Source organism: Scatophagus argus, chromosome 20 (genome assembly GCF_020382885.2).
Source record: "Scatophagus argus isolate fScaArg1 chromosome 20, fScaArg1.pri, whole genome shotgun sequence".
In the NCBI taxonomy this organism is placed as follows: Eukaryota; Metazoa; Chordata; class Actinopteri; family Scatophagidae; genus Scatophagus; species Scatophagus argus.
In genome coordinates this window covers 2,322,112-2,442,500 of record NC_058512.1, presented here as the reverse complement: position 1 = coordinate 2,442,500, position 120,389 = coordinate 2,322,112, and the positions used below count along the sequence as shown (strand labels likewise).

At 45.0% G+C, this 120,389-nt stretch overlaps 11 protein-coding genes and 2 long non-coding RNA genes across 20 annotated transcripts; 6 read left to right on the top strand and 7 right to left on the bottom strand.

Annotated features, from left to right (window-relative positions):
- Positions 1–6,104: 6,104 nt before the first annotated feature.
- On the top strand, positions 6,105–16,071 carry tbca (tubulin cofactor a). Its single transcript, XM_046375495.1, has 4 exons — positions 6,105–6,317; positions 11,058–11,163; positions 13,702–13,788; positions 15,243–16,071. The coding sequence occupies exons 1-4, from the start codon at positions 6,265–6,267 to the stop codon at positions 15,321–15,323; spliced, it is 327 nt and encodes a 108-aa protein (XP_046231451.1). The 5' UTR covers positions 6,105–6,264; the 3' UTR covers positions 15,324–16,071.
- Positions 16,072–18,003: 1,932 nt separating this feature from the next.
- On the top strand, positions 18,004–25,144 carry otpa (orthopedia homeobox a). Its single transcript, XM_046375494.1, has 3 exons — positions 18,004–20,863; positions 21,347–21,756; positions 23,771–25,144. Exons 1-3 carry the CDS (start codon positions 20,827–20,829, stop codon positions 24,290–24,292), a joined length of 969 nt encoding a protein of 322 aa, XP_046231450.1. The 5' UTR covers positions 18,004–20,826; the 3' UTR covers positions 24,293–25,144.
- Positions 25,145–32,719: 7,575 nt separating this feature from the next.
- On the top strand, positions 32,720–38,516 carry wdr41 (WD repeat domain 41). The gene is made up of 13 exons (XM_046375266.1): positions 32,720–33,152; positions 33,440–33,555; positions 34,388–34,436; positions 34,521–34,649; positions 34,738–34,800; positions 35,330–35,441; positions 35,536–35,598; positions 35,672–35,776; positions 35,856–36,040; positions 36,130–36,251; positions 36,794–36,879; positions 38,025–38,161; positions 38,245–38,516. The coding sequence occupies exons 1-13, from the start codon at positions 33,105–33,107 to the stop codon at positions 38,383–38,385; spliced, it is 1,356 nt and encodes a 451-aa protein (XP_046231222.1). The 5' UTR covers positions 32,720–33,104; the 3' UTR covers positions 38,386–38,516.
- Positions 38,517–38,784: 268 nt separating this feature from the next.
- Positions 38,785–69,715, bottom strand: pde8b (phosphodiesterase 8B). Of its 2 annotated transcripts, none has more exons than XM_046375264.1 (22): positions 68,921–69,715; positions 60,678–60,734; positions 55,706–55,896; positions 54,086–54,145; positions 53,497–53,554; positions 53,098–53,186; positions 52,929–53,007; positions 52,467–52,607; positions 52,301–52,389; positions 52,156–52,210; positions 49,766–49,811; positions 49,122–49,199; positions 48,576–48,652; positions 47,687–47,851; positions 47,033–47,078; positions 45,663–45,792; positions 44,839–45,037; positions 44,523–44,740; positions 44,294–44,432; positions 43,689–43,856; positions 43,412–43,541; positions 38,785–41,767 (listed from the first exon to the last, which is right to left on the bottom strand). In XM_046375264.1, exons 1-22 carry the CDS (start codon positions 69,200–69,202, stop codon positions 41,658–41,660), a joined length of 2,607 nt encoding a protein of 868 aa, XP_046231220.1. In that variant the 5' UTR covers positions 69,203–69,715; the 3' UTR covers positions 38,785–41,657. The 2 variants fall into 2 exon arrangements, with proteins under 2 accessions (XP_046231220.1, XP_046231221.1); XM_046375265.1 differs by lacking the exon at positions 68,921–69,715 and adding an exon at positions 60,843–61,442.
- Positions 69,716–80,642: 10,927 nt separating this feature from the next.
- Positions 80,643–84,840, top strand: LOC124052019 (corticotropin releasing hormone binding protein). The gene is made up of 7 exons (XM_046375871.1): positions 80,643–80,942; positions 81,056–81,149; positions 81,574–81,731; positions 82,320–82,530; positions 83,033–83,178; positions 83,916–84,033; positions 84,118–84,840. The coding sequence occupies exons 1-7, from the start codon at positions 80,853–80,855 to the stop codon at positions 84,270–84,272; spliced, it is 972 nt and encodes a 323-aa protein (XP_046231827.1). The 5' UTR covers positions 80,643–80,852; the 3' UTR covers positions 84,273–84,840.
- LOC124052020 lies at positions 83,138–85,553 on the bottom strand. 3 transcript variants are annotated; one of them, XR_006841911.1, is made up of 4 exons: positions 84,697–85,553; positions 84,360–84,411; positions 83,897–84,236; positions 83,138–83,272 (listed from the first exon to the last, which is right to left on the bottom strand). It is a non-coding gene; the product is annotated as an uncharacterized LOC124052020 (long non-coding RNA). The 3 variants fall into 3 exon arrangements; XR_006841912.1 differs by having other exon boundaries at positions 83,252–83,269; XR_006841910.1 differs by lacking the exon at positions 83,138–83,272 and having other exon boundaries at positions 83,554–84,236; positions 84,697–85,551.
- A 3,652-nt stretch (positions 85,554–89,205) lies between these two features.
- On the bottom strand, positions 89,206–92,257 carry s100z (S100 calcium binding protein Z). Of its 3 annotated transcripts, none has more exons than XM_046375932.1 (3): positions 92,250–92,257; positions 92,017–92,183; positions 89,206–90,274 (listed from the first exon to the last, which is right to left on the bottom strand). In XM_046375932.1, the coding sequence occupies exons 2-3, from the start codon at positions 92,155–92,157 to the stop codon at positions 90,119–90,121; spliced, it is 297 nt and encodes a 98-aa protein (XP_046231888.1). In that variant the 5' UTR covers positions 92,158–92,183; positions 92,250–92,257; the 3' UTR covers positions 89,206–90,118. The 3 variants fall into 3 exon arrangements, with proteins under 3 accessions (XP_046231888.1, XP_046231889.1, XP_046231890.1); XM_046375933.1 differs by lacking the exon at positions 92,250–92,257 and having other exon boundaries at positions 89,206–89,670; positions 90,088–90,274; positions 92,017–92,199; XM_046375934.1 differs by lacking the exons at positions 92,017–92,183; positions 92,250–92,257 and adding an exon at positions 91,461–91,987.
- Positions 92,258–93,328: 1,071 nt separating this feature from the next.
- Positions 93,329–95,112, bottom strand: LOC124051860. Its single transcript, XR_006841883.1, has 3 exons — positions 94,711–95,112; positions 94,463–94,581; positions 93,329–93,865 (listed from the first exon to the last, which is right to left on the bottom strand). It is a non-coding gene; the product is annotated as an uncharacterized LOC124051860 (long non-coding RNA).
- Positions 95,113–97,888: 2,776 nt separating this feature from the next.
- ch25hl2 (cholesterol 25-hydroxylase like 2) lies at positions 97,889–98,901 on the top strand. Its single transcript, XM_046375086.1, is given in 2 exon segments — positions 97,889–98,863; positions 98,866–98,901. Coding segments are annotated over 2 exon segments (888 nt in total). The 5' UTR covers positions 97,889–98,011.
- A 3,069-nt stretch (positions 98,902–101,970) lies between these two features.
- Positions 101,971–104,505, bottom strand: f2rl1.2 (coagulation factor II (thrombin) receptor-like 1, tandem duplicate 2). Its single transcript, XM_046375085.1, has 2 exons — positions 104,322–104,505; positions 101,971–103,688 (listed from the first exon to the last, which is right to left on the bottom strand). Exons 1-2 carry the CDS (start codon positions 104,386–104,388, stop codon positions 102,598–102,600), a joined length of 1,158 nt encoding a protein of 385 aa, XP_046231041.1. The 5' UTR covers positions 104,389–104,505; the 3' UTR covers positions 101,971–102,597.
- A 434-nt stretch (positions 104,506–104,939) lies between these two features.
- On the bottom strand, positions 104,940–107,788 carry f2rl1.1 (coagulation factor II (thrombin) receptor-like 1, tandem duplicate 1). Its single transcript, XM_046375082.1, has 2 exons — positions 107,390–107,788; positions 104,940–106,592 (listed from the first exon to the last, which is right to left on the bottom strand). The coding sequence occupies exons 1-2, from the start codon at positions 107,547–107,549 to the stop codon at positions 105,526–105,528; spliced, it is 1,227 nt and encodes a 408-aa protein (XP_046231038.1). The 5' UTR covers positions 107,550–107,788; the 3' UTR covers positions 104,940–105,525.
- Positions 107,789–108,375: 587 nt separating this feature from the next.
- On the bottom strand, positions 108,376–111,347 carry LOC124051580 (proteinase-activated receptor 1-like). Its single transcript, XM_046375081.1, has 2 exons — positions 111,088–111,347; positions 108,376–110,342 (listed from the first exon to the last, which is right to left on the bottom strand). The coding sequence occupies exons 1-2, from the start codon at positions 111,161–111,163 to the stop codon at positions 109,102–109,104; spliced, it is 1,317 nt and encodes a 438-aa protein (XP_046231037.1). The 5' UTR covers positions 111,164–111,347; the 3' UTR covers positions 108,376–109,101.
- A 4,160-nt stretch (positions 111,348–115,507) lies between these two features.
- LOC124051669 (proteinase-activated receptor 3) lies at positions 115,508–119,174 on the top strand. 3 transcript variants are annotated; one of them, XM_046375260.1, is made up of 3 exons: positions 115,508–115,635; positions 116,663–116,802; positions 117,391–119,174. In XM_046375260.1, exons 1-3 carry the CDS (start codon positions 115,631–115,633, stop codon positions 118,461–118,463), a joined length of 1,218 nt encoding a protein of 405 aa, XP_046231216.1. In that variant the 5' UTR covers positions 115,508–115,630; the 3' UTR covers positions 118,464–119,174. The 3 variants fall into 3 exon arrangements, with proteins under 3 accessions (XP_046231216.1, XP_046231217.1, XP_046231215.1); XM_046375261.1 differs by lacking the exon at positions 115,508–115,635 and adding an exon at positions 116,187–116,349; XM_046375259.1 differs by lacking the exon at positions 115,508–115,635 and having other exon boundaries at positions 116,187–116,802.
- The last annotated feature ends 1,215 nt before the right edge of the window (positions 119,175–120,389 follow it).

Below are 120,389 nucleotides of genomic sequence, written 5' to 3'. Positions count from 1 at the left end.
CAGTTAGCTTATCTTAGCTTAGCTTAGCATAAAGGCTAGAGGGGCAAACAGTTGGTCTGTCTGATGGTAGTGAAAACATCCAAAGTTCACCACGTTAGCTCTGAAAAACCAACGATGGAACCAGGCTAACAGTTTCCCCCTGTTTCCAGTCTTTATGCTAAGCTAAGCTAACAGTTTTTGTAAACCATCTATAACAAGGGGAGGATGTCACTTCAGCTCAGTCTCCAGGATGAGATGTTATACATAAACTACAGATGTGTTTCATATGCATCAACTCAGATTACACATAGCCTGTAGGAGGTGACTTCTCACTGGGTAACTTCAGCAACTGTTGTTGTGTGTTTCAGTCAAATCTGGATATTTTAAGCCTAAACATGTTCTTGTCCAAATGTCTAAATGCTAACCAAGCGGTTTTCATACCTAAACCCAACAATTTCTTCACCACAGCTTTGCCTCAACTTAAAAAACGAAAACAGAAGCGTAAAGATGCATAAATGTATTCGGAGAACGAGCTTCCATGTGACCATGCCGTTCTGCTCCACTTTAGACCTTTAGCTCAAATCATTAAATTCCACACAGATTAGAGAGCTCTACGTCTGGATGGTTCCTGTGTTCTGGTTTCTGTTTCCTCTCCAGGAGCCCCACGTCACCCTTTTCAAGCAACACGCATGCGGCGGCGTTGGCCCCTCAGAGGATGGCTTTGGGAGTGAATAGAGATGAAGGAGGGGATATTAAGTCACTCTATATAACATCCAGGACACAATACCACAGTGATTGATGGGGGACAAAGTGGGAACAGCAGGACAGGGGGAGGGTGGGGGTGGGCTGGAGCGGAGTGTGGGGGGGCTGGGGGAGTAAATATTGGAGAGGAATAGGAGAGGAGAGGAGGTGAACACAGGGAAAACACATTTCTGGAGGGACCAGGCGGAGTTTGGAGTCTATTTGTATGAGTAATCAGCCGCCTATCTCACACACACACACACACACACACACACACTCTCCTCTCTCTCTCTCTCTCTCTCTCTCTCTCTCTCTCTCTCTCTCTCTATCTCTGTCAGCCATGTTTACTCACTGATTTTCTCAACAAGACAGCCATTGACACTGGATGGATGGGGCTAATCCGGCACAGAGAGGAACAGCTCTGCCGGGGTTACAGGTCCGAGATGGAGCGCCCTCGACACACTCCCCTCACCTAATCTTCCGGCAAATATTTATCACTATCAATTTGGCCTGACTCCCTGACATTAAAATACCACGTATAGATAACCTCTCGCTGGAGAATCGATCGCGGGCCCGTGCCGGCCCCGTCCGGCTCCGTCTCCCTGTGTAGCCGACCAGAGCATCACACGGAGAAGGTCACTTTAGTGGCACGTCACACCTGATACCAAACAGGTCATCCGTGCCGCCGCCGCCACTGCTGTCGCTGCTGCCCACGGAGGCCTTGTGCATTTTAAACAGGCTTTTGTTAGAAGGTGGTGGAGCCCAGTCAGAGGAGTCCAGGAGCCAACGGGGGCCCTGAAGAGAAGGAGCCACCAAAGGGAGGCAGACGTCAGAATGAGCTGAAATGAAAAGTTTCTTTCACTTTGGTGATCTTTCTGTGCCTTCATTTCTGGATCTTTTAAACTGTTCTTAACCTGACATGCTTGCTCTTCTCTTCTTTCAGCACAAACTGCAAGTCTGACTCTTAATTAAAGTATAAAACCACCGGGAAGACAACATACAGGCAAAATGACACAGACGCCTGTGGACATGTGCAACTCCTCACTGACAACCAGTCACAATGTGATTAAAGAGCAGCTCAGTATTTATATGGACAAATACAGCAAAAATCTAAGAAATAAAACCATAACGCAGTCTGTTTACATGTAAAGTGATTTAAAGTCTGTGTCAGCCTGTAAATCGCTTAAATATTAACAATTTGGCTCTACAAAAAATGTTTAATTTTGCATGGCTTACAGACACAAGCGAGACATTTATTATGGATTACTGGTTTGAACATTTTGGTCTGACAGCATGGAACCTGACAGCCAATCAAAATTCAGCGGGACAACATGATGTCTCCTTCAGGAGCTCTAAGATTTGTTCCAGCTTTTCCCGGAAGCCAGCTGTTGTTGTTGTTGTTGTTGTTATGGTTTGATCAGAAATACAGTGTTGGTACCTTTGTTTGGTACCTTGTTTTCATTTCACGTATCTAACAGGGAGCCTTTGGGCGGTTTTGCCTTTGACAACAACAGGAAACATGGAGAGAGAGAAAGAGGAAGAGCACGAGGTACCATTTTTCATCAGTTTCATCAGTTTTCATTTGTTTTATTGTCAGCTCTTCATGTTCTTATTAATCAAAAAAATATTTTTCTCCTTTACTGATGGATGAGTCTGGTTCGATGTGTTCTTGTCCCCGCAACAAAAACGTGTGACACAAAAAAGTGAAAATGTAAAACACTTTAGCCACCCCGTTCAGATTTTATCAGACCAGTTCCCAAGAAAAGAAACTGTGCGACAAGCAGTTTGCGGTGAGGTTTGCTGATCGTCCAGAGCGCCACACACTGAATCCCATTTGCCTCTGTGGTACTGGGGAAAGACTCCACATTTGAGTGAACTGCCCCTTTAAGGTGTGAGATTAAAGACGTTTGAAAGCCACTGATGTTGGTTCAGGAGATAAAGCCAGTCAAACAGCCCGAGATGTTATTTCCCATCCTTATTGTAATTCAGAGGAAATCACATAAAGCTTCTGATGAGAGAGAGGAAACACAGAAGGCAGGAGTGTGTGTGTGAGTGTGTGTGAGTGTGAGCGTGCACCAGCTGATTTCCTCCTCCTCCTCCTCCTCCTCCTCCTCCTCACTCTTCTTCCCTCTCGCCTCTCGCTAATTGACCGACGGCGTTCATACACACACTCCTCACTAATTTCTCATTTGCTATTCCAGCAGTGGCCGAGGCTCGTCTCGAGGAATACATCTCGCCTTCCCTCCATTCTGCAGAGTCCATCAACGACCCCCCCAACACACACACACACACACACACACACACACACACACTCCACAGTTAGCTGTTTTGTTTGGTAATCAGGTCGTGAAGCGGCCTTCTTCTCACCTGCGCACGCGTAAATACTTTTCTATTTCTGATGGAAAAAATTGCCCGAGTGGATTTTTTTTTTTTTTTTTAGGGAAGCGCACGCATGCTCACATGTGATGAAGAGCACGAGCACGCACGCACGCAGGCGCACACAGACAGGCGGGCGTAACGCATTAGAAAACTCCAAAGTCATCCAGTTTGCTCTAATCATTACAATTAGTCGTGAATTATCACCGGACTCTGACAGACGTTCCTTGTAACTCTCTTTTATTTCCACCCCGCGCTAATCAGCGGCTCTCATTACAAACGCTGATTAAACTGCAAATTACCCAGCAGCGGCCCCGTCCGCGACTACCAGCGCCTCGCTCAATATCAATTAAGTCTAGCAGCCCGTCTGTAGTCTCGCGGCGCTTCCAAATGCTTGATAGTGCCACTTATTAGTTTGGAAAACTCGGAAAATACCAATAATCAACGGGCATGAAGCTGCAGGGGAAAGGAGCCCGGGGTTTTCCCACCTCTCAGATGCAATCACATGGGCTCAGTCCGATAAAGGATTTCTGTGCTGCTGCTGCTGCTGCTGCGGTGCATGCAGGCCTGGAGCGGACAACCGCCCAGCGCAGGGCGAGAGGAACCTGCAGCATATTTTATTCATGTACTGTGGGAGAGAAGCACCGGTCGGGAGGGATATTTTAGGATAATGTCGTGCATTAATGCAGATCTCACATTCATCAGATCGTTCCGGTTCGCAGACAGAATGAACCGGTTTCTACCCTCTGATGTTAACCCGTTTAGTCTTGCTTTAATATAAATTTGTTTAACTTATTTAAATTATTTTTGCTTTGGAAGCGAGTCCTGGTCCTGCAGCGTTTCTGTAGCATCCACGAGAAGGATTCAGATCCTTTGCTCGAGTATAAGAAGCAGTACATCAAAGTCAAAATACTCCATTAAGAGCAGACGAGTACTGCATTGAAAATGTTAAAGTATAAAGGATAAAATACCAGAATTCATCACGCAGAGAAATTATTTTATATTATCATACAGAGTCTATTAGGGGATTTTAATGATGCGTTTAAGCGAGGCGGGATTTTTAATGTTTTACTCATCTTAATCTCTTCGCATGCTGTTGTTTACTGCGTAACAGCATTTTATGAGATAATTCGAGTGCAAATGTAGTGGAGAAAACAAAAATATTTATGAGTCAAATGTAGAAAGAAACAGATCATCATTCAGGCAAAGTACATTCAGGCATTGGCCTCCTGCAGGATGTCTGCTTAGTTTGATTTTCATAAGGTTTTCATGTCGGTTCACCAGCAGCACACTTCCTCTTTGCCAGTTATTCTTTTATGAATGAAAATCACACTGGACAATAATGAATGCATTCAGGAATTATGTTTTGTGTTGCAGCAAAAATGTGACATTTGTTGAGAATGTCCAGCGTGTATATTTTCTTTTTACTTAATTTGAGGACAGATATGCATCAGCTAAATAAGCCACAAACACACTAATACTGCGTTTAAGTTGAACTGTATCACAAAAAACGCCACCCAAAACAAAATGTTCATACGGTCAGTTTTGTTTATCCCTCATTTTGGATTCACTCAGATTTTGCTTTTCAGTCTGACAGTAACAACATGCAACATTTTTCATTTTGACAGATGAAAAAAAAAAACAAAACCATGAACACAGTGAACTAACATCAGTAATACTGCAAATTAGATGACAGACTGCGGCGGCGAGGACATGTTTAATATAGTTTCTTTTTTTAGAGAGGACTTGGATCAGACACAGTTTTGTCTTTTCATGAAGCAGAAGCTGTTTTCAATTCCTTCACCAGTTCTTTCAGTCATTATCAGCTGTGATGAGCAATTAAAGACATTTAAGTTGTGTTAACAAAGTGTGTATAATTAGCATTCTGCTGTTATGGAGAAGCTGTTTCAGAGTCGTAATGTGTACAGTTGCAGCAGAGTAAAACAAACTTTTAATGCTGCTGGCAGACTGAGCACTGGACTGTAATGAATATGTATGGATATATATTTTTGACACAAGCAGCCTCAAGGAGTACTATGAAATTGATTCTTTTGTCGCAGATCACACAAATCAATATCAGATGCACAAAGATTCAGATGACATTGAATGTGCTGTCTTTGTGAGGCAGCTTCATAAGCCATGTCAATTGTTCAGCTTAAGTGATAAACTGTGCAAATATAGAAACCGCCTCTCAAAGCCGACACCACAGCGTCAGATATTTGTCTCTGTGTGGAGTTAAATGCTTATTGATGCTAAATGGTAAAAGCCAAGTTAATGCAAAAACGTTTAAGCACACTGGCCTGCACCCACGGTACATGTGTGTACATGTGTGTACATGTGTGTACATGTGTGTACATGTGTGTACATGTGTGACAGCTTCACTGCGTGTACAGTGAAGCTATCAGATAGCTTGTGGTCACAGGCCTTTAAGTGTAAACACTACCTAAATAAATAAGACAACAAAATAAACAGCACAAGTCTTAAAAGGAAGGAAAAAAATACACAACACAACATAGATGTTATTTCAATATTTTATTCAGCACTACTACTACGTTATTATTTGTGATGTACGAGTTTTATCTCCTCTGAATCCAACAAATTGTTTCACCAGTTTATATTAACAGAAGTCACTTCACTGCAAAGCACATTGCTGATCACGTATAGCAAATGTAGCTCAGATACACCGAAATATTTGACATCCGTTAATGAAAGGTTGAAAATGTTTTTAGCAGGATAATTATATCAAATTACAAATTAATTTCCAGTTTAATTCATTTTATATTGGTAACTGTAAATGGTGATTCTTGCCTCTTCCTCCTCTCCTGTTTTTTTCTGGCTATCTATTAATATTTGAACGAATTTTAATGTTTTAAGATTTACTTTTATGAAATTAGCCAATGAAGAGGCTGCGTGATTCACGGTTTATTTTAATTATCTCTCTAATTGCAGGACACATGTGATTAAATGTAGCCTACAGGACCAGAGCTCACTCCTGTGAGAAAGTGTTTCCTCCTGCACCTGTCACTGTGATCCAAGCACTCGATAATCATCCTCTCCCACACATCGATTTTTCTGCGAGCAGCTTGTCAGCCCTGACGTCCAGCTGCACACCGTTCACACAGTTAGCCACAGCACGCTACATCCGAGCAATACTCACAAGCTGCAGCCATGACGGATCCAAGACTACGGCAAATAAAGATCAAAACTGGAATCGTTAAGAGGTAAGGTTGATGCTTTTTAAACTTCAGTTAAGGGTAAATATGATTTAGCATGCCAGTCAAGGTACGTTAAGCTATAGGTAGCGAGCTAATTAGCTTGGCAGGGCCGCAAGCCGGGCTCGGCGCGAAACCGTAGCGCTCGTTTAGGAATGATTCTGGGCGAGGTTTTAAGTGTTGTCCGGTGTTTTGGCGCGGCCTATAGTCAGTGTACAGATGGCTACACTGTTTTGTTCTGTTTTCGGTGGTTACTCTTCGTTTTTGTATGACCCAGATTACGATTGTGATGTGAGAAAACAAGCTCACCGTGCTCCATAATATTGCGCTGCATTGTAATAATACGTTTAGTGCAACTCGTGACGTTAGCGAGCGGTCGGCTAATGCTAGCTGTCAGCTAGTTAGCTAGCTAGCTGTTACGTTCTGAAGCATAAGTTGCTTTTTTAGCTCGCCTGTGAGGTGACGGTTTCTGCATGCTTTCTTAAGCTGCCGTATATGTTCCTGGAAGAGGTAACTCACAACCATTGTGCTAGATATTGTATTTAATATGGTTTCATATTCCAACAAGTTTTTGTAACTATGAAATAAACCACAACAAGCCACGAAGACGCTCATACTGAAAACTGCATGAATTGTATCAGCTATTGTTCATGTTAGATGAACCGACATTGCAGCGCTGTCTGTTGCACAGCTGTTCATTGTTTTTATATTCATATATCAATACTAATCTCCATCTTGCCCGAACTGATGGCGGACATCATCATTTTTTTGGCGATGTAGCAGATAAGCTGCACAGTCATGACACTGCAGTGGGGAGGTCTCCGTTATGCTCTGCTCCTGTTGTATGGCCCAGACAGCCTGTCATCACATGGATATTAGACCTACAGGCTTACTGTCACTTAGCACAACAAACTGTCCCGTGGTTTGTAAAACATGGTCCTGTTTTTCACACCAAAACACGTCATAACTTCGCTGAAAAATATTCTACACATCTTAACGCCATGTTAAGTCCCATCCCGTGTTTACAAATATTACGACTTCTTATACGATTTTCTCTGTACGACTAGAGGATCAAATCAACATCAGGTTTATCAGGGTCATACAGGAAACCAATCTAAAAGGAAATAACAACAACATTAAAGACATCTCTTGTGTTGGGGTGCATCTGCTTAGGAGGAAACGTGCCTGCACTATCTTCAGATTTGTTATGTTGTATTAAGATTACTTTATTCTCCTGTTTGTCCTCTGCTGGATACAGACAAGATATGCAATCGTGTAGTTTGGAAATAAGTTAAGCTTCACACAGGAAATTACTAAAAAATAAACTAACAACTAACCAATCAGTTAGTTAGTTGGCTGTAGGTGTGATACAAGAGCTGACATCTGGAAAACATCTGGTTGACCTGCAAGAATCGATTGAAGAAATATTTCTCATTCTGATGCTTTTACAAAGCTCATAGTTTATGTAAAAAAAAAAAAAAAAAACTGTAACAGATTCAGTTTTTGGATTAATCTTCTAGAAAATATTTGATAAGAACTCCAACTATGTTACCCATACCCTTGTGTAAACATGTCATTTTTTTTATTTTTTGCTTTTATGTCCCAATCTATTCAGTTTTTGTAACTGGTGATGGACGTAGCTGATGAATTTTGCTATTTCTTTCTCTCATAAGGTTGGAAAATTGACTCTTGGAGTACCAAATGATAATGAATAAAAACTCCAAACCAGTACATTAATAAATTAGTGTTGTCTTGTGCATTAAATCAGATTTGACCCAAGACACAACATGAGCTTTTTAATGTAGCGCCTCTCACACTGATCAGCCAGTTTAAGACACCCTATTAATAGAGTTGGCATCCAGCCTTAAATTTGTACGGTGGCCAGATTTACCATGCTGGAAGAGAAAGTGCTGGAGATATTATGAGGCGTGGTGGGATAATGGGCTCAGGATAGCAGTCTGTGTGATGGACCGAGAGTCTCGTCGATCAGGCAGACCTCTAATTCCCTCCTGTCAGTGGCGATAGTGTAATGTGCTATCGATTGTGTTTTGATGAGGGTCAGATTACTAACAGGCTCCCTGAGGTGGTAATGATGGTTGCTGGATTTCCCACAGAGGATAATGTCACAAAGTACACATAGTACATTAGATGTACTTCATCAGCCGGTACCGTCTTTAACTGTTAACTGATGCTTTTGGGGTTGAGTGTGCTGTATGAACGCGAGACAGAGGAAAAAGTACTACTGTGACATGGGCCCTTAGTCAATCTGTTAAATTTAAATGTACAAACTGTCATTGCTTTCTGGCTCTTCATAATCTCCCATTCAGTCTCTTTCTCCTCTGTCTCTCCTTTTCCCTCTCCTCTTGCCTTGCTCGCCCCCTCCTCTGTTTTTATATATTGGAGCAGAGGAAACCTGCCTGCTCTTTTAGCCAGGCCTATTTCCAGTGGCTTTTGCACATTCCAGTCAGTGCCTTTTCTGCCCTAGCGAGGCGGATGCCCTTAATAAAATGACAACAGTAATTTGCCTTTGTCATTCCGGTCCCAGCACAGACTACATCGTGGCTCAAAAATACAGTGCTAGAGGAGGCGGCCGAATGTGTGTGTCGGCTGGCTCTAATTCCCTTTTTTTCTATTTTCCAGGGAGCTGCCTTTTCCATTAAGCCTGAGGTGGCAGGTCTATTTAAAACCAGCCACGACCCCACCCCGCATTCACACGGCGCTCCGAGTCTGGGAGAAATAAGAAATTAACATCAGGACTGGAAGGGGAGGAATGGACATTTTGTTATTAGACTGTCCTTCAGTTTTATTCAAATTATTCCACCCTTCCTTCCTCCATCTTTCCCCTCTCTTTGCCACCGTCTTTGACTCTAAACAGGTGACATCGCTCACTCTGCATCAAGCACGAGAGGCAAAGACAGGAGCTGCTATTGCATATGGTGCCTGTTTAAAAGCTTCTTGATGGAGCCGTATTAGAATGAGTGGTAATTGATGTAAAATATGACAGAGTGGCTTCCGTGGCTGAGCAGAGGAGTGCAACACGGAGGGAAGGGTCTCCAGTAATGTGACTGATTAATGAAGGATCCCTCACTTAGGCACACAAAGCTGATTTTATGAAAAATTAAATTTGTGTTGTCATTCTGACAAGCAGGCACAGCAGGAAGAAGACTATTAGTTGGGAATCATTATCAATAGCGATATTTTCAAACTCCATTATGCCAATCAGGGTCAGAATCTGTTTAATAGATTTAGTTCCATTTGGCCTGTAATTGATAAATAATCAAAATTTATCAATGTACTCAAGCCCATTTTCACTAACAATCAAGGAAAAGAGGTCCATTTACCACCTGACTTGGTCCAAATTAGGGACTAAATTGATGATCAATTAATCTCTAAAAAGGACTAGTAGTGCGAGTGTGTGTGTGTGAGGTGGATAAAGGAGTCAGATAAGCTTGGTGATGAGGTTTGAGCTGGAGGGTGTGATACAGTTAACAAGGACAGCACAAGGTTTAGTGTCTGTTTGTCTGCTTTACCCAACATGGAAAAAAAGTTGATATACAGTAAAAGTTCAAGCTTGAAGTGGATATTACTGCAGATATTAAAAGTATTTCAGTAAATATAAATCAGTGTGCTTTACAGCAGGAGCATCAGTTTTAAAAGCTGTGATCAGCTCATCGATCTAAACAAACCGTCATTGGTATTGAAATGTATATCGAAATGTCACTGCAGTCTCACCTTTAGTTTTGGGAGAAAACAATTTAACAGAGAATAAATGTTGTGAAAATGCACTGTTTTTTAAAATGGCACAGAAAATCTGGTATTATATAGATTAGGTCAGAGATCAGATAAGTGCTGAACTTGGATGAATGGATCTTTTAATTCAAATTTAAATTCACTGAAGAGACATGTCAAACAGTAGACTCTGCTTTGATTTCTGGTCCGAATTTCTATGTAAAATTCTTCAGTTTTTCTCTTTTTGACAGATTAGTTGTGCTAATGTTGCATATAAATCTGGTTTGTGTATTGCATATTACATTTATTGTGACGTCTCTTGTTGACAGATATGAAAGATCACTTACACAAACAATGCAGATAAACTAACAGTATGTCTCATTTCAATATGAGGCCAATATCATCATCATTGTTTTGCATGTTAGCTACGATGAAAGTAAATGTTTTGTCAGTTTAGTCGTGACCTCTGGCTGTGGTCTGTCGCAGTTTGCTGGAAAGGCTTATTACGCAGAGTGTCTGTGTGAAGCAGCTGCCAAACAGCTGCATTTTGATGAGTCAAAGTGAAGGTTTGTTCCAGAAATAAAACGTTTTTTCATGACAGATAAGCATTGTATTAGATACATTTTAAGCAAGTACATCCTGTCCTCAGTTTAGATCAAAATATACTAAAGCTGTGTTTCACATCAAAGTATAATTTAAGGCTGACGTCCACTTGGATGTGGGTGTTCTGTGCAGCAGCAGTGAGGAGGGATGATGTGTTCGCTGGTTGTTATGGAGGTGTGTATCTTTCCATCCTGTGGGAGATGATCTCACTGCGTGCCCTCAGTCAGAGGAACGTTGGACAGAATGAGGATAGATGGCCTCGTCTGTAAAAGGTGACCATCACGGCTCGCCTTTTCATGGTTCGGCTTATATTATCTGTCTGGGAGGCTGTGCATTTGTGTTTGATGGAACAACACTGTGTCACTGCCTTAAACCACGAACCGTCTTCTCCTCTCTTCTTGTTCCCGTCGTCTGCAGGCTGGCCAAGGAGGAGAACATGTACAAAACCGAGGCGAAGCAGCAGGAGGAGAAGGTTGAGCGGCTGAAGGCAGAGGCAGGAGATGAGTATGTCATCAAGAAACAGGTACTGCCTTCCGCTTCTTTGACCCTGTAAAACAATTATGTGTCTTAATTTGAAAATCTGCGCATTATCCATTTGCCACCAAGAGTTTTCCCGTAGATCTCAGCCACTAAGTGAAGTGGTTCTGCTCTCCCGTAGTTGGGAAGTGAATCCTATCTTGATGATATGAGTGGCCCCTCATTCATGTAATGAGGTCAGTCCGCAGTGATAATGAAGAATTAGGTTTTGAGGGGAGAATCATTAGTGATTTTGTAATTTGCTTGATGCAGATGTAATTATATCATGTTACTTTAGAGGAGTTTGATAATTACTGACACATGCTGGTAATTTAGTGCCCCTAACCCCCTCTCCATTCTCTGTCACTGTGCCTACAGTCCTGCCTCATTTGCCTGTGCATTAGAGAGAACAGCAAAGGCTTTGAAAGTGATGAGAGTGATGCACAAGTTGCCAGCTTCTTCCTCATGTCTTGGTGGCATCTGAAATGTTGACTTTATCTGTCTGTGGGGAGAGAAACAGACGGGGACAGTTAGCACAGACAGGCTTGCGGGTGTACAGTTCATTACATGGGGATTTGGACCAGAAAAGGTGAAACTAAGAAGAATATTAAAAGACATATTACTCAGCATCTGTTTTTGGAGCATGACAGTCTCATTTCATGCAGTGTTTTTAGCCATGCTAGCAGCAGTCCTTTAGGATGACAGTGTCTGTGCTGCTTGATCTGTCCATCACTTTAGTCCAGACTGAAATATGCTGTGAAACTTTATACAGACACTCATAGGCACTTGAGGAAATCTGCTGACTTTTACGGCCCTTTGATTTTTTTTTTCCCTCCAGTGCCGCCGTGAGTGTCACTTTTATGGTTTTATTTATCGAATGCTTTTACCCAAAGCCACAACAACCATTAGATGGTTTGTCGTGAATATTTGCACTCAAATGTTCCTCTCAGGATGAATTGAAATAATTTTCTCCCACATTTTGATTTATGACCAAGTACCTGCAAAACGTACGACACCCCCGTCAGTGTCAGCTCTGTGTTTACTGCTAATTGGCAAATGATAGCATGCTAACATGCTATACTGATACTGATACCAAAAATCAGCATGTTAGCGTTTAGCTCAAAACGCCACGGTGCTTAAATACAGCCTCACAGAGCTGCTAGCATGGCTGTAGACTCCCTCGTCTTCCTGAAGTCTAAGTCTAAAGATCAAGTTTTCTATAGAGTGTATATAGATGATGGTGTTTATTAAATGGTCCATAGTATTGGGTCTGTTTAAAATTCTTGAGGAGGTACATGTCACTCTTACACAAGTCTTTCAGGCAAACCTCCAAAACAAGAGGATTAGTCGTCAAAGTAAAACTCCCAGCATCCTTGACGTTTAAGGTCCCAAATGTTAGCTCAGAAAGGTCCAATGTGGCCAGTATGTAGGCATAGTCCGCCAGTATTGGGTCCCAGTTCATTTTGGATTTCACCTCTACATGTTCCAGGCAGGGAGGAACCGCAGAGCAGGCACCACTTCTGATTATGTTTACTGGTACCATTAAAATTCAGTGTGTGTTTTTGTTTTGTTTGCTCATTCACAGAGTGGCGGCTCAGGCTGAGCAGCAGGCTTGGCTGGTGTTAAATGGGGAGATTTGGAGGCCAGATGGATTATGGTTGGAGATGAGAGGTCTGAGGCAGGATGGATTAGAGGTTTTTATTTTAATGGAATCAATACGCTGTAAGTGTCATCCTTATCCCGCACTGATGGGATCATTCCACAGCACTGGGAGGGCACCGTGACTTTTCTCTATTTCAACACTCCTTTGCTTAGGCTGGCTCACCTTGTCACATGTAGATGGCAAGCAGCTCCACTAGCGGTCCGCCGTCTTTCGGTGTGTCAGGTAGCCTGCCAGCCTGCCCGTGTATGAGTTCATCTGAGCGCCTGTTGGTGTGCATAGCCGTGAAATGTACATGTGTGTAACTGCGTCCATGTTTTGACAGAGGGCTTGGTGAGGAAGCATCTGTCATGAGTGAGTGTGTCTGACAGCGTTAGCCAACTCTTCTCTGCTCTTTAGGGTGCCAGCTGGGGGAATTCCACATTAGCTGCGGCTGTGTAAGTTCCCCAGGCTTTAACACAGCTTCGCTCCAGGCGTAGTAATACCTCTTTACGCCTGATCACAGTGCCCTCGGCTCAGGGTTTCTTCATTTATCCAGGTGTGCAGTCAGATCGAGGTGGTCCCCTGCTGCCCAACTCCCTGCCCGATCGATAACTCAATAACATTTTTCATAGCGCTGGCTTGTTGGAAGATGTTAACCACAGCTGAGTGTACGTGGGACACCGTGCACGTTACCGTGAGGAGCAAGGCTACGGCGGCAAATGAATATGCCCGAATCTGGCTGTCTGAATTAATGTCCTGTACTTGACAAATACATGTTTGATGATGGTTTTTTTTTTTTTGTGAGGCGGGTAATGAAAAGAAAGAAAACAATAACAGCAGCAGTGGTGGGGTCCAATTAATAAAGACGGCGATGGCACTGATGTGGTCTCTGTGTGCTTTCAGATGGAGGTGTTGCAGGAATCCAAAATGATGATCCCAGACTGTCACCACCGTCTGGTCAAAGCGCACGCTGATCTGCTTCAGTTATTAGTAAGTAAACCCTCAGGGTCACTGTTAGGTGAAAGTGTGAAAAACCCTTTTCATCTCACATCATGGCAAAACTGAATTGATGAGACTCATTTATCTTGTTACTTTAACTGTGACCGATTTGACTGGTTTGTTGAAAAACCGCATGGTGCAGTTGTATTTGTGGAATATAACAGACACACATTATTAAATTGTAAACTAAAATTCAAAACTTCAGCTCGTGTTTGAACAAGATGTGGTTCTCAGTGCCATGGAGGAGCCCGTCTCTCAGTCCGCTGTGATCCTGTTGTGTACCTGACAGTAACTGGACAAAGCTGAGCTAAGCTGGTCACAGCCACCAGCCTTGATGCTGAAAAGGGGAGAAGTTAAAGATAAAATGTATTGCCAAGTAAAAATATGTTTACTAATAATTTTGGTCAGTAGGGGGCAGAAATATTGAAGCAAGCTGTCAGATGCACAATCCTGACTTGGTATCATCTTTTTAAAGCTGCTGTGGCTAAAATTCGCATACAGTAAGTGTGTAAAACACTCAGTGACAAGAGACTAAATCGCTCCATGGGTCATATGAAGCTCTTTAATCCAGTGTAAATAAAATCTGTAATGACTGGCTCAGTGTCAGTGTTTAACCGGACTACCGACTGTGTTGATCCTCTGACTTTTTCCTCTTGCGCCCCCCTGAGGTTCACATTTGTGTTTTCTAACCAAATATGTTGACAGCTATTGGATGGGTTTCCGTTTAATTTGGTTCAGACATTCATCCTCCCCTTGCTGAATCCAATGAAACAAACGATCGTCCTGGCCACATAATGCCAGTAACCTACTCTGCCTCAGCCACGTACCACCGCAGGAATGGGAAAAGTTTGAATAAGCTCAAGTATCACATGACACACCAGTTAACCATATTTGGGTGTGTCTGTACAACCGCTCGTGTGCGCTAATCCCTCCAGGACTGAAGCTGATATGGTGAGAAGCTAACATAAGCATGCATGTCTCAGGGTCATCTCAATTAATGCAGAGCAACAGTCGGGCAGCTGGTGCTGCGAGTCCCTCACATGAGAGCCGAGCGGCAGGCACAGGAAGCTAACCTGGAATTAGCAACATGTCGCCTTCTCCGTCACTCATCCTCCCGTCTTCCTCCCCTCAGACGGACATGCGCATATGCACATACTCATCGCTGTGGATTAGCAGCGCTGTAACCGCGGTGACCAGCACAGCAACGCACACACACACTTGACTGAAGGACGTGGACACCATACAGTCACATCACCCAGCTCGCTCCAACCCTTAACTGCTAAATTTGGATCCCAGTGATGTGATACTGACAAGCTTTGTGATGACGACCAAGTGACATCCAGACGACTTTGTTCAAATATTTTTTAACACAGAAATTTTAAAAAAGGATGGCAGTATTTTTCTAGAGTGGCCATAACACAAAACTGTGTGTGTGTGTGTTTCAGGAAACAGAAGAGGATCTGAGCGAATCAGAGGAGTACAAAGAAGCTAGAAACATGTTGGACTCAGTGAAGCTTGAAGGATGATTTCTGATCTGTTTTCTGTTCTCACTGTGAGGTTCACTTTCTCCCAACATCCATTCCTTTGGTCAGGCCCTGTTTGTAGCCTGCAGCCAATCACAGTGTCTCTTCTTCATGTAATTATTTCAACTGTAAACGTGCCACCACACTTTGTTCGTACCTGTCCTGTGTGTGTGAAATCCCATAAGAAGACGATCAAACATTCAGTTTATTACAGAGTGCAAGGCTTTTTCCTACTGACACACAGTCTGGGCTTCAGAGGCAGGATTAAAAACACACATTTGTCTGGTGTCTTTTCTGCAGTTACCACCATCACTGTAAACGCTGTGGCTCCACCGCTCGGGTGATTTGAAGCCTTTTTTGCACTGGTCACTATAGTAGACAGTGAAAACCCTGCAGTTCACCATGGAAACTCCAGTGTTTTATGAAGTGAGTTTTAGATTTTTGCATTTCTTGTAGGTGTGTCTGAGTTCCTATTTAAGCCTGTAGGACATTACATCCCACAATACTAACCAGAGCTGCAGTTATTGATTATTTTCGATTGTTTGCAAAATGCCAAAAAAAAAACCCCAAAAAAACAACTTTTCCTGAGCTGGCACTGTGTGTTTAAAACAAAAATGTTCAACTGCAAGTGGTATAAAACAGCTGAAATGCAGCAAGTGATCACATTTGGCTTTTTTCTTTCTTTTGAAGAAACTCTTGTAATTTTCTTTCAGTCGACCAATCATTAATAAACCGATGATTCCAACAGCAATGCTAACTGATGGACTTAATTGCACACGTGGCTGTTAAGAGCAGCGAGAAACACCTGCAACAAAGACGAGGGGGCTTGTCAGTCAGATGACAAATGCTGCTTATGGCCGTGAATGACAAAACAGGCCTGTCTGGTGTCCCCGCAGCAGCTCCATCTATTATCCAAATGGCCTAAAATAACGACACCTGGTACGAAGGCTGAGAGAGCCCTTCCTAAATAGTCATACTAATAAATGAACTCAATTGCCAGACAAATTAAGGTTACATTTGACTTGATCCTTATTTTACAGATTTCGATAATTATCGGGATCACCCCAAAGTCTCATTAGCGCCCTAATGAGGCGCTGCTGCTCCGTGGCATCTACCCCGCTCCATCTCGTTAAGGAAATCGCTCTTCAATGCTGATTATTTTATTTGGAGGTATAATTATATTTCTTTCGGATAAATCACGGCCTAATCGAGTCCGTGCAGAGGGCAGCGGCGCTAATTGAGGCATGAGATGCGTCGGCGGGGCGCTACATCTGGCTGTATGTGACCAGAGGACCCGTGCGGGCTGCTGGCTGCTCTGAACATGCAGTACTCACATCCCACATTCAAGTACAAGTATCATACTGCAGAATACTCCTGCATTTAGTTGTTTTACTGCAGTTGGAAGGATTACCGGATAAATTTGTTTAAAGTGTCCAGATTGAAGCACTATATAGTGGGGTGACATTTTTATTACTGTGTCCAAACGTGAATGCAGCGTTTTAATGTGGCTGTGCAGGCGGATGATTTATCTCTGTAATCTGTTGAACTGCGTCTTCTTTTAGAAACTCATCACGGTTTTGCTTTTGAACTCTTATTCTGAAAAGGCCTCGAGTAACTAAAGCTGTCACATAAACGTCATGGAGTAGAAACTGCAATATTGTCTCCCATCACTCTTGAATTTAGTGGACCTGAAGTGTAAAATAGCATTAAGTGCAAGTACCTCAGAATTCTACTTCAGTGCAGTACTTGAGTACATATTGACTTCTTTGTTGTTTCTCTGGAGCATCACTCACTCTGTACTCCCTCCTCAGACAAAACTCGACCTCTTTGCTGATGTGCTGTGAATTATCTGGCCAAACACACTGTAGGCCTCCTTAGATTAGCACTAATTGAGCGAACTGGCCTGCATAGCCTCGGAGCAAGTTATACCTGCCGTTTCCAATCTAATAATGTGGGAGAATAATGAGAGGATGTGAGACTGTTCTGTTCAGCTGCGCAAACTCAGAGTACATTTACTTCAAGAGAGTCCACTACCTCAGAATTGTACTTTTCAGACTCTAATACGGTTGAGAGGAAAATGTTGTAAGGAATAAAAATCCAGTGTTGGATGTTGGATGTATTTAACACAGATGAAGGCCGTTTCCCCTTCACAGTCAGGCCTAAGCTGTTTTTACTTAAGCCAACGTTAGAATAGCAGCACACTTACGTATTTCAACTTGAACGATCTGATTTCTTCTTTCGTTGCTACCTTTATTTATAATTCTTTTCCAGTTTACTGGTATTAAAATAGCTTGTAATCGTGTGAGCTAGGCCTATTGTCGGCGGGAGCGCTGACGTTGTCGCCGCTCCGTCGCTGTAGCGACGCGTTTTCCGCCCATGCGGAAGAGCAGATCTCCGCCCCTTTCTGCCGCTAAAGTTTGTCCGTGGCAAACTTTGTGCCGCTGGCTGCAGGCGCACGGCAGCCCGCTGTGGTTGCAGCTGAGTCGCTCTCCTCTTCTTCAACACAGCAACTTATTACTCCTAATCCCCGGCAGACTGTCACCAAATCAGCTGCATGAAACAAGAATCTCATTTGTTAAACTGGGGCTTGTGCAGATGGAAGATCGATTGTTTTTCTCCTCAGAAATCTCTAATTGAGTGAATACAGACTGCGTATCAGAGAGAGGGAGGAGGAGGAGGAGGAGGAGGAGAGAAGGGGAAAAAATCACCAGGGCCCTTAGTGGAGAGCCTGTGGTGCAACCAGGAGGTCACAGGTTCGAGCCCCGCCGGCCACCGTCCACCAGCCGCGATCTCACACACACACACACGCGCGCGGATCTGAGGTAAATAAATCCTCCCGGTACACTTACAGTAGGCCTGTTATGTTATCTGGTTTTATTAAAAGTCACTCCTCATCTCCACAACGCGTGAAAATGTCTACTTTCCACTCAGATGCACCGCATTAACTTGCAGTTTGTTTGTTTGTCTATTTTTATTTATATGTGGAGAAGATTGATGTGAGCGTGTTAGTGGAGTCTGCAGCTCACTGCAGCTTTGGTCCTTTAATTACAGCCTTATCATCTCAGCAAAACCACACGAACACACACACACACACACACACACACACACACACACGCAATCTATTGGCACTGCTGAGTGAAAAGATGCCTTTGAATTAGTGCAACGAAATATATTGAATCTAATCGGAATAACAACATCCAGGGAGAATAAATTACCACCAAACAAACAAATTAGCTCATAGAAATAATGAATAAACCAATAATAGTAGCAATAGGTTGTGGTTTAAAAGTCTGCAGTGCACAGAATTAAATGTTTAATATCCACGTTTTCTAAATAAAGCGTGAAATCTTGCAAGATTCAATCTGTACAAACAAAACCAGCTAAACGAATTGTGTTACAGGCAGCCAATGTTGTTTAACAACAACAACAAAAAAAAAACACTTTCCACCATAAAAAAACAGTTGCCCCCTTTTCAGGCTTGCAAATAATAAACAAATTGTTTAAAATATATATGAAATAAATTACTTTTTGTTGGTGGTGTTTCAGGCCCTTTTCCACAGCACAAACGGCATCAAATCATCGCCTTCTCTGTCGTTTGGCTTAAATATGAGCTGCTGCTACGAGAGGAGTCATTCACTTCTGTTTGTACAGCTATAAAAGCAGCCAGCTATTGAAAAGTCGTAAAATGAAGCGCGCAATCCATCATCCGCAATGTGATGATTTTGAATTATCCTCACAGGCTTCCGGCGCGCCGACAAACGCCGCGAAGAAGAAGAAGCTGCCGCAAGGAAACCACTGGATTTTACGCGCAATTTATTAACGAGAATAGCAGAGACGGTGCACAAGCATAATTATTCACTGCTGTTTCTATAACTCATTAATATATTACAAAATAATTAAAAGAAACAGCGCTTAGTTCCAGTCTTAAACCTCTTTTTAAAAAATCTACCTCAAGTCCAGCCTCTAAAGACAAATGAAAGCCTTGACACAGAAGGGATGAGAATCATCTCCCGTCTTCTTCTTTTCCTCCGGTGAAGAAAGACGCAGACATGAGCGCAGAGACCAAGTGTCCTCCACATGCCCGATGCGTCCGGAGAAGACACACTCCCTCCACCCGTCCATCCCTCCATCCCTCCATCCCTCCATCCCTGCCTCCCGGTCTGTCGGTCGGTCGGTCGTGCCAGCAGATTGCAGACAAATAAAGGCTGAGCGGAGGCAAAAGAAGGCAAAACGAGCCCGGGGCTTCACGCTCGGACGCCTCCTTTGTGCCACCTTTTTTTCAGCACATAATAAATAAACCTGCTCCCTCAAAACGGCCCGACATCTGTCCGAGGCTAGTCTGATTTTTTTTCCTTTTAGTCCTTAAATATTTATCAGTCTGGAGACAAAAAAGCTGTTGTGCTATTTGAGTCTAAAGGTGGATTATTCTGTGACAAGTGGAGCACGTTTTGTTTTGTTTCCCCCCTTTTTTAAAATAAATTTCTTGTCTGTTGTCTCAGTAAATAAGCTGGATTTAGACAGAAAAATCCAAAGCTCCTCCAGTGGGTTTTTTTTGTTCTTTTTGCGCGGGTCTGACTGCTCAGGTGGATTAACTGCGTCCCTTCATCAGAGCTCATGTTTAAACTCCCTCCACTTTCCGGCGAATTAATCTGCTCACACACATCATTTAAACCGAGTCCCTCCCTTCTTGACAGTCGGGCCTAAACACGAGTAAATTACCACTAATTCATACTGATCTTACTCTGATATTTGCAATAAAGGCGTATGGATTTGCCACTAATTACATGAAAGCCTAATGGGCTTGAAAATGAGTCTAGTTAGAATAATATAAAGTTTGTTGTTGGGCTGACTGGGAAATCAGGGACATTAGAGGAGGTTCAGTCGGTCTCCGGTGTCCCAAAGAGGTCGACGGTACCATGAAAGCGCAGTCACAGTAAATGCACTTTGGTCTTGCAGAACCCAGCTCACACTGGAGGTGTGTTAATGCAGCCATGTGCTTCCTCCTCACATTAATAACTCCTGCCCTCGCTCAGGTGGCTCTCTGTGCAAACGGCTGCAGAACAGTATGCACAATTAAACAAATATTGTGGTGATCCAAGATTTTCTTTGAACGGGTCGAAGCTTTCGCGCAGATATTAAATCAGGTTATTTTATTGGATGTAATTTGGAGGAGAAATCAAAGCCAATTACGGGAATGAGGAGGAATGAACTTGTGGATGTGAGAGGATGGAGGAGGTGGAGGAGGAGGTGCAGTGGAGGGGTGCTGAAGCTGACATACCTCAGGCTTCAACTCTGATTGGTCCTCGTTTGGAGAAGCTCATGGGTTCATTCCGTTGTTAAGCGCCTCCCCATTTCTCTAAACTACATTATAATGCAACGAACCTCCCTTTTAACCACAAACCGAATTTGCTTTCATTTAGGCTATATATATTTCTTAAATAGGTTAAAGTCATAGAGGGTTTTTTCCTTTTTTTTGGAATAGCACTTCGCCCTGGAGCGGTGCGCAATGCTATCTCATGCCGACCTCCTGGATGCTCGCCTCGGTGAGTTATCATCACCAAACTCCGGTCTTCAACTCTACTGTAAGCTGGAGACACTTCTCATCTTAAATCAAGCTCAGAAAATTGTCAATTTGCTTCTTAGATTATCTTAATGTGACTGAAGTGAGCTAAACTCGCTTAATTCATTGGAAAAGTAATTATTATTATTATATTACTGCTTAATTTGATTTAACAATTTTCTAAGATATCGCTGTGATCCGATTGAATTAAGAGTATTTAAGGAGCAGATTGTAATGTGCATGCTGTCCCCCGGAGCTGCAGTTTAATTCGTGTTTTAATGCATGCGCAGCTTTTTTCTCTCAGCAGCTAAAATAATGTTTCAGCTCCTCACAATTCCTCCCTTTTGCCTGTAAAGTATTCTGCATGTGTGAAGTCTCGCAGTATTTGCCTAACATGTCCCTTTTCTCCTCCTGTAGCCAGAGGCTTTTTCTGTCCAAATCTCACCAGCTGTGCTTCTCTGTGCAGGGATGAAGGATGCCGCGGCGGAGCTCCTGGGCCACAGGGAGGCTCTGAAGTGCAGGCTCGGCGGAGGAGGACCTGACCCGGGACACTCCGGGGAGCTCGGCCCGGGCCCGGACGGAGTGGAAGGGGCCACGATGCTCCCGGGCGATGATATCAGCAGCGGCGGAGGATCCAACCCGGTGCAGGTCAGCAGCAAAGAGCAGGAGAAGCAGCAGCAGCATCAGCAGCAGCAGAACAACAACCCGAACCAGTCCGGAGGGCAGCAGGCCCAGAAACAGAAGCGGCACCGGACCCGCTTCACTCCGGCGCAGCTCAACGAGCTGGAGAGGAGCTTCGCCAAAACGCACTACCCGGACATCTTCATGCGGGAGGAGCTGGCGCTGAGGATCGGCCTGACGGAGTCCAGAGTGCAGGTAGGACGGCCGGAGCGGACTGGATCAGCAGCGGAGGAAATGAGAGGAGACGAGAGGAGTCGAGTCTGGCGTCTGGGCACGTTTTAGGATCTAAAACGCCGCGAAACAAAACAGAAAACACCCGAGTATGAATTTAAAAAATCCTTTAAAAAATAAATGTGCATCAACTCTAAAATAAACAAAAGAAAATCGTACTAATGCGGCCCTGATTCTGCCACAAAAACAAACTAAGAGTTGCATTCAGGGACATTAAATCCTTCCTGTAACAGCAACCTTTTGTTTTACTCTTTATTTTTTATTATGACTCAACAATCAAATAAGTCGTCCTTAGCTACTAATTATTTCTGCAGTTGTATCTTTAATCACATATCACGGATATAAAAACACGGATGAATTAAATGTAAATTTAAACTGTAAATTTGATTTTACTTTTACGTCTAGAGGGAAATGTGATCTTTAATTTTAGGCATTAAATAGTAAATAAACAGAAAAAAGAGCTTCTTGTTTATAGTCTTTATTTAGCTTCCGGCAACAGTGAAATAACGATGTATGTGCAAAAATATTAAATACACATTTTTATTATATCCCACAATTAAAATTCTATTTATTTTGTTAGAAAACAAAAGTATGACAGCTGAAGGAGCATCTATTTGTTTCCACAAGAGAGCCAATTACCAACAAATTAAAGGTTATTAAAGGTTATAACACGTTCAGTCACGTCCTCTCACGTCGCGGGATTTGAGGCTCTCAAGGAGAATAAAAACAACTCGTTTTATTTGGTTTGATTAAACCACGTCGTTCCTGCGGCGACTAGATTGTGCCTGATCCAAAAGCTGGCCCACATGATGTCCATCTCATCTGATGAATCCGCGGGGAACCTGATGATGATGATGATGATGATGATTGCAGCTTTATTGCAGCCGATTAATCGCCTCAGATAAAACCGACTGTGCACTGAAACCGGCTTCGTTAACAGACGTGAATCAACTTTCACAGCTCGACTGAAGTCTCCTTCACATCAGGAGATCAAATGCGCTTTGGTCGCTCACATGTGAAATAATCATCATTATTATTACTGCACGAGTCGATCCAGTTTCTGTATCTCCATAAAATAAAAATGAGTGAAATGAAGCTCGTCTGCAGTGCGGCTGGAACGAGAGGCAGGTCCAGGTTCAGGTTTAGCGATGGGCCTGTCTCAGCTCCCCACGTCTTCATGCCGGACGCGCTGAGTGCGCACTCCGTCTTTTTAAACGGAATGAGAGATTGCGTTTTCTTTCCTTTGAAGTGTAATGCATTTCAGGCCGGATTTCACGGCTGGCTACGCGGCAGGAAAGAGACTGAGATTGTCCCGTTCTTATTACTGCGCCCCACTTTCTCAAGCAAATCCTCACATTAATCATAGACGCGCCCGTTTACAGGCGAACCTGCAGCAGCTCAAGGACTCCCGAACACCGAAATAACATGATCTTTATTATCTGAGTTCAGTGGCTCCTCCCAAAGCAGCACGAATCCCAAAGTGTGGTTTTTAAATAATTTGAAAAAAAAGTAATCTGTCATAAACAAAAACAAAACCTCTCCATCTGCTGAAAGTCACACAAAAATATTGATGCGGGCTGTAATATTTTTGATTGATTCACTGAGGCAAAAACTCCTACAATTCACCTTAAAACGTGAACATTTTGAGACCATTCGACGTACAAAAATCAAAACGGAGCTTTTGTTATGGAGACTCTGAAACGCTTCTTTGACGCTGTTCAGTCGAGACTCAGAGAAGAACAAAATACTAAAATTACGCACGTGATATTCATTTAGTTTTTATTAATCTGGGACGTTTACGCACAGTTTAAAGGTGAGAAGCTGACAGGATCCTGCAGCAAACATAAATCGGTGTTTTCCTGCAGCTGATTTATTGTCTGTTGCTGATCTCAGACTGATGTCATAACCTCTGATGAGACCGCCTGTCAGTGCAGCCATCACGTCTGCCCCTGCTAACTCACCGCGTCTCCGTCTGCAGGTCTGGTTCCAGAACCGACGCGCCAAGTGGAAGAAGCGCAAGAAGACCACCAACGTGTTCCGGGCTCCGGGAACCCTCCTGCCGACGCACCACGGCCTGCCCCAGTTCCCGTCCGCCGCGGCGGCAGCGGCGGCCATGGGCGACAGCCTCTGCTCCTTCCACGCCAACGACACCCGCTGGGCCACGGCAGGGATGCCCGGGGTGTCTCAGCTGCAGCTACCGCCGGCTCTGGGCCGCCAGCAGGCCATGGCGCAGTCCCTGTCCCAGTGCAGCCTCGGCGCAGGGCCGCCGCCCAACTCCATGGGTTTATCCAACATGTCGTCAAACGGCTCCGGGCTCCAGTCACACCTCTACCAGCCCACTTTCCCCGGGATGGTACCCGCGTCCCTGTCGGGCCCGACCAACGTGACCGGCTCGCCTCAGCTGTGTAGCTCCCCGGACAGTGACGTCTGGAGAGGGACAAGCATCGCCTCGCTGCGCCGCAAAGCGCTCGAGCACACAGTTTCCATGAGTTTCACCTAGTGACGAGGCCGGGGGGAAGAGCTTTTCTTTCACTCACGCAGAGATCCTCTGTATTTAGTTCTTACTCATCCAATCCATCCAAACGGTGCACCGGGAAAAGTACAAACAGGATATTTGTTCGAATGGCAGAGCTGCACACCTGGCGGCTTTTCCTCACGCGCGGGAGGGAAGGCTGAAGCTGTTTGTCAGGCCTGTTGGCCGAGCATACGACTGATCTCTTTTAAGCTCTAATTTATGATTTCGCATGTAGCCTATGACGACTATTTATTTGTCTATTTAAATTAACTTATCGGTTTGTTCTGTATTTATTGATTTGGCACATGCAGCCCTCATCGCCGCAGGGCTCTGCAGTGACTTTTTGCTTGGTGACTGACGGTTTTCGAAGACAAATTCTGTGGATACTTTGAGACACGAAGCACATTCCCTTTTTTTCCACCAAGGGCCAAAGGGATGCACGGAGTCACACACCTGGAGGTTTACAAGAGCACGAAAGATTCACCTGAAGAGACACGGAAGCTGATTTGACTACAATCAGGACAACATGGAAGAGGACTTGACTGCATGTGCTGTCCAGGGCAAAAGAATAAATAAATAAAGATAATAAAAAATAAGGGACATACTATAAATTAAGACATGGAAACTGACTTAACTATAATCTGTTAAATAGGATGTTTTGTGTAGCGGAAGCACTCTTGTTCCCATTTGGTCAGTTTGTGATAACTTCTGTTTCCAAAATTCTGTCTGTGCTTATTATCAAATATGACTTTCTTATTAAATGTTTGAACCATTTTGTTTCATGGACATGTTTATATCAATTAAATGTAAATGATCAAATAAAACTCATTTTCGATTATGTCACATCACGAATCAACCCTCCTTTGTTCAAGCGGTTCGCAGCTGGCCTGTAGAAACCACGTTTTTTAACTTAAACCACAATGAAAAACTTAATCCAGCTTAGTTTCTCTCAGAGAAATTCCAACCAGACCTGGAGATGCGTGGCTTCCAGCTGTAACTTAGCCGAAATCATGTCCCGACCGGTTTCAAACCTCCAGGTTAAACTGAATCAAATTTTATGACATCATGACATGACATCAGCAGATGAGTGACCTCATCTGCACGTCACAGGGACGGTTTCTGCAGCGAAGATGGAGTAAGCCTGCCAACAGTTGACCTAAGCAGCATTAAACAGGTGAAATCTGTTCTTCTAGCAGCAGAAATGCAAACCTCTGGCACCACGTTGTGATATTCACTCTTCTCTCTGTATTTTGTGTAACTCGTGTCTGTTCTTCAGGACATTTCAGAGGGAAATCCTGCACCTTTTATCTTTTAGCAGGTTTAAATTTTACACACACGGGAGCAGTGAAATATGGCTAAAAGATGCGGCGTCACGGTGCTCGTGCTGACACAACCAGCACATCCTCTGGTTTTTATGAGGAAATGTGCTCAGGCCTGTGAAAGCTCTGCTGGCTTTGTTAATCCTGGTGTACGAGACTTTAATCCCAGCAGCTCACTGGTTTAACACTTAGTCAAGCTGGGATCCTAAATGTTGATGTTTGACTTGATCTCTTGTCTATTTCCTTCATTGGGTTCAGTCAAGTTTGCATTTCATAACCAGTCAGAGAGACTTTCCATCTCGTCTTCGCTTCAACCATAAGAACTCCGTGATTTTTATGCTCACTTGCCAACAGCGTCAATGGCCTCATGTTTAGAGCTGACCAAGGCTTGTAGGAGGCACTTCCTGTCACAGATGCTACGTCCTGGCTTATTTTGACAGTAAATTAAGCATAACCATTTATGATTGTATTTATGTGCTTGTTTCCCTCCTAAACACATATATGTGGAGGCATTCATACTTTTTATTTAGCTGAGTTAATCTTTACATTTTTCCAAAGGCTCAGGAAGCTTTTCTGTACTTTTCGATATCATTTAATTCCGAGAAAATACCAGGTTCTCTCAAGTTCTGGTCATGTTTAAAGTTCACATTGATTCATTTTTATCAACGGGTATATAGAAAAAAAGTAGATCTAATTAATCAGCTGTCAATCACAGACCAAAATTAAACAGCATGTTGGAAATCATTAAATGTACAAAGCCTGGCTAATTAGTTTTACACCCGCCCACCTTGGGCTCCTCTTGTTCCTCCAGGGAGAACACGATCATCCTCTGGAAATGGTGGAATGTCACCTTTCAGTCATCCACTGAGTTGTGAGAGCCTGTGGAATGAGACTGAAGCTGAGAGGGGATGCTAAAGGCGTGCTTGGATTTTTCAGCCTTCAGCTGCGGCACATTTTGGGGTGCTGTGATGTCACTTGAGTCAGCATTTGTTGGGCCTCAACACTACGAGTTTGAAAATGAGAAAAATATCCATGGATGCGGAATCAGGAAGACATGCGTCCTGCAGCTGCACTCGATGCTACGTTAGCCGCTACCGGCACAACACACGTGGATCTCTGACTGAACTTTTGGCGTCTCAGTTGCATTGTGGGTAATGTAGGCACAAGGTTCTGACAAGGAGGGAAGACTGAGTGAAATAATAAAAACACACCTCTGGTCCTGCTGCATCGATTTTGACACTTCGCCCATCAGGCGTGTGACGGCGCTAAACTGGAGGAGAGACCGAACCTCCATTAGCTTTAAGACAAACGCATTTTTACTTAATTAAATAAAATAATTTGCTTCAGCTACTGCAGACTACTGGTGTCTGCGGCCCACATGGAACACGTTATCCATGTTTTGGTTTTAACCTTTCATTTGAGTGGTCACATTGCTGAGCATGTGCAACAGTGGAAACTATAGATATTTTTTAAAGGACTTCCTGTGACTCCTGACTGATGTCTTTGCGCTGCACATGCTCTCTGTTTAGTTCAGCTTTCTGTTATCTTTCTCTTTTAACCCATGACTAATGTTTTAGTAAGTGGTTCATATTAAACACCATCTCATTAAAGGGGAACAGACTTGAATTGATTTGAGTTCACTTGTTTTGCAGTTAGTGTGTCAGATTTGTTCTTTAAGCGACTCCCAACCTTTTCGTCCCCTTAGCGCTGGTTTCATGTGAATTTTGAGCAGTTAATGTTCACTTTATTTGAGGAAAGATTATTTTATAGACAGAAAATATAAGGGTGAAAAGGTGTTGATCCCCACATTGGAAACCACTGCTCTGAGTATGTGTAAACCTTCTGCGACTGGCAAAAAATAAAAATGATTCCTATTTTTAGTACAAAATTTAAACCGTTTAAAATAATATGATCTTCATGTGCTATACAGTACATGCATGTGCTACGTGCAGGGATTTCATGATGTCTGGTTGTGTTTCTAATCACAAAGAAGACGTGATCGAGGGCTTGGAAGCACAGGGATAAAGATTTTTGTAGTCTGGTGACAGATGTGAAATAATATTACATAAATGTAATAATTTGTTTCACTATCACCCAGGTTAATTAGTTTGTGGAAATGGGTAACCTATTTCTCATTGGGTAATTTGTCACACACTGACGTGGTAGCCAATCAGTGACCCTGCTGTTGGTGGGATCATTTCTCCCAGAATGCTGTGCAGCGAGTGTGTCGCGGAAAATGTGAGAGCGAGCCAATGTTTACCTCCTATTTATCCCACACAAATAAATGAAATCAGTCAATAAACCATCCAAGGGTGAATATGGCTCTCTCTATCCTGGATTATGAATGAGAGCTCATTAATTTTCCTGTGTGAGAGTTTCTGTATGTGCGTGTGGGAGAGAGGCGTTTAGTGTGTGTGTGTTTGTATGTATGTAGCGTGTGGTTTTTGTGTGTATGTCCACATGTTTGGATTTGTGTATAACACCGAACAAAAGTATGTGCATTTCTAATAGTATACTGCATCAGAAATCAAAACACTTTCTTGCAAAGGTTCGGGTTGTTGTGACTATGTTAGCAAAGTACCAGTAGTACAATCTATAGCTAACTGGTGGTTAGCTTAGCTTAGCCTAAAGGCCTGAAACAAAGGGAAACAGCCAGCCTGGTTCTGTTCAAAAGTCAAAATCCACCTCTCAGCACTACAAAAGATCACAAACTAATATGTTAGATCTTTTTTATTTAATCTGTTCAAAAACTGTAGCGTGAAGACAAGAGTCCAGGAAGTCGCTGCATCCAGCCAAGACACATTTGGCGCATCAACACGCCGAAAGCCACAAAGTTGTTGTTTTTACAGTTACAGTTTTTGTACAAAATAAAAATAAACAACACATGTTAACTGTGAGCATCAGAGGTGGTGATGGAACCTGGCTAGCTGTTTACTTCCATCTCCAGTATCACATGTGTGTGATACAGTATCTCCAGTTTTTACGCTAAGCTAGGCTAACCAGTTGTTGGCTCAAGCTCTAAAGACATGTGAGCATCAGTCTCCTCATTTAACACTTGGCAAGAAAATGTGACAGCAAATATCCCAAAAATGTTGAACTCCTACATTAAAGATGTGGGCTGAGATTTTTTTTGTCTGCATAAATACAGTTGAAAGTTTAGCTACTGCTAACATGAGGCTTCAGCAGTCAAAATGAGCCACACCAAGCAGCCATCAAGTTAGCATTCTGGTCAGCAAGGAAACAATGTTGTGAAAGAAGGAGTTTCAAACTGTTAAAAACACATATTGAAGCATAGAAAGCATTTTTGCATAGAACAATCAATCAATCACCTGTTGAGAGACAAAAATGTGAACCTCCACTTTGAACCAGTTGTTTTTAATTTGGAGAAATAAGCTTATTTGCTTTCTCATCGATAGCTATAAGCTCGATATCACTTCCTAATCATGAAGCCATTGCTAGCAGCTCTTTAGCTTGGCATAAAGTGATTGGTATGGAGAACAGATTCAAATGACACAACCTAAAATAGTTTGAATGCACATTAGCGTGTGAACCAACAGTTCTAACAACAGTTATCAGCTGTAACATCTACATGAGCTAAACCCTGGAGCTGATATCACTGTGGATAAAGGCAGAAGTCACCAGTACTCCAAACACTTGGGCATCTCTGAGATCAGTTTGGGCCCCACATCCCATCATTATTGACTGAAGAAAATGTAATCCTTTGGCGTTTTTGGAGGTATAGCTACATTGGTTGCTTCACATCCACGCCATGAGACCGAATTCATGAGAAGTGTAATTTTATTTGACAGGCAGAGTCTAGCAGTGTCTTGGTGACTGTTATGCCAGATGGTGGTGAGAAAATTCCATTTGAAGGTTTTATTAATTTTCGTTAAAATGAAGGGGTTCTCCGATGCTGTCTTTGCTCTCTCGCTGACGAGGCTGACTGACATCTCGCTGCTCCCTCCATTTGTCATTGTTTGAAAAGGTCTTAATTGTATTACATGCAAATGAAGAGATTTGATTTTTGCCCATTATCTATTCATAAGAGAAAATGAACAGAACATTAGTGGGTCACCAAATGAGTGAGGGAGGAAGAGGGGGGAGGAGGAGGGAGGCAGACAGCAACGATCAGTGAGACAGAGTGGAAGATGATGTCAAGTAGCAAAGAAATGACATCTTTACATCACTGTGTATCTCTTCCAACTTTTTGGATTTGCACAAAAACAATCCCTTCATCCCCATGTCTGAAGTGTGCGAGTGTCCACGTGTGTGTATGTAATAGGTCAAGGCTTGTAATTAACCTATGAGGACTGAAACACAGCAATTACAGTCATACTCATGTGACAAATCAAAGTGACAAGCCTGAATACGCTCAGACATCTTCCCTGGTCAGCTTTAGACCATGATCCTTTGGATTAAGTGTCCTATAGAGTCTAATCAGACCCACATCCGCTTTGTTTTAATTATGTCTTATGGCACAAACAAGTTTAAAGGCTCAGTTAAGACTACAGACTATAGAGAATAATATGCATACAAAGACGCACATGACAGTGAGTTCTTCTAGGAAAACCGGTAAGAGACGTTGCTGTTGAAATTTTAAATGAGCTACATGGATGAGCCCTAAGGGTACATATATTTCCTGACTCAATGAATGGACTTCTGAATGAGTGACAAGTCAAGAAACATTGAACACACTGTTAACATAAAACAAAACTGATGAGGGAAGCTATATTTTTGAAACAGGAAGTTGTTGGACTATATGGTCATTGGTATCCTGTGTGTGTTGAGTGCGGATCTCACATGAGGAAGAGGCCACCGGAGGCAAAGCAGAACACAGCGAAAGTCTGATGAAGGGGGACAGTGAAGTGTGTTGGTCAAGGATGAGACTCTTCTACAAGACCCCTCCGAGCAGCGAGGGAGGGAGCCCCGTTATTGAACATCGCTGCTGGCCCCGTTGTTAAATTACAGCTTAATTCCTTCTCCATCATCATAACCATTTGTTTTCTTCACAGGGTGGAGATAGGAGGACGAGATCAGGCTGTGTTCCCTCTGAGTCCGGTCTCTATAGCTGCGAGTGTTTTGGTGGCCACCGCATCATGATTTCACCTCTTAGCTGATTCCTGCCATTGGTCATAGCTGACACCTCGTCTACACCCGACCGAGGCCACTGCACTCAGGAACCACCGAATGAATCTCTGCCTCGCCTCCCTTCCTGCTCTCGCCTGCCGTTTGTGAACTCTGACTTTTCGTCTGGTGCCATCAACAAAGTCTAACTCAGATGTACGTGGTGATCAGATGATGTATCCTACTGACCTTGGTGAGCGTCTGACTGAGCCACCACGTGGTTACTGTGCTTTTTAAGGGTGGTGGTTTGTTGGTTGGCTTTTTCTGACTGATACATCTCAACAACTATCTGAGGAATTATCATGAAATTGTACAGACATTCATGGCACCCTGAGGCTGAATCATAATGACTTTGGTGATCCTCTGCCACCACGAGGTTCACATTTTTGATTCTCGAAGAAATTTCACATCAGCTATTGGATGGATTGTCATGAGATTTGGCACAGATATTTGTCCAATGTTAAAATTAAAATTAGTAAATGGTAGCATGCAAAGGCAAACATTATATACAGCATGTTAGCAGACTGACATTCAGCTTAAAGTACTGCTGTGCCGGCCTCACAAAGCCGCCAGCATGACTGTAGTCTTTTTGCTTTTGTACTTGAGTCACATTCCTTCACATCCTTTGAATTAATTGTACACTGAATCAAAAACAACTTCTCCAGAGTCTACATACTTGACCTGTTCATTCAGACGTCTGACAGTTAAACAAACAGAGCTTCACCCATCCCCAAATCTAAAACCCATTCACTCCACCTCAAACAATCCCTCTCCCCAACCCTCCTCCCTTCTCGAGCTGCCCTTGAGCTTTTCTATTACCGCATGGAAAGCACCTCGCAGCCCCTGACAAGCGCGGCGGATCGACACTAAATCAGAAATCAGTGCCAGCCGCAGATCTGAGCCACCATGAAGGTCACAGGCCCTACACTGCGTGTCGTCTCAATCGGGGGAGCAGGAGTAGACACAGCGAGGGTGATGTGTGTGTGTGTGTGTGTGTGTGTTAACAGGGGAGACACAGAGAGGAGGAGGAGGAGAATGCAGAGTGGAGGAGGAAGATGTGGAGGGAGAGCAGGTCAACATGAAAGCAGGAGTCACAAGAAGGAGGAGAGAAATAAGAGGAAGTGAGAAGAAAATTTTGGGAAGAGAGAACTGAAATCACGCAAACAAATGATATGATTTTGTCTTTCAAGAATTACACTTATAATTTAGATAAATGCAAGGGGAAACATTTGCTAAAACTACTTGGTTTTCCCCAGTTAATGGAGGCTTGAACGTCCCTCTGATCTCATGGGATTGGTACACACTGCCATCTAGCTGTAGAAAAGTGAACGACACCCGCTCAGAGGCAGGACACAAATGTCGAGCAGCTGAATCCGTGTTGTAACGTAAAACTTCCTTCCCTCTCAGAAATGTTTTCTACTACATGTTACCTGTGATGTGTGATGGGGGAACCCGTCGTGCACAAGGACAGAGCATGGATTTTTCAGCGGATTGTAATCATACAGGCTACTTTTCTTTACCGTTTAGTTGGATTCCCAAAGTTTAGGTTAGTGTGCAGTGCATTGATTTCAGTAGGTTTGCCTCGACACGCAAAGAGCAACCATTTTAAACCATTAAAACCAAATATGATTTAGGTATACTGGGATTAAACCTTTCTTTTCAAAATTATTATTCATTCACAGCTCTGTGTTTAATAAAAATGACAGTTGTGTCTTATTAGGCTACTTTTTCTGAGTCAAAACTGTTTGCACATTCATAGATTCTCATATTCATAGGCAGAAGAATGAAATTTCAAGATTTCTTTGATAAAATATGATTGAAAGCATTGTATTTGAAAGGAAATCTTTAAGAAAAATGTCCTGAAACTGTACGTTAAGTTCTTAGAAACCGACACCGAGCAGTCACTTAGATAAAATATTTGCTTCAGGAGTTGTTAAACTCACTTTGCCATATTCATCGGCCTGAACGAATCAGGTCCAACCAAAGCTTCCGTAGTTTGGGTCACATGAGCGGTTTGTTGTGGTCGTGACTGAAATTTGTCTCTTAAAACGTAAAGCTAGCTTACATAGTGCTGTTTTACATCTTGGCCGTTCATTCGACACCATTCGGCCCACAAAACGAAGCTTTAGACTCAGAAATCTTCTCACAAAGACAGCAAACAGGACAACATCACACCAAGCGGAAGCGTTTCGGGTTTCTGTGTCTGCATGAATGACGCGCCTGTAACGTTAGCTTGTTTTTTATGCTAACATACACGTTAAACTGTGTTTTTTGGGGGGGTCGTATTCGGATAAATATGTAAGCTGGCTTTCTTCCGTTGTTCCAGCTCAGGTTAATCGCTGACAAACGAAGTCATGCTTCGGTGGTTTCTCGGTGGCCGAGAAGCTCAGGGCTCAGTGGAGGTAAGACGTATCGGTAGCTTCCTCAGTGAAGCTAATATCTTTTTAAACGTAAGCTAGTTAGCGGTGCTGTTAGTGTGTGCATTAATTCTGTATTATTCCATGACTCGTATCGGTTTGATTTATGTCAGTTATGAATGTATACGTATGAAGTGGCAGAAAATGAACAAACAAAGTCCCTTTAAATGTACTTGAGTACAACACTTGAGTAAATGTACTGTAATGTGAGTTACTCTCCGCCCCTGCTGTCCCTGCTCTTTGTCTCACTGCTTTGTCTTTTGTGTCTGCAGAAATGCCCCGCGTTGTGCATTGGAGAGGAACAGCCCAAAAACTGGTTCACTGAGCTGCAGGTGCTGAAAGGACATTTTGACATTGTTCGATTTCTGGTGCAGATTGATGACTTCAGGTAAGCAGACCCCCCCCCCTCCTCTTTCTAACCTCTCTCCTCTCTACCCTTGGCTGGCCTCTATCCCTCTGTGATTGACAGGAGATCCTCACCTACAGAAAACTTACAGAGCATGACAAGAGCCCAATCATCACCGCTGTGTGACTGTGTGTGCACGGCACAGTATGACCAAAGCCTTTTAATGCTGTCCATACACACATGCACGCACACACACGATGGTTTTGCACCTGCTCTGTGGAAGCTTGCTGCACACTGGCATGGTAGAGCGGGCCTGCATAAGTGGTCAGATTGGGATTTATAACAGATCTTAGTGTGTTTGTGTGTGTGTGTGTGTCAGGAGGTGGCGGTTGCTTCACGCCTGGTCTCCTCCAGTAATAACCCCCCTCCCCTCGGTCTCGTCCTCGCTACACACGGGTCCACAGTCGGGGGCAAAGGCCAGAAAATTCTCTCCAGATTGCTTTTGAAGTCTGAAAATGTATCCTCGACAGTTCCTCTCTTCTCATTTTATCTCTCTTTTTTATCCACTCATCCTGTCTGTTGATTTTGGGGACAGGTATCATGGATGGTTTAGGGTCAGAGGCCAAGTGAAGGTGGAAAGCTCCTGGACAGATGTGTGTGTGTGTTCTTTTTTTTTAAAAGATTTCTCAGGTGGAGATGGAGCTGTGGGAAGTAATTCCTCACACTGAAAGAGATTAACTTGGTGTGTTTGGCTACGCTTAGTGAGCTCACGAAAGATGAGAGCTGCCAAGTGCACATCTCCACTGAGGAATTTTTGTCACGTCTGAGTCCAAACACAAGACACCACTCATACCTGTCGCCTTGTGTTTTCCAGATGTGCCTCGGCGGGGGACGATGGCCTCGTTCTGGTGTGGAACGTTGAGGTGATGCATCGCGAGTTTACTGTTTCTCTTCGTCGTGAAATTGCACACAATGCGTTGGTGCTAATTGCTAATTTTTTCCATTAGACTGGAGAGAGGCTGCAGGAGCTGAGGGGCCATTCGCAGCAGATAACCGCCATGACCACCTTCACCTGTGATAATGGAGTCACGTCACACACCTCACTCATCACAGCCTCCTCAGACCGAAGTCTCAGTGTATCCTCGTACAAAAGCGCCAGCCTGACATTTAAACACTAAAATCGCTCAATTCAAACCTGTTTTCCCCTAACCTTCTTGTTGTCAGCTGTGGGACCCTGACACGGGCAACAGGGTTCAGACCATTTCAGATCTCCAGTCGTCTGTAAAGGTGATTGTTGAACTCTCTTTCAGACATACATAAAAGACAAGTTTGCACATATGTGAATAAGCCACTTTTTATGTAAAAGTTACATAAAACTATCACAGGGTTGTCATGGTAACATGTCAGTAAAACTTTGAACACGACAAGCCTGACTTGAACGCTGTCAGATTAACGTAAAGGCCACAACAGCTCGAGGCAACACGTGGAAAGAAAGAAAGAGAAATTAAAAGCAGATCTTCTTCTGCCGGTTAAAAGCACCATAAAACACAAATCTCTTTAATATCACATCACACATGAGTGAGACAGTAGGAGACCTTTTACAATCAAAATTGTCTCTAGGTGCTTTACAGAAACCCAGTAACCTACCAATTAAAATGTTTGGCTCTGAGGTTGTTCTGCCTGTTGGTAATTGCCTCATCTCGACCGTACATGAAGGTTAACTGCAGCGTCTGTGGTCAAGTTATATTTGCTTTCTTTTCTTTCTCGCTCAAATCCAAATGAAAGACGCGCTTCATGTGCTGTGTGTCTCTGTCAGTGTTTGCTGGTGCTGGAGCGGCTGAGTGTGTGGGTCTCCGGCGGGGAGGAACTTTGTGTGTGGAACGGCGACTTCCAGCTGCAGAGTCACAGGCAGAACCACAGCGACAGCGGTGAGCAGAAACGAAAAGGAGGAACATCTGTACGCCTGTCGCTGCTGTTCGCACACAAACCGGCTGATGTTGTGTTTTTTGGCGTTTTTGGCAGGAATCACCGCTTTGATCGAGCTGCCCAAGAACTGCCTCGCCGCTGCCATGGATAAGGAGATCAGTAAGACGACAGGAATGATATCAGTGTATGGTATGAGCACACAGATGAAAACTTTGATTTTTCTTCGCTGCAGTGATCTACAAGCTGACGGGTTCTACCGATTCCTCTCTGTCATTGGCTGAGATCCGCTGTCTGTCCGACCACCAGGACCAGATTCGAGCTCTCGTCAACGTCAACGGTGAGTCTGCTGGGAAAACTCATCGTTAAAATCTCACGGCGGAAAGCTTTGCTTCATGTACACCTCATTTCTTCCTCAGACGGGCTCTTCGCCAGCGGTTCCCATGCGGGCGAGTTGATCTTGTGGGATGCGGTTGATTGGAACATCTTGGCCTATGAACACATCCTGTGGGAGGAGTCACAAGCCTGCGCTCAGGCTGAAATCCGATTGGCTGCTCCCAAACCCAGCGAGATGTCCATTCAGCATCTGAGCACCAATGGGAGGGTGAGGAGGACAGGACGAGTGGACTGCTGTTGGTTAGTGTGTTTTGCGTGGTCATGGTTGAAGACGCGTGAGGTCTGTGTGTTTTGCAGTACATCCTGGCGGCTGTGGGCAGCGGCCTGTATGTGTACAGCGTGCTGACCAAGACGGTGGTCGCCTACAGGAAGGTCGCCCACGACTCCAACGTCCTGCACACCATGTTGTTATCTGACAGGTATGACAGTTTCACACAAGTTCCTGTCTCTAAGCTCTCCAAGGCGTGACAGAAGGTTTTCTCTTTGGATGAATATTTCATTTGCTTCTGATTACGTCTGTGAACGATCTGCTCTGAGAGCACGCAAAAACTTTGGCTAAACTCGAAATGATGAAGGATAATGGCTGACAAGGCGTCCACTGTTAGGAATTATGGACCCTTTTTATGAGCATTTTCTCCCTCATACCATGATCACTTATGGAACAAAAAGAGTTAATACCATTAATTTATGTTTTTGTGCATTTTGCAGTCAAGTTTGATTTTTTTAAATTTTTTTTTAACACCTGAAGTTTTTTCTTATACCAACCAACAATCGCTCCCATGCCACAAAGTTCCTGTGCAATGAAAGTTCGTTCACTACTCCAGTAAACAGGACGGACTTCTGATATGATGTTTCTCACATGCTGATGTGATCTGGAGCAGGACCTTATGATAGATAGATAGATAGATACTTTATTGATCCTGAGGGAAATTCTGTTGGTGTGACGTTGTCTCTGTTGCAGCGAGCTGATGTCCTGCTCTGAAGATGGCAGCGTGAGGATGTGGGAGATCCAGGACCTACCTTTAGCTGCTGAACCGGCCTCTCCAGGTGAGACATACACAGCCACACATGTTCGTAGTTCACGTGCTCCGCACAAACATGCACAGAGGTCATCCTGCTCACATTTCCTCCTGTTGCCATCTTAAGAAAGCTGGATAACTTTGATAGTGGAAGATCACACACGTCAGAAGGTTCAAAGTCTGAGGAAAATTGCCTGCTCTCAGTTTGTGTGTGTGTGGTTGGGTGTCTTGGTGCGTGGGTGGTGTGGAGGTGCAGTAATGCAGTCCAGATGTGGTGTACATGAAAGGAAAGTGTGCCGCGGCAGCACTCAGAGAGGCTGCGTTTCCTGCTGAGTGTGTGTGTGTGGGTGTGTGTGTGTGTGTGTGGTCGAGCTGCAGTGATTCTTGGTAGATGTTGGCTGTGGAGTCCACTGAGGCTACACCACCCGCTAAAAGCGGATTATTTGTCTGTTGATGGTTTCGCATCTCCAGGAAACCAGAAATCCGTCGCTTGCATCTCCTGTGGTCGCCGCTAGATTTCAGCTTGGTGCATTTCCTGTAACTGTTGTGAGTTTATGGATCGTTCTAACGTTGCACTTTTAGTCTCATCGTTTAACTTTTAAGACCTGCAGCTTTTCTGTTGGGGTTCACGCTCGCAGCTCTCGTAGTGTTGTGGGGCAGGACCTGCCCAGCAGCTGGTGAACATGGTGTAGCCTTTAGCAGCTGAGCAGCCAGATGTTTCCCTCTGAAGGTGGTGGAGACCAAAAACAGATGAAAATAGAGCGAATAGGGACCAAACATTCACAAGATGGCACAAATTTGTCTGCAAATTAGTGATATTGTTGGTCCGCATCCTCATGTTGTATTTTAACCTTCCTATGAATGTGGCGTTTGTCACTCGATGCAGTTGTGCTAACTTTCGTATGAACATGGAAAAACTGTTGTGTCTGACCCGCAGAGTCGTCATTTGATCTGTTGTTAGTTTAAAAATGGGATTAGAGGAGCCTCAGAGAGGCTCAGTGAAGCCTAAAAGCAGTTTCACTCTGGTCGACTTTCTCCTCTCATGATGTTTGAGTTCTGCTTGGCATCCATCTCCAGCTGAATGTACAGAAAAATATTTTGTTGTTGTTGTTGTAACGAGTACTGTATTTAATGCATTATTGTAAATATGAGTCTTTCTTCTGTGTCCACCAGGGTTCTTTGGGATGTGGACTTTCGGCCGGTCAAACAAACAGACCGCCGGTCCTCCGTCAAAGAAGGTCACAGACGTCCCAAACCTCAGGACGCTGGAGTTGACGGGTGATCTGATTGGACACTCGGGAGCCGTCCAGGTTTGATTTTACGAGCGTACGAACTACTTGAAATTTTTGTCACAACAGTGTTTTGAAATAATCGCTTTTCGGTGTTCGGCCAGATGTTTCTGAGCTTTGGGGAGGACGGCTTGGTCACGTGCTCGGCAGACCACCTGCTGATCCTGTGGAAGAACGGCGAGAGGCAGTCCCGTCTGCGCAGCCTGGCACTTTTCCAGAAACTGGAGGAGAACGGAGGGCTGTGACCTCTGAGACCCCCCACTCGCTGCCTCTTACCGGAGGGATGTGATGTTGCTCATTACTGTAGTGACTGTTGCTTGTATTTAATGATGGTTCTTTGCCTTTTCACTGAAAGCAGTATTTAAATTTAAAGACCTCATCTCGGATACAAATACTTTGTACGTCTCCATGCGTTAGTTTGCACTGTTGCATTCATTTGAAGGAATATTTCTTATCTGTCCACTAGAGATCAGATTAGCTCCACTCTGTGCCAACACGGGGAAGCAGCTGGCCCGGGTCTCTGCTGGCCCGGGTCTCTGCTGGCCCGGCTCTGGCTCTGTCTGGAGGTGACAGAGTCTGTCTGCCAGCACCTCTGAAGCTCACTTGTGTGTACTCTGCTCCTGTGAATTTGTTGCTGCCATCGAGTAAAGATGTCATACTTAAAGAATGCTTTAATTGTCTCACAATACATTTCAGTGTTTGACAGAGAACGTTAAAATAAGACATCATAATTCAGAGAGCAAACTAAATTAAACTTTTCAAACATAAATATTCTAAGTGACTGATGGAAAGCTTTTCACTACGACGCATGAGGCGGTAAAACACACATTACAGTTCTGGCGGCCGATAATGACTTGTTTTTCTCTGAAAAATAGTTTCCTCTGTATACAATTTCACTTTCTAATCATTGTTCTGCTTAGAAATGATACAAAACAACACAGGATTGGCACGTTTGTCCGCGGCCACGGCCTTCAGTGTCGAAGAGATGAAAGCGAGAGGAAGGAGGAATCGCTGCGAGTGATGAAGGCTCATCGTTACATAACAAGCAGTTATACAATCTGGTCCTGCCTCAGTAGGCTCGAGGCGTGTCATCTAATTGAAATCATCACATTCCGGTCATTGCTGCTCACAGAAAGAAGGAAAGGCATGTGGATCTGTAAATTGTCTCTGTGAATAGAAATCTATGATTATCGTCAAGCAAAAAAAATAAAATAAAATCACATTCAGAGGTGGAGCCGCGTTTCAAGTTGCTGTGGAGGAGGAAAAAAAATTGCTTTAAAGATGTTGATTGGGAGCCACCACTTCAACCACACAGCAACAGCCAAAACAAAAGTTACATAAGCACATTATGTAAAATGCAAAGCAAACATGATAAATTTGGTGAGTATTTACAAGAACGGCAGGTACATTAGGTAGTTTACAGTGTATTGCAACAATAGCAGAGCCAGACACTGAGACGTGACGAGATTAAGGCGTTAATTAAGACCTTGGTCATCAGTAAAACGACTACATGATCACATAATCAATACATGGACGTGACTGATAACAAACCCAAAGTGGACTTCACATCTGATCCAACTTCACCTGATTCAGTCTCTGTCTTTGTACAAAACGGAGAGGATAAAACGTACAGAACTGCTAACGCTGACTCAGCAAGTGAACTGAAACCTGCAGCACAGACCACACAGCAAGTCTTTAAAAGTCCAAAACACGTATGGCTTCTCTGGTGTTGTTTTAGAGGAGGATTTCAACCAAACACGACTTGTTTCTCTTGTAAAGATGACCAAAGAATAAGGCACCTGTAAAGAGCTCTCTGTGCCTTTGGTTCACACTAATGTGCGTTTCCTGGATTAACACACACACACACACACACACACACACACACACACACACAGCACGTCCTCCTGCTTCACTCTTGAACGTCACTCAGACAGGACGATTACATGATGGTGAAATTATTCACCAAAGCAGCTCAGGTAGTTTATGGATGGCTCTGCAGCCTGGAACTAATAATCACCATTTTTAATCCATTTTTCTCTATAAAATATAAGCGTGCTGATAGAAATGGCTGTCTAACACTGGTATCGGTTAAAATCAAAGAAAAGCGCTCTGAAAGATGCATTCAATTCTCAAATATTAAAGCTGATAGTTTTTCTCACTTTGACAAATCATCGCGCTTCTCCCAATCACAGCAGGGTAATAACCAATTTCCTGTGGATCTGATCAGACAAATGAACCGTTACTGATCTACCGTTCAAGTGGCACTACTGCAGTGCTCCCATGTAGCCACCAGAGGGCAGACACACCATACAAATCTCAACTGAAGGCCTTTTCCAAAATACTCTGAAAATCATGTGCAGCTTGATTTCTTACAAAAGGAAGCCAACTGACTGTAAGGTGAGCTGCAGGGTGAAAACTGGTTTAACAAAAACCACGTGAGGTCCAGCACGGCTCCTCGCTACTGCATGGACAGCTTCTGCTTCCTGTTCAGACACCAGCAAGTCAGATCTGTTTCCTGTTATTTGGGTATTAAACGTCTACAGTTGGTGTCACAAAGCTATGAGTGTAACATCTGATGTGTTCATATTGTTCCACAGCAATTCTGCTCCTCCACCTCGTTCTGACGCTCAGGTTTGACTGCTTTCACGGCGCACAAAGGACGACGATGACGTAGAGGAAGTTACCACAGCGGTAGATTTTTCACCGCCAGCTACATGATCTTTAAAACCCACCGATCATCACAGACGCAGGCCTTCATGGTCGTCGTATACGTGGCTAAACTTTTTGTGCGCTGGCTCGTTCTCCTCTTGATTGGATTGTGGAACTTGGAGCTCCGCCTTCTGAAATCTCTCTGTTCAGGGGGCCCAGCAGGGACGTGGACTGCTAAGTACTTGGTCCCAGAGTGTCTCTGATACTGCAGACTGCATCACAGCTTCATGAGAATGTTTAATCCCAGCCGAGCACCTCCAGAAGTCGGTGATGTCAGTGCTTCTAGCTTTGGCCACCATCTTGTTCGTCTCTTTTACAGCAACAGACGGATGCAGAATGAAAAGATTTGCTGAAAGAAAAAGCAAAAATAGCAAGCGGGAGTTCAAAATGTCTCAGTGAGCTAAAGTGCAGGTTTCTAGTGAGTTGCACTGTATGGTACAGATTGTCAGGTGGGCCGTGAGGTCCACACAGGTGCTGTTAGGAGAAGTTAACAGGGTCATAAGGTGGCAACGGAGAGTCGACGGGGCCCTCAAATGACAACCTGTTCTCCACCGGCAGAACACCACCTCCACGAGAACCGCGCAAGAAAAGAGGCTGTGATTTGAGACTGAAACCAGCGTCTCGGCATCCGTCAGGCAGCGAGGTCTGCTCTCCCGTCGCCCAGCATCGGGCCGAGTCCGAGCTCGCCTGGGAGGCCGCAGAGCTCCGTCCAATCACAGCCGAAGAGACTAACTGTTCCACCGCAGGGCTGCATCCGCCCTCCTGCCCTGCTCGGACTGATGGATGAGAGGAGGCGACAAGGAACGGGTCAAGAAGGAGGAGAAGGACGCAGGCTCTTACACTTCATCTCGTCCAGGGACTTCCAGTACTTGTAATTCTCCGACAGGTGCTCCATGAGACCAGGCAGGCTGGCGAAGGCTGAGAGGAGACACACAAAAGATCAGCTGGGTGAGGATGAAACAAACGGACATCAGAACCAGTTTGATAGGTTTGTCTCAAAGCGGAGGCTCACAGAGCCACATGCAGATTTAAACAGCTGTGAAGAGATGCAATCGTAATATGATTCCAGTGTAAAAAGTGTATAAAGTTAATCGTTTCAGCAGTCTGAGGTGGTCAAATCTACTCGTGAAAGGAAGCCAAACAGTTTCAACTGCTCAAGTCCTGAACAAACGAGCACCTGAGGATTGTTTTAAGACAGAAACTTTGAACAAATCGTTCTCGTAAACATGCAAAGCAAAATTCAGGAATCCAGGAATAAACACAGACGTGTTTGGTGAGACACACCTGCCATCAGACACTTCTTGGAAACGGAAATGTGTGTGTGTGTGTGTGTGTGTGTGTGTGTGTGTGTGGTTCATGCAGTGGCTAAATGTCATGTGTGTCCACTCCCACAAAAAAGCTGCTGGAGTCTCTCTCACACACACACACACACACACACACAGCTTCTGGTCAGAGTGTGTGTTCTCAGCGCCCGTCTTGTTTACATCCCCGTTTCCGGTTTGCTGATGACCCCGCGCTGCATCTGTGGAACTAACGGCGACCCCGTCAGCGACCCCGGCAAACCCAGAGCGGCCGTGTGTGTGTGTGTGTTTTTGCGTTCACGTGTAAGAGAAGCCCTGCTCGACCCCCACCCGAACCCGGCGATCGTAAACCCCCATCCTCTCTAACATTTTCCCAACTTCCCTTCCCTCGACGCCCTCGCAATTTCTCTCCGTCCCACTGGCATTTGGAATCTTTCCGTGACATCAGAGCGATGTTGACAGTAAACAAGTTCCCTCCTGGGGAAGCTAAACCAAAAGGGAAATTCAGTGGGAATGAGGAGCTATAAGCACCATACTGTCCCTTCCCACTTGTCTCCGCTGCTGCTCCTCCTCCTCCTCATCTTTCCTGTAATTTCATATCCTGCAATCTTCCAAGAAACCACCGAGTGAAGATCTGAATGTACGAGCTTCTGTTCCACCCTGACAGACTGACTCAATTGCCGTTTTTGTTTTCCTTTCATTCCATTTCAAACTGCCGAACAAATCAGAAATACTGCCATTTCTGTATCAATTATTGCTTGGACACGGAAAGCCTCAAAGTAGATAAGCCAGTCAATCAGTCAGTCAGTCTGCCCAGTTTAGTCCAGACTGAAATATCTTAGCTGTTGGATTGAGGTGATCCCATTTCGGTCCAAACGCCCACGATCCACAGAAGGTGATCCTACAGATTTTAGTGATCCGCTGACATTTATTCTAGCGCCACCCTAGAATAAATAATCCACAGACAGGAACTATTTGCTCTCTAAACGACACTGCATCGCAGCACAGAAGGAACAGCAACACGTTTCCTTTGGTGTCGTGATGCGGTCTGTGGATTATCTTGAGGAACTGGATCACGATCTCGTTGAGTTTTTCATACAGTTTTGCTTCTCTGAGTACCACAAGCCAAATGATATCTAGCTCCATTATATTCAAAACCTGGGGTGAAATGTCCCTTTAAGTACTTTGAAAACAGTTTTGTAAAGCGCAGAAACAAAGAAGAGAAAGTGATGCCGAGTACACAGCAGTAGGCGACTCTCACCATCCCAGGCGTCAAACATGTCAGTGATGAAGTAGTCTATGAAGGAGATCTGAGATTTGGGAACGCTGCAGGTGTTCCTGTCGAACACTGGCATCACCACCGGCAGCCCTTGTCTTTTCTCTTCATCCGTCTGCAGGGTGAACACACACACACACACAGATCACAATGAAGTGACGGCAGCACTGGGAAACACACACTGAAGCTAAGCATGCAGCTTCTCAGCTTTTAAAAACCGTCGTCACATTAAGCCGAGCTCTGCTGGCGTTTGTGGCCACACCTGTGCGAAGTACTCCTCGGAGATCCGTCCGGCCCACTCGATGCAGAGCTCGAGCGGTCTGCAGGGGTTCGCCACATCTGCGCACTTGATCAACATCCTCTTTATCAGCAGACGGTTCTCCGGAGAGTTCCTGATGCTGGCCTGACCGTCGCAGTCGCTGTTGATGCTCTGCAGGGAACAACACACGCAGGACGTGAGCATCTGCACATACAGGAAGTACACGCGAGTACGTCTGAATACACGTTTCTATAATTTCTTAGAGTAAAACAAAGACTGACTTCAACTGATTATTGAACGTGCAAGATGTCAGTTTCGTCTACAGACAAGCTTACAGTTCAACAAAGATGGAGAACACAGCTTCACATACGAAAGTAACAATAACGGTTTTGTCGCCATTTTACTTGTAAGTTTCAGAGTTCATTCTAGCAAACACTGAACAAACGCTGGTGTCCTCCCACTCGTTTTGACCTGAGCGTGAACATACTGTGTTTGTGCACGTTTTCCACCCCACTGACGAGGATCAGGTCAATAAAAATAAAGCGTCGCCATCTTACTGAAAGTTGCTGAATCCTCACATGTAACAAACGAAGCAGCGACACACTTACGCCAGCGCTGGTCTCTTCGATGGCAGCCATTGGCTTGTTGATGCTGTTCACAAACTTGCTGACGTGCTCAAAGTGTCTGGTCATCTCCGTGGCCAGCACCATGTCGATAATGGCCTGGCGCAGCGTTCGGAACTGATTCCTGTCAGAAGAAAAGGGGGTGAGGGTGAACACAAAGCATGCTCAGGTTCTACATCCACCACCACCACCAGCTGCTGCTGCGACCACAGACCTGTCTGTGTTCTTGAAGATGTTGCTCTTGCTGTCCCGGATGGTGAGCTGGAAGGCGAGGGCGGCGTGGTGGCTCTCCAGCACGGCTGTGTCGTTGTAGAGGATCGCCAGTTCGCTGCCAGCGTTGCACAAGAAGGAGTTGGTCCTGCCCGGGTGGTCCACGTCGTGCACTGTGGCTGCTATCAGCGCCGCCACCTCATCCAGCTGGTCCAGACTGCTCTGAATCAAACAGCAGTTACACAGAGAGACGTCAGTATTGGACCGCTCAGCACGCACTCATGTGTTCAGCCGTTCCAAATGTTTGCTTTTCTTCTAACCTTCACTCTCTCTTTGCGCAGGAAGTAGGCAGTGGCGTGCAGCACGTCTGCGGCGTGCGTGGAGTTGTGGTAGGAGTTGGAGGAGTGGTAGCTGCCCTCCATGAGCTGCAGCCAGGAACGCAGCGTAGCCTCCGAGCAGTTCAGGAACTCGCACACTCCGAAGCTCGCGAAGATCTTCAGTCCGAGGTAAGTCAGCGGTCTGCAGGGGATCACGCAAAACACCGACTGAATGGACATCAAGAGGGCTTGAAATGAATGTCTGAAGAAACTTAAGCCAATACTTTGCACACGTGTAATCTGATTATGAGCATAACGTCTAAACCCAAAACCAACTGAATCGTTGATTGAGATCTTAACGTAGTTTAGAGAAAAATTTGACTTGCTGTGGGTGGAATTCACTTTCTTGCCAGAGAGCTACATGAGAAAATCAAAATATGAAGGAGAGAGTTAGCTTAGTTTAGCATAAAGACTCAAAGCAGGGGGAAAAGTTAGCCTGGCTCTGCACAAGGCATATGGTTTGTTTAATGTTGGTGATGTTAAGGCGGCTTTATGTGCAAGACTATTTCTCAAAGGGGTACAGTGACCTTTTTTGGTCTTTATGCTAAGCTAAGCTAGCCTGCCCTCAAATTGAATGTGCAGATATGAGTGTAGTATCCATCTGCTCATTGAACTCAGCTCGAGGAAGCAATACATTGAGTGACTGCGGGGGGAGGAAGCTAAATGAAATTATTATCATGCAACAAGCAAAGTGTGACCTTTCCTGAACCTAACAAACTGGCATCCTTTCTCCTCATGGTGGCCTCATCAATCCACGGTGTTCGTACCTCTTGTGTGTTGCTGCCTCCAGCTCCAGGATGTTGAACTCCCAGCACTCCTCATCATTCAGCATCTCAGCGATGGATGGAGGGACGTCACTCAGAGTGACTGGGATAGCCAGCTGGCTCTGACTCATATCTAGCAGATAAACAGAAGCACGCAGCGTTCAAGGTGGTTTGACCATAAAAGGGGTAAACTGAGAGGGAGCTCTGTGTGGGATTTCACGGTTAAATGAAGAATGGCTGTACCAGTCTTGGCTCTCTAATATCCACACACACGTGCAAAGAAACTGGCTAAGTGCCTCACTGTGAACATCTGGTCCTTTGAGTCGTCCGTGGTGGAAAGATGATGTGTGATAAGATTGTTTAAAGAATCGTATGAGAGCAGACGCGCCTGCAGCTCTGAGATTACGACACTTTTGTCTTCCTGGAATTTAGACGCTCGATTGAGATCTTCCCTCAGTTAAGTGACTGTAATCATTATAATGGCGTTTGCATAATAACCTCAAATGGAAGAATTAACACTCTGGAAAGCTACTTGGGACATCGTAATGCTTTTATCAGGACGATAACTACCTTAAGCTTAATATTTATTCATGAGATCCGGTCAAGGCAGCGCACGATGACGGCCTGTACTCCTACCTGCTCTCAACTCATTAACATTAACTCAGCGCCATTTGGTTCGTTTAACTCATCCTTTAGAGTGCGAACCTGAGATGAAATGTCACCGTCACATTTCCCTAACTGCATCTGATGGCACCTAAAGATTTAATTGAATGTTTTTTTCTGTCACATGAACAGCATCACACTGGGTCAAACAGTCTGGTAGGACTGAATCCCTGAGTCAGCTGTGAGCAGTCACACACTGTGTCCCTCCCTGATTTCTGCACCAGAAACCCTGGAGCGATAAATTAGTGAAGATGCACTTTAAATTTGACAAAATATAATTAGCTTGAAAGGACACGTGTTCAGAAACGTGCCGTCTTATTGTCAACTGCAGGAATAATTTGACTTTTTGAATAATTTGAAGCTGATTAGCTTAGCTTAGCATAAAGCGGGGGAGGGAGGAGCCAGCACGGATCTGTCCAAAGTCACTGTGCCTGTCGAGACATCACAGACCTTCCCGGAAATCACTGTCCCGTTCAACTCACAAGACGCAAGTTGTCCATTAGTGAGTGTTGGAGGTTTAAACGAGTCTACGTACTAAAATCCTGAACTTTTCTTTAATGCATCTACTGCTTTTGTTTCGAAAAGAAGCGTCGTTTTCATCCTACCAGCAGAACCAAAGTACTTGATTATATTGTGTTACTGCGACTGCGTTACATGGATACATGATCCTGTCATAATGTGGTAATTCAGTCACTGTTATTCAGGCTTACTTTTGCAGAAGACATATTCATTTCCGGAGAGTCTCCGCAGTCCATCCTGGAGAGAAAAGAAAAACAAGAAATGGTTTATTAATCCATTTAAAACACAGAAGAGAGAAACACTGAGTGGCCATTAGTTAATCTAAAGCTAACAATAAAACATCCGTCATCAAAATCTTTATCTCCACAGCTCCATTCAGTGTGAGTGTGTGTGTGTGTGTGTGTGTGTGTGTGTGTGTGTGTGTGGCCTGTCTCTGGCTCGCTGCCTGAAGACAGGTTTTGGTCTTTTTGTGAGATTTGCTTACAAAAACAACAATACTGATCAAAAAGGTGTACGTCCTGCACATGCATACAAACGTCTGGGACGTTTCTGCAGCTGACTGATGGATCAGAAAGCTTCCAGTCAGCTCTGTGTGCAGAGACTCACCTCATCGCTGGTCCTACTCAACAAACCAGAAAATAAGAAAATAAACAGAGACTCTGCTGGCACCGCTGATCCGACTTCAGAGGCCAACGGGAATTCATGTTCGATTACACACACATGAGGTAAGAACATTTCTGCAGTGTGACTGAAAACAGACTGTTTCTAACTTCTCCTCATAAAGAGCTTCAAGCATGAATGCTAAAGAATGAACTCTAAAGCACATAATCTGTGCTGCCTCTTACGCTCATGAGCCCCCCGACCAGGTCGTTAGTGTGGGGGTCATCTTCTTTGGAGGCGAGCTGGGGGGAGTAGAGCTCGGTGGTTCTCAGGATCTCCAGCACGCGATCCAGGGCCTCGGCTACCGTCACCGGACTGCTCTCCTGGGCTGCGTTGATGATGTTTATTACCTGAGGAAGAAGGAAAAGAAAAGTCTGTTGCAGAGACACTGTGTGCAAACACACGCCATAACACAACGCTCCTTTATCCGTGCGTGTGTCACGGACATTCGCATGTGATGCCGGAGAAATCTCGTCTGGGGCAAAGCGGCTAAAAAAAGCCGCCTCTCGAACACACGAGCATCACAGGATGTGCAGCAGGACGCACAGCGAGACAATGTGACATAATGTACACTACTGTGCTGTATGTGAGTGCAGTGCGATGGATTCAGCAGGCTCGTGGAGGATCCAGAGGTCACATCCCGACCACCAGAAAACAGTTCTGCACATTTTCATCAAGATGTCAACAGCAACATCAACTGGGAAGAGCTGGTGTGGAGCGACGGATCTGAAGACTCTTTCGCAGTTTATATCTGACAGCAGCCTTTTGAAATGTAGCTTCCTACCACACACATAAACAATGAGATGTTCTTTTTTTAATTTGGCTAATAAAATAGCACCTTGAGCTGGTAAGCAACTCACTTGTCCAATCTAGCAAGAAAAGAAGGCTGTTTGTTTTCCATCAAGCAAAAAAAACCTTTGAGCTGTTGCATCAAAAGGTGAAGTTTGATCGAGTTGCTCGGGTCGACAAAGAAAACACAGATGGGAAGATGTTGAGACGGGCCTCCATAAAAGTGCACTTTGACAGTAAACAAAGCACCCTTCAGAGGAGGCTCATAATCACAGCGTGTGCTACCTTGGTGATGGGAGCCTCGATAGTCATGGAGTGAATCCTGGCGACGGAGGAATATCTTCGATTCTGTAAGCTGGGAGCTGAAATTCAGAAAACAAAGTAAGCATTTTAAGTATAAAAAATGCAAATAAACAAATCACAGGGCCTGCCCTCCTCAGAAGCCTTACGGAAATGAAAGGGCATACAGAAAGTGATCAAAGAGGGGAGGACGTGAATAAAACGTACGTGTGGAACAAATGTTAATAGATGACTAATGAGAGATGAAGAGCGGTTTGACTGCAGCTGAGGTACTGCAGTAACAGCTGTGTGGAAGTGAGTCGAGGAGGAAGACACTTAATGTCATCATCAGCCCACGACAGCTCTCTTTAGGATCTCTTCAGTTCAAGTGCTCGCCATGACACAGTGTGACTCACTCGCCTCATGTCCCCGTCACTCGCTTCGCGCTCGCACTGATCTCGCCCTCCTCCCTCATTGTTGTCTGCCTCTCCCACTCACCAAACTGCAGCCCCATTCATTTAAGACGGAGGCTCGCATTTTCAATGGTCTTACCGTCACTGCCACGAGAGCTGAGCGACCGGGCGTCCATCGAGTCTTTCCTCCTGTCCCGGTGACGTAGAGAGTGGCACTCTGCAGACGGGCACAGGGAAGCAATGGACGTTACTGATGGAGAGACACATTCACACTGATGTAACGGAGTCTCAGTGTCCCGATTCACTTCGAACTTGTCGTGTTTTGCCTCTGACGCACCTCTAAATCTTCTACGTTTCTAACCACTTTGAGAATTATGATAGCTAACGAAAATGTTTTTGGTTCATGCTGTACAAATAAGATAAAGAAACTTGTTATTTGCACTGTCTTTTGGACAACTGGAAACTGAGCCAGAAGCAGATTAAAGAGAAAATCCTCAGGTCTCCTTTAGCAAGGAAAAGAATAAACCTTCATATTTCCTGATCTTTACAATCCGTTTAAACATCATACACACAATATTGTGAGGTCTAATAACTTTTTACACTATTTTGTCTCTTTCAGGACTCCGTAGATCAGCTCTGGAATTCAATGCCAGTGAACAGGAGTCACAAACTGTAGCTTATCTAAATCAGGCTGTTCAAAAATTATTTTTAATAATTTTTTTTTTTTTTTTTTACATAAAACAATAAATCTGTCGAATAAAAAACGATGGTGTGACAAGTTACCTGACTGCTCCCCACTGCACCTCTCCTCCTTGTTGCACTTGTGCACCTGACAGACAGGAAGAAGAAGCAGATTAAAGTCGAGGTTTTGGACCAAAGATTCGCTGCCGCTTCTCCTGCACTCTGAATCTGCCTGTCGTACTGCTCCTTGAACGCAACACGCCGCCGGGATCACTTCTGTTGACGAGCGGGCGATTTTTTATACTCTGAAGATCGACGACCTTTTGTCTTTTCTAAAATGCAGCGCAGAAGTGAGTGATAATTTAACACTAAACTGTGTCATCTGTAAAGGCGCTGAAAAGACTCTCTGAAACAACCACCTGCTTATGAATACACAGAAGAAGTCAGAAGGTTTAAATAACAGATCCTTTGTCCACTTGGGTTTCTTGAGGGAAATTCTGCAGTCATCTAAAAACAAGCAACAGAACACAAAGTGACCTGCGGGAGGCTTTTCATAAATGCTAATACATCCAGACTGAGTGTGTCTTTCTAAAATGTCAAAAATGTATGTCCCAAAAATGTGCCATAACTGTGAACCTTACGCCACTTTCTCCCGTGTTTACAGTGAAAACGTTTTCATGCATGTGACAATTTGTACAGAACATCCTGTTGGTCACACAGGAGGTTATTGCAGATATGAAGAGCCTCTAATCCCGTTATAGAAGATTTTCCTCACCCAGTGACTCACTGCACCTTCATGTCTTGCTGACGGGGCATCATGCACACTTATGTAATGGTGACTGTGTGTGTATCCAAACATGCTGCAAATATATATATTTTTTAGGTAAAAAAAATAAATAAATAAAATAAAATAAAATAATAATCTTGATACGAAGAGCAACATTTCGCTCTTCTTACAGCCCACCCTTCCTAAGTTTGTAAGTCGGCCGCTCTCAGGTCTGCAGTGCGCCCCACGCTGAGTAAATAGGATTAAGACAGTATAAACACTTCTAATGACATACAAGGTTGCCAGAATTAGCTGGCTACGTCTTAATGGGCTTCTTGGGCTGCAAAGCACAAACAGACATCTAAAAAAAAAACATCTTTTGAATTAACATGACTTGAAATAGCTGAGAATATGATGGCCCTTAACTGAGCGGGAAAGACAAACAAAAGTGACCCTGAAGCTGCTGTGAGTCTGGAGTGCTTAGACAAATGCTGCTAACTAAACAACACAATGAAATGGAAACCGTGGTCCTCAGCCAAACGTCTGGGTGGGAAAAGATGTGGAATAACGTGTGGTTCAAAGTGCTCAGAGGAAAATGTTCTCAGTGAAGATACAGCATCAGATCGTCTGTCCTAAAAGGTCTTCTGCGGCCTCATCTCGCCAAGCGGCGTCTCTGTGAAGATGCACTAAACGCCTCACGACGTCACTTAGTTTAAACTCTCGAAGACCACACTTTTGTTTCCCACTTTGCAACGGCTCCGTTTCATAATTTGTGGTGAAAATGCATTTAAAAAAGGGGGGGGGTGGGCATCCTGATAATACCATTCAGTTTGACTCTGCACGATTCGGGCCGTGCGGATGACTTCCATGGCTTCGAGAATGGGATCAGTCCCTGGCGTGTCTAAGGATTCCCAAGTCCAACGAGTAGGAATGAACGCCATTTGGCTCTGGCAGACGGATGCCGACGGCTGACTCACCTTTATACACACACGATGAAAGAGAGCAATGAGCTAAAGCTAGTCTCACTGCAGCTTTGCCTGGGGTATAAATAGCCCTGGCGCCTGGCTGCTAGCCCTCCCAGGTCTTAGCGGGGGATCCTGGTGCTTAGCTGTAGCTTAGCACAGTATGACGTTATTGGCCTGGAAGCCAGCTGAGAGCAGCGACACACCTGCTGCAGAGTAAGCATGCTGCTACGCTGCTATGCAGAGCTGGAAGCCTGCGAACCTACATGTCCCGCTGAAGTATTTAAGTCTGACACTTCAGCCTGCAGTTCATTTGAAGGATTTATGTACAACTAACAGAGTTAACAGCAGAGTCCAGTTTGGACTCAGTCATTCACTCCCTCACTGGGCTCGACTGGGCCAAGCTGTGCTGCTGATGGACTGACATTTGCTCAAACCAGCTGAGTGTAATCGTCACAAAGCGGGCTTATGAGTCCAAGGCTTTTGTAAATTAAAATTTGTGGCAGAATTTTTCTCCAAGCAGCTGCTGGTAAGCCGAGGATTTATTTTTGGGCAGATCTGAGAGGAAGCGGTTCAAGAATTCAAAGTGTGGTGCTGCTAATTCTGGTGTCTCAGGTACTACATGAATGGTCAAAGATGAAGATTTTTTTTTATTGCTACTCTTGAGGGTCAGAGCTCTCAGTGGGCCTCCAGCAGGCCACCAAAGGGAAAACTGAAAGACGATGGAAAGGAAATATGTCATGTGCGATTATCACTTCACTCACCTGATTATTGTTGTCAACATGAGGTCTTTTGATGGCTACAAAATGGCGGATCTTCCTGTTGGAAGTGAAATAAGAGGCTGTCAGTGATTTGTGATTTCTTGAAAACGTGCAGCTGATGTCTTTGGGTTGATTGAGCTCTGCGTACCCTCCTTGGCCAATGACAGGTGTGATCTTCACTTGCTGTTGTATGCTGTCGCCCGACTTCTTCCTGGCGTAGTAAATGCCCTGCCACTCCTTCAGAGAGAACAGAACAGTCAGGCGGTGATACAGAATCGTCTCGTGGTGGACGGGGGGATGGACGCGAGACCGACCTTTCCTTTTTTGATACAGGTGTTGATGGTGTCCAGCAGGTCAGCTCTGTTCTTGTCGCTCTTGGGGAGTTCGGTCAGCTCCTTGCCGATCAGCTCCCCCTTGTGGTAGCCCATCATCCGCTCAAACGCCGGGTTCACATACTGGGGCAAAACCAGGAGACACCGAAGTCTTAACACTGGATTTTAAATTGAGTCCACAATCACCGTCCTGCTACTTTAAATATACTCTACGGCTAAAAAATACACAAATTTGCTCCTGTCTGAGTGACATTTAGTTCCCAGATGTTTCATTCATTTACAATAAATAAAATAAAACTAAATATCTGAACGGTCATCGTTCAGGAGCGCCACAGCTCTGACAGATAATCACACATTTGGTCTTTTCAGGGGACGAACTTAGCAGTCGACATGTGAAGGCTCGAGATTTGCTTCGCTCTGACTGTTCGTGCACATGACGCCTACCTGTATTATGTGGTCCTCACTGGTGATCTCCACTGCCTCCTGGCAGTGCTCCAAAGCCGTGAAGATGGAGTTACAGGCCCTGTGGAGGAATAAAACCACACCGAGTCGTGATGGGTAAACACCACTTTTCACACGTGTCAGTGCGTGGACGTCCGTGCGCGTGCTGTACCTGAGTTTGAACTGGCAGCGCACCTCTCCGTGTTCGATCTGTACGAGCTCGTTGTAGCAGGCTGACACGCTGCTGTTCTCCACAAACCTCTGGAGGCCGAACAAGGTTAAGTGGTGTTTGAAGGAGGAGAAGGAGAAGGAGACACATGAGTGGAAAACTGAAACAGGATTCACTCAGCAGTGACTTGTTTTCCAACCTCCTACGTCATTTTAACACCACCAGACGCTGCTGGCAACTAATGCTGCTGTTTTAGGGTGTCAGGACTGCTTATCAATCATGACACATCATCACTCTGATATTCAACATTTTTCTGATTACTAAAAGCACCAGAGTCAAGCAGAACACAGTCGGTCTGTTAGAAACATGCAGTTCCAAGCTGAGGGAAGTTATTGGACGTACTCGGCTAAATCCAGCACAGAGGAGAGGAAGAACAGATGGCTCATCCTGGTCAGCTGGCCTAAAACGACAGAAACAACGGTCACAGAACAGTCTCGGTTACTTCACATGGCAGGCACTTCCATGGACCAATCAGAATTCAGCAAAATATGAAACAGAATCTGATGGTTGGTTGGTTGGTGGGCTGCCTGGTTTCCGTCAATCAAATCTGATCAGTTAATCAATTATTAAAGAACAGCTGCCGCCAGCACAAACAAATCAATGTTTTCATAGCCCAATTAATTCCAGTCATGTCTTCCCTGCTGCACTCCTGATCAATGTTAAGCCACCCTCAACTACTCTTGACATTTTATTGCATTAAAAGCCTGACTTTAACGGGACTTTTAATGTGAAAATTCTGGGGGAAGTGATCATGTTGACATGACTCTTGTCGTCCTGACCGAATTGTGGTAATGGACAACATACTGAATGTAAACATGGAGGAGATTCTGCATTTGCATTAACTCTGAGGTAAATGATGTAAGACTGGAGGTTTTCAGGTACTCGGAGGCATTTCTTAGCACAGAAACTGTTCTGCAAAGACAAAACTTACTTTTGTGGCAGGACGGCAAGAATGACCGTGTTTTCAGAGGGCTTTGTGGCGCGGATCAACCTAAACAAAACAAACACACAACAGAAATCAAGCAGATTAGGAGTCGGCAGGAACAGGAAGTCATTCCGTTCACGCTTAGGGCTCGTGAGAGGCTGCGTGGACTCGGATGCAGGATGAACACGGACGCCACAAAAGACACCAGTGGATGGAGGAGAAACAGAGAGGACGGAGAGGACAGACGATGGCAGAGATCCTCATGGGGTGGGAGGGACGGAAAAAAGGACAGCGTGACAGGAGAGACGAATGGATCTGTTCCTGCGCTTGGGGAAATAATGAAGCACTTACAATAAATCACTCTAGAAAATATACGGCGGTGGCTTTTAGCGTGCCCAAGAACTTTTGACAGTCCGGTGCTGAATCTAACAATAACCACAGCCCAAGAGTCTGCAGGAGTCATGACAGAAATAAAAGCAGTCTTGGCTGAAAATAACAATTTCACCAGCTTAAATAAAAGGTCTTTGCAATAACGATGCCTAGAAGGTATGAAGACAACCATGGGACGCATACTGAACACTTTGAACCACGGGAATCCCCACTCAGATACCCTGGAACACAAGTCCTCTGTTCATGGATGTGAAAAAGCAGAACATCCAGCTTTTATCATTTCATAACTCCTAATTCCAGTGTCATCACAAGATATTTCTGTGCTACACTTTCAGAAGCAACTGCTCGTCTTCAATGTCAGCATTAGACTTCACAAAGAAGGGATCTCACATGAAAACCAGCACGTTTGCGATGCTCTTGAGGGAAAAGGAGAAATAAATAAATGGTGAAATGTCCTCTCACGCAAGAGAGGCTAACAGGGGACCATCTTAGCACAGAACAAGGAGCAAATGAGGTTAGGCTGCAATCAAAGAGGTTCCTGAAAAAGTCCAGGGGTTTCTGCTGTGGAAAAATGCACAATAAAGAGAGGGAAAAAACCCTCTTTTCAAGCTTCTGGATGTGTACTACCCTTAGTTCCCCTGGGCCGCTTTCCAGCTTTCATGTCCACAAACAAACTCACAATGTGTAGTTCAGGCCCAGTCAAGTGTCCCTCTATTCAAACAGGCTCTTATGAAGTGAATTGTGACATCCGCCATGCCCTGCTTCATTTCAGAGCTAAACATTGAACTGAGCAATCATAACAACCCAACCAAACAGACTGCAGGAACTCGGAGGGTGCAGCTTCAGGTCGGTGTAGTTCATATCGTGACCACTAGATGGTGCCAACAAACCCCCACAGTGATTTAAGCAGACTGAACTCTGAGTTGTATTACTACTGATTTTAGGTATAAATCTCATAAGTATTGATCAGTTTTGGTTGTGGTGAAGGGTTTTTGTTAAACTGAAGAGTAACAGTGAAGAGAAACAATGACAAGTTGTGGTTTTACAGGGACTTCCGTGACAGATTACTGAGCCTCACAGGTGCTGGAAGGTGGATGGTGTTGGAGCTGTCCCCCCACCCTGCTGCTGGTTGTAGCCTCACAAAGCCAGTAAAGATCCAAGCTACCATAAAGGCTGTCAGTCAGTCCTTCAAAGATGTAATAAGGAACAAACAGCAGACACACAGGTGAGGCTCACCGGCATACAGCTTCAGGCTCAAAGTAGCGCGAGTGGCGTCCGTCAATGACTATAATCTCATGGTGCTTGTCCAGGAAACACTCGACGGCAGACTCAGGCGTCCGCGCGATGTTACACCTGAACCCGGCGCGGTCGCAGGCCCACCAGAAGGCATCGCTTTGGCTGTCCTCCTTGGCAAACACCAGCAGGACCTGAGGAGACAGGAAGGAATGGACGCCTGGGTGAGACAGCGCTGCTACTACGGTGATAATTATGGGATATCTGTGTTACTGGGGCGACACCACAGACAGGACATTCTCCAGAGCAGCAGACATCCAAGAACCAGACTTGAGTGATTCACTGAAGGCTACTGACATTTATGGGCCTGATAGTAACTGGTGTAACCTCCTTCTTTATGACTTAGAAAATTAAATTAGAGTAGAATTTATTGCCAAAACCCTCTGATGTGTCTCTCATGTTTAAAACTCGCCTCCCTTTGAGCTATTTTTGATCATTAGACCTTTGCAATGAAATTGGATGCAACATTTTTAGGGTTTATTCTTTATGACTGAGCTTATCTGATGTGTCAAATGTTCAGATTTCTGGTAATGAATACAAATAACCCGACATGATGCTGGTGAAGTACAGAAGCCACGGGTCATGTCACGAGGCTCGCCGGCTAAGAAAGTCCTGCTTATGAATCTTTAATGTGAGATGAATATTCAGCGAGAGCAACAACATTTATAGCTGAAAACTTTCTTTTCTTGACCTTTTCACACGCTGAACAGCCACGTTAAACACTGCAACTGAGTGAGCCGCCACATGCAAGATAAACAAATTGATTTAAAATACAACAAGCCTACAATACATATGTTTTAACACCAAATGTTTTAGTATTTAATTCCTTCCAGTGGAAACGTTGACAGTAAAAAGCAGGCCTAATGGACTGAGTTCACAGAGTGACTCAACATGTGTAAAATCTGATAGAAGTTATCAGCGGAACCGCTCGAGAAGCGTTTAAATCTTTAAAAAATATAGAGAAGACATGAAATCACCTCTTGCAGTTTGCATCGTATGTGGATTTTCCTCCCACAGTCTCATGAAACGCACAGCTGAGGGGATTTCAAGACTACGAACTGCCCCGTTGTTACCACAGGCCGCCTTTGTGCTAAAAAAAATACTAATAGATGCATCAACAGGGCACACACACACACACACACACACGCAATTCTCTCCCACTGATTTACCTTCCCGTGTTTTTGATCCCACACTGTGTTTTGACCACAAACACACCACAGCAACCTTTGGTACAGCGGAGAGGAAATACAACATGCATACAGCAGGGACATGCATGCTCTCTCTCACACACACGCACACACACCAGCAGCTGGTCTGCAGTCAGAACCTACAGTACTCAGCTCTGCCTCGCAGCAGCATCACCTCCTGACTCCGTCTCAGGACAACAAAGGAAAGAGAGGCAGAGGCAGAGGCAGGAGTTCGTAGCGTCTATCTATCTGTGCTGCCCTTCACACCTGCAGATCGGACAGACAGAAAATATGGAAAAGCACAGGTGAGGACAGCAGCAGCAGCAGCAGAAGAAGAAGAAGGAGAAGGAGGAGGAGGGGGAAAATGAGCTGGTATTGGTGAGTGGCTGTGAAAGGTCCACAGTCTTTGATCCCGTGCTGGCTTGTGTAACCATGGTGCTAACATGTGAAATTCCACACGCACGGTACCCAGCAGACCCTGGGAGGACGCCGACCGCACACATCTCTGACCCGCCACCCAAATATGTCACCAGCGACGAGCTTGGAGGCGCCGCCGGTCTCAAAACCCCCGTCTGATTTACACGCATTCAAACACACTCCGTCACACCAACATCATGTCAGGAATCAGACTTCACTCTGTGCTACCAGCCCACAAGTGCTCACACGGTCTCATGCTGACAGCAGCTTTAAAGTAAACTGTTTAAATTATGAGGATTTAGCGACGCAAACGACACCTTCTGGCTCGGTGGTTCGTGTCAGCGTACACTCAGGGTTCAGTCAGTGTTTTCATCCCTGACTGCTGCCGCTGCGAGCTGACTCACAGTCTCAGAGTTCAGAGGTTAATCCGCCATGTTTGCACAACCGGGCCAGATGCCATGCAACGCTGGGAGATTCCCAAATCCAGAGAGGTGTCACTGGGCTAACTAGCTCTGAGCACTTTATCTGTGTGTGTGTGTGTGCTAACAGAGCCACTGAGATCCTGTGTCAGGCTTTTGTACAGAATAATAATCAAATGTAAAGTATGAGATCAGTGGCTTTAATTTGCGTACAGCAGATGCCAGGAAGGTGCTGCTGTGTTTGCTTTTCACAGTCGCTTTCGGATCTGGTGCAGTCGCGAGGACTCAGGGTCCACCTACCAGCTTCATCTGGAGTAGAGCTGAGATGATTATTCAGCTGTGCAAACAGCTACGGGTGCTGATTTTAGTGACATAAAATTAAATCTGCGGCGATCTTGATCAGCGAAGAATCGCTCAAGTCCACAAACTCAAATTCCTTTGGGTTTTGGACTTTATTGGGTGAAACTGTTTGAATATGTTAACCTGATGAGCATTCGTCGAGATAAAATGACGAAAGAAGACGATGATCACCAGATAAATCGATACTGAAAATAAACCGTTAGATGCAATTTCAAACCTCCGTCGGGTAAAAGCTGAGTTCAGGTTATTCTGTCAATTCAGGAACGAACTTTCAGACTCAAACAGCTTTTGAAAGCCCACACGAGTGAACCGCTCACGTCCTCAGACTGTACAGGCTACAAAGCACTTCACATATAAATCAAGTTAACCTTTAACACCCGCCCCCCTCTTCAACGGTGGACCACCTAAATTAAAACACATGGACTGTTTCCAGCAAACCGTCACAATGATTTTGGACAGAAAGTGTTGGAGGATTTCTTACAGCGCTGGACTGGCAGAAGGCTTTGAAGGTTTCAGTTGTTTACTCTGCCCTGCACTGCATCTGGATTATTTTGATGACTACAAAAACTCATAAGATGAAACTCTCAGCTGCATCCACTGATTTTTTTTTTTTTTACAGGGATGAACAATATATTGCACTGATAAGGGGAAATCCAAATTGTGCATCTCTGTTTTTCTTGTAATCACTGATTATAATCTGATGATTATGTTCTCTAAAATGCCAGAAAAATCCAACATGTTTTGTTCAGTTGACAGTATTAAACACAACGATATGAAGAAGAAAACGCGTACTCCACGCAAGCAGTTGCAGCCTGTGAATGTGTGACATCGTGGCTTAAAATTAGTTTAAAACAATCAGATGTTTTGCCGATTGATTTTCTGTTGATGTACAAACTGATTAATTAGCTCTGATCACATGTTCACGTTCATTCTTCAATTCTACGTGGCGCCTACCAAAACCTTTGATTTTTTTTTTTTTGAACGGGATATACTGCAGGCAGAGCAACATATAACGTGTGTTACCTTCACTTATCTGTGCAGTGACACATGAATCATCAGATAAGCCGAAGGAGGACGCATCTGGAGAGGCTGAAGCTCTCCAGGACTGTAAGGCAGTGACTGTAAATGTCAAGGAAAACTCACTTTATATATAACTCTCTCCCGCAGAGCATTTTATCTCTCCCTTCTCGTCTCTCCGTTCCTGTGGAAGGAGCGAAGCGGGAGAGGTCACGGATCCAGCAGAAGGCTGGAGGCACGACTTCAGGAGCGCAGCTGAAGGGTTTTTGTGGGCCACGAGATGAGGCCTTACAAGGGTTTTTAATAAAGCCCCTGGACCTTCTGCCTGCCCGCGTGGTGCAATGTTATTTGGTGTGGTGAACAAGCAGGAGGGCGGAGGAGGATACTGTAGCTCAGCACGAACAGGAGTGGCACGCCAGGCCTCTCACATGGCTGCACCGGAGCAGGAGCTGAACTCGGGAAGCCCTGGAGATCACTCAAACCGAAGCAAACTCAATCAAAGCAGTAAACAAGCACCTAATAAAGCAGTCAGAGGAGGAGCAGTAAAGTAGAGCAGAGGAATGTTGTGTGGTGTCCGCATCTCAAGCAGCTGGTCACCTCCAGCAACTCTCACTTTCTTTGTTACATAAGGATAAATCTGACTAGCACATGGCCTAATCCCCAACCAGAGGATGAGCACAGACAATCCCTGACTCAGCCCTACCTAACCTTGCAATATTCCCACATACCTGACAGGCAAGACGAGATCCCAGCAGGACTGACGTAACCAGGGACTGGTTGTGGACTGGGGTGGCCCCAGTGGGGCACGGACTTAGGCTTTAATGAATAGCATTAATTCATCATTTCTCACTGACTTTAATTACCGACACTACAGTGTGTCACAGTTTCTTACACTCCCAATTTAACGATGCTTTCATCCTAAATGTCTTACAATAAGTGCATTTAAAAGATAAAAGGTCCTGCCAATCACAACCCAACAAAGTGGGACCAAAGAAATACAACATAAAACCACCATACTTCACTCTTTAAGTCCTCAAAAACTAGTTGTAAATCCAAAAGCAGGCTGCACACAAAAGAAAACTAAGTCTAACCTAAGGTCCCGTCTGGGACACTGGACAGACAGCCAATCATACTTAAGCGAGTCAGCCAATCAGATTTTAGGCACCCCTTCGGGACACGCAAAAGCAGTGAAATAAAGTATTCCCTGATTCCAGGATTTTCTGCTTTTCTTTGACAAACAAACCGAATATTTTTGGTCATTTGAAGACGACACTTTCACCTCTGAGAAGCTGTGACGGGAAATTTTTTGTGACACTCCACAGACTAAATGATAAATCGATTTACTAATACAAATAATCTGTAAATCGATCACAAATGAGAATAATCTTTAGCTGCAGAATAAAGATTACAAGGTGCTGAGGGAAACTCAGAATGGACAAAAAGAGGACACAAAGTCGTCTCTTCTAATCAGTTACACAACACTAACATGAATCCAGTGGTCTGTCTCACTCTTACCTGAATTGGCTCTTGAGTCAGTCTCATAGGTCCCACACATTCTTCTGTAGCCGAAACCTGCAAACAACAACAACAACAACAGATCAGACTGTGTGTCACAAGCAGAGCATGCAATAACAACCTACACACATACAAATGAAAAAAAAATCTGTCAACACATCTCACCATTTTACCATTGATGTCCAGCAGCATTGTGGCATATTGCTTTTGTCTGTCTGTGTTACACTTGACCGCCTTTAATCTCTCTTATTTCCCTCTGTCAGCTTTAAATCTCCGCGAAACACCAGCTATCTCCTCAGAAAAACTGAAATCTTCTCCTGAAACGACGTATATGTGATGGCCTCTCCTGCAGCGTTAGCAGCCCAGAGTGGACCTGTGCTCTGCAAACATCTTTAGAAGGTATTAGCAGCCAGTCAGATTGAACTCACAGGTTTACCTGCATAATCTGACTGCGGGAGCGTCGCACTCTGGGCTGTATATGTGTGTGCAGCCTTCTTAACCCCATGCGTCACTCTGGTGTGAATAAGCAACTCTGCAACATGTGCATCCCTCAAACGTATGCGTGCACACACATGTTTACGCCACACTTCAAACCCACCGTGAATCAGCACTGCATCATAACATACAGCAGCCGTGTTCTGGACGTCGGCTCTGTGCGTGTCACGGCAAGGGAAATAACAATCAGGTGTTATTGGTTATTTTTGAGCAAACTCTGAGTCTGTGAGTCATTTTTCCTCATTGAAAGGTCTTAGAATATGTGGTGCACACACTCATAACCACCAGGGTCGTGTTCTTTCCAGCTGAGGAAAACTATTTATGATGTATCCACAAAAACAGAGAGGAGAGATAAAGACAGAGGTGATGGGGGGGGGGCAGCTAAGTCTATAATCGATGGCCGAACTTCATATTAACGCAGGCTACGCACAAACTTGACTCAGTCAGTCCGAAGCCACGGTGTGACTAAAGCAGTGAGGTAGACAGGAGCCGGTGACTCAGCCACATATCGGTATTATTTGTCAGTGGTAATTAGACTTAAAGCTGGACGTACCTCAAGCCACGTCTGGTCTCAGCTAACCACCATCCACCAACGTCATCAACAGCTTTTGGGCTTGAGGAAATGAACAAACTCATAGAGAAATGTTCCATCAAACCTGAAGCCGATGAGCTTGTGGTGGACTGCAAGGCTTCCAATGTGGATGTTCCTGCAGAGAAGCTAAAGGTCCTAGCACGTGGAGGCTTCACAGACACGTTCAACCCGGTGGCACAGAAGATCAGTACGGTCAGCACAGTTTCAAGGTGGACACCCGGGATCAGAATCACCAGTTCAGCATGTGACCGCATGTGAAACACATGTGGTCCCAGCCTGCCCTTATGTTGCTGAGTTCTGCTGCTGGATAACAGACTGGAAACATCATGAGGCTGACTTTTGACCTTTTTTGTAAAATGTCACAAGTTCGAAAGTGAAAGGAAACACAGTCCGTCTGTCTTTGTTGAAGATAGCAGACTTGCAGGATTGTGTTGTCGCAGTCTTGTGGATCTCTGAGCGCAAACGGATTCTTGGACGTCTGCGTCGGAGTCACTTTCAAGTCATCAGCCATCTTGCTGAGGTCTCGAAAAAAATAATGAGGTCAATCGAGTAAGAGGTGACCGAAGTGAGCGCTGAACCAGACGTCCACCAAGCTAGTAGACCAGAGGAGGAGCATCTGGTGGTTTGTCATCGTAGAGGAAAGATTTAGGGGATCAGAAGGACTGAATCGTGGTTGAGTGCTTCCGTGATGACAAGAAGCACGGGCTCAAAAGATGCCAGACAGGCTGAGGTTTGGCTTCATGAGAAAATGAGTAATTCTGTTTTAGTTGTGGACGACGCAGCCAGATGTGAAACAGGACAGGAAGGAAGGCGGTCGAACAGGGAACGGCTCAGTAATCGCTGTTTGGAGAGAGATCAGACTGTGGAGTTAGACGATGATGGAGGAAGTGTCGGAAGACGTTTTCCTGGGGCACCGTCCAGTCTCAGAGCGGGTGACAAAGTCTTTGTGGAAATACAGGAAGGGGAAAATAGGTGAGGGGAGATTTGCGAGTACACAGACGAGAAGAGCCTCTGAGAGTTCAGATGAATGGCAGCGGGCAGATGGATGGATGTGGAGAAGGAGGAGAAAGGCTGGGAGCTTTGTTGATTCAGCCTTCAGGCAACAAAAGAGGCATGTGAGGACAGACAGGAGACAGTGGACAGAAATCAGAGGTCAGTAGTGAGTGGAAGGAAAGAGATAAGTGAGGGGGACATACGGGACATAGACCGATCCCGATGGGGATTTACTCTGTTACAGCAGCCGGTCAAAGACACATTATGCTGTATGAGCATTGGGTAACGCGAGTCTGAAATTATGAGACATCTTTATATTCTCTTCCTCAGGACGCGGTCAGGCAGGCTCCTTCAGTCAGTTCTGACTCTACAATAACCCATGAGGTCGTAGATCAGTGGTTTTCAAAGTCCAACACTGTGAGGCCCCCCAACTCTGGTCGGTGGATAATCATAGTGTAAGTTTTGAACTTACGGTGCCCATAATTTAGGGGATGTAAACAAGAAGTATGACGTTACCATGGAGTCTGTGAGTTGGCTGTGGGACACAACCTGAGCCCTGTGTTTTAAGCCCATATTTATTCACATTTAGGCCAACTGGCACCGTTTTGGGCAGGCACAACGAGCTGTTAGATGTTCCTGTTTGCGGCGCATCCACAGACGTACAGTCAGCTATGGCCGGATTACTCTGATGCTGAAGAAAACTCAAAGCGTGTCAATTAGGGGTTACAGCACTGATTTCCTCTCTAATGCTAAAACATGCATACCTGGACAAATACTTGAATAATCTCATAGATGACAAACACTGCTGGGAGAATGAAATAAAAACCTAAAAAATGCACTTGCCCTTTAAAAACATGACGATTCTCAGGCAAAGTCTGGAGAAAAACGCTGGGCATCTTCTTCTGTGATTTCTAAACAGCCTCAAGTGTGTTTACTCACAGACAATATGGACATGGGAGAAATGTAATTCACATTAAAGCTCACGTCAGAGCCACTGCAAGCTTTGACGGCCAGACAACATTATCTAACTTCCTGCTGTCTGCCTCACATCTCTGACATTCAGCTAACTGCTAACTTTAGCGTTTCCTGCTGTGTGCTGCCTTCGGCGTGGAGTCACCTCAGCAGAGTCTACAGTCTTTGTTTCTGTGAAGCCCTTTGTAACGCTGGCTTTTGAAAGGTGCTGTATAAATAAACCCTTAATTACCTCGCAGGGCGCAGGTACGTCATGTCATTGCCTATACTGTATACACATCGTTACGGTACAGATTAAACACTGCGCTCGGTGCTCCACCATCCAGTCGAGCAGTTTATACTTCCCAATTCAATAAACTTAACAAAGTTACAGTCTGTTTAATGAGTGCTTTTGAAGGCGTTTTCACTGTTTACAATGATGTTAGATTATAAGGATGACAAGTTGGTTTACATTATAGCTGGAGAACAGAAAGAGCTGTTTACGCTAAGGCCGATGTCTAATCATTTTGGGTAAGCGACAAAGAGGGGGCGTATCTCTCATCCAGACTTGACCTTGTGTGTCGCCCTCACTTTGAAACTCGCCAGACTGTTTAGAAATCAGAAATGATACAGTATGACGTGATTGCGGCCTTCAGCGCAGGGCTAAGTCTTCTGATCCTGTGTGAAATGTTTGATTTGATTCATTTTGTGTACGTCGGCTGTCATCTCGTCGTATTACTCATCACTGTTAACAGCAGGCGTCGAGTGTTTACGTGAATCACAGTCCTTGCAACAAGGCCTCGTCTTATCTGCAGTGCAGGTGGCCTTCTGTGGTGCCTACATGGACTTGAGGCCAGCCTCAGTCTGCAGTTATCTCCCTCCAGACTTCTCTCCACAGTGTGAAGTCTCGATAAGCCCACGCCGATCGAGTGATACGTTCACGTGGGTTAAGTCTGTCATGTGAGCAGGCTTCCTGGCTGCAGCTTTCAAATGTGATGCTACACCACCAATAATAGCACAATATGGAGGCTATTCTTGTACGCAGTAACGGTTCTTTACTGAATCCCTTTTGTAAACTGTGTTTTTTAACATTAACCGTGGAACATAACTCAAAATGTGGTCCTCAAACATTTTATGCTGTTTTATCAAATAATGTACCCTCACTGTGTTTCTGATGGGGACTTTCTCTCTGTGCTCGAAGTTCCTCTCACAGAATGAAACCAATAAATCGGCCGGAGCTGATACACACCATATGGACAAAAGTATTGGGACAGCCTTCACTCTTCTGTGAAGACTTTCCACAACATGTTGGAGTGTTTCTGTGGGAATTCGTGCCCATTCATGCAGTAGAGCATTTGTGAGGTCACACACTGATGTTGGACCAAAAGGCCTGGCTCACAATCTCCGTTCCAGTTCATCCCAAAGGTGTTGGATGGGGTTGAGGTCAGGGCTCTGTGTGGGCCAGTCAAGTTCTTCCACACCAAACTCATCCAACCATGTCTTTATGGAGCTTTGCTTTGTGCACTGGGGCACAGCCATGATGGAATGTCGGGGTGAACTGCCCCTTTAGGGTACAATCCAGTAGTGATCAGACTTTTAATCCAAAGACATGCAAAAATGTGCGCCTGCGATGAAGTGGTGACCTGCTGATGCTGTTCCATCAGCATGGAAAATAAAACAGTACTGTTGAGAGACAAGCACTCACTCACTCAGGACTACATTTTGATTGGATGTCCAGGCCTGAGGAGTTTATGCCCCAGCTGTGACGTCTGACCCGGCCCGCTACGTGCCACCAGCCCTGGCACTGCAGATCATTTCAAAACAAGAGCATGGAAACATGACTGTGCACAGCAAAAACTCTGAATACACTCCAGTGACATAACACGCATGTAAACACACACCTGCAGGAACTTCGCTGCATGTAAACAGTTGTCGCAGTCCAACATTCAAACTATTTTCCACTTCACAGCCTGGTTGACGTTCCTGCTCACACACACACACACACACACACACACCACTCTTACATCCTCACTAAGACTTCTCGTCCACACTGAGAAGGCTGAATCTGAAAATCATGTTTAAAACAAACCGAGTTGGAATTCGACGGCCTGAACAGGAGGAAAACCACAAAAATCTTGAGCAGTTTAATCTGCTGTTGATCTCTGGGAGGAAGTAGATTTTATTGGCTGGTTTTAGTTGAAGAGCTATGTTTAATTTCAAAAAAAGCAGAGAGCGTCCGCTTACAGTGAACGTGACGAGACGCCGACAGCGGCAGACATCGTTAAGCCTCTCAGCAGTCCAGGTGTGCCGTGTCCCGCCCACCTGCGATGCTCACAGAGACGGTTAGAAGCACCACATCGCTCGCAGTTTCTGACATGAACTCCTCCTTTAGCATCGGCTTGGTGAGGAGAGTAAAACATGAGTTTCCGGATTTTGCTGGCTTAGTGTGGACACACGTGCATCTGTTTAAATCTTCCACAGTTCAGGCAGACTCGGTAGGCAGATCGATTAATCGGTTTGGCCGATTCGGTACGGGCAGAATTCGGCCCTGATGGAGACTCTGAGGGAAAATAATGGCTTAAAAATAAAACTCGGTGCCACCTGGATCATTTTATGATTAGTTTCCTCGGTTGCAGGTTTATTTATCTCTAAAGGCTATGACCCAAGATGCTCAGTTCAAACAAGTCAACTTTGTAAATCCACTACTGGTCGACCTCTAACTGCTGGTTTAAGATGTGCACGTTTGGTTGTAGTCTTTGGTGCTGCTGTTAGCGTCGTCTCTCTTTTGCCTTTCGTCCTGCCTTCACTTTGTGTCGTCACTCGGTTTCTTTTCTCACGTAATGCCAATGAACACATAAAGAAAAGCCTATAAAGACACGTTATGCAAAAAGCTGTCTTCATCAGGACTGCTGTCATAAGTTGTGGTTTGACCTGCGCTGTTCATAATGGCTGAACCTTTGTGTGTCTGTGAACAAGCTGAGAAAATGCTCCTTCACCCTCTCCTCTGTATGTTCTCATAAGACGCCCTGGAGGGACTTCTGTACAGGACACAGCAGCATCAGCTCCCTCACATGCGACTGTTCGCACTCCTGCCGTCCTGACCAGAGGGGTAAACAGATGACTTGTGTATGTAAACATGAGCGCGCGCACACACACACACACAGACGGGAGCGTGATCAACGCCATGGCAGATTATCAAGATCCTGCAGGGAAAAGCAGATGGTTCTAATAATAAATGGTATCATTGATCCTCTCACTCGTCCTCAGAGATAAAGGAGAACTGAGGGAAGGAGCAGCTGACAGACCAGCTGACAGACCAGCACACACACACACACACACACACACTGATGACACAAATCTATCAAAGTTATGAAACTGCTGGGCCCAAACATTGTTAAGCTGTTGCACCCTCTTCTACGATTTCAGCTGCTGATGTGAAGCTGTTAAATATTTTTATTCAATCCAATGATTCATAATGTGCCAGTTATCTTCCCTGTGACTTGTAGAGCCTGTAGAAAGGCCAAAAGTTCAGTCCAGACTGCACTGAATTGACGATACGAGTAAGTTTAGTTTAGCTGATGAGAAATCTTATAAGAAAATGATTCTAATCACATTGATGTGTCTTTTATGTTGAAGGAAATCTGAGCGTTAGTCTATTCTGAGGGTCTGATGACACGATCATCTGCTGCACAACTTCTTAACAAAACACAAATTCATCCCTTTACGATCTCAACTGCTCCTCCGACCTTTTCATTCATCAAGCGCACAGAAACTTTTCTTATTGGTTGCCGTTTAATTTAAGGATCTCCTCAAACAGCTTTTTGGAAACTAATCACACGCTCTAAAAGCTAACTTTATTTATCTTTGGCCTTTTGCTTGACTGCACGACACTTTCTTCCAAACTTTTCTTTGTCAACATCAAACACGTCACTTCCTGCCTTCTGGCGAATTTTGCTGCACCAGCTGTAAACTTTATGCATCGATTTCTAGTGGAAGTGTCTTCATATGCAAAGAAAATCAAAAGCCAGGCGTCAGGTGTAGTCAGGATCTCAGACAGGCAGCTTGTCAAAATAAAAGTCCTCTGCTGCTTTCTGAATATCGAGGGGGGGCCTGTCCCCTCCACAAGACCTCCGGATGAGGTTGAAACTCATAAGGGCACCTTAAATGTAGATTTTTATTGACTTTATAGCTGATTCATTTAGTTGAAGTCTGAAGCTACGTACATGCAGCTCGTCTATGAGCTATAAACTAAAATAAACTTATTTTTCCACTTTGTGGCCCAACGATTTAGTTAATCACTATGGATACTATTATGGATGCCATCTCTCATGCTACACGTCTCCCAGTTTGTGAGCTAAAAGGTCTCATAATTCTCCTCTATTTGAACAGAAAGGACCACAAACCGCCCCGTGGGGGTCGGCTGAACCGGGAACCACAGGTGATCCTTGGACTTCTGCTTTGTTGCTGAAGAACTAACCAATCACATGCACATTTTGGCTGGTGGGTTTCGACCACGCGGCCTCACCAGAGAGAGCTGACACCTGCAGCCCACTGAGGTCAAAGCTCCTGTGGTGCTAAAGCTGCTCCTTAAACAAGTTTTAACTGCTTTACTGTTATTGGCCCCCAGTTTGCATTTCCAAGCATGACTTAAACATTCCATAAATGTTTTATTGCACACTGTAATGTAGTCTAATGTAGCCTTCACATTAATAAACACTGTCCTCACATCTCCTCACAGCTACCACTCACCGAATGTCAAGATCCTATGATGGACGGAGGGTCCAGCAGTTTTGACCTTTGGGGGGGGACATGGCCCAGCTCTGCCCTACAGCTGGACCTGCACGTGCTGTGCTGTTTACAGCCCACTAAGTCAGACCCGCGGCTGCCTGCACCGCATCTCGACCAACAAATGATTGATTCTGTCAGGCCAGCTGCAGTGTGTTTCACTAAAACACGCCCGGTCGTGTGACATGTAACGGGCCGGACTCTGGTCGGTGATGGCTGGCTGCAGGGAGGGACTGATGCCGGAGAGGACGCTGAACGAAAGTGCAATTAAAGCGGCCGATCGGAAGGCTCGGGCCTCCTCCGCTCACAAACAAACAAACAAACAAACAGGCCTCCTCACGTGCGGCTCTCACTCACGACCCGGTGATGGTGACGGTGATGACGAGGAGGTGACCGTGTGTGCTACATGTAGCCCACCGCACCGTACCTTGACGCTGGTGTGGCTGGTCTGCGTCTCGGCCTCGATGCGGTTGTGGCCGCCGCTGTTCTCCTTGCGGTCCCGGTACGAGTTGTTGCGCGAGTGGCGGTTCTGGTAGGTGATGACGGAGGGGATGGTCTCGGCCGCATCGGTCTTGATGAAGAGCCCGTGCAGCGTGGCCGCGGTGCCCTGGGAGATGGTGGTGGTCTGGTGGGGGGAGTTGGATTCGTCTGAGTCCCGGCAGTAGATCACCCCGCTCTGAGAGACGTGGATACTGGGAGCGCAGCCCATACCTCAGCGACGCGCCTCCGGAGTCAGATCCCAGATAATAAACGGCGACGCTTGGGTACCACCTTCCTGTCGTCCACAGCTGCCTGCACACAGGCTGCTGTTTCCTCCGGGCATCGGCTGCGGGCTCGGATCGCTCTCTCCTCCGCACGCCGTTGGAGCACATGAAGGGGAGGAGGGGGGCGTGAGGTGTTGCCGATTGTTTAATTCATGCGTCCCGTGAATCCGGTTCCTCCTCAGCCTCCGCTACTGTCGGCTCTTGGATTTCATATTTAGCAGAAAATCCGAGGGTCTTTCGGGCTGTGGTCTGAAGCCTCGCTGGTGGCCCGTAGCACTCGCTGAGAAATGGCTGAATGAATGAGATTAATAAACGGACGTAAGCACCTGGCTGCTCGGTGTCGTCGCTTTCTTCACATCCGGCGTTGTGTCCGCGCTCATCCTGTGTGACGGGCTCAAATGTTGGGCCTGTGGAGAGCAACTGGCTCGATGAAATCTCGCCTGTGTCTCTACTTTAGTTATTCTGCTTGCAGATGATTGGCCACGGTCCATCCCTCTCCCCCTCCCTCTCTCTCTCTCTCTCTCTTTATATATACTTATATCACTTCCATCTCTCCATCATGGCCCTCTAATCTCCCCGGAGGCCGCGGCCCTGACTCCAGGGGTCACTTAAAGCCTCACTACGCTGAATTAGACTTAATGCTATCAAAGTAATGGAGGGCTTGAAGAAGAGTCTTCTCATGTTGTCTTTCAGCTCAGATTTCTCCGTGAAGATACCCAGAGAGAAAGCCGCTGGTTGTGGCAGATGTGTGCAGCTGTGCGGGAGTTTGTGTTTTGTGGTGGAGGACCACAGAAACATTCAGGCCGACCTGACAGCACAGTTATGAGAGGGAGACACAACAACAAGATCGGGGCTTTTCTCGATTAAATATTTGGTCTATCAAATGTCAGCAAAAGTAAGAATGCAATAGAAAGCAGGATCAGAATCTCTCTTATTCACTGCAAAATATCATTAATGATCAATATCATTTGGATATGAAACCCCTGCTCTGGGTTCTGTGGGCATTCTTTCACTATTTTTGACATTTTATACAATAAAGAAGCGATCAAATGAATCACATGGCAGATTATTAGATAATGAAGACAGATGTTAGTGACAGCTGGATTCATCCTGTTGCATCATTAACTGATCTTGTCGTCAACACCAGGACGAAGTCTTCTGTAACGACAGCTGATCTCCTGCCGACAAAGTTCGCTTGGCATGTCGTCACCTGAGCGGCTCCTCTTTTAAAAGGGTGGATTCATACTGTTTAGGTTGCCAGGTTGGAGGCAGGCTGTGATCAGGGTTTAGTTTGGGGCCGCCCAGATTTCAGCGTCCCATTCAGTTCACTCGAGGCCAAACGGTCAGTGTTGTGGGTCATTCATTCCCCCAGGCAGCTGTGAAATCAGGATCACAGTCACAGTGGTTGTTTCCATTTACTTCCAGGCAGAAAAGCCTCATCTGACACAGCTTACGTCCAATTTAAGTTTCTGCTTTCGTGATGTAATTTCCAGGTCTGACTGTACATCTAATCTAAGATGCAAAGCGAGGCAGCAGAAACGCCACACGGGTCGGCCCACCGTGCTCAACATCAGTGCTGAAAATGACAACTAAAATGAACAAATCTTCAGTGCAAACCAACCGCCAGCCGCCTGCCAGGATGTGAAGGTGTTGTTACAGCGACCCTGAGGCTTGAGTCTGGATGCTGACCGCCGTTTGTCTGCACCCTTTCAAGCAGCCATCAATCAGTCAATGCGACATGTTTGTGAAAGAGCTCAGTTGGAGTAATGAGCTCGCAGAGAAGGATCACTTTGGCTCTACGGAGCATCTTAGCATCTTTCAGCTCATTGTGTTGGTTTTTAGCTCAAACAGCAGGCACACACACACACACACACAGTTAGCACCTGTCCTGAGGCAGACGTGTCCCTCAGGTGTTGGAGGATATCAAAACATTCATAGCAGCTTAAAGGGCTTTAAATGTGCCAAGTTTAGTTTACGTCGCTCCTAATTCTCCATTAAACACACAATCCTGAATGTTAATAAATCGCCCACTGAGTTTCTCACTTCATAACACGCCATCACTTCTGTCGTTGTAAATTTTAATCCGTGTTTTTGTCCCTCCAACCAGTCAAGTTTGGACTTTTTTTTTGCTTGTAACAGGCATTAATACATTATTTATTACCTATTTATACATATAGTGGGAATGCATAAACCCTTCAGAGAGTATCCCTTACCATAAAATGGTGTTTGAATGATCTCATGTCTAACTTTAGAGCTCTTAAATATCTCCAGCACATCGTAGAGGGAGAACTGGATCAGGCCTGTCAGTGTGGACTCAGTTCAACTGTCAGGACGGCAAAGCTTGGACATAAAGTCACTTATTGTGCAGTGTTTTCTAAGAGCGTAAAAATCAACTTTATCCACAGCTTGGCCACATGCAAATGAGTCCCACACAACCACACAAAGAGGCCGAGTCGTCCTAACGCTTCCTGCGACTCAAACGCACAAAGAGAAGCTGCAGTCTGTTGGAGGAAAACCAACCGTGGTAAGCAGCCGTGGTACATTTACTCCCAGTACATTTACAAGTACATTTACTCAACTACTGTACTTAGAGTTCTGCTACTTTATACTTTTACTCCACTGAAATCTGCCCCACACTGAGTGATAGTAATACCTCTGCACTTTATCAGTGCAGGAATCTTACTTGTAACGGAGTATTTTTGCAGTATGGTGTTGGTATCTGAGTACTTATCTGACGACTGCCTGCACAAACTTATCTGTGCGGGTTTCTGTATTTGAAAGCTGTTAAATGAGCTCCCGGTGGACACGCAGAGCGCCCCCTGGCGGCAGGCCTCGCACACGCTGCAGGTAAGCGTTAGCAGTTACAGGCTGACGTATTAAAACTTCATGCATGTTCACATGAGTCTGTGTAGGCCTGCTAAAAACGTCCACATATTAGCTGGCAAACCACGCATGAAACAAAGCAAACTGTGAACCATCACATAAAAATATGAATGAACTTTACTAACGAGGGCTGCACACATGAATCCTTTCGTTATTCTTATTATTTTATCCTTCCTTCAGAGTTTTTAACTCTTCTTTATTCTTCTTCTTTCTGGTCAGTCTAAAAGAGTAAATAAAAATTGAGCAGAGTATTAGAGTTTAAAGGTAATGGAGGATAACTCTGCTTGGCTCTAACTTTTTCTACACACTCTCCCGTCCACAGCAGTCGCCCCCTTTTCTGTTTATACATTTTTTATTCAGGCTGTTTGTTTGTTTTGTTCCGTGGCTCACTGATGAAACGACAGGTAAGAAGAGTGCAGTTTGGATGTGTCACACTGAACTGAAGCTCAGAAAGCGCGTCCTACCTTCCGTGGTCCATTGGCGAGTGAAGCACTTTCCTCTGCTGACAGTCCACTCATGTCTCAGTGTTTTGTCCTCCAGCGTGAATGAAACGCCACATGGAAGCTCGTACGGGAGCTGAAGAGGTAACGACGAGTCCCGCAGGTACCGACGGCTGCAGACTTTGTCAGACCCCTGAACTTCTTCACCTTGTCGGCTGAGGCTGCAGACTCGGTGTCCGTGCGGCCCTAGTGTCCCCTCACGCCGGGGGGACGGGACCAGTACGAGTATTCCCGTTTTATGGAACTTTATTCTGCTGCTCCACTACATCTCAGAGGCAAATACTGCGCTTTTATTTCAAAGGGTCGACTGCAGAAGCGTTTTATCCTGAATTATTTACATTTAAACTGAATTCAGTGTCATTTCTTTGACAGGTAGCTCGAACCATGAAATATTTTTACATGAAAAGCGAACAGATTTTTTGTCGATCGACTAATGAAGTGCAAATGTGTACAGATTTTAACTTCTAAACTGGTAACTGAAGCTGCAGGATTAATGTGGTGCAGTGAGACGTACAACATTTCCCTCCGAAATGTGAGCCAAACGCAGCACCGGAAACCCGTGACCTCCGTTAGCAATACACTCACATTAATGGCTGCCTGCTGACTAGCAGGACAGCAAGCGCAAAACAATTCAATGTTTCAATAGGGCTAGAAAGGGCACGTGATCTCGCAATGCATTGTGGGCCGCGGCCGCCATTTTTGCTGGCAAGTTTATTTTTTGTTTACATCACTTCGCGTTAGATTACAGTGCTGCGAGAGAGAGGATGGAAAAATGGACCGCACCGAGACACGCACTTTTCAGTTGCCCGCAAAGCCCACAATGCATTGTGGTTTTTACACTCCGCCACGTCACACTTTCGAGCCCTATAATTATTTTTTTTGGCCACTTGGGGGCAGCACAAGCTGTCATATTGTGGCCTTTTTAGTTGCTGTGTGGGGAATCTTTGCTTATTTCCCCAAATCAGTACAGTTTGGTGCTGTGAAAACCCAAACCATAAGATGAAAGACTGAAGGTTGCATTTTCAGCCTGATATCATGTTGTGACTTTGAAAGGCAAATTATTCCCATCCATTTGCACTGTTTAATCACATATTCTGACCAGGATGCAGACACGCAGTACAAATGAAATCATCACCTGGCTGGAATGAATAATGGATGATTTTACGTGTGTCCACCAGCAGAAAAGAAGCAGTGATGGGTGCATCAATTAGCCTCAGAGCACCGAGTCTTACTGAGGTCAACCAATTGTGAAGCTGCTTTTGAGACAAAACACTGTCAACAAAGTGCTGAGAGGAGATAACATCTGGAGAGTGACTGAGATGCTGCAGATATCACAGCCTGTCTTTGCTGGTGATGACCAGTGTAATCACTTTCCTGGAAGGAGGACTCAGAGAAATGTGGAAGCTGGCTGAATTAATCAGATGAGATGAGTGGCGTGCATGTCAAAAGACTGTCGTGTTTTATAGCCACCATCGGCGCAGGAAAGCTGGGAGAGCAACACACACATCCAGAGCGTTCGAGCTCTTGTTAGTTAGTCCAAAAAGACGGACAGATAGTCGAAGGACATCCCCTCTGTCCAGTGTCCAGCAGCAACAGAACTCAGGAACCGAACGGCAGACGGGGACCAGATCTCACATGTGGTCGCATACTGAACTGATGACACTAATCCTGGCTGTCCACCTTCAAACTGTGCTGACCGTATAGATTTTCTGTGCTGCTGGGCTGAACGTGAAGCCTCCACGTTGGAGCTTCTCTGCATCAGCATCCATATTTGTAGGTCTTCACTTTTTACCCTCGTCATTGTGTGTTTATTTTATGTGCTTATTCTGAAGGCTCAGCACTGTGGGTGTGTGAAACACCTCATGTGCAACAAAATGCATGAAAGCCTAAAGTGGTAGATTTGAGAAAAGGAATTAAACTCTGCTTTGAAGGCTCCCCAGCTGGCCAGCAGATGGCGTGAGAGGCACAGCAGATGATATGTGACTGCTTCCAAACCGCCTCAGGCCTCACATCCTGTCTACAGTGATCACCAAAAGAAGTCTTGTTGAAAAGCAAAAAAAGGCACCAGACTCACAAAGAGAACGACTGAAGCATGAGGTGACATAAGGAAGTTAAACAAAAAAAGAATTAAACAGACAGAAAAGCTGCAGAGCCTGACAGGGTCGTATCGTTTTCTACAAAGTGATAAAGTGAACGTTTAGCGTTAATTCTGGTGTGTTTGCGGTATGTTTAAATGTGTAAAACAGGTGAAAGCCGCTGTTGGAGGACACACGCGCGAGCTGAAGACGCTGAGAGAGCTCTCATCCTGTTTACCAGGAGCTGGATTTCAGCCTCTTCTGCTCAACTTGCAAGAATGTGTAGCTTACCCTGTTATGACATAAGCAGGCCTTTGTTTCCCTAAATCTGAATTATGCATGGCTGAACTGAATCCGTCTTACACACACACACACACACACACACACACACACGGTATAGAGTGCTTATGTTACACTTTGATGCATACAGGAAGCTTTCACACTCGTTTGTGTGTGCTTCCATTTCGTCTGTGCATGCGAGTGTGCAAACATACATGACGTCTGTCTTTCTAAGGAGCAGATCAGCGAATGTTTATCATTTCTATTTGGAATTACACGCAAGACTCACAGGGTTTATTGTGGTGTGTGTGTGTGTGTTTCTCATATACCACCATGTGCAACTCGTGTAGTGTGTCCAGTTTTGTTTGACCTGCCAAAAGGCTGCAGATGAAAATTAGCTGTGAAAATTAACTCTGGTACAACACATCAAGCATGTTAAAATCCATGGGTAGTTTTTTTAAAAGGGTCACTTAAAAATAAAATAAACTCCTACATTTTTATCAATCAATTAAGCTGTCACTACAGGTTAAAGTGGAAGAGTGAACACATTTGTACGTTATTTAGTGCACATCACTTTAATTTAGTCTGTTATTTTGTCTTTCAGATGAACATTTTTTAATTCATTATTCTTTAACAAAAAGCAAAACAATGTGCACAAGATAAATAATAAAATAAATATACATATGCAGCCCTCGTCATCACCACCCACATGATAGTCTGGTTGTCACCATAATTACACTCCATCACATGTCGTGGTCACATCCTTTAAAATCAAACTCACAAACCACTGGAGGACAAGGACGTACAGATTTTGTCCCCACAGTTTACAGTCCATGTCTGTAACCCTGCACAAAGTTTCATCCAAACCGTTTATAGGACATCTTTTCAAATACTCTCACCATCTCAGCAGCCCATTCTTGAACTGATGGCACCCACTCGGTCTTTGAGAAGAGTTCGTCAGTTTGGTTCCAACTCCACCTTTAAAGACCGATCCATCATCTGGAACTTACAGTCTTGGGCTGAATGTAATTTGGTTTTCTGCAATCTTGCTGAGATTTTCATGTATCCTGACCCAAAACTCCTGGACTCTGTTACAGGACCGTCACACAACTCGGTGACCTTCCTCTGACATGCAACCCTGAGCAAAGATCCTGCAACATTTCCTCATCCACCAAGACAAAAGGCCTGTGCACGTCTAACACGTCGGCATTGATGGAAGACGACGGCAGCTTACCGGTGCACTCCAAGCGATACGATCAAACCTGGACCTGTTTGCTGTCGCCTTCCCTCTGCCACCTTTCTTATCACGCCGAGCATCAACATGTATCGACGGGAGACTCTCCGTGAGGCCAGTAGGGACAGTTTGTCGTGTGATAAGAAATGCAGCTCTCTTATTACTGATGATAGAAACACCTGGAGAATCCACATTTTACAAAAGGGTTTTCATTAACATGTCGTTTCTGCAGACTGTGAGGGCTGTTTATCAGTGTCAGAGGGGAGCAGATACAAAACGAGCTCACAGGCTCTCAGTCACAGCGCTTGGCTCACGGCTTCGCGAGGCAGCATGTTCAGAATTTATATTGGCATGTGCTGTTATCTGCCGTCTGCGCTTACTCGTTTCAATTTTCAATAAACTCTTGACAATAAGGCACTGCCGTCTGAGAAGAAACATTTCGGTTTTTGTTGCTTTTCAGACGAATTTCTCAGGTTTTGGTTTTCAACAAATGTCAGATGGAGGACACGTCAAACAGAAGACTTTGGTAAAATGTCAGTAGCACACAGCTCCAGGCTTTCTGTCTGACCTTTTATTAAAAGAGGGTTAGATGTAATGTCAACAGGTGAAGAGTTTCCAGTTGCTATAACTGATCACTCAATATTGTCTGAATGATTTGTTGCCCTGTTAGCCACAGCATGGCAAGAAGGTAGTCTTTGTCTGTCAGTCAGCCTGAAACATCTCTACAATTATTTATTGGATTGCCTTTTAATTTTCTATAAAAATCCATGTTCCTCAGAGGATGAATTGTATCAACTTGGGTGACTTTTCCTTCAGCAGGTCAAAGTTTTGACTGCTAAAATTTCTCGACATTTATAGGATGGATTGGCACAAAATTTTGCACAGATGTTCATGGCTCCCAGATGATGAACCCTGGGAACTTAAGTGACACCATGAAAAAAAAGCTCTCATAAAAGATAATTGCCAAATTAACAAGTGAATTTTTTTTTGTTGTTCTTGACTTGGAAATTTAAGATGTGCGACTCTTTGATATATTTTATGGAATTCACTCATTAGATTTGGCTTAAGAAGAAGAGAAGCTTAATGTCTTTTTGAACTGACAAATGTTAGCATGCTAACACACTATGACTACAATAGTGACAATGATAACCGTGATACCTGCTATACACCAGTATGTTATCGCTGACATTGTGCGCATGTTAGCATTTAGCTCAGCATTGCTGGCTGTTGACCCTTGAGGGGCGTCCACACAGAAAGCAAAGTGATTTATAGCCAAATATGACTAACTTTCAGCTAATGTACATTATCTGCAAGTTAGTTAACACCTGATCATGTGTGTGTGTGTTTGTGTGGCAGTTCAGCCTCTGACTCAACTCAGACCTCAACAGGAAGTCCAGTTTTATCTATTATTTCCTTCCGGTTTCTGTTTGCTGTTGATTTAATAAGCAGTTAGTCTCATTTTAAAAATGAAAAATTGTTTTAAAGCCGTCTGTGTTTTCAGGGAAATTATGCTGAGAGAAATACATTTGTGAAAAAAAGCAGTAGATTTGTCTAAAATCATAAGCTGCCTAATTAAAAGTACAGCCAAACATAAGTGGCACTGATGCCATATGGAAATATTTCTGTACAAAGAGCTGCAACTCACGCAGATGGCCGAAGCACATTTGAGAAATGTCATTTGCTAAAGTGGACATTAATTATGCCAGAGTCCGCTCCACTAAAAGATAATGTACATAACTTCCAGGAAGAACACAATGGGAAGCATCTGATTCGATGGGGCCCAATGAAGCTTCATCACCAGCTCTTAATGGCTTCTGCTATTCAACCAGACCTCTCAGGGCCAAATGAAAAGCTGCAGAAACTCTTAAGTGGCCACCGTCGCCGCAGAGTCACTCAGAAGCCAAATAAAACTCCCTGTGCTCCAAAGAGGCAGAAAATAGTTTCAATGAGCCATCAAACGGAAAGGTCCGTGTGCAAATTTTAACTCTAGCTCAAATTAGAGCTTGAGTGGAATGAGATGTGTGTATGTGATTTAAAAAATACATGTTGCTTGTGTTTGACTATATTGTAGAAATTATGCCATAAAACTCATGCATTTTCTGTCATTTGAATGTGAAAACACTTGTCAGCAATTTGGTTCCTGCCAGTCTCAGCAGGTACTTTAGGCACACAAACAAACGCGCATGTTCACAATAAAACAATGAAAACATGCACACTTACATACTTTCTTTTGTTTGAGGCCCATTAAACATCAAACTGAGATGTTGTTTCCTCACAGAAATAAATGCTCTGGATATGCATTCATGCATCTGCACCTATGGCTGATAAAATGAATGAAACTGATGTAATCCCCCATGTTACCTGTACAGATTAATAAGCATGGAGCACAATAGAGCACAACACACAATGACTTCTAAGTCACCCAGCTACAACATCTGGACGCCCCCTGGTGGCCGGCTGCAGTGCAGCTCATAAACTCCTCCCCCTACATATTAGCAGATGGGACAGGGCCCAAGTAAAAACTAGTAAACTAGTAAATAGTTGTAATTTTTTCCCAAAGATGGTTTTTTGTCATCTTAGGTAGTTCTTAGCATTTCATTTTTCAGATAAATTTGATTTTAATAAGTTATTTGATGCTATAAAAACGAGCTGAAATGTCATGATTGACTCCACTGCCTGATCGCTACTGCACAAACTCTGGCTCCAGATGATGTCAGCGGAGCAAGACGGCAGAGCTCGTATCCACTACAGTAACTATCCAGCATCAATACAGGGAAAAGTTAACAGTGACACCTTAGAGGACAAACACTTAAAACTTTTAATGTTTTATCTGAATTTCCATTTGCCTTCTAGGTGCATAAAACTATTTTAATGGATGTCCCAAACTCTGATTTGTCACGTGTTTATATATATAAATACACACACACACACTCACTGCTTATCTTGGAGACACAAACATGCTGTTTTTGTGCTACTCACCACCCAGAGTGTGGATTACACCGAGGCCCAGTTTTTCTACATTTGAATGGATTGACCTTTTCCACAGCCGGAGGCACCTGCAGACCTCAGGGACTGAGCTCAGACAGGTGGAAGATGAGTACTCTGTGTCCTTGACTCTAGCTGAAGTCTGTGAATGTAACCTAAAACTTTTCCACATGCCAAGTTTGTCACTTCACTTGATTTAACTCTCAGTTGCGTTTTCATGCCTGTAAACAAGCAAATTATGCTTTTATGCTAAAACAGAGTAATTTGGGTTTGTCATTCGCATTAGATGTCGCTTTTGTGTGAGTTTAAACTTCCCATTGTGCAGTTTCAGACAGATACAAGGGAATCTTCTGGAGCTGGAGTGTCAAACTCAGTTTCATCCGGGGCCACATCAGCATTTTGTGTGTCCTCAAAGGGCCGGTTATAAATGCAAGAAAATTATCTGCTTCTTATCATGTTACGCAATTACCTTTGCATTCTATTGTTATTAGTTTTAGTAATTAATAACAAGCTAACATGAACTTCTGACTTCTTTTCTTTTCTTGGGCATTTTACTCATTTAGCTGCTGCTGTTAGCATCACCAGCTAGCTTGATATTGAGCAGATCACAACATCAGGATGCATTCTGAGACATGTAGATTATGAACTGTGCACTTTGGTAACTCAGCATATAATTATTTTGTGTCCTGGCCCTTAAACTGAGCTGCTGGGTCGGATTTGGAGAATAAATCTTCCTGTGAGGAAACACTCCTGCCACAGCATATACAGGACTGTTTCTGCTGCCTTTTGAGTGACTTTATAACCACTTTTTCTGTTGATCGGTTTATTCTTCACAATCTCTAATGAAACCATACATTCAGTGTTTTGCCTTATTTAGGATGCTGTCTCCTGATCCTGGTTCTCTTCATTGACTACACTGTAGTGTTGCAGGAACACAGCTTCATGCCAGTGTATACTGGGAGAAGCACAATGAGTCCCACCTTGACCTTTGACCCCTATTTGCTATAGCTAATGCAGTCTATTGATAGAAAATTGTGACAGAATAATAAAAATGTTGTTTTCCTGGTCTCATGATGGAGAATCGCTTAAACCCCAAAACACATTTTGTCCTTATTTTCAAGGGTTTGTCTTCTCATTTTCTCATCATTGATCATATTCCCCTGTTCTGTCCCGTCCTGATTGAAAGAAGAAGTGAGGCTTCAAAGTAGGGGGAGCAGCTGACAAACACCTGAAGATCCGCTTGGAGAGCAGGATCCTGACCAGGGCGGGTCACAAACAGGACTGTGTGTAGTGACATTAAAAGGAGAATCCATCATGGATCAGCTGTTTAGTGATCAGCACTGTGGAAGGACTGAGACAATCCGGGGGAGGTGACGTCTCATTTGTGTCGTTTGAGCATCTTTTGGCATCAGCGGTCTCTCTGTCTGTCTGTCTGTCTCTCTCTCTCTCTGTCTGTCTCTCTCTCTGTCCTTCCTCTCAACTTGCTTGCTCTCGTCACAACCACGCAATTGGTCGGATGGGGGAGGGGAGTGACAGCGACCATGTCAGTCGGTCTCTACAGAACTTGGTCCCATAAAAAGCGGAGCCGGTCGCGGAGCAGCTCAGACTTTCCCCGCTCAGGTGCGCCTTGCAGTCAGAGATGCGCGTCATGGAGCGCACTTTCCGGGAGCAGCTCTTCTTTCTGGTGCTGAGTCTGTCTGTCCTCAACGGAGACTGCAGGTACATCGAGGTAAGTGTGAGGACATGCAAGGCTGATTGTTGATGCTTTCCACTCCCGTGAAGATTCACACGTAAATTCCCGTTGAACTTTTTACGCACTAATTTTTTCTTCTCTTCGTGCAGAACAACGAGATCTCAAAAGAAGAATTATATTCATTTTTCAACTCGGAGCTCAAGAGAGAAATACCTGAGGAACTGGTGTATCGCCGACCTTTACGTAAGTCACATGAAATCTCTCTTTGTATGGCCTCTTTCTTACCAAACCCCGCACCTGACAGGCTGAGCAGCTTCTCTGTGGGTATGAAAGCGTGATAAAAAAAGACAAATGAGTATTTATTTATCTCTCACCTGCACTGCCTGTATTATAAAACTACAAACTGACATTTTGGAACAGGAAAATACAAGATACCTCTTAGACTTGTCTGTCTCTGTTTCAGTTTCTCAGTCTGAATTTGTTTTATTGTTTCATTTCATGTAAAATTAAACTGACTGAATTAAACTAACAGGCAAACAAAATAATGGAAAGTAGGGAAAGAAATAACGGGAATTAAAGTGTCATGCAGTTAAATCAAAAGACATCCTCTACACGGTGTTTCCTGCTGTTTGTGCTGACTGCATGCACATCTGGACGTGTCTTTCAGGCTGTCTGGACATGGTGGCAGTGGAGGGTCAGTTCACCTTCACGGCGGAGCGTCCTCAGCTCAGCTGCGCTGCTTTCTTCATGGCAGAGCCCACCGAAGTGATCACTGTGGACTATGACAGCGTTGACATCGACTGCAGGGGAGGGGACTTCATCACGGTAAACTGACAGCTCGTCCCACAGATAACCATTTTCCTCCTCTTTTGTGTTAATAAAAAAACCCATCAGGTGTGAAAAATCATCTGGGTGCTGGGAGAGTCAGCAGGAATGATTCCTGAAAGTCTTTTAGCTTTAACTGTTACCTCCTGTCATGCAGAAACTTCTTGGGTTCTTTATATGACTTTACATGACTTATATGACATGTATTCAGTGATCACTGGCCACAAAATGTGACCTTGCTGTTGTTTTCTAGCACAGTCCGGACTTGTTTTCATGCCACCAAACTGGACTCAGTCAGCGTGCTGGACTGAGCTTAGAAGCACTTCCTGATTAGATTTAAATCTGCTTTAACATAATTGTAAATAACCTGCTTACTTTAGGTGAGCTGCCCTCAAATCCCTCCCCTTCCCTCCCTTCCATGGTTGCACACTAATGCTCTCCTGCACTTGTCGTGATGATCCAGACTCCCTTGAGCACTCAGTTCAACGTGTCTCCCACAGAAAGATCAACCAAAAATGCACTCATTAATTGAAAGTGTTCTGACAGAGCTCATGTTTCAGCTTCTCCCTGTGAATGTGTCCCCTGGAGGTGTTTGACGGCTGGGTGATGAAGGGAGAGAAGTTCCCCAGCTCGCAGGACCACCCGCTGCCACTGTACGAGCGCTACGTGGATTACTGCGACTCAGGGTCGCTGAGGAGAAGCGTTCGTTCCTCTCAGAACGTGGCCATGGTCTTCTTCCGCATTCACAACGCCGGCAGCGGCTTCACCCTGACAGTCAGGAAGCACGTCAATCCTTTCCGTGAGTACGACTGTCACCTTCATAAGTGAATTATAAATTGCACACATGCACACGAACGTGGCCGTTTCAGCTTTGGGACCATTTGTGCAGCGATTAATGTGAGAGTCTGTGGTGATAATACAAGCCTGGCAGGGTGCTTTAGTCATCCATTGCACCAACGGGGGACAGTTTGCCATCACTAAGTTTCTGGATCAAGACCAGGATCACATGGCACAAATGCTGTCCTACAGAAATATGTGAGGACGAGACAAACAAGCTAAATCCAACGGGCAAATTCAACCCAATTAAACCTGCGCACTGATCCTTGTCAATTTAAAATCTTGACTTCATTTGTGCCTTCATCTTCCGTCGGTGTAATACATCTGCAGCATCTGTGCATTTGGTTTAGGCACATCTGAGTGTCGACTTGTTGTGCTGAGTGTACTTGTGCTCCTTTATTAACCCTTCCTGGAAGTCCTTGACACGTCCTCCTGTCCTCTCACCATTTCTCGTCTCCTTGCAGCCTGTAATGTCATCTCTCAGTCACCAGAGGGCAGTTACACAATGGTGATCCCGCAGCAGCACAGGAACTGCAGCTTCTCCATCATATACCCGGTGGAGATCGACATCTCTGAGTTCAGCCTGGGACACTTCAACCACCTTCCCAAGGTGAACAAAGGCCTCAAACACTCATGTGCGTCCAATAGCTGCCAAATGTGATAGCCTCAGTCCTCCTCATGTTTTTATCTTGGTTTGCGTGCTGCTGAAAGAAAAAAATTGTTCCGCATGCTCAGCTCAACCAGAAATTACTTAAGCTCAACGCAACAGCAATCTGCATCTCTAAAAACATCAGCTACTTTTGGTTAAAACTGAGTGAACTCACCCTTTAAGACCTTAATATTAAGCACAGCTCCTACTCGGCCTTAACTGCATGAGATTTTCCTGAAAGTCTGTTGTCTGTCAGCTTGCTTTGCCTTTCAAACAGCTCACATAAACAGCCAAAAGTCCTCATACCCGTTTGACAGAAAGGTCTAAAATCAATTCTGTATTCGCTTTAATTACTACAAACACGGCTTTAAAACCGTTCAACACGTCCTTCAAAATATCTGCTGTTGCTGTCACATGGACGGCTATGAAATGAGCTGTTCTGGCAGATGGTTTTAACACGAAATCCAAATGAACGATAATGTTGCTGCGTAACTGCAACAAGTTCACCAAATCAACTTAAAAGCTCATTTCTGCTGCCCCCAAGTGGCCAGAAAATCAGCTAGTGCAGGCTTAATGTTAGAGATCATTTCAGGAATCCATTGCAAGAAGCTGTACAGTTTGGGACACATTAACTCTGTCTTGTGCTGTCCACTGAGACACACTGATGGACAGTGTTTACCACATGTTGATGTCCACAGAGGTCCCTGCCCGGCTGTGCAGAATCAGGAGATTTTGTGCAGCTGCTGGGTGGAAACGGCATCGACACTTCGAAGCTGCTGCCCATCACCGACCTCTGCGTCTCCTTCACTGGACCCAGTGAGTGCTCGCCCTCCCTCCACATCATCGGTCGCCGCCGCTCTGACCTCACACTCAACGTGTTTCGTCTCTTTTCCCCCGCAGCTCACATGAAGATCGGCTGCGACAACACGGTGGTGAGGATGGTGTCCAGCGGGAAGTTCGTCAGCCGAGTGTCTTTCAGCTACAGGCTACTGGACAGCCAGGAACTGCAGACGATCAAACTGAACAACGTGGAGGATTTCTGTTTCAATAACTGATCCCAGCAGGATCATTAAGTGACAAATGTATCATTTGACTGCAGACATTTTTAGAGTTATTTTGTTAAAATAAAACAAGAGATCTACCTGCTCGCTCCCTTTTGATCAGACAAAACGTCTTGAATCCAAAGACATGAACCTAAAAACATGTGAAAAATAAGATATAAACATTAACAGTGATGTCATAATATTACAACCCCCCAAATTTCACTTTTAGTTTGTTTTTTTAAATGATTTTTTTCCATCTCTTTTCACTCATTCTGGTCGTCGCTGAATAAAGCTTGATGAAGTGTCCTTTTGTGTTTGGTGGAACTGCTGTTGTTTTTATTTATGCTTTGTGTACAACGACTTGTGTATTAATTAAGAGGAGACTCCTGATGCTGTCAGCATTCTTGAAAAAGAATGGCGCTAAAATGAATGTTACCTTCTGTTTATTTGGCCGAGTCACTTCCTGTTACGGATGACGCAGAGGGCCAAAGGTGGAGCGTTCCATACGATAAGTGTTCATTGCCATTGTGCAGTTAAATTTGTATAAAAACCTTTTTGTAATAAAACTATACTGCATGACAAAGCACTCGGCCGTGGTTTCGCTCTCATTTCATTTGCGGCAAAAAGGTGTTTCCGTGTCTTCATTTGAGCCACGAGGGACACCGAAGCTGATTCAAGACATCCGGCTTGTTGTCCTTGTCCAAATGTATTCGGACACGGTGGATGTGACTAACAAGGAAAACAGCGCAGAGTTTAGCGTGAAGCTTGGTTTTCCTGCAGTGGAGCTGACGGTGCGGTGCGGTGCGGTGCGGTCACGAGGAGGTAAATGCGTTCACATGCGGCACGTTCAACTCTCCTCTCGCTCGTCGTGTTCAAATTGCTGCAACTGTTCCCGTCCGCGCTGTGCACTGCTCCATTAAATTACTTCCAATTCATTAGCTTCAGTGGAGGAACACACACGGGAGGTGTTCACTGCTCCACCTTTCCAGACAGCACTCGCCTCCGTTTCTCAGCTGCTTGGTGTTCATCATGCAGGACTCCTGTGCAGCCCTCGACCTCGAGACCTTTCAGCTTGTCGCTCGAGCTTCTTCCACATCATTATCCCTTCAGGTGTGGGATGATGTCAGGGTCTTTTGATGGCTGACTCCAGGATATAACCGCCTGTCACTACAGGGAGGGCAGCAGGCGATATCTCTGAAAATAATGGCTTGAATGGTACAAACCAATGGGGCGACCGGTGATTGAAGGCCTGCAGGTGTGCTATCATTGACAGACACCTGCAGCCGCAGCCGGTGATGAATGAGGGCGTGATCACGACCCACGTTAGACATCAGAGTGTGTGTGTGTGTGTGTGTGTGTACATAAGCACCTCTTGTGGTCTGTCACTAATTTAAATATAGCAGGAGAAGAAGGTGGATGCAAAGCAGCCTCAAGGGGCAGTTCTTTTATTTATCTTTTACTGAGGAACAAAAATCATTTGCTGTTATGTACAGGATGTGTTTTTATTTTAATTATCAGCAGAGGCCTGATCCCACGCTGTTCAGCAGTCGCTTCACGTTCTTCTATGCCACGAAACGGCTGAAATGTTGCAGAATCGAACTCCTCTGCGACTCTACAGATTGAGAAAATCAAGTGTGACATTTGAACGTGGCCTTTCTGAGAGGCAAAATTATCAATAATTTGTCAATCACTCAGCAGGGGCTCAGAGAGGATGCAGACACTCAATAGTTTGAGTGCTGCGACTCTCAGAACATCACGACCTCATATTCATCAAAACACGTGCTAAGCTGTGATATTCCTGTCTTTACTACTACGCTGCACATTCTTATTAGGTCCTTTGTGTATGGAAATTAATTTGATCTCACTGTTTTCCTTCTCCTTTGCAAACAGTTGTCTGTGATTACACTCACTTGTCGACTGCTGATATTCAGCTGCAGATTAACTTAAAGGTTTTTGCTTCTGGCTCTGGGGCTGACGGCGAGGTTGACTTTTCCAAGTGATGACCAAGTGAATTCATGGTGCCCAGAGGATGAATCTCACCGGTGCTTTTTCACTGGGTCACAAGAAGTTCCATTCGTCAGCAGTTAACTGACGACCTCCTCACGAGGCTGCGCTGCACTTTGCGTTGAGCGCTGACGAGCAAATGTTTGCATGCTAAGATGATTAACTGAGATGCTGCTCAGAGTGCAGCCTCACAGAACTGTTAGCAAGCCTGCAGACTCTTCGTCTTCTTCTTCTTCTGGCACTTTTAGACATGAAAATTGGCTGAATTCTTTCAAGTTCCCATTTGAACTGCGTTGGGTCCGATGCAGTAGTTCAATACTCAATTGAAAGGCTGTTTATTGTTTTTCTCTCCTGCTGACACTGTGGACGTCCTTCCTGTGAGTTTGGTTTGAATCTCGTCCTGTTTCATTTGTGTCCTGATTCCAGAATCAACCCAAAGCTTAAATCTGAAGTGGAATAAATGTTAGAATATTAAACAAACAACTGATTTTCTGAACGTTTCCTCTATTTTTTTCCATCACATATGCTTGATCTCTTTTCTGACTTCTTGTTGTTCTTGTGCTGCCTTCAGACGGTGAAATAGCTTGAAGCTCGTGTGACTCTTCACTGTAAAATGCTTTAAACCATGCGATCATCAGCTGAGGGTGTAGTTAAGCTCAGAAAATGCTCACACACACACAGAGAGAGAGGCAGGTCACTCCTAACGAGGAGTTATGACACAAACAGTGACGCACAAAGTGACGAAACAGATGAACAGACAGCATGTGGGAGATAAGCGCTGGAGGCATGTTTTAAAGACGCTGCTCTCAGGTAGCAGCTACATTTGGATGGAGAATCTGTCCTGAGCCCGAAGATAAATCAGGCTACATACGTGCAGCCTGTATGTTTGTTAATGAAATTGAAAAAACATCTCCAGGGGCTTTTCTCTTGGCCGTGTTGCTCCTCTCTTCGTCCATCCTGTCCTCCATTTCTGTCCAGTTCACTTCATGATGTTATGAGTCACCGCATGTGTTCTCTCAGGAAACGTATGTTGTGTTTCTTTGACCTTTATCGCTCTTTTGCCTCTCGCTCTCCCAGACTTCCAATCGTCCCTCTCGATAGGCCGTCCTCCTTCTCCCCGAGGAGTCAAACATACAACAGCCTCATCCTGTTGAAGCAGTCTTCCTCCTTTTTCTCTACGGCCTCCTCAAGGCTGGATTATAGACTGGGCCCGAGGTGCCAGTGCCCCGTAAGAGGAGCATCGTTAGCATCGTCACAGTTCCTTCGACAAAAGTCTAAAAAGTTCTGATGTCAACGCTCATTTTCTAAGTAGATAAACAGAACTTCTACAAGCCGTTTATGCTGAAGACTGATGTAGCTCAGGTTCGTTTAGCCACTTGTTAGCAACCACCTTTTTAAGGCATGTAAAAGTCAAAACTCACAAGTTGGATACTAACTGGTGTATACTGCTGAAAATAACTTTGTGTTAATCGTACTTCAAGGATTGTTAAAAATATTCTGCCATCCATTTTTCCCGTTTTTGGCCTCCAGATGCTCATGTGCCCCGGGGCCTCACAGGACTTTGATCCGGCCCTGAGAGTCCCCGTGATTCCCCACAGTCATGAAGGAGACTTCCTGAGTCTACATCGTATACTAAAGAAGAGACCAGTTATTACACTCTCCTGGTCCTGGTTTTAGTCTCCCATTGTCTTACGTGCCCATCAGGTGCAACCATTTTTGTCCGAAGAGTTTCTCAATTGCCCTCACTTCATGATTGTACCGACACAGAAAACTATCAGAGATGCTCACGACGGATGACTCAAACCTTACGATCTGTAGGCTGGACGCCAGTTCCTGGACACGAACGCGTTCAGTCACAGGAAATGAAGGGACAATTAGATGAACACTCTGGAGAGGGCGTGTGTGTTGAAGTGGAGGGTATTTATAAGAATCAGAATATAAATATCCACATTTAAGGATTATCAAATGACACTCATGATTGATTGCAACCTTTTAAAAATTGAACAAAAATACATAATTACTGCACGGCATCTTCCTGTAGGAGGGAGGGTGATTATCCTGCTCGATTGCAGCCAATCACACACAAATTGCATTGTAACGGTGTCGGTTTGTGCGAGCACCATCTGCGCACATAAAAGCATCACGCTTGCCACTGCATTTTGTTTCAGTAATTTTCCTCCACGTCACAGCTGAGAATGTCATCGCAAATGAACTGTGTGGTTGGGTATTTTGGGAAAAGGGACATACAGAGGAAAACCCTTAGAAAATGCAGCTTGAGTTTACACTTTTGTCCTCCCCAAGGTGACAATCAGCATTCCTGCTCGAGGGGCAGAGACGATTGGCCGATTGGCCGGTTGGCCGCTGGACCCAGGTGGTCTGAGCGTGTCGAGGTCGCCGTGCGTCATCCAGTCGTGTCCCCAAAGTGCAGCCTCTCTCGCCTTGTGAGATGTCCAGTAAAGTGAGGGCTGAGTGACAGAAGACTCACACATGCACAGCGCTGGGAGGTGAGCAAGTACACTGATGCAGTACTCAAAGCATCTGCAGAAGTATTCAGTACTGCGTGCTATTTTACATGTCTGCTTCACTGTATTTCAGTGGGAAACTTGTTATTTGTTTGATATCTATAGTAACGAGTTATTTTCACATAAGCAAATAAGCAAAACCAAATATAAGCAAAGTGTAGGGAAAAGTATTTAAAGAAAATGAATATAAGATTAAGTTTTTCTTTTTTTCTTTTGTCTCTTGACCCCTTAGATTAATCTGGTGACCCTTTGGAGGGACCCGACCCTTATGCTGGGAACCCCTGGATTAAAGTGTATATATTCTAACAATCAGTCATTGTTAGTAGCTTGAAATGGAGTATTTTTACAATGTTGCGTGAGCACTTAGTACAGGACCAGAATACTGCATGTGTACATGATAATAATAAAGGAAGAAGTCATGCGGTTTCAGAGCATGCAGTGCAGTTTATTCACTCACGATGTTTTTACACGACGTCACCCGGCAGCTCTGATTTATTCTGACACTTAAACTGTTAGAAGACAAAGCTCAGAGTGAATTGTTCAAAAACAGGCGGACGGTCAGAACTTGAAAATCTTTCTAAACATCTAACTTTTCCCATGCAACACGCGGTACATTTACACACCAGAAACTGATTAAATGCCACAGACAACAGAACGCTTTTCACTAAGACAGCCGATTCGCTGTCATCCTGCGTTTTTCCAAAGAGTCCGTGCAGCTTTGTGCCGACACAAAGGAAAAAGAAAACCTTCCTCCTCGGGGGGATTCAGGCGGACAAGCGGGACTGACGGGGGACAAACAGGCTGACGATTCCTCCAAAGACACACAAAATATTCAACTTTTGACATTTATAGCGCAGCCGGGACGGTCTCTGCTGGGACGTCCACTGGGACAAGAAAAAAAAAAGGCCAACAAAGAATTTAAAGACAAATTCCGAAATGAGAAAGGTGTGTTTTTAAAGGTTAATGCCACTGAACTGATTATGGGTAATGAGCTCTCTGTGCTGCCTTTCACACACAAAAAGGAGTTTTTACTGTAATGCGCCCAACGCAGTGAAGAAAAGGACGACAGTTGGGTTTGTATTCTCTAATTACAAACATCACTCTGATATAAAAACGACTAATTTGGATCAGACAAGCTGAAGTTATACTTTAACAGCTCCAGGCTGAACATTGATGGCTGATTTTTATCTGTGACGACAGGACAGAGTGTCTAACTTCAGTAAGATTACATTCACAATCCTATACAAATACTAATACAGAGTGTTGAACAGGTGGGACGTTTACTGTATTGTTTGATTTACACGTGGTTTACAGGCGGCTCTCTGCAGACATCTACTTGTTTTTCTTCTTCTGCTCTTGGAAGAAGTCGTTGCAGGCGACTGTCAGCGCAGCCACCAGCACAACAAACTCGTTGAAATCCACCTCGTTGTCTTTGTTCGAGTCCAGGTCGTTCATGATCTTCTCCACCAGCATTGGATCCTTCTGGGACTGAAAGGAAAACACAGCAGAAGAGAATATTTAGTCTGTTAATGAGCTCCTGTGTAAGCCAGATGTATTGACGCCTCGTGTCCCTGCTTCAGCAATTAAAAACAGCTTGAGCACACACTACATGGAGGTATTGATACAGGAAACATCAGGACGAGCAATGTGCGGTCGCTTGATTGATGCTGGAGCTTCATATTGACTCCAGGCTGAGTGAGAGCAGAGTGATGTCGCTGCTAAATGAGCCGTGAGCTGCAGCTGATCGCACACGACTCGTAGCCGCTTTGCTCATTTCCTCCAGGACTGAGGAACAAGTGGAGGCCTTCCCTCCTCCAGCCTCTGACCTGCGAGGCAGCGCTGATCTTTACGTCGGCGCGCTCATTAAAGGCAACATTTTAGCAAAGGTTGAAATTAAAATCCAGTCCACACTGGGGGCAAACTGGGATGGGTTTTAATTTATTAGGAAATTATCAGCACACTGCTGCTGCATTTTATTTAAGTTAGATTTTTAATGGTCAGACAGAGAGAGAGAGGGAGCGAAACTGTAACTGTACTTTTTTTATTTATAATTTTATTATGTTTTCTCCTTTCCACTAAACCCCCATTTAACTGTCGAATGGCAGCATACCTGATAAAAAAAAACAAATGAATTAATAATAGAAAATTAATATTGTCTGTTCACATGCCCTCAGCATATCATATTTAGGTTTGTGTCCTGTGAAAACCTCAGTTTTGTTTCTCAGCTACAGCGGAGGGAAGTTTCCTTTCTTTCCTCTCGTAAAGGAGCACTCAGACCTTCAGTTCCCCTCCAAATAACATGAACAAGTAGCTCTAGTTTAAAACCCTGACACTGAAGGCAACTTGAGTTAAACTGAAGTACAAAGAGAAGGTAAAACCAAGTGGCTCCAGAACTGACTGCCTTCTACAGCTTCACCTTCCTGTTCAGTCTGGGCCTTGAACGCATCTTGTCTGAACTGAGCAGTAATCTATCAGGCCTCCAGGTTTTATTTCTTTTTCTGTCAGAGGAAACTGAGGCTGAGTGTTATGCTGGTGCTGCGTCTATTCTCAGAGGTGACTATCGCCCAGGGGGATGTGATGACATCATGGGAGAGTCTAAATTTGGAGGCGACATGGGCCACTGATGATGATGATGATGATGGTGGTGGTGGTGATGATGTTGATGTGTGAGCACCTGAGGCTTCCCGTCCGAATGAAGGAAGACACGAAGTGAAAATAAAAATGTGAAGGCGTCAGGTTTCCGACTCTGAGGCTCTGAGGTTTGGGTTGGCGCGCTGTTCTCAGTCATTTGGAATTGCGGGCTTGTACAAACTGCTATCGCACGGACTCCGGGGCTGGAGCTTATCTGTGATGACCTTATCTGTCTCCTCCTCCAGCAGTTACACTCTGACAGCAGGATAGCAATCAGTGAGAAAACAATTCCCTCCAACAAGGTCAGGACGCGCTTTCTTAAATCACCGCGAAACCTGCTTATCTCATCTAACTTTCAAGCGACTCAGGCAAAACATCCCCAAGTGTGTCGCATGGTTCCTGCTGCTCACTGTAGATCAGCTGAGGACACGCAGGAAGATGCAAACACATTCCCACCTTCTCTGCCTCTCATTCTGTTAAAAACACCCCGGAAGCCCACCTGGTGGTCTCCGACTCTCAAACAGCTGCTCAAACTGGGGATGCTCACGATGTGACGACTTCACTTTACAGAAACCACACGAGTGACGCGTTTACTTTACCGTGAGGAAGTCGGTGAGCTCGCTGTGCAGGAGCTGCTTCAGCTCGCCCTTGTTGAGTTTGTATTTGTCTCCATCGTTTCCGGAGTAGTTGTAGAAAACCGCTATGAGTGCGTCCATCGCGCCCTCGAGCTGGCTCGGCATTGTGCTGGGAGGAGTCTGGCGGCGTCCTGACACAGAAAACGTGTTAAAGTTCACACAAGAGCTACAAAGAGACGGGACTGTGGTGCTCTTACCCGGTCGGAGTCGCGCACAGGTGTGATAAGAGACGCTGCGGCACAGCTTGTTTATTAGGAAATGAGGAAAAAGCTTAGTGGGCCATCCTCTGTCTCTGTGGCGATAATTAATTCCACAGGTGAGACGCCCATGGTAACTGTCTTTCTTTCCAGGTTTTAATCAAGGCCGTTAAGTGGAAAACAAAACATGTGCCAGTGTAACCCTGGAGCTCCCTCGGGTATTCATCAAACCCTGAGCCGTGCATGGGCCCTCACACACGTCTGGATCGCTTACATCCCCGAAATGAGCTGGTTTCACAGGCTTAATTAATGCGTCCCTAACGATGCTAAAGGCACATTTTATTTTTTAATCATTCGAGATGTTTCTAAATGCATTTATTTATGTGCATAGCTGCTCATCACACGTCCCCAGATAAAATACTGGTATGACAAATAAAAGTACTTCATCATTTGAAAATGCTACAGTACATTCTATAAACACTGATATTAAAACATTTTTGGCATCTCTTGGCCTCTGTATGGGTCTAGGGGATGGAGCTGCTTTGAAGTCACTGTGGTTTGTGGATTATTGATAAGCCTTAAGTTTGATTTAACAACAGCTCCCATCTTGATTTTTGGAGCCAGAAGTGACCATATTTGGACAAGAGGGTGGAGCTAAGGAGGATTCATATTGTCCTGATTGGATGGGACTGATGCCCTAAAGCATTTTATCATGTTCTTTTACTCTAAATGTGAGCATAATTTACAAAATAAACATCATCCTGTAGTGAAGAAGACCTGAAACCAGCGACTGAGACCATAAACTCATCAGAAAACCGCTTACTGTTACCATAAATCAGGTGTGAAGTAGGCTTATTTTCTCATAAGCTTAGACACAATCAGACTTCTTTTTGAAACCAGTGGAGTCGCCCCCTGCTGGCCATTAGAGAGAATCCATATTTATGGCACTTTTGCAGACTCTGATCTGACATTTATTTTATTTCAGAATGACGTGACTTATTAAATAATGTATTTTTAGTACTTTAAAGACACAAATACAAGCTCTTAAAGTATTTCTGTTTCAAACCCGTCTCTGATGTTTGTCTTAATGTGTTCTTGTCTTTGTGACTTTTTTCTTTTGTGGACGGCTACAGTCGTGCTGGTGAATGAAAACAAAAACACTGACTGTACAATTTTGAGGTACTTATAATTTGTCACTTCATTTTTAGTGAGTAATGTTGTACTCCACTACATGTATTTGACATATAAAAAAATGATGACAGCACTCTGGAAAGATTTATTGCCTTTTTCTCCTGCCTTCCAAGCAGCAGCTGGTTTCACCTCGTCTCAGGGAAACACATCAGACTTGTGGAGACTTGCTTTGCTCGCCGGCAGGTTTTCATTGTCTCTGTTTCACCTTGTGTTTCGAAATCATCCTGTTCTCATCGAGGAGTTTATTTTTAGCCACAGCAGGTTTCATCCTTTGTGTCATATTGTGTCGGGACGCGACAGGCCCTCCTCCGTCACCGTGTCATAACTGACAGTGGAGAAAAACACTCCGTTCAAGCCCCCAAAGGCAACACCTGAGGGATATTAGCTGTCAGGTGCGCCTGCAACTTTTCCTCCACCGGCGAAGACTGCCACAGAGAAAAATAAGTTTCCATTTGTTAAGGTGACGAAACAGTTTCCCCTCATCAGCACAGTGAATGCACAGTGTGAATGCAGGACGGTGACCAGTGAAACCCTGAACACAATCTATCAAACGTCTTCACATCATTTTGATGTGGTGGGATTATTTTAGCTGTCAGCACAGGCTTTGATTTCAGTGTGACAAATGTTACCCTTCACATCATAAACATAAAAATGCAAAAAATATAATCGCAAGTCAGTTTCTGACTCAAATAAAAACCCATTGTTGAAGGTGTTATTTCAGATGTATAAAGATGCAAAAGTCTTACATGCTGCATCATTAACAGTTTGTTTAAAAGATTGATTCACCTTTTTTTATTTACATTAACAGGCATCTGTGAGGCCTTTTTACTAAAATAAAATAACGCTTATTACAAGGATCTCAATATAAAGCATTACCAATAAAAAATACTCATAAACTTCCTCATAATCATTTCTTGGTGATAAACTTTAATATTCTGATACAAAACTCGTCTTCCTGTGTAAGGACTTGTAAAACCCTGCCCTTGGTCTTAAAGGGGATAAGACGGTTTCCTGCTACCCACATGACAGATGATTTATCATTTCACGCACCCTCAGGTCCTCTGCAAGCGTCTTCAAGGTCACCACGAAGACATCAGGAGGTGATGCTTCTGTCCTGTTTGCAGTTGAGCTTTGAAATGTCCTGCTGAATTAAACAACATTTTAAGTCAGTTTGACTGCATTGGAAACGTTAAGGTACAAATCAAGTACTGGACTTTAAGTCAGTCACATGTTGAAAAGCGCATGTGGTGAACATTATCTCGATCCTCACCCTGAAAAGCACACCTGTGCAGGCTTTCTGCCTCGCTGACGTGTGAGCTCGAAGCTGCTGATGTTTCACCGGTTCAGGGTTTTCTCTGCACCGAGCTGACCGGAGGCTCTGTCTTCCACTCTCGCGGAGGCGTTTTGGGTGGATGCAGATGTGCACCTGTGGATGAACCCTGACACGAATCTCTTCCTATCCTTTTCAAAGCTTCAGCGGCGCAGCCACACGGCCTCGAGGTAAAAGTGCTGGGATGAAACATTCAAGGCCCTTTTCTGGTTTTCGGTATCCCTGCCCGGATCTCAAAGTTTGGTGGTGAAGTGTCCACCGGTAAATAAATGACTGCATGTATCTAAGCTGACACACCGATGAGAGGAAACCACGCCTGAGTGGTGCATTCAGTGTCCCTTTTTAGCTCTGTTTAACAGCTTATAAACAATTAATAAATGACTTATTGACACTAACTAGTTGCAACACATTATGATGCAGTGTAAGCAGAAATATGGACGTTTCTGTCTACAGCATGACGCATATAAAATAAATACTCCTAATCTCATGACCGCTGAGCAAACCGATGAGGGACACAAGATGCGGCTGAAAGCCCCAGGAATAAATCCAACGAGTTAAACTGCGATTTCCAAGGTCAAGATGAACCTTCAAATCCAACAGGTTTTTATTTTAGCACAGACAGCTTTGAACAGCACCTGTGAATGACTTGTACACCTGTGTTAATAGTTAACAGTTGTTCATGTGTAACCGTGTATCATTAAATATGATCTCAGCTGCGTTACACTCAGCTCAACTGTTTCACCCACAGGTACATTAATTAACACCTGAAATGTCCTCACACCTGTGGTACAGTGTGGAACAAACCATTCATTGAGGGTTTGCATGGTGGTTGTGAAGGTAAATGTGGTGAAGTTAAAGTGAAGTGTGGCTTTTCGACCTGATCCGACATGTTAGCTGTGATCTCACCCTGTCAGGCTTGTAAAAAGCCGCCGGAGGATTTCTCACTGTCTGCGCTCCCCTGGCTGGATTTGACAAACTTACCTTCTGAAATAATGATGCCTTTTGAGTGATGAAGGCCTTTTCTTCCTTCTCCTGGCTTCATCCTCTGAATGTAAGGCCAACAGCCCAAATTTAGGTTCTTGTGGACCTTCCTTTTCATGATTGCATTTGGACATGCGTTGAATGTGTCTGCATGAATTCACGGTGGGCTGATATGTGCACCCCTGACTGGTTTATTCCGCCCTGCAGAAGCATCTTTATTGTGTTGAGGAACAAAAAGCACATTAGAACCAGCCAGAGAAGCAGTAAAACGAGCGCAGTGGACACTGTGGACACTGCTTCTTGGACGTGCAGCGGCTCAGTGGACGTGAGGAGCAGTCTCACGCCTCGTCATCGTCTCCTCAGACGCCTACATGCGGTGCTGCATGTTAGTGGTGCGGTGAAGCACCGACTGAGAGGTGCCTTCTCATTTACTTTACCGACACTCGTCTGGCGAGCGGGAACACAGAATCGAAACCGGTTTGTGGTCCTGAAGGCACTGAGTCCTTCTTATCGTACCTGACAGCGTGCCAACAGCCACTTTCTATTACTTGAACGAGTCAATACTTTTGGATCAGTCAGAGTCCGAGTCTTCTACCTCGAGCTCACATTATCTTTGACTTCTGTCACCTTCTCAGTTTGTCCCACAGGAAACATCAAGCCTGAGGCCCACGTAATAAGAGCGTGCAGCGTTTTGAGTCAGTTTTTTTAATGAGTGGGCTCCTCTCAGACAAAAACGATTAGAGCTGATTGATGGTCAGACTGCACAGGACAAAGTTTCATCAGGTGCGGTGTGGACAGACACACTTCTGCGTCTCTTATGACATCACTGAGACTGTTGGAAATTGCTGTCTTCTTGTCTCAGCGCTCTGTAAACATAAACTCAGCAGCTGGCAGCTTTCAGCTTTAATGGCTGTGTTTGTGTGTGACCTGGACTGCGGTTTTCAGGTTGTCGTCTGTGACTTGATGTCTACTGCCCCCTACTGGCTGATCAGTGGTATTAGAAAGTATGCTCATCATTAAGTCAAGTCCTGACCTGCTCTGTCTGTCTCTTCTTCTGCTCCAGCTGTCCTCTTACAGACAGGAAGTGTTTGTCACTTCTCTACATTTTATGCTGAAATGGCTCTCACACTGCGCAAAGTACACACAAAACCTCTGGCATTCTGCTCAGGCTTCCCAGACTTTCTTAAATATCGAAATCAAGAACCTTTTAAGGACTTCCCAGGCCCAGTTCTCTCAAATTCAAGGACGACACCTGCCATAGTCTGAGGCATGGATTAAAGTTAATTACTGTTAAAACAGACTTTACAGACGCTCACAGGCATCAATTAAAAACACAGGAAGGCAAACAAATGAGGGAGACACACATGCAGACAGCAGAATATCTGCTAATGTTAAATAAAATACACACCAAAACAGCTTCAGTTTCTCTTCTTGCATAAAACAGATAAATAAAATCGTGTGTCCAAACGGCATCGAGTTAATGTGTCCCGTCGTGAAACGTTTTGGTCCCACTGCTCGTCTGTCAGCTCTGATCCAGTCCACTCAGTGATTACTGACAACAGCAGAAAAATCTAAGTTTAAACGTCTGACTGTGAAGCACGCGGCATCGCAGGATGTTTATCAAAACAAAATTATTGTGTCACACCATAGAAACAAGAGCTGCGGTCAGTCCGGCATCTGAAAGGAAGTGCTTTTGAATCCATGTCTCGTTTGACAGCTTTTCTATGATTAATTACTCTTCAGGCTGGCTCATATTGCGTCTGTGTGTGTGTGTGTGTGTGTGTGTGTGAGACATTAACAGGCTGATTACAAGGATGCAGCAGTGAATACCCGCTGCATCCGACTTGATGTTTTCATTAAGTTTGTTCTGCTTGTATTTCATTTAAGAGTTAAAAGACACAACCCGCTGGTTTTGGGTGACAAAGTCAAATTCAGCAGCAAACGGAAGCTCTCTCTCCATGATTTGGGCCAAAGATTAGAGCGGCTGTGGCCCGGCTCCTGAGTCCTGGCTGCCGTCCTTGTGCCCATGAAAAAGGGCCTTTACAGAGTGCCTTCTTTTAAAACGCGGGGTGGTGGGGGTGGAGGTGGAGCTTGAACATACATAAGAGGCTAAAGGCGGCGCGCCAGTCCAATTTGTGGTTGCCTAACCTATACGAGGAAGCTGATTGGATCTTTCCTTCCATTTAGACCCTCTTTCTCCTCTCCAGGCGCTTTTTAGAAACAATCTGCCCTCTTTTGGAAGAGAATCGCAGCGTTAGTGATGAGCGCTGGCAGGTTACTCAGAGCTGAGGCTTTATCCTGGATGTCGGATGAGGATAACGTGACTGGGAGCCAGTCCCAGGGTCTGGTTCTGCAGCCTTTCTGGGACTACCTCCACCAGAACCACCACGACCTCCTGAGGAGCCCTCCCTTCCCTGTGGTCCTCTCCGTCACCACCTACTTCACCCTGGTTGGTCTTTACACCGTGCTGGACCTGCTGGCCCCCACTTGGCCCTGCATTAACCGCTACAGGCTCCACCCTGACAGACCCGTCACCTGGCCTAACATCTGGACTACCCTGGGACTCACCATCTACAACCATGTGCTTTACATCTTCCCTGCTACAGTCGCCCAGTGGCTGTGGAGGCCGCCCACCCCGCTGCCCCGCGAGGCGCCCACCTTCCTGAGCTTCATCCTGGGCATCCTGGGCTGCATGGTGCTCTTCGACTTCCAGTACTACCTGTGGCACCTGCTGCACCACCAGGTACCGTGGCTGTACCGCACGTTCCACGCCGTGCACCACCAGTACAACCAGACCTTCAGCCTCGTCACCCAGTATCTGTCTGGCTGGGAGTTATTCAGCCTGGGATTTTGGGCTACGATAGACCCCATCCTGCTCCAGTGCCACTGCCTGACAGCGTGGGGCTTCATGGTCTTCAACGTCTATGTGTCCATTGAGCAGCACTGCGGCTATGACTTCCCGTGGGCCCTGCACAACCTGGTGCCCTTTGGCCTCTGGGGAGGTGCACCCAAGCACGACGCTCACCACCAGCGGCCCGGCACAAACTTCGCCCCATTCTTCTCCCACTGGGACTGGCTGGGGGGCACCCACATCGTGCCAACTCCCTCCAGCCACGCCGCAGCGGGTGAGCCAGACAAGACAAAATGTAGAAAAGACTAAAAAGCTCGAGTTAATCTCCCACTGACTCTGCCCCTGCTCTTTTATTCAAGCTGCCTCTCATGTACCTGCCCTCATTCCAACACGCTTCTGTTTTCTTCTTCGCTCTCCTACAAGAGCAGTTTCTTTGCATTTCCTGTCTTCTGAAAATTCTTGTAGAGACTCTGCTAACGGCAGACGGGCTTTCTTCACTGTTTAGGGAATCTGATTAAAGTTTCCTGCCAAGTTGTTGAGCGGAAAAATGATCTTTTATGTCTGTGTTGTGTATAATCGTGTCAGTGTCTCCGTGGCGTTCTCAGGTCAGTGTGTCCGCATGGTTTAACATGTTTTGTGCTGCCTCGAAGAAATAAAAGCAGAGAATAAAAACCGCTCACTCGACGGCTGCTTTCTTTATGGATCTCATTGAGTATTTAGTGGTGGATGGTGTGATGCGTGATTGAACACGTTAGCACGTACATCCTCCCTCTCTCCCTCCTCGGCTCTGACCCTCTCACTCTGGCGCATGAATAGCGGCCTTTTAGCTGCATCCCAGTATGATGCGTGGGCGCAATACTAATCTATTATCCTCTCTGTGAGACAAAACGCTCTCACTGCTTACTGTTAATGCATCAAACTCAGAACGAGACAACGCACTTCTGATGCACGGGTCTGTGAAAATCAAAATGAAATGTTTTAAGCCTGTCTTTGCACGGCCAGCAGCAGTGAAATATCTCACTCTGCTGGGAGAAACAGCAGATTTTTCCACTGATTTGAGTCAGACAAACGTGTGAAAATCAAATAAAATAGCGATAAAGAAAATTCTGTTTTGTTTTGTTTTTTATGCTTATATTTCAGCAAACAAGCCAGCAGAGGTCACTTTTCATCCCAGCACAAATCGGAGCAGCTTCTGCAGAACTTGTGCTGGTAAAATCTAACAGAACAAAAGAAACTCATTTTCTTTTCTTTTTGCGCACTAACACGTCTGCACACAGGAAACGCGGTGCAGTGGTGATCTGACCCCGCACTCAGAACCGGTTTGGCGTGTTCCTGTTTACACGGGCACTGACTGTTGGAACAACTCGTGCTTATTTTACAAACATTGCGGTCATGCGCCCTGAGCATGTCAGCGTGTCATTGTGTCTGTGTGTCTGTGCTGCAGTGGGATCTCATGTATGAATTAAAAAGCTAATGATGAGTATCTCTCATGTGCACTCATTCTCAGCGAGACTAAAAATCTCAGGCTCATACAAAAAGAACCTGAAGTTCAAGTTAAGTTACTTCACTGTGAAAAGATTGAAGACTGATAAGCTTTGAGCAGCAGGGATTTGCTCCGTTTGTCTCCCAGCAACAAACAAACAAACAGTGCAAACCCTCACCGACTCATTTCAGGTTTCATGTTCTCGCACCAGACCACATGTCACTCTGGTGGTTCAGGTTTGCTGCCACCGTACAGCATACATGTGTGTTGTAACATGGACGACACAAACCATCATGGACATGTGTGTGTGTGTGTGTGTGTGTGTTTGACTGGAACAATGTCGTGCATTTTAAAAACGCTCAATATGAAAGACTTTCCTCTCTTTGTGGTCAGTTAGATGTGAAGGTAGGCTGAATATGTCAGCAGCAGGCAAAATCATTTAACATTCCAGCTTTTTATGCTGCTCTCAGCTCTCTGGAGTGCAGCTGCTCTAAAAGTTCCTGTGAATGTGCACCAATCAGAGCCTTTAAAAATGGAAGACTTTCCATTCCTGCCATACCAGAGCCGCATGTCATGTCATGATTATGTTGTGGGGAAAATATTCTCAACAGGGCTGATTTCCACTACACGACCATCATGGCCAAGAGAATATGCATATTGTGCAATATGTGGATGAAAATGAGTTAAATTAATCTTAAACTGTGTTTGTTGTGCATTTTGTCTTTTATTGGCAAATGAATTCAACTCAAACTAAAGAGGTAGAGAGAGTCTCCAACCATAGCTGTGCAAAAGTGTTCAAAAAGAACAATTAGCCTTCATGAACCAGATGAAGTAATAAAGTAACCTGCCTTTTGTTCCTACCCAACCATTCATGGTCATGTGGAACAGGAAGTATCAGTCATGAAGCACCCAAATTGTTAAGCAACACACAGTTTCACAACAACCAGTCGTGATGCAGCGTTGCCCTTCGCAGAAATAATTCTGATCCTTAGTAAATATAATCCAGCCTCCTGGTGGTGTCTTATCAACAGATAAATCCAGTTTGAAATCCATTTAAACCTTCATGGACATCCGGTCACAGGGTGTAAGTGAGTAACCTTTGAAAGGACAATGTGTGAGTGTAACAGGCAGGGAGTGGCTCAGTCCCAGCATGTGAATAGAAGTTATTCTACTCAGCAGTGCTGACAAAGAGTAAGACGACACCCCACAACAATCATTTACCACCCTGAGGGACCTGCAGCCTCCACCGGCCTCAAACAGGAACTTATCAACCCTCACAGGCTGTGTTTACCTGGGGGGGAGGGTGAAGACTCTTCAGGCGGGCGGGGTCACCGTTTACTCCTTATCCAGAGATAAAACACCAGGAGCATTTACTTTGCGTCTCCTTTGTCTTAGCATGCAGTCTTTTAGAATGAGACGTGCTGTGTTTGGCAGGTTTTAATGAGCTCTAAGTTTAAGAGAAAGACCAAAATGAGCTATGAAGCGGGAAAACCACGACAGAGGTCACTGTGGCTCGACTGCGGCGTGGCTTCGGTGAAACAAAGCCTGATACTGAAACTGGTGGGAGGACGACCCATTTACACCATCGTCACGTCACACACTCGCAAACATGCTTCAAAAAACACGCCGCCGCACTCTGACCCATTTCATCTGCGGCCCTTCCTTCAAAAGGCTGTGTGATTAAACTTTAGAAAATAGAAAACTGGTCCGTGTACTTTGACAAATCAACACACCGCGGCACATTCCAGGAATTCCTCAAGAGAAACGACCGATGGCAAAGAGTCTTGTCTGCATCCCGCTCGGGCTGCCGGTGACTCACCGCCAGCAGGAATTCAACTGCATTACGCAACATTAAGCCATAAAGAGTTTCACAGAAACTGCATCCTGTTGTTTTATCATTTATTTAAGAAGCAATGTAGCAATACCACCTTCCTCGTCTTCACCTCCAAACTCAAACTTAAGTTAAAACTTCAGCACAGGTGGATTAAAGCAGATAAAACTTGTTGGCCGCAGGACACAAAACAAAAACAAGAATGAATATTACATTTTCTGTCGCCGATTTGACGAAAGCTTCACCTTCAGATACGTTCACCTGTTCCAGTCTGACAAAAACATCTGGTTCCAATGTCACAGATGGTCTTCAGTGCAGTGGACAAGTCAGTGAAAGAAAAACAACAACACACTTCTGTGCAGCCAGCAGGACTAAATGTCTCTAACAGGACTTCTCTCCATTCATATAAAAAGTTAAAACAAATATTCACATTTTAAAGCGGTTCATAATGACGTCCCGTCTTTCATCATCTTTAACTGCACTCGGTCCTCATCCCGGCGCAGCCATCTTCACATTTAAAGTTCATCTTTGGTCATCTGATGAGGTTGAGGTTACCTAGTTGTGTCTGATGGAGCTTAAATCCATCATCACAGACCTGTGAACAGAGTCCCTGAACCACGAGGTCTGTGCCCTGCCGTGTTTTCAGTCCGCCAGAGTCTTCCTCCGCTCTCCTTCGTCCGACTAACAGGTGCTGCTCTGCGTGTTGCCGCTGTCCGACACGTACGACTTGCTCTTCCTGGAGTATTTCATGGAGCTGAACGAGACCCTCATCCTCTCCACGGTCCTGCTGCTCCTGCACAGCAGAGTGTTCTTCACGTGGTTTCTGAAGTCCTCCGACACAAAGTAGTAGATCAACGGGTCCAGGCAGCTGTTGAGGCTGGCCAGGCACAATGTGGAGATGTAGAAGCTGTAGCCGTTGTTCATCTTTCCGTCCTTCAGTAGGGAGTAATGCATCACCAGCATGATGTTACTGGGGACGAAACACACGAGGAAAGTCACCAGGACGGTCACGATCAGCACCACCGCTTTGCGGCGTTTCTTCGCTGCTGAGCCGTCCTCCATGCTGTTCCCCAGAGCCCTGAGCAGCAGAACATACGCCACGGTGATCACCACGCACGGGACCAGAAACACAACCATCCCCATGAAGATGAAGTAGTAATACGGGAGCTGGACGGAAGGGAACGGATTGAGGGGGTCCTTTATGATGCTGACGTCGTGGCAGGTGGTTATGTTGGGGTCTTTGAGCTTGGCCGTGTGGTCGTACAGGTACAGAGGTGTGGTGGTGAGCCAGATGAACGCCCAGATGGCCACACAGACTCCCACGGCCAGTTTGTTGTTCTTCCTCTGCTGGGACAGAGGGTGGGCCACCACCCAGTACCTCTGCACGCTGAGGCAGGTGATGAAAAGGACCGAGCAGTACATGTTCCCGTAGAAGAAGCTCACCAGGACTTTGCACAGCGGCTCTCCGTAGATCCAGTTGTTGCCATTGAAGTGGTAGGAGATCTTCAGGGGCGTCCAGATGACGAAAAGCAGGTCGGCCAAAGCCAGGTTGGCCATGTAGATGGAGGACGGGTGCTTCTTCTTGGTCCTGAAGAGGAACACCCAGACGGCCATGCCGTTGGCAGGAAGTCCCACCACGAGCACGATGATGTACATGATTGGAATGAAGACGGTGGTGAGACTGCTCTTCAGCGTGTCAGATGTTACCTTGTCCACAATGACTTGGTCTGAGTTCTCAGGGTCCACCACCCCGATGAATCCCCGTCCCTTAGCTAAAAGGACAAAATTAAACACGTATCAGGGCTGAGACTTGTAGTCAGCGGGGAATAATGTCATTTCTTAACTATTTTAAGCCATTTATCAAACAAAAACTGCTTCTCAGAAGTGACGATTTGCCGTTTTACACCACGAGCCCTCGTTGGGGCTGCTGTTTGGACAGAACTGTTTGAAGACGTCGCCTCAGGCTCTGGGATTATTTTCTGACTGTTTAATCTCAAAGACTGAAGATAAATTATTGACAGATGAGCCCTAACACAAACAAACTAATAACAAAAAATACTCACAACAGCATCTAAAAAACACAACCAAAGAAAATAATCCCACAGGTTAGATATGACGCTACCTCATAAAGGATCTGAATAAATGAATCTGGCCTATGAATTAGTTTATTATTAACTCTGACTCCCCTACATTATCCGACATTCGTGTTTGTTACTCAGCTGGTCACAATGTAGATATGTAGATAAAAACACCGCCAAACTCTCTAATTATATTAAAAACTTTTATAAACATTCATCTTTATAGCCTCCCGCCTGTATTTTAATATCTACACACTCTGTAGTAACTCGGTGTGAGGTGACCTCTCACTTCGAAGCAATAAAACCGAGAGGAAATGCCGACCTTACCTGAAGCGCGTGAGGGAGAAACGCAGCAGAAAAGCACCAGGAGCGACAATAACCGAGTAAAATCCATGTCTGCGTGTACTTTGGACGCTCTCGGCTTCTCTTCTCTTTTTATATTCGTCCTCAGACGTGGACGAGCAGCAGCAGCCCAGGAGGACACACCCCGAGACTACCTGTCTTCGCGCACTGCACGTCACACCCGGCCCACCCACCTGGCGTTTGCTGTGTGGTCATTTCCTCCACCTGGACGAGGAGAAACACTCTGCAGACCGGAGACACACGACAGACCATCTTTGTCTTTGACTGTTTGACTTCTGTGTAAAAACACACCCTTTGCTGGCAGCTTTTCCATCTGATCCGACTGCCCTCATCCTGTAAGTCGACCCGTTCAACCTTAAAAACCACAAGTAAAGGATGTCAATAAGTAACTATAAGTAATAATAAGTGTGTGTTCTCATGTTGCAAAAGTAGAAAACACTACAAAATCTGGTTCATTTGTAACGTGTTTCAGTTAACTTTCATACACCAGGAGGCGGCGACTGCGGTTTGGTCCCAAATAAATAATAAGAAATAAATCTCCTCTAAAGCAGCTTCAGCAGGAGGAGGGAACTGAACACGTCAGACACCGGAAGGCTTGTTTTATTTAGTATCAGATTGCGTTCTGAATTTACAGCAAAGGGTAATAAAAACAGGATTATACTGAAAACGAGGAACAACCTGACTGACAGTAAAGTCAGAACAAATGTCAGAAAGCATCACTGTGACACTCACATCCAGTTCAGAGCTTCATGTCTCAGTCAGAAAAACACTTTTAAACACTTTTTAAAAGACCTGCAGAAAGCACCTCAGGGTGAAAAGGTTTTTTACACGTTTATTGACAGACTTTAAAATGTAGTTACACAAGTAAAATGACCTAAAACACACACACACACACACACACACACAGATAAATACACATGTAAAATGTGTATCATGGACGCTAACCTCTTATGGCACGTTAAAACGCTGACCTCAATAAAAGATCACACACATTAAAAACGACTTAAAAACAAACGTTCAGATCCCAGTGAAATCAAATACAGCAAAGTGCATTAAGTAAAAGTTGTATTACAACAAAAACAATTAAAAAATGCAGTAACTCGGTAGAATTAAAAGAGAAATCAGTTTTGTTTTATACCCGAGGAGCTTAAAACCTCTTGTGGGGGGTCTAGCAGTCGGTGCTCTGGGTGTTCCCCGACTCGGACGTATACGTGCTGTTCTTCTTGGAGAATTTCAGAGCGCTGAAGGAGACCCTCATCCTCTCCACCGTCCTCTCGCTCCTGCACAGGAACGTGTTCTTCACGTGCTCCCTGAAGTCCTCGGAGATGAAGTAATAAATGAAAGGATCGAAGCAGCTGTTGAGACTCGCCAAGCACAGGGTGGTGATGTAGAATCCGTACAGGCTGTTGTCGGCCTCGCCCAGGAGGAGGATGTAGTGCACCAGCAGCATGATGTTACTGGGGGTGAAGCACACCAAAAACATCACCAACACGGTGACGATCAAGACCACAGCCTTCCGTCGCTTCTTGGCGATGGCAGGGTCCGCCATGCTGTTCCTGAGAGCCTTGAGCATGAGGACGTAGGATATGATGCACACGACGGCGGGCACGACAAACCCCAGAGTTCCCATGGTCAGGAAGTAACCCGCTGCCGTCTTCTTTTGGCCGGGCCTGGTGACGTCATGGCAGGTAGAGATTTTGAGGTTCACCAAGTAGACCTCCTGATCATAAAGGTAGAGAGGGATGGTGACGAGCCAGACCACCACCCAGACTGCGACGGAGACGGTGATGGCTAAACGGTTGTTCCTCTGCCGCTGGGAGAGCGGGTGGACCACGGCCCAGTAACGCTGGACACTAATACAGGCGATGAAGGCGATGGAGCAGTACATGTTGCCATAGAAAAACGCCACCAGAACTTTGCACAACCCGTCTCCGTAGATCCAGTTGTTGCCGTTGAAGTGGTAGGCTATTTTTAGTGGCACCCAGATGACAAAGAGCAGGTCAGCCAGAGCCAGGTTGGCCATGTAGATGGAGGACGGGTGCTTCTTCTTGGTCCTGAAGAGGAACACCCAGATGGCCATGGCGTTGGTGGGAAGCCCCACAACGAACACGATGATGTAGATGATTGGGAGGAAGACGGTTGTAAGACGGCTGCTGAGGACTTCTTCGCCTCGAAAGCCGACCCACACCCCATCGCTGGTCTCGGTAGCAGGGAAGCCTCTCAGGTCTGGCTTAGCTGGAACAATCAGTTGATCAATCAGTTAGTCAGTGGAGAAAAAAAACTGACAACTCAGAATTACTTCAGAATTCAGAAAATCAATAAATTGTCACTTTTCAAACAAAAATCTCAAATATTTGCTCCTTTGTCTCTTATGACAGTAAATGAAGTTTTTGGACTGTTTTTTGGACAAAAAAAGCAACTTTAAGACATCACTTTGAATTAATCGAGAAAATAATCAGCAGATTAATCAATAATGAGAATTGTCAGGTGGAGCCCAACGCATGGAGGATCGACACTGCTGAAACCACAAAACAAACAAATAAATGAATGACTCAGTGAATAAATCTAAATGATCACTCAACAGCCTGTTGAGTGTTAAAATGAAGGAAAAATTAGGGAAAGTAAACTAGACAAATACAGAAGTAAATTATAGAAGAAACATCAGTTTATGTCATATTATATTGAGTCACTTCACTTTTGATTTCGTCAGTTTCGGTCCTCCATACCAGCAGTGTCGAGCAATAATAACTATGACGGCGTATGGAAAGCAGAAGTCCAACTCTCTGAAACTCAAATATCAGGTGGACTCAGTTCTTTTGAGCCGTTTTCTACTTCTCATCAGGCCACTTCAGATAAAACTGCATAACTCAGAGGCATCAAGCTAAAGCTGACGGACTAATCCGGACAAACAGCAGACAAACAGGGCTTCTGGCAGACGTTCTGCTTGTTGGATCAGGACTCTTATCAGAGCTGATTATCTTGTCCCACACAGTCAATAGGCTTCAGATGGAAGTAAACATTGAGAATCTTACCGTCCTGAGTCAGGCAGGTGTGCAGGCAGCCCAGCAGGATGACCAGACTCAAACACCGCGAACTCACAGTCATGTCTTCAAAAGGGGCTAAAAACAATCCGCGGTAATGTCGGCGGGGTGTGGCCGCGTCGCTTCTCCTCGCCTCCGCATTTACAGCCATGCACTCCTGAAACGGCCGGTTTTCACACCTGCGTGATGTCACCCGGTCAGGTGACTGCGCACAGCCAACCGAAACACGCCTCGAGTGGAAGTCAAGTGGGATGAACCGGTCACGGCGCAGAAAACACCAAAGGATGTCTTATCTGCTCTCCAGGAATGGAGACATCTGATAGTGTCTCATGAGACCCACGGGTGGGATGGAACCGAGTGCATTAGAACACAATGAGATCAGCCTGAATCACCCACAGCATTAAAGCAGTGAGATCAATCCAAAATCATCACCAAAACACTCTGAGGATCATCACACACCTTTAGAGTACGGAAGGTTCTAAACGCAGGACTTTGACTAATAGTGGAGTGTTTTCATAGTGTGGTATGAAAGAACCCGAAGAGGTCAACACGGCTGTACGCCATCGACTCATCTGCCACTTATTCGCCTGATTAGATCAATATTGATTCAGTGTATGACCATCCCAAAGGCTGAGAGTCCACCTTCATGTTGTTTTGTGCACCCGAGAGTCCAAAACCAAAAGGTTTTCCATCAACAGAGACGAAGAGAAAAGCAGCAAATTCTCACAATAAGCTGAGCTCGAACCTCAGAGCCTCAGTTTGTTTTAACTACTTTATACACAGGCAGAGGATGTATTCTTATATGAAAAGTAAGTAATGAGGTGGAGTTCCAGTGGTATAAAATGGAAAAACTCTGCCAAACTACACAGCATTTGAACTTCAGTGCAGTACTTGAGTAAGAGAAATTAACTGAGATATGGACTGAAAGATCCAAAGAAGCAATTACTCGATCCATACACACTCAGAGGCAGATGAGGTCAGAGTTTGTCCTTCAGGTCACCTTTTATTGAAAGTGCAGTAGCGCCATCTGCTGGACGAGAAAACAACATACACATGAAGTACTTCACATTCCCCACCAGCAGGGGGCAGCATGATACAAACTGACTTTGCTGTCATTCTGAATAACAGCGTCACAGTGAAATGACAAAATGTTTATTCACAGACCAAAAGTGGTCAAAAGTGGTGAATATTAAAAGTAAAAAGCACAAAGTGAGAGCTGACTGACAGCTTTAAAATGTGTAACATAAGTGCTTTAAAATACGCTTTACAGCAAAAGTATATATAAAAATAAAATATATATATATATATAAAATGAATTCCCTCCATTAAATGCAATACCTACAGATTCACTTGCAGCTTATAGACCAACACATACAGTGCGAAAGCAAAAGCTTTTCATATTATCAAACGCTCAGCTGAACCGTTCCAGAAAGCTCATTCTTGTCTAATCTCAACTTCCTTCCTTGCTTTGTTTTTCCCTCCATTCATCACCCAAAAGGCGCGTCTGTTCAGTGCGCACTCGGAGGATTTGCCACCATTTCTGTTGGCGGTTTGGCTTCAGTCCCTCCTCCCTTCATCCTAACCATGAAAGAGAATTTAGCGACGATGAGCTCGACGATGTGCTCTTCATGTGCTGTTTGTTACTTGTGTTTTTAACTTTAATATACCAGGTGAGAGTGTCTGATTAAAGCCTGCTCTGTCTCTCAGACCAGCAGCTTCTTGTACTGGCTGTCGAGGCTTTTATCCAACGAGTCTGACGTGGTGATTTTGGAGATTTCTGTACGACTGGGTTTCAGAATTGCTTTCTGGCTGGATCTGCATGATGAATGACTGTTGCTGCTGCTGAGGTCCTCCGTGATCTTCTTACACCCCAGCACACGGGCCAGTTGCCTCCGACACTGGGATGATCCAAAGTAGTAGACCAGAGGGTCCAGGATGCAGTTCAGACTTCCCACGCACAGAAACACCAGATAGGCAGCGTAGGAGCCGTCGGGGGCCTCCTGGCTCTTCTCGACCCCCTTGTTAAACTGCAGGTAGTGTGTCAGAAGCAGACAGTTTGTGGGCATGAAGCACAGCACAAACATCACCAGCACCGTCACGGCCATCACCACCGCTCTCGTTTTTCTGCGCGAGCGCCCCGGCACCCCATGCGGGACCCTGCTCAGTGACCAGATCACCCAGGCGTAGGACGTCACAGTGATGAGCAGTGGCAGGAAGAAGAGGACGCAGCAGAGGGTGATGAAGTAGATCTTGTAGTGCCCGATCAGCTCCAGCAAGGGCTGGACGTCGTGGCAGGTGGTGATGTTCAGCTCGCTCAGTCGAACAGTCTGTTCGGAGAAGACGAGGGGCACCGAACCAGCGAAGGACAGTACCCACATGGCCGCACAGGTTATCACGGCTCTCCGCGGCTGCCTCCAAGCCAGGGAGTCGATGGGGTAGACGACAGCGAGAAACCGGTCCACACTGATGGAGGCTATGAGGAGGACAGAGCAGTACATGTTCCAGTAAAAGGCCGCGGTGACCACTCGGCACATGAACGCGCCGAACTTCCAGTTGTTGCCGCCAAAGTGGTAGGCGATCTTGAGGGGCAGCAGCGCAGCAAAGACGAGGTCAGCACAGGCCAGGTTCAGCATGTAGATGGCTGTCGCCTTCTTCGGCCGGATCCTCAGACCGAAGGCCACCACCGCACAGATGTTGATCGGCACGCTGATGAGGCAGACCAGCGTGTAGAAGGAAGGGATGAGGATGGTGGACATTTGCCCCGTGAGGAAGAGCCGAGCCTCCTCCGAGATCCTCGTCTCGAAGTTAGTCTGGTCACGCATCCGATCACCTGAAGAATGGTTCACTTTGTCGATATCCTCAGCTCCAAGAATTTCACTCGGGTCGATGGGTTCATCTGTGACTGGAATTTTAAAAAGGCTGAAGGTCCTCCCTCGTGCGCTGGCTGGAGAGGGAAAGCATTTGGTTTGAGTCGATTCACTGGTTCTGTTACAGCCTTAAAGCCTACTTTTTCTTTTTGGGGGAGATTTTATTTTTTTAACAGAAATGGCCACAATTTACTGCTTCCATACCCTGAAATGTGAACATTTTCATTTTTTCTTTGTCTTCTGTTACATTAAATGCATTATCTCATCTGAATATCCAATATCCATATCAGACAATAAATATTATTCTGAATGAGTCAGGGCCCTGGGGAGCCGTTAACGGAGAGTAACAATGGAAAAATAGTCAGAGAAATGAATAAATTACAATTAAAAAGAGTAAGAGAACACTTTGCTAAACGATTAACGGCTTCAGTCACTTTAAAGCAAACATGACAAATATTGTGTGGTTCCAACTTCTCAGATAAGATGATTTGTTGCTTCTCTTTGTTTCCTATTTGTAAACTGAATTTCTTTCTTGGTTGAACTAAACCTTTAGGGGATGTCACTTTGGCCCCCGTGAGGTTTTGATGGACATTTTTGTCCAACCTTGAGCAATTAAAGCTGATTGTTTGGTCTAGTTATTAAAAAAAACAAACCGAAGATGTTCAGTTTACTCTGAGAAAGAAAAGGAAAAGCAACAAATCTTTAAGAGAACGTAAAGAGAATGTTTTTCATTTTTCTTCTTTCATTTTTAAAAACAAATATTAGAAATAAAGCTGTAAAAACGATAAAGCGAAAGAGAAAATGAGTGGGAAGCCTCCTCACCGTTCGCGCCCGCGGCCGAGGCGGCGGCCGCGCACAGCAGAGCCAGCAGCAAAGCGTTCGGACGCACAGAAAACATTTTGACGTCCAAACAAAATAAAAACCTAAACCAAATGTCGTCAGTCCGCGCGGTGTCTCGGTGCTCCTCCGCCTTTTCCCAGCTCCTCTCTGCGGCTCATCACCCACAGACTCGACGGAAAACTTTGTCGCGTTTCCGTCCAGAGTACAGTCGGGGCCGAACCGTCCACCAATCAGCTGCGGCCAGAAGAATTCCTGGCGTCTGACGTCAGCCTTCCGGTCACACAACAAACAGCCACAGCCAATTAACGTGCCAGAGCTAACCGAACCAGAACAAAAACCCGACAAATTCCTGGCAAATGAGGCCATCTTCTTATTAATACCCCTGAACGCAACAACAGCCTGCATGAGAACAAGCTCAGTGTGTTCGGTTTAATACTTCAGCCTAATAAGTAATCTATTACTCCGTCTGTTCAGACAGCTTCATGTCATTCAAACAGCTGACTCAGTCATGATTTGAACAGAAGGGAAGAGTTTCTGTAGATTTGGTCTAAAGGTTTTACTTTCTGGACTCTGGGTGTCTTCAGGGGACTGCGGGATTGTAAATACACAGCACATTAACAGTTTGCAGCTCATCCCAGGAGACGCTGAAGTGCTTCCTCTGTTTCCAGAAGTCAGATACACATCAGTATTACAGCAAGATTACACACTGGAACAGATCAGCAGCTCCTCTTCAGTGTGGCTGTTGTGTTCCGGTACTTAAACGACATTAAAGCACATTTCTGTGTGTAATGTGATGTTCTCAGCATGCCTGCTGCCTCTTCCTGTCTCTGGGTTAAATGCTTTGTTTGACAAGCCTGTAAACTGGCTGTCCAGCCTCTGGAAGCTTCTTTTGCTTGTGTTCCCACTGCTTCTGGTCGAGGTCAAGAGAACGAGCTTCTTATTCTTATTCTCTTCTTACTGACTCGAGGACAGAAGGACGTGCTTGAAAACGAGCAAACATGTGGACGTGAGCTTGTTAGAGAAATGAGCTGGTTGCTTTCTCTGTGTGAGGCTGAGGGGGGAGGATGAGGTGGGAGTCGTCTGACTCATCCATCCTGAGCTTTTTCTCCACGGGGACTCAGTATCTGGGCTCGCAGACAGCCAGGTTGAACCCGTTTCCTCAAACTAACATTCGTCACAATGAGCTGTTTCTTATTTCAGATTCATTCGTGTTTAGACAAGCCCCTCAGGTTTTTCAGTGTGTCGATGCCAGTTTAGTTTGATGTTTTGGGAAATATGCTTACTCTCACCTTCTTGCTTTGAGTTGGGTGTGAATATTGATACCAGCATCAAATGTGTTTGTTAGATATGAAGCCGAGGCCAGAAACAACAACCTGCTGGTCTGGTTCTGTTCAGCAGGAGAGAATCTGCCTGCCTAAACTAATCAACACGCCATGTCCTTCCTGTAGTCCTGTCATCACTTTCAGGTTGACAACTGGCAGAGACATGAAGTCGTCCCGTCCCTGCACCGGACTGCCAAACAGTCCAGAGGGACACTAGCTGTTTCCATCTGCTTCTAGTCTTTATGCTAAGCTAAGCTAGCCAACCGTGGTGTCATGTTTGCTGTACAAAGGAGGGAAAATAAGTGTATTTGGCCACTGGGGGGCAGCAGAGGCCAGCACTGAGCGCCGCTCTGACATATTACCACTTTTTTATGTTAAGGTTGTTTATGTTGTTTTTTTACAACTTAAAAAAAAATCTGGCTCTTCTGCTGCTAAATGCTCCGCTATATTCATCAGCCAGTCGCTAACTTTTCCTGTCAGCTGTTTGATGCTGGGCAGGAAGCGCACGCCTTAAAACAACATGATTAGAGCGCTGAGAGTGAAGCAAAACAGTGAAGGCTGCAGGTCATAAAACCAAAACACTACAAGACTCCACAGGGCTGACAGGATAATTGTGAGCAAAGTGACCTCTTTGTCCTCCATTGTTGAGGCTGTTGTCGATTTTGTCCTGAGAGAAAGCGTAGATGGACAAGGTCAAGCTGCTCGGCGCTGGGCTCCAGCGTTACCCTGAACTACCAGAAGTTCATTCCTTCTCATGGGAGGACGCTGGACGCAGACTGTGGTAGATTAAGTCCAGAGCGAAGTCATTGGCTCGGTAGGCAGGCCAATGTTTCACAAGTTTAATTCATTTTGTCTGTACTCACTTCAGCTCATTTTTATCACCGTCTGGGGATCGTCCAGTCAGGACAGGCTGTAAGTTCAACAAGAGGGCAGGGGGAAAGGAACAGACCCGAAGCATGGCGGTCAACAATAAGACGAGCACAGAGGACGGTATGTTGCGTTCCCAGTCCAGGTTCAAGGGGCCGGGCATCCCTAAATCCTGGTCTGTACATCATCTTATATTCTTTCTTTTAGCTCGTCCTCTGACTGCCTCCGTTCGCACAGATTGTCTGATTTTTCCATCTGGTGCAGGCTTCAGATCAGTAACTGTGAGAATGAAAACCAGCTGCCAGCTATAGATACACTTGTGTGTGAACGTGTGTGTGTGAAAGAGGAAGTGTGTGTATTTGGGTCCATCAGATAGAGGCAGGTGTTAAACAGTTTATAAAAACATCTTACATTCCCAGCAGTAACCCTGCAGTATGTAAAGCTGATATGTTATCTCGTTTTAAATCAAAACCATTTAAAGCACACTGTCTGACGCAACTTTAATAACAAAAATACATATGTTTTATTGTCTGAAACTGTCAAATTAAATATGATGATTAACTCCCTTGAGTGACATCATCCCCCCTCACCCTCAACACTGGATCCCCCCAAGGCTGCGTGCTGAGTCCCCTGCTGTACTCCCTGTACACACATGACTGTGTGTCCACATCAGACAGCAACATTGTTATAAAGTTTGCTGACGACACAGCCATCGTGGGGTTAATCTCCCACAACAAGGAGGAGGCCTACAGGAAGGAGGTCACCCACCTGGAGAGCTGGTGCCAGGAGAATAACCTCCTGCTGAACGTCAGCAAAACTAAGGAGCTGATTGTGGACTACAGGAAGAAGCAGCAGAAGGACATCCGTCCACTCTGCATCGGCGAGTCTGATGTGGAGAGGGTGGACAGTTTTAAATACCTCGGTGTGACCATCACACGGGACCTGTCCTGGTCGCTGCACATTAACAGGACTGTCAAGAAGGCCAGGCAGCGTCTGTTCCACCTCAGATGCCTCAGAGACTTCAGGCTCCCCCTCAAGGTGCTCAGGAACTTTTACACCTGCACCACTGAGAGCATCTTGAGTGGGAGCATCACCACATGGATGGGCAGCTGCACAAAGCAGGACCTCTCGGCCCTTAGGAGGGTCGTCCTCTCAGCTGAGCAGACAATCAGAACAACTTTACCCGACCTGCAGGACATTTACACCAAACGATGCAGGTCGAGAGCTGAGAAGATCCTCAGGCAGCCCCATCACCTCGGACACTCACTCCTCTCCCTGTTGCCATCAGGCCGTCGGTTCTGCTGCCTGAGAACCAACACTGAGAGGATGAGGAAAAGCTTCTTCCCCCAACAGTGAGCGTTAATCTGGACAATCCTACTCCCACCTGCACCAGATATAAATACTGTACATGTACAATATTTAATTTTTACTTACCTATTTTTTTGTAGCAGGGACAAAAAGAATTTCACTTCACATTGTACTGTGTATGATTGTTTGTGTGACAAATAAACCTATCTTGTATCTTGTATCTTGGCAGTGATCGTGAGTATGTGGTAAAATATGCAACGACTGCTTCCGGGAGGAAGGAGATGTTTTTCCAGTCACTGTTAACCAAAGATAAAAGTTTGCTCACCTCAAAGAGTCAGAAAAGCTCAGAGGCACAACACTGACATGACAAAAGCGGTCGTATCGCTTTTCCTTCCCCTTTCACAGGCCTCCTCGCTTACCAAACAGCTGCACTGTGACGTCGTGCTTTCATGATGGTGTCACAACAAAGAGAAAGCCAGACGTCTCGGCCACTAGGGGGCAGCGCAGTCAGCTTCAACATTAAAGTTTTGTTGCATCAGTAATTATAACCCAATAATATGATACTGTAACACCATTCTGCATGATGAGGACTCTCACTTTTGTGTTAAGTATTTTTAATACCTTTTGTTTGCATTAACTTTTACTTTACGCGGTGGTATTGACACTTTAGTACAAAATTTAGGTTTTTCTTCCATCTCTGTGATCCACTGTCTTTGACATCACAGTGAGACATCTGTTCCATCTTTAATATAAAATGATTACGTAATGCAGCTTTAACCTCCCTTTCATTTCTCGCATACGTCCTCGCAAACTAAGCTAATAGTGTTTTTTTTAAATTATTCTGATGTCACTCTGGTGTGGCCCACATTCACCACACAGTGTTTATGTGACTGCAGCGGAAATCCAGCACAGGAAACCATCCAAACTGTCCTCTTATCTGACCCATCAGTGATGGCCAGCGAAGACGGCCGTGTCCTCAGGGAGTGTGTAAATATGGACCGCAGAGCTACTGGAGGAAAAATCAAGACATGAGGTAATAAAACACAAATACACTGGGACCAAACAGCTCTATGATAAAGGAAATGTGGGGAGAACTGATAGAGAGCTGATATTTTTAGTTTTTTTATTTATTACCAGCCTGACACAGTCGTGGGAGAGACTTCATGAATCATTACGGAGACACAATCAAGTTTGATTTGTCACCAAGTGAATCATGAGTGAAACCAGGCTGGTGGGAAATTTGTACTTCTAAGTGTTTCACTAGCTGTTTGAAAAACTGCTAAAACAACCGTCCTTACAAGAGTTTTCTCTCAGAAGTTCACATCCCAAATTTGGCGGCCATGCAGATGTGTTGACGTCCTTTGAAGAAGAGGGGAAGGAGACGTGCAGTAAATACTTTCTGTCTCCAAGGCCTGAAATAGATGTGAGATTCTCTCAATTTCCTTTTTTGAGCTTCTTCAAGAACACACACTTTGAAATACACGACTGCAGAGCAGCAAAGATGCAGTTATTTGTTCTCCATTTGAGTCACAGCCACAGGAAGTGAGGTCACAGGGCTGCGAGGATCAGCCTGTGGTGAGTTGACGCTCAGATGAGATGAAAACAAGAACAAAGGTCACATCTGTGAGCAGCTGGATGTTAGCTCTCAGGTCAGGCTCAAATAATAAAGCAATGGCTGGAATGTGCGAATGAAAGCGGTGGTCTTATCATGTGATTCAAGCTGCTAAAGGTTCCTGTTCATGTAAAGGTAAGATTTAAATCACCTTGAAGCCCCACCAGCAGACGCCGTCTTGTCATCTCGGCGTACACGCATGTGAAACAAAAGTGCTCATGTTGGGACAAGCTTATCATCTTCAGACAGACGTTTCCTGGCTTGGCTCACGGCTGCTTTCTGTTTGTTGCGTAATTCACTTGATGTCCCACAGTGGCATCAGACTACTGGCACAAAATGTTCCCAAAGTTCCCCAATGTGGCACATGTGTCAGTCGTGGAAATGAAGATGTGAATGTGTGTGTGTGTGTGTGCGTGTGTGTGTGTTTGCCACTCGGGTACACCCACAGGAGTGACAGCAGCAGAGAGGAGAGACTTTTGCCTGCGACGCCTCAGTCGATTGTTGGGGCAGAAAGAGGAACGATGGGGAGACGACTTCTCTTCTTCCTCGGGTTTGTTCTCTGCCTGGGTGCTTCTCTTCAGACAGAAGGTGAGACATGTTTGTCAGAGTTTAGTTTCAGGATGTTCCCCTCTGTGGGCGATTTCTTCTCTTGATATTTTTTCATCGTAAAACACCCGCCTGTTCGTGTGCGAGTGTAAACTGATTCATTAATACGATTTGCTGATTAACTGTGACACCACACGTTACAACACACAAGCTGATCAATAAGTAAAGTATCAGCAGCTTCGTTCAATCCACTGATTAGTGAACAATTCATTCATTACATTCCAGTTTTCTACTTTTTATGGCATTTGAATGTAATGAAACAGACAGCAAACAACAACCTGACAACAAAATCACAGGATAGAAATAATAATAATGATATTTTGTTAAGTTTGGTTCTGGATAAACTGATAATCGTTTATTTTGGGGGGGGGGGGGGGGGTGCGCCCCCCTCAAGACACATTGTAATGACGGCCTTGTCTGATACACAAAACTAAAAACTTGTGGTCTAATCAGTAAATAGTTCAGAAATTTGTTTGTCTTTTTATTTCATGTATTTATTTCTTTGGTAAACACATGCCGGGGGAATCAGGACGACCCTAAACACTTTGCACCGTCTTGTTTTTGTCGCAGAGCGAAGGGGAACAGAAAGGCGCAGGAACGGCTCCAAGGGTTCTGGTCCTGTGCCCAGAACATTTAAAGGAGACCCAGTCACCGAGGCCGATTTATTTCAGGGCCCGAACGGGACAGAAGCTCCCATTTCACCTCACTCCCCTCCATTACTGCGGTTGCGCAGCAACAGCACAGCGAGGTTCCTCCGCGGCCCCCTGAGCACTCGGGTCATCCCCATCATTTACATGCTGGCTGTGACTGTCGGGATCCCAGCCAACGTGGCCATCTTGTGCACACTGGCCACTAAGGTTAGGAAGGTGTCCTCCGCCATCCTCTACTGCAGCCTGGCCGTCTCCGACCTCCTCCTCCTCCTCTCCCTCTTCTTCAAGGCTCACTACCATCTCCATGGAAACCACTGGCTGCTCGGAGAGGCTGCATGCCGAGTGGTCACGGCCTGTTTCTATGGCAACCTGTACTGCTCTGCCCAGACGCTGGCCTGCATCAGCACCAAGCGCTACCTGGCCGTAGTGCACCCGTTCACGTACAAAAGCATGCCCAAGAGGACGTGCACTGCCTGGGCGAGCGTGGCTGTGTGGGTGGTGTTTGGTGCCGCCGTCGTCCCCGAGCTCCTCGTCCAGCAGAGCTATCGGTCCCCCGAGTTGAACATCACCACCTGCCACGACGTTCTGCCCCTGGACGAGGGCTCCCACGCCTTCCTGCTCTCCTACAACCTGTGTCTAACCGTCGTCGGCCTCCTGGTGCCGCTCCTGGTCACGGTTGTGTGCTACGGCCGAATCGTCCGCGAGCTCAGCCAATCGCACCACGACTGGGCGATGTACATCAAGGCCAGCTCGCTGGTGCTGGTCATCTTCCTGCTGTGCTTCACTCCCGCCGGGCTCCTGCACCTCGTCCATCACGTGCAGCTGTTTGAGGACAAAGGAGAGACCCTGTACGTGTATTATAAGGTGGCGGTGTGTTTGTGCTGCGTCCACGCCTGTCTGGACCCCTTTCTCTTCCTCTTCATGTCCAGGACCGCAGGCTCCAGGCTTTACTTCAGGCCCTTTAAAGGCAAGAGCCTGAGCATATCTTTTTAAAGGAGACTGGAATGTTACCAGAAAACTGGTTCTGGTGTTTCAGAGTGAGGGAACTTATGCTCTCTGTGGCTGGAATCCAAAGAAAAGCAAAAGGACCTCGAGAGTGTTTCTGACGAGATGAGGCGGACTGACTTCCGGTTGCGCTGAGTCGGTGAAGTGTGTGTCCTCTGCCGGAGGTTTTTATGCAGAACGACAGATGTCTTTGGTGAGCGTGATGAAGGGCAGATTGTAAATATGTTAATATATGCATTCACGTTTGTGTAAGTCTACTAATTTTTATGTAACACACATGATAATTAACGATTTCCTTTCATGATCAGTGTTGTTTTTGATGTTTTCACTCGTAAGATATAATGCATTAATAAGGCTTTATGACAGTGTTTCAGTGTTTATAATATAAGTGTTTACAATCGAAAACTTATAACATGGTTTATAAAGTATTGTAAATGATACAGTCATAATGCGTCACACTTTGTCATGGAGCTATGAAGCTTTATGAATGCTAAACTTACAATTCCACCACTTATGATGCTTTATAAACCTTGTTATAAGTTTTCATGTGTGACATTTATAACTTTGTATAAAATCTTTTGTATCTTTCATGTCTTTTAAATGTGCTTACAATGCATTATAAAAGCTGTCCATTTTATACTTGACATTAACACCCAATCACGACTAAAATAAAACAGACTGACTGTAGTTAATACGTCCCACAGGTCTTCAGGTGTTTTCTGTTATGACATTCAGAGCTGCGATGTCGTGTGTCGTCCAGATAACTTTACACCCACTGGAATGTAAGCCTCGCCATCAGCAGCTTTATAACATATCATTTGAACTTCACTCTTCAGTTACTCCTCTCTGATGATGCGTCGACACACCACCACCTCCAATTATTCACATACAAAGGCTGTGGCTAAACTCTAAATGCACCAACTGTAGGATTTTGTTTACATTATTCTAAATGTTTGATAAAAACAAAAGAAGAAGAAGTGATCAGCTACCTTTTAGCTTTTTATCAAAATAAAAACATCAGTTTAAAGAGTTAAAAGGAGGCTCCATGTCAAAAGCCTTCAACTGTCTTGTTTTATTTTGTGTAAATGGCGCCCTCTGCTGGTGTGAGTGGACACTGACCACAAACACACAAGGCTGTTTAAATGAAACTCTTTATTCAGTACGCAGACACCAGAGGAATCCACCTTTACACTGCATCCACTTGAGCCTTTTCTTATCAAAATAAATGATATCAAGGACAGGTAACACTGTTTTTACACACACCTCTTCGTGTTGTCTGACAGCACAGGTTTTCAAATCCGGAAATTTCCATGTCAGTTTCGATGACTCATAACGGTTAACCAAAGCCACAAATACTTAAGATTTGACCGCCCCTGCTGGTTCATCTTGTACCACATACAGCCATCTCAACACTGGCATGCCCTACCACGACAACTGACAACACACACAGGAGTGATACATTCACCATTTGGCTGGGGAATCACATGTCTGCACCCCCAACACACACACACACACACACACACAGCGGAGGGACGGCGACACACAACAGAGGGACTTCAGTAACAAACATGCAGGATGTGTTTGTTCAGAGGGGAGACGAGCGGAAACACTCAAAGCGAAACCACATTCACGCCTTCATCAACATTTCACTCCGATCGAGCTTCAAAGGAAGTGGCTGCATGTGGGAGGTCGTGTGCCGCCAGTGAGACAAGAAACAACAGAAAGTCACGCATCACACGCTGACATGCTGAACAAAAGCATGAAACTGATTATTTTTTTATTCTTTTTGCATGATGGAACAAACGCAGGTGTGTCTCAGGCTTTTGTCTTTCGCGTTTTGACTGTACAGCACCGATGATGTAGCAGCAAGACTTCCATTCATTAGAGGGTTTATTTTTAAAATTATTTTTAAGG

Bases quoted from the DNA above. Each gene is read 5' to 3' on its own strand.
- LOC124051669 (XM_046375259.1), top strand. From the start codon at position 116,433: ATGTTGGGACAAGCTTATCATCTTCAGACAGACGTTTCCTGGCTTGGC. The intron at 116,803-117,390 runs GTGAGACATGTT...TTTTTGTCGCAG, and splicing joins TGCTTCTCTTCAGACAGAAG to AGCGAAGGGGAACAGAAAGG.
- otpa (XM_046375494.1), top strand. From the start codon at position 20,827: ATGCTATCTCATGCCGACCTCCTGGATGCTCGCCTCG. The intron at 20,864-21,346 runs GTGAGTTATCAT...TTCTCTGTGCAG, and splicing joins CCTCCTGGATGCTCGCCTCG to GGATGAAGGATGCCGCGGCG. The intron at 21,757-23,770 runs GTAGGACGGCCG...CTCCGTCTGCAG, and splicing joins TGACGGAGTCCAGAGTGCAG to GTCTGGTTCCAGAACCGACG.
- f2rl1.2 (XM_046375085.1), bottom strand. From the start codon at position 104,388: ATGGATTTTACTCGGTTATTGTCGCTCCTGGTGCTTTTCTGCTGCGTT. The intron at 103,689-104,321 runs GTAAGGTCGGCA...TTGTCCTTTTAG, and splicing joins TTCTCCCTCACGCGCTTCAG to CTAAGGGACGGGGATTCATC.
- f2rl1.1 (XM_046375082.1), bottom strand. From the start codon at position 107,549: ATGGCTGTAAATGCGGAGGCGAGGAGAAGCGACGCGGCCACACCCCGC. The intron at 106,593-107,389 runs GTAAGATTCTCA...TGATTGTTCCAG, and splicing joins CACCTGCCTGACTCAGGACG to CTAAGCCAGACCTGAGAGGC.
- s100z (XM_046375932.1), bottom strand. From the start codon at position 92,157: ATGCCGAGCCAGCTCGAGGGCGCGATGGACGCACTCATAGCGGTTTTC. The intron at 90,275-92,016 runs GTAAAGTAAACG...TTTTCCTTTCAG, and splicing joins AGCTCACCGACTTCCTCACG to TCCCAGAAGGATCCAATGCT.
- wdr41 (XM_046375266.1), top strand. From the start codon at position 33,105: ATGCTTCGGTGGTTTCTCGGTGGCCGAGAAGCTCAGGGCTCAGTGGAG. The intron at 33,153-33,439 runs GTAAGACGTATC...TTGTGTCTGCAG, and splicing joins AAGCTCAGGGCTCAGTGGAG to AAATGCCCCGCGTTGTGCAT. The intron at 36,252-36,793 runs GTATGACAGTTT...TCTCTGTTGCAG, and splicing joins ACCATGTTGTTATCTGACAG to CGAGCTGATGTCCTGCTCTG.
- LOC124052019 (XM_046375871.1), top strand. From the start codon at position 80,853: ATGCGCGTCATGGAGCGCACTTTCCGGGAGCAGCTCTTCTTTCTGGTG. The intron at 80,943-81,055 runs GTAAGTGTGAGG...CTCTTCGTGCAG, and splicing joins GAGACTGCAGGTACATCGAG to AACAACGAGATCTCAAAAGA. The intron at 82,531-83,032 runs GTGAGTACGACT...GTCTCCTTGCAG, and splicing joins GAAGCACGTCAATCCTTTCC to CCTGTAATGTCATCTCTCAG.
- pde8b (XM_046375264.1), bottom strand. From the start codon at position 69,202: ATGGGCTGCGCTCCCAGTATCCACGTCTCTCAGAGCGGGGTGATCTAC. The intron at 53,008-53,097 runs GTACAGCACGCG...ATTCCTCCACAG, and splicing joins CGCTGCCAGTTCAAACTCAG to GGCCTGTAACTCCATCTTCA. The intron at 47,079-47,686 runs GTAAGAGGCAGC...TTTTCTCTCCAG, and splicing joins TGGTCGGGGGGCTCATGAGC to GATGGACTGCGGAGACTCTC.
- LOC124051580 (XM_046375081.1), bottom strand. From the start codon at position 111,163: ATGTTTTCTGTGCGTCCGAACGCTTTGCTGCTGGCTCTGCTGTGCGCG. The intron at 110,343-111,087 runs GTGAGGAGGCTT...TTCCCTCTCCAG, and splicing joins CTCGGCCGCGGGCGCGAACG to CCAGCGCACGAGGGAGGACC.
- tbca (XM_046375495.1), top strand. From the start codon at position 6,265: ATGACGGATCCAAGACTACGGCAAATAAAGATCAAAACTGGAATCGTT. The intron at 6,318-11,057 runs GTAAGGTTGATG...CGTCGTCTGCAG, and splicing joins AAAACTGGAATCGTTAAGAG to GCTGGCCAAGGAGGAGAACA. The intron at 11,164-13,701 runs GTACTGCCTTCC...GTGTGCTTTCAG, and splicing joins AGTATGTCATCAAGAAACAG to ATGGAGGTGTTGCAGGAATC.